This window comes from Leptodactylus fuscus, chromosome 5 (genome assembly GCF_031893055.1).
Source record: "Leptodactylus fuscus isolate aLepFus1 chromosome 5, aLepFus1.hap2, whole genome shotgun sequence".
In the NCBI taxonomy this organism is placed as follows: domain Eukaryota; kingdom Metazoa; phylum Chordata; class Amphibia; order Anura; family Leptodactylidae; genus Leptodactylus; species Leptodactylus fuscus.
The window spans coordinates 166,925,185-167,069,363 of NC_134269.1; the positions used below are offsets into that span (position 1 = coordinate 166,925,185).

At 43.4% G+C, this 144,179-nt stretch overlaps 1 protein-coding gene across 1 annotated transcript; it reads left to right on the forward strand.

Annotated features, from left to right (window-relative positions):
- Nucleotides 1-49,974: 49,974 nt before the first annotated feature.
- UBTD2 (ubiquitin domain containing 2) lies at nt 49,975-113,658 on the forward strand. The gene is made up of 3 exons (XM_075274708.1): nt 49,975-50,128; nt 80,293-80,529; nt 113,138-113,658. The coding sequence occupies exons 1-3, from the start codon at nt 50,059-50,061 to the stop codon at nt 113,533-113,535; spliced, it is 705 nt and encodes a 234-aa protein (XP_075130809.1). The 5' UTR covers nt 49,975-50,058; the 3' UTR covers nt 113,536-113,658.
- Nucleotides 113,659-144,179: the final 30,521 nt, after the last annotated feature.

Genomic DNA, 144,179 nt, shown 5'->3' on the forward strand with positions numbered 1-144,179 from the left:
TTTCTGGGGTGAAGGTGGGGGGGCACACCGTTGGAACGGGTATCGGGGTATATATCGGGTATACGGGAATACACTGACAGTGTATTCCATTCAGGATCCTGGGAAAGCTGGGTTGCGGCGATTGAGCCCGTCAGTGCCACGTTACACTGACAAGCTTCTCCCTGGAATTTAGCTCTTATAAGAGCTGTTGGTTGTCTTCTCCTTCCTATCCTAGCCTGTCCCTGCCTACCCAGAATCTAAGCCCTAGCTAGCTGGACGGAAACCTCCGTCCTCGGTGAATTGCAAGCTCAGAATGACGCGAACCTGGGCGGCGCTGTTCTTTTAAATTAGAGGTCACATGTTTTCGGCAGCCAATGGGTTTTGCCTACTTTTCTCAACGTCACCGGTGTCGTAGTTCCTGTCCCACCTACCCTGCGCTGTTATTGGAGCAAAAAAGGCGCCAGGGAAGGTGGGAGGGGAATCGAGTAATGGCGCACTTTACCACGCGGTGTTCGATTCGATTCGAACATGCCGAACAGCCTAATATCCGATCGAACATGAGTTCGATAGAACACTGTTCGCTCATCTCTAATTACTATCTTTGGGCTCACATATGCACATATCTCTCCAACAGTAAGCTGTAAAACCACTTTATGGCTAAGGCCCCATGAGACGATCCGCAGCACTAAAGTGCTGCCGGAAAAAATTCAGTGCAAATGCATCGCGGTTCCTTCCGCAGCGCTTTGAACAGAAAGTATACAGAGTTTTCCTTTGTGGACTTTATGTTATAATTATATCCATGGGAAAGTCACCTGCGTTTCTGTAGCTATAACTGACATTCTCTGATTTCCAAAACCACGCCGGTTTTGGAAATCGCAGAGTATCCGTGCTGCGGTTTTAAACATAAAGTGGGCATGGGATTCACATGAATCCCATCCACTTTACAAGTACTGTAAACTGCCACGATTTTTCCCGCAGCGTTTCCGCCACGGGCAAATCATTGCATTTCCGGCCCCGGCCTAAGGCTAAAGCCCCACATTGAGGAAACACACCTTTTTTTGTTGCAGATTTTTAATGCATTTTTTTTAGCCAAAACCTGAAGTGGATTGAACAAAAGGTAGAAATATAAGAGCTTCCTATATAATTCTCATTTCCTTTTAAGCCATTCTTGGCTTTGGCACAAAAAAACGCAACAAAATCTGCAACAAAAAAAGCTGCATTTCTGCAACGTAGGGTCTCAGCCTAAAGGGGTATTCCCATGTACATAATCATATCTATATTTGTAGATAATTAATAGTTAAACATTTTTGCAAATATAAGTAGTTAAAAATTCTGCAAAGTTTTAAAGATTTTCTCTACTTACTTAGCTGTCTTGATCAGCTGCCAATGGATACGACCACAAATGCAGAAACTTTCTATGGTCTGAGACTTGTCAGGAACCCATCCATGATTTTCTTATTGTAGCTGGGTTATCATGCGGAGAAGCTACATGTATCAGAAGATATCCCGGCCACAATAAGGAAATCATGGCTGATTTTCTGACCTTAGAAATTTCCTGCACTCATGGTCATATCCACTGGCAACCGATCAAGACCGATCATATTAAAAAAGGACACTCATATCAAACCTATATCACTGGTTGTAGCTCCTCCCCCATTGACACACTTGTTATGTTTCACCCTTCCCCTTTTTTTTTTACATTTATCTGGATGTTAAAAATTTGTAAAAATAAAACAACATAAAAATAAGATCCTATTTATCACTGAAAAGACAAAAAAAAAATTGAATAACTCAAAGAAAAAATTGTTATACCCCTTTAAAATTGCACCAAAAACCCCTGAAAATGTGTTAAAGTAGCATTGGAAGCAATAAAAAGTTGCAGTACTGTTAATCTTGAGGCTCAAACATTTGCTTATTGATGTTACTGCTTAATTAAAATGTAAAAGTTTCTCAGAATTGATAACATTAGAATAGCACCCATGCCTCTTTAAATAAAAAAAATCCTTATTTCCACAGAAATGGACTGAAGCAAGTCCAGCAGCAGACTCCTTTGAACGGATGCCAGTCAGACAAATGTATTCGTTTTGACTGTGTCTATACTGATATTTGTATTAAAAAGTCTGTACTGTTTATATGTCCTAATAAATGGTTCAGATAAGCACAAGAGCTCATGGTGGATTATCACAAGGAGACTGGAAAGTCACCAGAATCTAATCGTGCTTATGAAAGAAAACAAAACAGGGAGATAGAAGTTAAAATTACAAGTAACAGTATATTTTATCTGCACTGTCATTTACATTTTTGTCCATATTAAATGTTTACAGCTTTGTCAGCGTGTATTTCTCAGTTTCAGTTTTTATTTTGGTGGCTTGTGTATTTTTTTTTTTTTTCGTTTTTGGTGGTGGATGGCTTGTGTATTTTACATGACAATCAGAAGTGCTATTGATAAGGTCAGAGGCCGTATTGATGGCCAATTGACCAATAATCCCAGATAACTGTCGTCCTCGTAATTAATTAGGCTGAGTGCCAGCAGTAAAGAAGTCACACCACTCACAATGTTGGTATTAGTTCCTCTCTCAGCCTAGGAGAAAACACTGACGCACTTTTATTTAATACAACCGGGGCTTAAATAGCAGCATAGAAAGGAAGAGAGATAACAAAAACATAGATTTTCATATTCATTCCTGATTGGCATGGTACATCTCAATCAAACAGAAAAAGAAAGTTTTAAGCAGTTCCATAAATAGCCATCTGCTCCCGGTCCTGCGCAGTGTCCCAAGGGAGCTGTCTTATGGCAGCAAGCCAAGCATTTGTTTTTCTTGCACTCTGAAGTTGCTATCCTGTCAACATATCACTATATCCTAGTTTCAAGAATAAGAAACTATATCCAGCATTCAGCTTTTAAGGATAACAATGTTTTTAACACATTACATGATTATAACCTTCACACTATCAGTCCCAATGGAATGGAATGGACAATGTTTCTTTACAATATTTTACAGCGAAGAGGGGGGCTCTCCACTCAGTCTCACACTCACAGTCTCTATCCAGAATAGAGATTTTTTTGGAATGTAAGGCCTTGACCTAAAATGCGGACACATACAGAGCCCGATGTACTCCATTAGCCATAATGGGATCCATTGGATGTCCATTCTGAAACCACCAGACGAAAAATTTGTACTTACAGAACACTTTCACAGAGTCTTCAAATAAATATTACTGGCACATAACTCCAGTGCTGCATGTGCATTTTAACCCTTTAGGGATAAAATACATTTACCAGTAACATTTTATCCCTTTCTCTATACCCACGAAATAACTATTTACTTTTTATTTCAATGTAATTTTACGAAACCTTGTATTTTGTGGGTAAGACTGTTTGGTAAGTTTTTATAACTTTTTGTTTTTGATAGGCGAGATGATCAGAAAACACAAATTCTGGCTTCTGAACTTTAACGTTTATTGCATTTACGGATGTGGTGATTCCAACTGTGTGTTTTCTTCTGTGGCGTTTCCACCATAGCCAAAATGCTGCTTGTTCGCAATGTGGGGTTCCAGGATTATACTGGTTAGAGTGAAAGTGCAAGTATGTGCTCCTCCACTTTAACCAGGTATATCTCTAAATCTACTGTATATGGGATACAGATATTATCTTGGTCTTATTTTAAAGCTACGATTCCTATAAACTAAGACCAGGATCAAAGCTCTAGCCCCTGCGGTTTCAGAGTAGGAGCTGTTCAAAATTTAAGTGTCATTTTTTTGTGGTCTTGTGTCCATGCCGTATCCATCAGCATTTGTGGCACAGACAAGTGTAGGGGATAATACAAGTCTTTTTGTGGATCCATGTTTGCAGATGACATACTGATATGTATTTTGCGGACTGCAGATCAGTATTTTCAAACAGAAAATTCACTATGTTCGTGTCCAAAAGCCTTTCGTATTTTTACTGTCAGTATAGAAATGGAATATATTCATATCAAGACTGCTAACAGATTTGTGATATAATCTTTAGAACAACAATTTTTAGATTTCTGTTATGATGAAGTGATTGACCAACCATTATTAAGCTTAGGATATATTATCTACTTCTCACCACAAAAATGTTTCCTATTTAAGCCAGATGTATTGTACACAGTACACAACATGAAAACATTTCACTGTTTTCTGCGAAAAACTTGCTAGCACATACGTATTTTCCCTCGTCATTTGTCTCTAAGGACTTGAATTGTATTTACAGTGTGAGACATAAGTGCTTATGCCAAGGCAGGCAGTAACATATGAAGGTGAAAGTCTAGTGTGTTTGGTTTTACAGTATTCCTGGAAAATAGCTGGTTACATAGAGACCATGATTTTTAAAGAGAACCTTTCACCACCTTCACCAAGTTCTTAACTACTCCATTGATTGCATCACAGTTGGAATTTTCTCTCGAGTCTCCACCATTCCTAAGTAACAAGTGCAGTTAGTTTTGGTGCCTCATTTGCTATTTAAACTCTGTAATGTCAGAAAGGCCATCAAACAGCATTGATTTGCTTGGGAATGGTGGGGGTTAGAGAAAAAATGCCAACTGTGCTAGAAACAGTGGAACAGCAGTTATTCAATGATATAAAGAGCTGCACTTATTGGAAGTGAACTATGGGAAGAATATGCAAATCCGCCTTCCATGATGTAATTAGGAAGACAGTTGCTGCCTCATTGTTGCAAACCAATAGAGGGCGCTCACTGGAATGTGCAAGCCTGTCTTAAGACAGGATTCCAGTGAAATAACCCAATAATGGCTGCTCCCTTTAGCCTCATGCCCAACCTTCCAAGAGGCCTTTGTTTAGCAATGACGCTGGGATTATTACCAGGTTATAGTCTCTCAATCGAGGACAGCTGTTTCGATCTGGTTGGATCTCATCAGCCCGATGTAGAGAGGACTATAACCTGGTAGAGGTGAGAGGCTTAGACAGGGTTCGGGGGATATTGTCACTCCTTAGGGAGAGACCACCATATAGGTGTGTGGAGACTTGTTAAGCCTTTAGCACTCCACTTTGCAAGGAACTATGGGAAGAATATGCAAATCCGCCTTCCATGATGTAATTAGGAAGACAGTTGCTGCCTCATTGTTGCAAACCAATAGAGGGCGCTCACTGGAATGTGCAAGCCTGTCTTAAGACAGGATTCCAGTGAAATAACTGTCCTCGATTGAGAGACTATAACCTGGTAATAATCCCAGCGTCATTGCTAAACAAAGGCCTCTTGGAAGGTCGGGCATGAGGCTAAAGGGAGCAGCCATTATTGGGTTATTTCACTGGAATCCTGTCTTAAGACAGGCTTGCACATTCCAGTGAGCGCCCTCTATTGGTTTGCAACAATGAGGCAGCAACTGTCTTCCTAATTACATCATGGAAGGCGGATTTGCATATTCTTCCCATAGTTCCTTGCAAAGTGGAGTGCTAAAGGCTTAACAAGTCTCCACACACCTATATGGTGGTCTCTCCCTAAGGAGTGACAATATCCCCCGAACCCTGTCTAAGCCTCTCACCTCTACCAGGTTATAGTCCTCTCTACATCGGGCTGATGAGATCCAACCAGATCGAAACAGCTGTCCTCGATTGAGAGACTATAACCTGGTAATAATCCCAGCGTCATTGCTAAACAAAGGCCTCTTGGAAGGTCGGGCATGAGGCTAAAGGGAGCAGCCATTATTGGGTTATTTCACTGGAATCCTGTCTTAAGACAGGCTTGCACATTCCAGTGAGCGCCCTCTATTGGTTTGCAACAATGAGGCAGCAACTGTCTTCCTAATTACATCATGGAAGGCGGATTTGCATATTCTTCCCATAGTTCCTTGCAAAGTGGAGTGCTAAAGGCTTAACAAGTCTCCACACACCTATATGGTGGTCTCTCCCTAAGGAGTGACAATATCCCCCGAACCCTTATTGGAAGTGGTGAAAGATCCACTTTAAGGTAAAAAGAGCATAAACCAAGCCAGTCACTCTGAATCTATTGTCCACACTAAAAAAAAAAAAAAGTCTCATCACAAATAAGAAAGTAATACTTTGATAACAGAAAAGACGTTTTAGTTACATGTGGTGGAAAAAATACCACATCTAATGAATACATTAAGTTCGGGACCTCACAAAAAGGATGTGTAGTATTATTTGTAGGTATGGCGTGCTTGTTCTCCAGGTATTTTCTTATATTGTATACTGCTAGGGCGGATGACAGTGTCTCTTATAGCCTGTATAGGATTTATAGTCAAATGGGATATGTAATTATCTGGAGAATATTGCTACCCTTATCAATGGTCTCTGGGTCTATAACAGCACCCAGAGGCACCAGAACCTCAAAACATCTGCCTGCAGTTTGGTTGTTTAGGTTTGGCTTGTTAAAGGATCTAACGTTGACTACTGAGTATCTACCGCCACTATGTGCCAATATAGAAGCAGCCTTCTTTCTTTTACAGGTGAAGTAATCTGCAATTACACTAGTAGAATAAATTCTACATTATGTTTTTCCAGCTACAGAAAATTATAACAAAATTTATTGTAATTGTAAAAAAAATTACCAAAATGACAATCTCTCAGCCAAGTTTCATTCATTTTATAAAATAATTGCTATTAGGTTGCATGTTTAATCCAAACAAAACAATATGAAAGTCAAGTCCCAAGATGAATGTTGAGAATGCACATTTAAGCTCACCTGCAATTGCTGCAGGTGCTTGGGTCTCTTTCTTGAGACATTCACACACAATCTATATTTTGAAGCTGGCTGTGATCTGCACAAAACATACAGTACTACCAAAGAAGCTGTACAGAATGTGACTCACTGAATACATTAAATCCCAGGAGGATAGAGCTGGTTGACAAATATGTTCTTGATCCAAACTCGTATTTCCCAGTGATGTGATAAAGCTTTAAATAGTAAATATAAAAGATTTATGGAGTATTTGCTTTGTGTACAATACATAATGCTACATTATTGTAATGCATAATATTCTAATATAAGCTTGGTGTTAACAAGAGTTTTACCTTCTGGGAAATGCTGCACATCATTACAATGTCCTGCCAAGACAGAAACTTGCTAATGTATCCAATGTTGATTTTACATTACAGTTCCAGTGCAACAAGGCTGTATATACTTCCTATTCATCTAATGAGACTTGAGGTGATAAGGGCTTCTGCATGGTTACATCTGTTAAGCATTATAAAAATGAATGCATTGAATTTTTTCTTTTTGGCTTCTAGGTAATTCACCCTCTGGAAATACACGGTAGTAAAAAAAAAAAAAGGCCAATTTAATATACTGGAAAATGTAGCGCTAGGAAGCTTTAGCCTTTGCTAATAAGCACAACAGTCTAGCACATTCATCCACCTTTCTAATCATATTCCAGAAGGGATACAGCTATAAAATGAATACTAGAGCTATACCTAAAATAGCATATACAAGGTGGCTGCAGTAGTTACAGGGATTATCCAAACTGGACAAGCTCCATTAATATGTCTACATAGAGGGGTAGATTTACTAAGCAAAATGCCCCATAATTCTGGCATAATTCAAAACAAAAAACGGTGTCCCGCCATGCACCACACTTATCAAGTGTTTTACAAAACAGGCTCAGCTTCTCTGAAAAGATAAGTTTTAAGATGTGCTGCCATGTGCACGAAAAGCGCACATGGTAGTATATTTTTTCTGCAATTTCCAAAACCGCTGCGAGTTTCAAAAGCGCATCCACTGCGTGTATTTTTCAGCAATGTGTGATTGGGACTCACTAGAATCCCATCAACTTTGCAGAGACTGTAAAACAGCAAAATAAATAAACCTTGACTTCAGGCACAAAATGAGCAAAATAAAATACAGTCTTAACTACAGGTAAAAGAATGTGAAACAAAACCCTGCTCGTCTCAGCACTAATTAAACAACAGAGTACTAACTGTACGTGTGGCTTACTACCAACCACACAAGTAAACAAAAATAGTGAAATACAGTCTCACCAGACTCAAAGAGTGTCAAGACAAACCCAGGCACTTCCTCTCTCCCCAGGATCTGCCCTGAAGTGCAGGTCTGCAGCCTTTTATGGCCCACTAACAAACCCAAGACCCACACCTGGGCTGAGGCCTACTAAAAACCCACCCTCGACCACACATAGGTCAGAAACCTGGGGCTGATATATGTAGACTCTGCCTGTTACCTTCTCACTATATATATATAATAATATATGCATCTCACTCCAATTTACAGTAGATAAATGGGGTGGATTTATCAATATAGATAAATTCAATCTATTGTTTTTATAGACTAAATTATTAGGTGATGATGTAGGTTGCTGTCCAAGAGTCAGCCACCACAATAACCAGTGTGACATCAGATGAAATATTGATCAGGGGCGGATCCAGGGCCGGGCAAGCCGGGCAACCTTAAGTCCGGGCGCTTAGCGGGGCCCCGTGGCGCGGCCCGGACTTAACAAAATGGTCCCGATCGGCATGTCCCGATTTCCTACGGACGCCGATGAACTGAATACATAGGCGTTTAAAGCAGGAGCTGTCACAGCTCAGCTCCTGCTTTAACGCTGAGCTACGGCATTTGTAGCCGCGATGTGATGACATCACATCGCGCCTACAATATGTGTATGAGGGAGAGAGCTGCGGGGGAAGGTGTGTGAGTGTGTGTGTGTGTGTGTGTGTGTGTGTGTGAACAGCATGACACTGGGGCAGATGAACGGAGGGAGAACAGCATGACACTGGGGAAGATGAAGGGGGGAGAACGGCATGACACTGGGGCAGATGAAGGGGGGAGAATGGCATGACACTGGGGCAGAGACGGGCGGGGACATGAAACTGTGGGCAGATAAAGGGGGAGAATGGCATGAAACTGGGGACAGAGATAGAGGGGGACATGAAACTAGGGGTAGATAAAGGGTGTATATGAAAATGGGGGAGAGATGGAGGGGGGACATAATTTACAGGTGACTGTAGGAGGATTATACTGTGTGGAATCACATGAAAAATGAATGAGAACGGGCGGAGTCAACATAAAAGTGGGCGGGGCCTAATTTGCTGCAGCGCGCGCCACACATTTTATTCCCTCTTTCTGGTCTTCAACAGTTGGGAAGTACAGGTTAGAAGTGCGAGACCCCCCAGTAAGTACGGCCCCGTCAAAATCAATTGCCCAGGGCCCTGCAAACCCTGGATCCGCCACTGATATTGATAACATCCTAAAAAAGAAAGTATTCGGACACAAAAATAAATTTAAGAAGAAGACGGTTTGGTTTCAAATCAGTGGTAGCTCTAATGCAAAAAACTGTCTTGGGCTCCCTCTATATTCTGTAAAGATGGCAAAATCATATAACGTTCATCATAAAGTACAATATATGAAAACCAAATTCATGCAGTGTCCATATAAAGAAGCAATAAGGCTTATTGTGTTGTAGCGTTAAAATCGCAGTCTTGTTGTACACTTGTGACAGTGACTCTCATAAAGGATATGATATAACTGTAATCTTGAATTGTTCAACAACCATACAGAAATATAGTCCTTAGGACCAATATGTTTACCATCTGCAATAACAAAACGATAGTTCAATACCTTATACCCAATGCTTTTTGTCATGGGACAAAGCGAATAATACTATTTGTATATGTTGTTTAACAATGAATAGCAGATTAATAAAACATATCAGTATATCTTATAAGGAGAGACCTCTCTCTTTGTGTAATTTTAGTTATCAACCCTATTATAAAGCATTGTTTAAAATGTTGATACTAAATGAGACATTATTATCATTCTATTAGAACGGTGGTACCTGTGATAGTTGACAATCCCTATGTAATATTTCCATCTTTGATCTATAGGTATAAACCTGAATTGTAATTCTTTAAAAAAAAAAAAAAAACTTGTACAAGGCAGAAACTCAAATGTCTTAAAATCAAACATGAAGGTCAAGATAAATATGCAGACATTTCTAATAGAGCTGACATCGTTTTATCGCTCCATATATAGTAGTTAGCTGTTATACTGTACTATATTGTTGGAACGTGTCCAACATCTGCCTAATAATACAAATTTGTCTCAAACCAAGCAAGGGCGATGTCACAAAAGATAGAAATCTCCAGATCTTTCAAGCTGAAAACATAAGAAGCATACAGGAAACCTAGGAACCAACAAGAATAATAAAAATAAGGTGTGCACTAACTATATTTGTAAGACATTGCTGACACAGTACCCATGAGTGTATCTTGTTATATGTTATGTAAGGTATAACATTTTATTAAAGAGGAGTTCTTAGCAAATTTTTCTCCCTCCAGCTTTAAGTAAAAACTATGCATAGTCACCCCTCCCTATTAGAAAGCCACCATTTGGGGTCCCCGATTTGACTGATTTTTCTCTGATTTCAGCCAAAATGAGTATCACCATTCAGTCACCAAATGGCTGATACGCTTATTTATAGGCAGAAAATTAACAAACAACAGGGATCAAACTGAGACTCCCCAGTGTATCCCTAACCAAATGGAGAGGTAAGTATGCATTGTATTCATCATATGTATTATTTTAAGCCTTTGAAGGGGAAGTAAATACTTGGAACACCCCTTTAATAAGGATTTTCAAGTTGTAAAGAGAGTTACCCAATGGGGAGAAATTTGGCAAAATGTTATTTTACTCCCTCACCATTCCAGTACTGACACTGTGTCTCCCCTCCGTAGCGTCTATTTATTTGGCTACAGACCTAAACCTTAGTGACTGCTGCAGTCAATTACTGCCCTCAGTGGTATATGGCACAGAAAAGCCATATGATTGGTTTCAGGGATTTTTTAGGTAAACACACAAAACATCACCGCAGCCAAGTAAACAGAGACTGGCAAGGAGGTCCAGAACAACAGCACTAAAACAGTGGGGATATAAGGGTAAGTTATGCATATGTAACAGCCTCAGAATTATGTCCTGATATGTCCTATGGCCTGGTCCATCATATTCCACTATGTCACACTGTTGTTGCCACATTGTTGGCATATCAAAAAAAAAAAAAAAACATTTTGATTTCACATCTGCTCCCATAAAGGGATAATTTTTGGTGGCTTTTTTTTTTACTACAAGAAAAATCTTCATTTTTCGGCTACACAGACAGCTACAAATATGCATCCCAAATAGAAAACAATCCTGTAGCCCTTGCAAGTCATGAAAAGAGTCTAATTTTTTAGGTATGTTTAAAAAACTGCAAGCAAGTACCTTTCCCCCCAAAAAAGGGTAATTCTTGGAGTGTTTTAAATGTTAAAATGCATAAAAGCGAGCATCAGTGCAATGTAGGGTTAAACTAGGAATTTGTATCCACTGCTTACCATACATTTTCCCACAGACATACAGTGCTTTTATTATGCATAAGTAGTAAAATACAAAAATTATATATATATTGTGAGAAGGTGACAGGCAAAGTGCTGAAGTGCTATATCAACCCCAGATTTCTGACTTAAGTGTGGTTCAGGGCGGATCTGGAGTAGGCCTCAGCCCTGGTGTGGATCATAGGCTCAATTACTGGCCCATAAAAGGCTGAAGAGTCTACACTTCAGGGCAGATCCAGGGAGTGAGAGGAGGCATCTGGGTTTATCCTGTTACTGTAAGTCCAGTGAGACTGTTTGGTTTGTTTGTGTGGCTGTTAGTAAACCACATGTATAGTTAGCTTGTTATTACAGTTTAGTTAGGAGCTCAGACAAGCAGGATTTTGTTTGATATTGTTTTGCCTGAAGTTAAGGCTGTATTTTATCTTGCTTATTTTGTACCTGAAGTCAAGGTTTATTTATTTTCCTGTTTTTTTCTAAATAAACCTGTTTCCTGCATGTTTTGTGTTAATGTCTGACTGGCTGGGTCTGTACCATTGCTGCTACCGAGCTACCTTCCCCACCATATACATATTTGGTAATGGTGTCAAAAAAGTGGCATATAGAAAAAAGTTGATATTAATGTATTACAATGAATGATGTAAAAATAAAACTAAATAAAACAATGGTGTAAGTACTTTCTCCCCTATCAAAAGTTGAACAATGAGTTCTAGATATCAAAAAATAGTATCAAATAAAGATATGACTGTTCAAAAAAAGAACCATGAAGCTACATTGATTGAAAATTACTAAATTCTGGATCTCAGAATGTGGCCATGCACAAGGCTTTAATTGTGCAAAAATAGTAAAATATATTTTAAAAAAACTATACATATCTGATACTAACCTCTGTCCATGACTTTGACTGCGTGTTGTTGGCGTCGATGATCCACTTATATGCAGCAACTTGCTGCTGTCAATGGTTTGGCTTCTCTGGCATTTTGGCAGCTCTCAAGCTGTCCAGCTGCTGAAATTGTTCTGTGCCTGTGATTATTCCAGTATCTCAGCAGCTGGCTGTGATGCCATATAATGAAAGTGTTGTTTACGTTGATGATCCGCCTGCTACAGCATTTTGGCAGCTGTCAAGCTGGCCTGCTGGTGAACTTGTTCCTTGCACCATGCCTGTGATTGTTCCGGCATCTCAGCAGCCCACTGGGATGCCATATCATGAGTGTATTATTGGCTTTGATGATTCCCCTGAGCTCCGCTTGAGAAATCTGTTGACTTCTGGCTACTTTCATAGCTCTCGTTGTTTTAGAATTTTGCTAGATTTTTTTTCCCCCGGCATGTTTAAAATTGGCAAACTGCCAATTTGGATTAAAGGGGTTTTCCCATCAGATGCTTGTATACAATGGACTCAGTGTTATCTGTGTGTTTGCATATAGAGATAACAGACCTGGCTTTGTAAGCAAACTTGAATTAGCTGAGAAAGTCCTGCTGGCAAGAGTAGTTTAATATACAGTCCTATGAAAAAGTTTGGGCACCCCTATTAATCTTAATCATTTTTAGTTCTAAATATTTTGGTGTTTATAACAGCCATTTCAGTTTGATATATCTAATAACTGATGGACACAGTAATATTTCAGGATTGAAATGAGGTTTATTGTACTAACAGAAAATGTGCAATATGCATTAAACCAAAATTTGACCGGTGCAAAAGTATGGGCACCTCAACAGAAAAGTGACATTAATATTTAGTAGATCCTCCTTTTGCAAAGATAACAGCCTCTAGTCGTTTCCTGTAGCTTTTAATCAGTTCCTGGATCCTGGATAAAGGTATTTTGGACAAACAATTCAAGTTCAGTTAAGTTAGATGGTCGCCGAGCATGGACAGCCCGCTTCAAATCATCCCACAGATGTTCAATGATATTCAGGTCTGGGGACTGGGATGGCCATTCCAGAACATTGTAATTGTTCCTCTGCATGAATGCCTGAGGATTTGGAGCGGTGTTTTGGATCATTGTCTTGCTGAAATATCCATCCCCGGCGTAACTTCAACTTCGTCACTGATTCTTGAACATTATTCTCAAGAATCTGCTGATACTGAGTGGAATCCATGCGACTCTCAACTTTAACAAGATTCCCGATGCCGGCATTGGCCATACAGCCCCAAAGCATGATGGAACCTCCACCAAATTTTACAGTGGGTAGCATGTGTTTTTCTTGGAATGCTGTTTCTTTTTGGACGCCATGCATAACGCCTTTTTTTATAACCAAACAACTCAATTTTTGTTTCCAAAATGAAGCTGCCTTGTCCAAATGTGCTTTTTCATACCTCAGGCAACTCTATTTGTGGCGTACGTGCAGAAACGGCTTCTTTCTCATCACTCTCCCATACAGCTTCTATTTGTGCAAAGTGCGCTGTATAGTTGACCGATGCACAGTGACACCATCTGCAGCAAGATGATGCTGCAGCTCTTTGGAGGTGGTCTGTGGATTGTCCTTGACTGTTCTCACCATTCTTCTTCTCTGCCTTTCTGATATTTTTCTTGGCCTGCCACTTCTGGGCTTAACAAGAACTGTCCCTGTGGTCTTCCATTTCCTTACTATGTTCCTCACAGTGGAAACTGACAGGTTAAATCTCTGAGACAACTTTTTGTATCCTTCCCCTGAACAACTATGTTGAACAATCTTTGTTTTCAGATCATTTGAGAGTTGTTTTGAGTAGCCCATGATGCCACTCTTCAGAGGAGATTCAAATAGGAGATCAACTTGCAATTGGCCACCTTAAATACCTTTTCTTATGATTGGATACATCTGGCTATGAAGTTCAAAGCTCACTGAGGTTACAAAACCAATTTTGTGCTTCAGTAAGTCAGTAAAAAGTAGTTAGGGGAATTCAAATCAATAAAATGATAAGGGTGCCCATACTTTTGCACCGGTCAAATTTTGGTTTAATGCATATTGCACATTTTCTGTTAGTACAATAAACCTCATTTCAATCCTGAAATATTACTGTGTCCATCAGTTATTAGATATATCAAACTGAAATGGCTGTTGCAAACACCAAAATATTTAGAATAAAAAATGATTAAGATTAATAGGGGTGCCCAAACTTTTTCATAGGACTGTAGTGTATGAACATAAATTCATAACAGTTCTGAAGCCATGTCATTTACCGGGTTAAAAAGTAGCCTATGTGTTAACCCCTTCCCGACATTCGCCGTAATAGTACGGCGCTGCCGGGAAGGGCTTCCCGCAAACCGCCGTACTATTACTGCGGATGCATGGTGCGCACACAGAAACTGTGTGCGCACCATGCGCTGCGGGTATCAGCCGTAATACACGGCTGACAATGCCCCGTGACACCCGCGGTCGGAACCGGGTCCGATCGTGGGTGTTAACCTCTGATATGCCGGCGGTCAACATGATCGCCGGCACCTCCGGGGTTTCGCTTCAAAATGGTGGCGATCGGCACCCCCCGTGCCGGTTTCGGGGGGTGCCGGTGTTCGTAGGGGGCAGCCCGGGGTCTGATCAGTGACTCCGGGTCTGCCCCATCACTTACCCCGTCCTCGCACCTGGCTGATCCTGCCGTAAATGAAGCTGTCAGCCTGTGCGTCTACACAGGCTGACAGCTTCCTATACAATGCAATACACGTGTAACACGTGTATTGCAGCGTATCTCTATTGAAGCAGTGATTAGCCGTTCACTGCTTCAATCCCCCATGGGGACAGAAAAAAAAAGTTAGAAAAAAGTAAAAATAAAAAAGTTTAAATAAGTTTAAAATAAAATAGAAATAAATAAAGCCCCAAAAATCCCATTTTCCCCATATAAAATGTTTTATTATGTAAAATAAAGAAAAATAGAAAAAAACATTACATATTTGGTATCGCCGCGTCCGTAATAACCTGAACAATAAAATTAAAACATTATTTAACCCGAACGGCGAACGGTGTAAAAAAAAACGTAGAAAACCGCACAAAATAATGATTATTCACCACCTTTCCCTTACAAAATGTTCAATAAAAAATAATCAAATGGTCAGATGAATACCAAAATGGTACCAATAAAAAGAAGAGGTGTTCCCGCAAAATATAAGCCCTCAACCAGCTCTGTCTAGCGAAAAATAAAAATGTTATGCCTTTCAGATTTTTTTCCCTAAATTGAATTTTATTCTGCACAAATAGCAAAGCATTAAAAAATAATATAAATGAGATATCGCCGTAACCGTACCGACCCGCAGAATAAAGGTAACATGTTACTTATGCTGTACGCTGCACGGGGAAAAAAAATAAATGCTACAAAGCAATGCCAGAATTGATGTTTCCTTTTACATCCCACCCAGAAAGAGTTAATAAAATGTAGTCAATAAGTTACAGGTCCCAAAATGGTGGCATTGAGAAGCACATCTAATACCGCAAACAACAAGCCCTCATATGGCCACATTGCCAGAAAATGAAAATAAAAATCTAGCTTGTACAATGTGAAGACAAAAACCCAAATCATTAGGACGTAAGTGGCTGCGACTAGAAGGAAATGTATAAGCTGTGCGAGCGTTTTCAGGGGACCCCCCATATTTAGAGCTTATGAGAGATAATACACCAGCGCTGATCCCCCAGAATGCCCCTCTTCCCTGTCCGTGTCATAGGAGTTAGTGGGAAAATAAAATAGGATTTGGTGTGCCCAATTTACTCCGCACAGCTTACATATTCACTACGGGGTTACTAATGCTCACTACATCACTTGATAAATTCTTTGAGGGGTGCAGTTTTCAAAATGGGGTCACTTTCTAGAGGTTTCCACTGTTTTGACACTCAAGGGCTTTGTAAATGCGACATGGCTCCTGAAACTGATCGCAGCCAGATCTGCCCTCTAAAAGCTCTTTGGCGCACCTTCCCTTCTGCGTCTCGCTATGCGTCCATAAATTAGTTTACACCCACAAGTGGGGTACTGTGGTAGTCGGTAGAACTTGCCTAACAAATTGTGGGATGCGTTTTCTCCTTTAACCCCTCGTGAATGTGCAAATTCTAGGGCTAAACGAAAATATTAGTAAAATAAATTCAAATTTGAAAATTTCACCTCCATTTTGTATTAATTCCTGCTAAGCACTTATAGGGTTAAAATACTAGGTATATGTTGTTTTGGCTTATTTAAGGGGTGCAGTTTTGAAAATGAGGTGATTTATGGGGGGCTTTAATACAAGGGTCTTTCAAAACGCCTTCATAACTGGATTAGGCCCTTTAAAAAATGGGTTTTGGAAATTTCTTGAAAATTTTGAATATTGTTGTTTCACTTGTAAATCTTATAATGTCCGTAAAAATTAAAAGGGCGCCTAAAGTTTGATGCCGACATAAAGCAGAGATCTGGAACATGAGATTTATTATATAATTTTGGCGGTCTGACTATCTGTATGTAATGTACATCATTTCAAACTTTATAAAATGCATATTTTTCAAAATTTCCACCAAATTTCCAATTTTTTCATAATTAAACACAAAACATATCAACCAAAATTTACCCCTAACATGAAGTACAATGTGTTACGAAAAAACAATCTTAAAATCACTTTGGTAAGTTAAAGCGTTCCAAAGTTATTGCCACATAAAGTGACACATGTCAGTTTTGAAAAATCGAGCTTGGTCAGGAAGTCAAAAAGTGCCATCGGCGGGAAGGGGTTAATCAAGGTTACAAACTATCTATGTGACAAATTTCATCCAAATCTGTTCATCTGTTTTTGCGTGATCAAGTAACAAACACACAAACATCCAAACTTTCACATTTATAATATTTGTAGTATAGTATTGGTGTAAATATAGCAACCCAGAGAATTTACAATGTGTGGGTACTACTGAAAACAGTTAACTTATTCTCACAAAAAAAACAAGCCATTAGGCCACACAGTGGCTCATTGGTTAGCACTGCAGCCTTGCAGTGCTGGAGTCCTGGTATTCAAATCCCAACAAGGGCAAAAAAAACATCTGCAAGGAGTTTGTATGTTCTCCTCGTGTTTGCATGGATTTCCATTCCAAAGACATACTGATAGGGAAAAATGTACATTGTGAGCCCAATATGGAGCTTACAATCTACATTAAAAAAAAGAAACAAGCCATTTTCACATTTGTGCAAAGCAGATCAACTTTTTTTGTTTCATTTCCTATATTCTGAGTCTTTGAAAAATTTATGATATTGATTTGATCATGGAACCTTTGGTACGGCTATTTTTCCTAATTGTCCCAGGAGCTGTTCAACAGGACAACACCAGGTCACAGATTGCTTGTGCTCCAGTGATCAGCCTCCATGGCCTAAGCATGCTACAGTGGCCTGCAACATCTCTAGACTTGTCTCCCATCAAGCACATCTTGGACATCATTGGTCAGCAATTGCAAAGGGAACTGCAAGCAGCCAATCTTAATGATCTGCGTGCCTAAGTGCATTCAGTGTGGTATAACATTACTCAGACAACCTTTAGAGAGTGACTAAACTTTTTCTTCACTTATTTCTGCCACTGGTTAAATCAATGGGAAAGGTAGGTGGAGGAAATGAGAGCTCCTCATGTGGAGAGACAGTTCTTGTAGACGGTATCATATCACTTTCCCCTTTAACCCCTTCCTTCCCCATAGAGCCCGTTGCCTAGCAAATTTGTCTCACAATTCCTGAGATTTCTTATGCATACATTTATATCCCAAGTGCAATCCAATAACAGTCCTGAGTGTTTGTTCTTTATTAGAGATGAGCGAGTGAGTAGTGTTCGATCGAGTAGGTGTTCGATCGAATACTACGGTATTCGAGATACTCATACTCGATCGAACACTACTAGCTGTTCGAAGTTTAAGGTTTGATGCAGAACCAGCGTTGATTGGCAGAATGCTATACATTCTGCCAATCAACGCTGGTTCTTCTCTTACCTTTAGAAGTCTTCTCCGTGCAGCGTCCCCGCGGCGCCTTCCGGCTGGAATTCACTCTGCCTAGGCATCTGGCCTAGGCAGAGCCGACTGCGCATGCGCGGGCATGCCCTCGCATGTGCAGTCGTCTCTGCTCAGGCGCCGGGCCGGGCATGCGCAGTCGGCTCTGCCTAGGCCCCAATGCCTAGGCAGAGTGAATTCCAGCCAGAAGACGCCGCGGGGGCGCTGCGCCGGGAGAAGACTTCAAGGGGAATCCAGCCCGACCGTCACTCGTGGACTTGGTAAGTATAATGTTATCGAATTTTGCGTACCCCTGAAACGAGCATTTCCCCCCCATAGACTATAATGGGGTTCGAAATCCGTTCGAACAGCCAAACAGTGTGCGGCTGTTCGAATCGGATTTCGAACCTTGGACATTTTAGTGTTCGCTCATCTCTATTCTTTATGCTATCCAGGTTTTTACTTGGTTAAGGGAACGTTTTCTTTCTTATATCACAATTTAACGCTGCATTACAGTTTACCTGCTGGTTTTATTCCTACTTTTTAGTATAGTATACTCTAATCTAACTCAGTAACCATTGTATACTCTACTCTAACTTAGTATTTATGGTGACATATGGATTACCTGCATACTATGTACAACGTAATATACGTTATGCTATGGCTATACAGAGAGTGATATGCTATAACTAAGCAGGAATATGTGTTTGTATATGAGTAGGCTGATGTTTCAACCTAATTCTATTTCTTATATAAAACCTAATTTCTATTTCTTATATAGAGTCTGAAGAAGGTCTGCTATAATACCAAAACATTTCTACGTGTTGGATTGTCTAGTTTTTGAAGTAAATACAATCCCACTGAAAATTTACCTCTCTGGAATTCTGAGTTTTCGATTTCCATTTATCCAAAAGTTTTCCTTCTTCTTATCGCAATTTAATTGTTGAAAAGTATACAATATCAAGAAGTAAGATAGATACACATTTCATTGTCTAGGTGCCTCATTGCTTAAGTTTAATGTCAAAGCACCATCTTGTGGGCAATGATGAAAAAGACAAAAAAAATTCAGAATTGACTGTTATAGAATATTAATCCATGAAAACCGTTCCCTGAAAGTCTTATCTAAGGCCAAGTGAAGAACCAATTTTTTATAAATTAATAGAGATGAGCGAACAGTGTTCTATCGAACTCATGTTCGATCGGATATTAGGCTGTTCGGCATGTTCGAATCGAATCGAACACCGCGTGGTAAAGTGCGCCATTACTCGATTCCCCTCCCACCTTCCCTGGCGCCTTTTTTGCTCCAATAACAGCGCAGGGTAGGTGGGACAGGAACTACGACACCGGTGACGTTGAAAAAAGTAGGCAAAACCCATTGGCTGCCGAAAACATGTGACCTCTAATTTAAAAGAACAGCGCCGCCCAGCTTCGCGTCATTCTGAGCTTGCAATTCACCGAGGACGGAGGTTTCCGTCCAGCTAGCTAGGGCTTAGATTCTGGGTAGGCAGGGACAGGCTAGGATAGGAAGGAGAAGACAACCAACAGCTCTTGTAAGAGCTAAATTCCAGGGAGAAGCTTGTCAGTGTAACGTGGCACTGACGGGCTCAATCGCCGCAACCCAGCTTTCCCAGGATCCTGAATGGAATACACTGTCAGTGTATTCCCGTATACCCGATATATACCCCGATACCCGTTCCAACGGTGTGCCCCCCCACCTTCACCCCAGAAATACCCTGCAAGTCCCCTAGCAATAGAATTGGGGCTATATACACCCACAATTTTTACTACTGGTATACAGTGCCATTGTCTGACTGGGAATTCAAAGAGTATATTGGGAATACAAATACCCTCATTTCTTGCTACTGCCATATAGTGCCAGTTTCTGACTGGGAATTCAAAGAATATATTGGGGTTACGTGCACCCACAATTTTTACTACTGGTATACAGTGCCATTGTCTGACTGGGAATTCAAAGAGTATATTGGGAATACAAATACCCTCATTTCTTGCTACTGCCATATAGTGCCAGTTTCTGACTGGGAATTCAAAGAATATATTGGGGTTACGTGCACCCACAATTTTTACTACTGGTATACAGTGCCATTGTCTGACTGGGAATTCAAAGAATATATTGGGAATACAAATACCCTCATTTCTTGCTACTGCCATATAGTGCCAGTGTCTGACTGGGAATTCAAAGAATATATTGGGGTTACGTGCACCCACAATTTTTACTACTGGTATACAGTGCCATTGTCTGACTGGGAATTCAAAGAATATATTGGGGTTATAAATACCCTCATTTCTTGCTACTGCCATATAGTGCCAGTTTCTGACTGGTAATTCAAAGAATATATTGGGGTTACGTGCACCCACAATTTTTACTACTGGTATACAGTGCCATTGTCTGACTGGGAATTCAAAGAATATATTGGGAATACAAATACCCTCATTTCTTGCTACTGCCATATAGTGCCAGTTTCTGACTGGGAATTCAAAGAATATATTGGGGTTACGTGCACCCACAATTTTTACTACTGGTATACAGTGCCATTGTCTGACTGGGAATTCAAAGAATATATTGGGGTTATAAATACCCTCATTTCTTGCTACTGCCATATAGTGCCAGTTTCTGACTGGTAATTCAAAGAATATATTGGGGTTACGTGCACCCACAATTTTTACTACTGGTATACAGTGCCATTGTCTGACTGGGAATTCAAAGAGTATATTGGGAATACAAATACCCTCATTTCTTGCTACTGCCATATAGTGCCAGTTTCTGACTGGGAATTCAAAGAATATATTGGGGTTACGTGCACCCACAATTTTTACTACTGGTATACAGTGCCATTGTCTGACTGGGAATTCAAAGAATATATTGGGGTTATAAATACCCTCATTTCTTGCTACTGCCATATAGTGCCAGTTTCTGACTGGTAATTCAAAGAATATATTGGGGTTACGTGCACCCACAATTTTTACTACTGGTATACAGTGCCATTGTCTGACTGGGAATTCAAAGAGTATATTGGGAATACAAATACCCTCATTTCTTGCTACTGCCATATAGTGCCAGTTTCTGACTGGTAATTCAAAGAATATATTGGGGTTACGTGCACCCACAATTTTTACTACTGGTATACAGTGCCATTGTCTGACTGGGAATTCAAAGAATATATTGGGGTTATAAATACCCTCATTTCTTGCTACTGCCATATAGTGCCAGTTTCTGACTGGTAATTCAAAGAATATATTGGGGTTACGTGCACCCACAATTTTTACTACTGGTATACAGTGCCATTGTCTGACTGGGAATTCAAAGAGTATATTGGGAATACAAATACCCTCATTTCTTGCTACTGCCATATAGTGCCAGTGTCTGACTGGGAATTCAAAGAATATATTGGGGTTACGTGCACCCACAATTTTTACTACTGGTATACAGTGCCATTGTCTGACTGGGAATTCAAAGAATATATTGGGGTTATAAATACCCTCATTTCTTGCTACTGCCATATAGTGCCAGTTTCTGACTGGTAATTCAAAGAATATATTGGGGTTACGTGCACCCACAATTTTTACTACTGGTATACAGTGCCATTGTCTGACTGGGAATTCAAAGAGTATATTGGGAATACAAATACCCTCATTTCTTGCTACTGCCATATAGTGCCAGTTTCTGACTGGGAATTCAAAGAATATATTGGGGTTACGTGCACCCACAATTTTTACTACTGGTATACAGTGCCATTGTCTGACTGGGAATTCAAAGAATATATTGGGGTTATAAATACCCTCATTTCTTGCTACTGCCATATAGTGCCAGTTTCTGACTGGTAATTCAAAGAATATATTGGGGTTACGTGCACCCACAATTTTTACTACTGGTATACAGTGCCATTGTCTGACTGGGAATTCAAAGAGTATATTGGGAATACAAATACCCTCATTTCTTGCTACTGCCATATAGTGCCAGTTTCTGACTGGTAATTCAAAGAATATATTGGGGTTACGTGCACCCACAATTTTTACTACTGGTATACAGTGCCATTGTCTGACTGGGAATTCAAAGAATATATTGGGGTTATAAATACCCTCATTTCTTGCTACTGCCATATAGTGCCAGTTTCTGACTGGTAATTCAAAGAATATATTGGGGTTACGTGCACCCACAATTTTTACTACTGGTATACAGTGCCATTGTCTGACTGGGAATTCAAAGAGTATATTGGGAATACAAATACCCTCATTTCTTGCTACTGCCATATAGTGCCAGTGTCTGACTGGGAATTCAAAGAATATATTGGGGTTACGTGCACCCACAATTTTTACTACTGGTATACAGTGCCATTGTCTGACTGGGAATTCAAAGAATATATTGGGGTTATAAATACCCTCATTTCTTGCTACTGCCATATAGTGCCAGTTTCTGACTGGTAATTCAAAGAATATATTGGGGTTACGTGCACCCACAATTTTTACTACTGGTATACAGTGCCATTGTCTGACTGGGAATTCAAAGAATATATTGGGAATACAAATACCCTCATTTCTTGCTACTGCCATATAGTGCCAGTTTCTGACTGGGAATTCAAAGAATATATTGGGGTTACGTGCACCCACAATTTTTACTACTGGTATACAGTGCCATTGTCTGACTGGGAATTCAAAGAATATATTGGGGTTATAAATACCCTCATTTCTTGCTACTGCCATATAGTGCCAGTTTCTGACTGGTAATTCAAAGAATATATTGGGGTTACGTGCACCCACAATTTTTACTACTGGTATACAGTGCCATTGTCTGACTGGGAATTCAAAGAGTATATTGGGAATACAAATACCCTCATTTCTTGCTACTGCCATATAGTGCCAGTTTCTGACTGGGAATTCAAAGAATATATTGGGGTTACGTGCACCCACAATTTTTACTACTGGTATACAGTGCCATTGTCTGACTGGGAATTCAAAGAATATATTGGGGTTATAAATACCCTCATTTCTTGCTACTGCCATATAGTGCCAGTTTCTGACTGGTAATTCAAAGAATATATTGGGGTTACGTGCACCCACAATTTTTACTACTGGTATACAGTGCCATTGTCTGACTGGGAATTCAAAGAGTATATTGGGAATACAAATACCCTCATTTCTTGCTACTGCCATATAGTGCCAGTTTCTGACTGGTAATTCAAAGAATATATTGGGGTTACGTGCACCCACAATTTTTACTACTGGTATACAGTGCCATTGTCTGACTGGGAATTCAAAGAATATATTGGGGTTATAAATACCCTCATTTCTTGCTACTGCCATATAGTGCCAGTTTCTGACTGGTAATTCAAAGAATATATTGGGGTTACGTGCACCCACAATTTTTACTACTGGTATACAGTGCCATTGTCTGACTGGGAATTCAAAGAGTATATTGGGAATACAAATACCCTCATTTCTTGCTACTGCCATATAGTGCCAGTGTCTGACTGGGAATTCAAAGAATATATTGGGGTTACGTGCACCCACAATTTTTACTACTGGTATACAGTGCCATTGTCTGACTGGGAATTCAAAGAGTATATTGGGAATACAAATACCCTCATTTCTTGCTACTGCCATATAGTGCCAGTGTCTGACTGGGAATTCAAAGAATATATTGGGGTTACGTGCACCCACAATTTTTACTACTGGTATACAGTGCCAATTTCTAACTAGGAATTCAAAATGCGCAAGGCTCCCGGAAAGGGACGTGGACGAGGCCGTGGGCGAGGTCGGGGGAATGGTTCTGGGGAGCAAGGTAGCAGTGAAGCCACAGGGCGTCCCGTGCCTACTCCTGTGGGGCAGCAAGCATTGCGCCACTCCACAGTGCCAGGGTTGCTTGCCACATTAACTAAACTGCAGGGTACAAACCTTAGTAGGCCCGAGAACCAGGAACAGGTCTTGCAATGGCTGTCAGAGAACGCTTACAGCACATTGTCCAGCAGCCAGTCAGACTCTGCCTCCTCTCCTCCTATTACCCAACAGTCTTGTCTTCCTTCCTCCCAAAATTCCGAAGCTTTACAGAACAATAACCCAAACTGTCCCTGCTCCCCAGAGCTGTTCTCCGCTCCTTTCATTGTCCCTCAACCTGCCTCTCCACGTCACGATTCCACGAACCTAACAGAGGAGCATCTGTGTCCAGATGCTCAAACACTAGAGTCTCCTCCATCTCCGTTCGATTTGGTGGTGGATGACCAGCAACCCACCCTCATCGACGATGATGTGACGCAGTTGCCGTCAGGGCATCCAGTTGACTGGCGCATTGTGCGGGAGGAGGAGATGAGACAGGAGTTGGAAGAGGAAGTGGTGGATGATGAGGACACTGACCCGACCTGGACAGGGGGGATGTCAAGCGGGGAAAGTAGTGTGGATGTTGAGGCAGGTGCAGCACCAAAAAGGGTAGCTAGAGGCAGAGGCAGAGGTCAGCAGCTTAGGCGAAGCCAGGCCACACCCGGAATCTCCCAAGATGTTCCAGTTCGTACCCAGCCCCGAAAAACTCCCACCTCGAGGGCACGTTTCTCGAAGGTGTGGAGTTTTTTCAAGGAATGCGCCGAGGACAGATATAGTGTTGTCTGCACAATTTGCCTCTCGAAATTGATTAGGGGCTCTGAGAAGAGCAACCTGTCCACCACTTCAATGCGCCGTCATTTGGAATCCAAGCACTGGAATCAGTGGCAGGCAGCAACGGCAGGACAAAGGCCGCCTGCCGTTCACGCCACTGCCACTGCCTCTGCCTCTGCCTCTGCCACTGCCACTGCTGACTGTGCTGGCGATGCACTCCAGAGGACGAGCCAGGACACCACTTCATCTGCCTCCGCCACTTTGTTGACTTCTACCTCATCCTCCCCTGGTCCTGTCTTATCTCCTTCTCCTGCACCATCAAAGGCACCATCAGGCGTTTCTTTACAACAACCCACCATCTCTCAGACATTGGAGCGGCGGCAGAAATACACTGCTAACCACCCACACGCGCAAGCCTTGAACGCCAACATCGCTAAACTGCTGGCCCAGGAGATGTTGGCGTTCCGGCTTGTTGAAACTCCCGCCTTCCTGGACCTGATGGCAACTGCGGCACCTCGCTATGCCGTCCCTAGCCGTCACTACTTCTCCCGGTGTGCCGTCCCCGCCTTGCACCAGCACGTGTCACTCAACATCAGGCGGGCCCTTAGTTCCGCGCTTTGCACAAAGGTCCACTTGACCACCGACGCGTGGACAAGTGCATGCGGACAGGGACGCTACATTTCACTGACGGCACACTGGGTAAATGTAGTTGAGGCTGGGACTGCTTCCCAAACTGGCCCGGTGTACCTCGTCTCCCCGCCTAACATTCCTGGCAGGGACACGAGAAGAACACCCCCCTCCTCCTCCTCCTCTACCGCCTCCTCCTCCGCCTCCTCCTCCGCCACCGCCTCCTCCTCCGCTGTTAGATTGACCCCAGCTACGAGTTGGAAACGTTGCAGCACTGGCGTTGGTAGACGTCAGCAGGCTGTGCTGAAGCTGATCAGCTTGGGGGACAGACAGCACACTGCCTCCGAGGTGAGGGATGCCCTCCTCGATGAGACGGCAATATGGTTTGAGCCGCTGCACCTGGGCCCAGGCATGGTCGTTTGTGATAACGGCCGGAACCTGGTAGCAGCTCTGGAGCTTGCCGGACTCCAACATGTTCCATGCCTGGCCCACGTCTTCAACCTAGTGGTGCAACGTTTCCTAAAGAGCTACCCCAATGTTCCAGAGCTACTGGTGAAAGTGCGGCGCATGTGCGCCCACTTTCGCAAGTCGACAGTAGCCGCTGCTAGCTTAAAATCTCTCCAGCAACGCCTGCATGTGCCACAACACCGGCTTTTGTGCGACGTCCCCACACGCTGGAACTCAACGTTTCAGATGTTGAATAGAGTGGTTGAGCAGCAGAGACCTTTGATGGAATACCAGCTACAAAACCCTAGGGTGCCACAAAGTCAGCTGCCTCAGTTTCACATCCATGAGTGGCCATGGATGAGAGACCTTTGTGACATCCTACGGGTCTTTGAGGAGTCCACAAGGAGGGTGAGCTCTGAGGATGCGATGGTGAGCCTTACAATCCCGCTCTTGTGTGTTCTGAGAGAATCCCTGATTGACATCAGGGATAACTCAGATCACACAGAGGAGTTAGGGATAGCATCCGATCCGTCACAGCTGGAGAGTAGGTCCACACATCTGTCCGCTTCACTGCGTTTAATGGAGGAGGAGGAGGAGGAGGAGGAGGAGGAAGAAGAGTTGTCCGATGATGTGATGGTGATACAGGAGGCTTCCGGGCAACTTCGAATCGTCCCATTGTTGCAGCGCGGATGGGTAGACATGGAGGATGAGGAGGAAATGGAGATTGAACTTTCCGGTGGGGCCAGAGGAGTCATGCCAACTAACACTGTGGCAGACATGGCTGAGTTCATGTTGGGGTGCTTTACAACCGACAAGCGTATTGTCAAAATCATGGAGGACAACCAGTACTGGATCTTTGCTATCCTTGACCCCCGGTATAAAAACAACATCTCGTCTTTTATTCCGGTAGAGGGGAGGGCCAATCGCATCAATGCTTGCCACAGGCAATTGGTGCAGAATATGATGGAGATGTTTCCAGCATGTGACAGTGGCGGCAGGGAGGGCAGTTCCTCCAGTAGGCAACCAAGTTCTCACCGGTCCACACAAACGAGGGGCACACTGTCTAAGGTCTGGGACACCTTGATGGCACCCCCTCGCCAAAGTGCCGCCACGGAGGGTCCTAGTGTCACCAGGCGTGAGAAGTATAGGCGCATGTTGCGGGAATACCTTTCCGACCACAGCCCTGTCCTCTCCGACCCCTCTGCGCCCTACACGTATTGGGTGTCGAAGTTGGACCTGTGGCTTGAACTTGCCCTATATGCCTTGGAGGTGCTGTCCTGTCCTGCCGCCAGCGTCCTATCTGAGAGGGTGTTCAGTGCAGCCGGTGGCATCATCACTGACAAGCGCACCCGTCTGTCAGCTGAGAGTGCCGACCGGCTCACTTTGATAAAAATGAACCACCACTGGATAGAGCCTTCATTTTTGTGCCCACCTGTGTAAAGCACCCCAACATGAAACTCCATGTCTGTACTCAACCTCTCCAATTCCTCCGCATCCTCATACTCATCCACCATAAGCGTTGCACAATTCTGCTAATACTAGGCTCCCTCCAACATGATTTCCCCCAACTCTGCTGGTTAGAGGCTCCCTCCACCCTGATTTCCACCAACTCTGCTGGTTAGAGGCTCCCTCCACCCTGCTTTCCCACAACTCTGCTGGTTAGAGGCTCCTTCCACCATGAATTTGCCCAAACTGGGCTGTTTAGAGGCTCCCTCCACCATGAATTGGTCCAAACTGGGCTGGTTAGAGGCTCCCTCCACCATTAATTGGTCCAAACTGGGCTGGTTAGAGGCTCCCTCCACCATGAATTTGCCCAAACTGGGCTGTTTAGAGGCTCCCTCCACCATGAATTTGCCCAAACTGGGCTGTTTAGAGGCTCCCTCCACCATGAATTGGTCCAAACTGGGTTTTTTAGAGGCTCCCTCCACCATGAATTGGTCCAAACTGGGGTGGTTAGAGGCTCCCTCCACCATTAATTGGTCCAAACTGGGCTGGTTAGAGGCTCCCTCCACCATGAATTGGTCCAAACTGGGCTGGTTAGAGGCTCCCTCCACCATGAATTGGTCCAAACTGGGGTGGTTAGAGGCTCCCTCCACCATTAATTGGTCCAAACTGGGCTGGTTAGAGGCTCCCTCCACCATTAATTGGTCCAAACTGGGCTGGTTAGAGGCTCCCTCCACCATGAATTTGCCCAAACTGGGCTGTTTAGAGGCTCCCTCCACCATGAATTGGTCCAAACTGGGTTTTTTAGAGGCTCCCTCCACCATGAATTGGTCCAAACTGGGCTGGTTAGAGGCTCCCTCCACCATGAATTGGTCCAAACTGGGGTGGTTAGAGGCTCCCTCCACCATTAATTGGTCCAAACTGGGCTGGTTAGAGGCTCCCTCCACCATTAATTGGTCCAAACTGGGCTGGTTAGAGGCTCCCTCCACCATGAATTTGCCCAAACTGGGCTGTTTAGAGGCTCCCTCCACCATTAATTGGTCCAAACTGGGCTGGTTAGAGGCTCCCTCCACAATTAATTGGTCCAAACTGGGCTAATTAGAGGCTCCCTCCACCATGAATTGGTCCAAACTGGGTTTTTTAGAGGCTCCCTCCACCATGAATTTGCCCAAACTGGGCTGTTTAGAGGCTCCCTCCACCATGAATTGGTCCAAACTGGGCTGGTTAGAGGCTCCCTCCACCATGAATTTCCCAAAACTTGGCTGTTTAGAGGCTCCCTCCACCATGAATTGGTCCAAACTGGGTTTTTTAGAGGCTCCCTCCACCATGAATTGGTCCAAACTGGGCTGGTTAGAGGCTCCCTCCACCATGAATTGGTCCAAACTGGGGTGGTTAGAGGCTCCCTCCACCATTAATTGGTCCAAACTGGGCTGGTTAGAGGCTCCCTCCACCATTAATTGGTCCAAACTGGGCTGGTTAGAGGCTCCCTCCACCATGAATTTGCCCAAACTGGGCTGTTTAGAGGCTCCCTCCACCATTAATTGGTCCAAACTGGGCTGGTTAGAGGCTCCCTCCACAATTAATTGGTCCAAACTGGGCTAATTAGAGGCTCCCTCCACCATGAATTGGTCCAAACTGGGTTTTTTAGAGGCTCCCTCCACCATGAATTTGCCCAAACTGGGCTGTTTAGAGGCTCCCTCCACCATGAATTGGTCCAAACTGGGCTGGTTAGAGGCTCCCTCCACCATGAATTTCCCAAAACTTGGCTGTTTAGAGGCTCCCTCCACCATTAATTGGTCCAAACTGGGCTGGTTAGAGGCTCCCTCCACCATGAATTGGTCCAAACTGGGCTGGTTAGAGGCTCCCTCCACCATTAATTGGTCCAAACTGGGCTGGTTAGAGGCTCCCTCCACCATGAATTTGCCCAAACTGGGCTGGTTAGAGGCTCCCTCCACCATGAATTGGTCCAAACTGGGTTTTTTAGAGGCTCCCTCCACCATGAATTTGCCCAAACTGGGCTGGTTAGAGGCTCCCTCCACCATGAATTGGTCCAAACTGGGCTGGTTAGAGGCTCCCTCCACCATGAATTTGCCCAAACTGGGCTGTTTAGAGGCTCCCTCCACCATTAATTGGTCCAAACTGGGCTGGTTAGAGGCTCCCTCCACCATGAATTTGCCCAAACTGGGCTGTTTAGAGGCTCCCTCCACCATGAATTGGTCCAAACTGGGTTTTTTAGAGGCTCCCTCCACCATGAATTGGTCCAAACTGGGCTGGTTAGAGGCTCCCTCCACCATGAATTTCCCAAAACTTGGCTGTTTAGAGGCTCCCTCCACCATGAATTGGTCCAAACTGGGCTGGTTAGAGGCTCCCTCCACCATGAATTTCCCAAAACTTGGCTGTTTAGAGGCTCCCTCCACCATGAATTGGTCCAAACTGGGCTGGTTAGAGGCTCCCTCCACCATTAATTGGTCCAAACTGGGCTGGTTAGAGGCTCCCTCCACCATGAATTGGTCCAAACTGGGTTTTTTAGAGGCTCCCTCCACCATGAATTTGCCCAAACTGGGCTGTTTAGAGGCTCCCTCCACCATGAATTGGTTCAAACTGGGCTGGTTAGAGGCTCCCTCCACCATTAATTGGTCCAAACTGGGCTGGTTAGAGGCTCCCTCCACCATTAATTGGTCCAAACTGGGCTGGTTAGAGGCTCCCTCCACCATGAATTTGCCCAAACTGGGCTGGTTAGAGGCTCCCTCCACCATGAATTGGTCCAAACTGGGTTTTTTAGAGGCTCCCTCCACCATGAATTTGCCCAAACTGGGCTGGTTAGAGGCTCCCTCCACCATGAATTGGTCCAAACTGGGGTTTTTAGAGGCTCCCTCCACCATGAATTTGCCCAAACTGGGGTGTTTAGAGGCTCCCTCCACCATGAATTTGCCCAAACTCTGCTGGTTAGAGGCTCAATCCACCCTGATTTTCAAAACAAATGTTGGTGCCAACCTCAACTTACTACAAGGGCCAAATTCACTGCTGGTGACAAGCTCTCCTCACTGCAAGTGCCAAATACACATGTTTCAAGGTGTTTTCCTACTGTCAGAGAGGTGGTATTGAGTGTGTAAAGTGTGTAGTTGTTAGGCTGTGATGTTGGGGTAATAGAGGGTCTTTGGTGTGTTAGATGCCCCCAGACATGCTTCCCCTGCTGTCCCAGTGTCATTCCAGAGGTGTTGGCATCATTTCCTGGGGTGTCATAGTGGACTTGGTGACCCTCCAGACACGGATTTGGGTTTCCCCCTTAACGAGTATCTGTTCCCCATAGACTATAATGGGGTTCGAAACCCGTTCGAACACACGAACATTGAGCGGCTGTTCGAATCGAATTTCGAACCTCGAACATTTTAGTGTTCGCTCATCTCTATAAATTAACACTTCCACAAAAATATGCAAACAGTAAAGTAAATAGTATAATTGTATTCTATTTCTGATGATGCTATTGACCATGAATGTCACAAGGAAAGCCACCGTAGATAATTAAATGGAATGGTTCACTTATTTTACTAATTGAAATATAAACTGGAATCAAGGATTTTCATAATATTTAAGTATCTGTGTTCATTTTTATGCTATTGTTTTAACAAGGTTTTGAAACAGCAGTTCTAGACAGAAGGTCCTAATAAAGGATCAATTGATTTCTATGTGAGATTTGCACTGGACATGTTCCTCTTTTTTTTTCCTATTGTTAAACTATAATGGACTTGCCTCAAAAAGCAATTCCAAAAAAAATTAGAAACTGGCAGATAACAGAGAGTAGAAGTACAAGCTATCTAAGCCTCACTTTGTGCTAAGAGATAGAGTATAAGAGAAATCTTCATCAGTGCCTGTCGCAAGGCCAGGTGGATTTGGAAGGATCTGGAGGCCATGTTATCAGCCCAAAAGCTAGTTTAAGAAATACACGCTTTACAACCTGAAAATCACACCAGGAACTACAACAAATACTCACAAGGCAGGGGGCCACAGTGGCTCAGTGGTTAGCACTGCAGCCTTACAGAGCTGGAGTCCTGGTGTTCAAATCCTGCCAAGGGCAAAGAAAAAACCCATCTGCAAGGAGTTTGTATGTTCTCCCGTGTTTGCATGGATTTCCATACCATATTCCAAAAGACATACTGATAGGGAAAAATGTACATTGTGGGGCTCACAATCTACATAAAAGAAAAATAATACTCACAAGGCAGGTCAAACCAGGAGTGCAGAACCAAAGGAATAAACGTGTCCAAAGTCAAGGTCAATCCAAGAGTTAACGGTCAAAGCTAAAATCAGTAAGCAGGTAGATATCAAGTAAACAAGCTATAGTCAGGAGTAAAGCAAACCAACAAATATGTTCAGCACAGATGAACCTAATTAGTGACAATTAATTATTAGAAAACACATGGGAAAAGAACAGACTTTAAATATCCCTCCTCACCTGCTGATTGGTTCAGCGTCTCAGAGTTCTGATTAGCTGCAGAGTTAGTGAAAGCTTTCTATGTCGACAAGGCAATCTTATTTTAACATATTCCACAACACTTTATAGAACCTGGTGCAGAATTATTAAGACTGGAATATCGCGAATCAATCTTAAAAAAGGCCCAGCATATGGAAAATAATCAAAACTGAATATAAGGATAATGCACACAGTGATATCTCATATACATGGGTAATAATCACGGCATTTTCACAGAACAGGTGTTAAAAACATAATGATAAAGCTGATAAATGAAAAAAACACTGGTATTCCCTTATGTTGCAGAGTAGATTCAGGCTCTAGGACTTATGTGCCACAACTCCCATATCACCTGTAGTTGCACATCTGCTCACATTTTTTTAATTGCTAACCATGCTGTAGTGATGCTACAGAGAGGAGGTATTGCAGCAAGGCGGCACTTTGTGAGCAGATATATAACAAAGTAATTCTACAAGTGACAAGTGCTTTAGAGCATCAACAAGTTTATTTCATGTGTACCAGTGGTGAACCTAGCCTCTCTGCTGCCTGAGGCGGACAATCAAAAGCCGCCCCCCCCCCCATTATTGAGCACTCATGTCTCCTCGCCCTGTACCTTCCAACAGTCTCCAAAGCCACAAACGTAGAGCAAGCGCTGGTGTGAATCTAGCCTTAGCAGTATTGAATGCACAGTGTGTTTCTCCGTCGAAACCCTTCATGATGATTCAGCTGGCCAGTCTTTGAGATGCAGCGATTGGTTAGTGGCTGGTTAGGGAGGCGCGGTCTTTTCCTTAAAGGGGCTCTATCAGCAAAATTATGCTGATAGAGCCCCACATATGCGTGAATAGCCTTTAAAAATGCTGATGAGCAGAATACATAGGCGATTAAAGCAGGAGCTGTGACAGCTCAGCTCCTGCTTTAACGCTGCGGCGTGCGGAGGCGCAATGTGATGACGTCACATCGCGCCTACAACTATGTGAATGGCGTGAGAGCAGAGAGAGGAGCAGCGGAGGAGCGATGGAAGGTGAGTGTGTTTGTTTGTTTTTTATGTTAAACATTAAGGTGGAACATAATGAAGGGGGCCCATGAAACTGGGGGGCAAATGAAGGGGAGGGGGGGAACGGCATGACACTGGGGCAATGAAGGGCGGGGCGGCATGACACTGGGCAGATGAGGGGGGGAGAACGGCATGACACTGGGGCAGATGAAGGGGGGGAGAACGGCATGACACTGGGGCAGATGAAGGGGGGAGAACGGCATGACACTGGGGCAGATGAAGCAGAGGAACGGCATGACACTGGGGCAGATGAAGGGAGGGGAGAATGGCATGACACTGGGGCAGATGAGGGGGGAGAGCGGCATGACACCGGGGCAGATGAAGGGGGGAACGGCATGATACTGGGGCAGATGAGGGGGGGGAGAACGGCATGACACTGGGGCAGATGGGGGGGAGAATGGCATGATACTGGCGCAGATGAAGGGAGGGACGGTATGACACTGGGGCAGAGGAAGGTAGGGGAGAATGGCATGACACTGGGGCAGAGGAAGGGAGGGGAGAATGGCATGACACTGGGGCAGATGAGGGGGGGGGAATGGCATGGCACTGGGGCAGAGGAAGGGAGGGGAGAATGGCATGACACTGGGGCAGAGGAAGGGAGGGGAGAATGGCATGACACTGGAGCAGATGAGGGGGGAGAACGGCATGACACTGGGGCAGATGGGGGGAGAATGGCATGACACTGGGGCAGATGAAGGGAGGGGAGAATGGCATGACACTGGGGCAGATGAAGGGGGAACAGCATTACACTGGGGTAGAGACGGGGGGACATGAAACTGTGGGCAGATGAAGGGGGAAACGGCATGAAACTGGGGACAGAGATGGAGGGGGGACATGAAACTGGGGGCAGAGGAAGGGTGTATATGAAACTGGGGGAGAGATGGAGGGGGGGGCATATAATTTACGAGTGACTGTAGGAGGATTATACTGTGTGGGAGCACATGAAAAATGAATGAGAATGGGTGGAGTAAACATAAAAGTGGGCAGAGCTAAATTTGCCGTGGCGCGCAGAGTGTGCCGCACATTTTATCCCTCTTTCTATTCTCCAAAAGTTGGGAGGTATGGCGTTGGTGACGCCACACTCCTGCGTGACGTCACTCACTTCATCTGCGACGTGCAGTGTCCCAACTCCCCCGCCTCCTCCACAAGGGGGCACACTGAGGCTCTGTCACCCAAGGGCCCATAAAAACCTGGAGCCGGCCCTGCTAGAGGACATCGCTGGAAGAGGAGGCATGGCTGAAGAAGACGTCGGACCCTAATGCCCACCCCCGTGCACGTTCGGTAAGATGAACATATTCTGTTTTAGGGTTTTATTTTAAAACGGGGGGGGGGGGGGGGGGTAGTTTAATATAACTTCAGTGGGGCCTGAATAGCCTTTTTAAAGGCTATTCACGCATATGTGGGGCTCTATCAGCATAATTTTGCTGATAGAGCCCCTTTAAAAGTGCCGGACGCCCACTCCTTCTTGCAGCCACACATTAGTGATGAGGAGGGAGCTGGAGTGTCTTTATTTGGGCAGCGATTCAAACAAAACAAAGCTAGAGTAGATCCTCTAAGTTTTTTAAGCACCTCTCTTGAACGACTGGCTTTGATAGCAGTCTAGAAACGTGTCAGTGTTATTTTGAAAGCGGTCATATATTAGAAATACCACATTGAGATACTGCTGTGGAGTCAGTATGATGATTAACTGACCACAAGTTGTTTCTTGGTGCTTTCAATTTTGCTGGCGAGAAGCTATTGATATTAGGGCCAGTAAAATATCATCTTGGCAAGTTTTTCATTATTATCTCGCTATTAGAGTATGCTATGAGTTGCTTTGTGTAGACTCAATTGAGCTAATAAGTGTCCTCTGTTTTGCTAAGCAACATTGTGGAGGTGAATATAGTGGCTAAAGTTAGCCTCTATGTCAGGACCAGAGTATTTTAATAAAATTTGTGTGTTTTCTGGTGGGTTTTGATGGGAATATGACCCGGTGTTCTGTGGCTCTCTGGTGGTTTTCTTACCACTAGGCTATTGATTTGGGTGTTGAGTATCGGCAGGGGCGGATCCAGGGCCGGGCGAGCCGGGCAACCGCCCGGGGCCCCGCGCTTAGCGGGGCCCCGCGGCGCGGCCGGGACCTAACAAAATGGTCCCGGTCGGCATGTCCCGACTTCTACTGAGCTCAGCGTTAAAGCAGGAGCTGAGCTCACAGCTCCTGCTTTAAACGCCTATGTATTCGGCTCATCGGCGGTAGGACGCCGATGAGCCGAATGCATAGGCGTTTAAAGCCGGAGCTGTCACAGCTCAGCTCCTGCTTTAACGCTGAGCTCCGGCCTCCGGCATTTGTAGCTGCGATGTGATGACGTCATCACATCGCGGCTACAATATGTGTATGAGGGAGAGAGAGGAGAGAGCTGCGGGGGAACGAGGAATGGTGAGTGTGTGCGTGAGTGTGAGACCAGCATGACACTGGGGCAGATGGAGCGGCAGAACGGCATGGCACTGGGGCAGATGGAGGGGCAGAACGGCATGGCACTGGGGCAGATGGAGGGGGAGAACAGCATGACACTGGGGCAGATGGAGGGGCAGAACGGCATGGCACTGGGGCAGATGGAGGGGGAGAACGGCATGACACTGGGGCAGATGGAGGGGGAGAACAGCATGACACTGGGGCAGATGAAGGGGGGGAGAGAACAGCATGACACTGGGGCAGATGAAGAGGGGGAGAGAACAGCATGACACTGGGGCAGATGAAGAGGGGAAGAGAACAGCATGACACTGGGGCAGATGAAGGGGGGAAGAACAGCATGACACTGGGGCAGATGAAGAGGGGGAGAGAACAGCATGACACTGGGGCAGATGAAGGGGGGAAGAACAGCATGACACTGGGGCAGATGGAGGGGGGAGAATGGCATGACACTGGGGCAGATGAAGGGGGGAAGAACAGCATGACACTGGGGCAGATGGAGGGGGAGAATGGCATGACACTGGGGCAGATGGAGGGGGGAGAATGGCATGACACTGGGGCAGATAGAGGGGGAGAGAACAGCATGACACTGGGGCAGATGGAGGGGGGAGAACGGCATGACACTGGGGCAGATGGAGGGGGGAGAACGGCGTGACACTGGGGCAGATGGAGGGGGGAGAATGGCATGACACTGGGGCAGATAGAGGGGGAGAGAACAGCATGACATTGGGGCAGATGGAGGGGGGAGAACGGCATGACACTGGGGCAGATGGAGGGGGGAGAACGGCATGACACTAGGGCAGATGGAGGGGAAGAACAGCATGACACTGGGGCAGATGAAGGGGGGAGAATGGCATGACACTGGGGCAGATGGAGGGGGGAGAACGGCATGACACTGGGGCAGATGGAGGGGGAGAATGGCATGACACTGGGGCGGATGGAGGGGGGAGAATGGCATGACACTGGGGCAGATAGAGGGGGAGAGAACAGCATGACACTGGGGCAGATGGAGGGGGGAGAACGGCATGACACTGGGGCAGATGGAGGGGGGAGAACGGCGTGACACTAGGGCAGATGGAGGGGAAGAACAGCATGACACTGGGGCAGATGAAGGGGGGAGAATGGCATGACACTGGGGCAGATGAAGGGGGGAAGAACAGAATGACACTAGGGCAGATGGAGGGGGAGAATGGCATGACACTGGGGCAGATGAAGGGGGGAAGAACAGCATGACACTGGGGCAGATGGAGGGGGAGAATGGCATGACACTGGGGCAGATGGAGGGGGGAGAATGGCATGACACTGGGGCAGATAGAGGGGTAGAGAACAGCATGACACTGGGGCAGATGGAGGGGGGAGAATGGCATGACACTGGGGCAGATGGAGGGGGGAGAACGGCATGACACTAGGGCAGATGAAGGGGGGGGAATGGCATGACACTGGGGCAGATGAAGGGGGGAGAACGGCATGACACTGGGGCAGATGAAGGGGGGAGAACGGCATGACACTAGGGACAGAGATAGAGGGGGGGGACATGAAACTAGGGGTAGATGAAGGGTGTATATGAAAATGGGGGGAGATATAATTTACAGGTGACTGTTGGAGGATTATACTGTGTGGAATCACATGAAAATTGAATGAGAATGGGTGGAGTCAACATAAAAGTGGGCGGGGCCTAATTTGCTGCGGCGCGCGCAGCGCGCCGCACGTTTTGTTCCCTCTTTCTAGTCTTCAAGAGTTGGGAAGTACAGGTTAGAAGTGCGAGACCCCCAGTAAGTAGGGCCCCGCCAAAGTCAATTGCCCAGGGCCCCGCAAACCCTGGATCCGCCACTGAGTATCGGCCTTCAGTGTACACTTGAGGTTTCCTTGATTTGAGCCTCAGGTGTTTGTCATACTCATCATCCTATCAGATTCTTCCGGGGCCTGTATAAGGCAGAGGGCTGGCTTCAGTCTTTGCCGGTTTTTGTTGTTACCAACCTGAATTCGTGGCCCAGTTAGGAGGAGTTACTGGTGGAACGTGCACAGTTAAGGAACTGATTTGGAATGAGTGTGAGTGTTACCTTGTGTGAGAGTCTGCTTTTCTCTCTACACTTCTACTCAACCCCTGTCCTACATTTTCTGGCTGCCTGACACTGTCTGGGTATTAGTGAGGTTTTGTTTAGGGTTTCAGGTTTATTTTGACCCTGTCCTGTGTAACCCTTTCCTTACTATTCCACTGTTCCTTCCCTCAGTCTCCTGTTGTGTGTTTATGTTGTGCTATGTGTTTGTTTTCCAGCACATCCTGTCCTAGTTGTTTCTGTTTGCAAAAGCACCTGTTCTTCGCTAGGGGTGACCACCTTTAGAACCCCCAGTCCCTAGCCTCTTTCAGCTCTCTCCCTACCTATCTGTTAGGTCTTTGTGTTTAGAGAGCCAGAAGTTGTCGGGGCCAGGTTTAGCTTGGGAACAGGCGACCAACACCCGCAGGCAGGGGCTAGTCAGCTGTTGTAGCGCCAAGGAGAGTTTCCTACCCCATTCCCTTAGAGGTGCACGCTGCATTCAGTATCCGGTTGCTTGGGCATAGGCACAATTGTGACACCCTAATGTTGCGAAGAGTGTTTTTAACGAGATAGTATACTGCCAGTTTGATTAGAATATTCAGACACCCCAAAAAAGTGGGCTGCAGTTACTTCTCTAGTTTTGTTTTCTTTTTGTGGGTTTATATTTTCTGTCCTATGGGGTTTTAATATATATTCTAATACAGAAATTATTTTTAATATGTCCTATTGATGGGTTGTTACCTATCGTATCCCTTTCACTTAGCATAGTGTTCACAAAAGTTAAACTATACAGATATATTGCAGATAAATGCTACGTTTCAATGAAACCATTAATCATTAACATGCTTGGCATAATTTACTCATTAAAATTAAAGGAATCAGAAACTGTAAATTGTTTAATAAATTCTGTTCTGTCCCCTGTTTACAATCATCCACATGATATTACATACAAGGCATTTTACAAATATAGCACCAGAGGTCACTGTTACTCTTGCACGGTTTACAAAAATCATTTTTTCATTGGAGTAGAGTATGCAAATAGGAAACATCTATTTCACTGCAACAGATAAGATAACCTGAGAATTTCATTTCATCATCCATTCACAAATTCATTAATCTAGTACGAAGGTTTTACGCAGGACACTATTGAAACACACCACAGTAACTCAAGCTATTTTGGTTGATGGGTTTCTTTTTTCCCCTTTTAAAATTTTAAATTACAAAGTATATTATGCAGATTTATTATAGGAAATATGAAATGTGAGAATAAAGCATTAAAAAAACTACAGAAAAATAAACATGAAAAAATAAAGCAGAAAGTTTGTTCAAGAATATGCTTACCCATCACAGACTAGGTCAGGATGGCCATACACATTAGACTAACAAACCCTCCAAATTCAGTGGGATCAGCCAACCAGCTAACATGTATGGGGGTTTTCTTACTTTCTCCCAGTTGCAGATAAGGAAAGAAAGATTTGGTTGTTTGACTTTAAAGTGTAACTAAACTTTTTGAACAACATTTGATTTTCTGGCAACATTTACGTCATTAATAAATGACCTAACTTACTAATAAATTTTAGTTCCATTCTATGAAATCCTGCACTCCTTTATTATTTCCGTTACTTATGTACTGAGAGTTGTACCTTGCTTCCTATTGAGTATAGTGTACTAACTTGCAAGTGTAGTGAAGAGAAAAGAGTGGTGGAGGACCACTTCAAGCCATTATTTCTCAGACATTACAGTGGACCTTTCATGTCCTCTGGCACATGTGGTTTTATATACCACTAGAAAGCTGACAGTGCACTGAATTCAGCACACTGTTTGCTTTCCCGTTATGTGCACCGGGTGAAGAGCTATCAGTGCCGTTACCGATAGCTTTTCACTGTCAGAAGGGCATTCCTGACAGTCTAACTGGGAACGCCCCCCCCCCCCCCCCGACAGTACTGTGTGTAGCACTATACTGTCAGAGGGGGTGTTCCTTACCACCCAGGATAACGCTGTAGAACCCCCCCGTCTATACTTGTCTATAGGATAGAACAAGATTATCCAAATTAGAATTAAAGGGATAAACATGTCCAAGCTGAGGTCTAGTCTAAGAGTTCACAAACAAAACTAAACTATCAAGCAAGTGGATATCTAGAAAAACAAGCCAAAGTCTGTCACCAGGACTACAGCAACTATACTGAGCATAGGAACATAGCTAGTAACAATTAATGGCAGACACATGAGAGTTTCTGAAAACACTTTAAATATCCTTCCACAACTGATGATTGGAGAATGAGGCAGCACTATGGTTGGCTCAGTGTCTCAGAGCTCTGGCTAGGTGACTAGAGCCAGTGAACGATTCACATATAGGCAAAGTAACCTTAAAGTGATGGTTGTAAGAAGTGCTGCAAGAGGGATAACACATATTGAGAATTCTAACATGGAACGGTCATATACTGAGGCTCTACAGTAAATATAACTTTCATCCATGTGACCGACATTTTTTTTTTAACATCCATTACATGGCTACCTTAAAGTCAATGCCAAATCGAGGCCATTAAAGGGGCTCTATCAGCAAAATCATGCTGATAGAGCCCCACATATTTGTGAATAGCCTTTAAAAAGGCTATTCAGGCACCGTAAATGTTATATTAAACTACCCCCCCCCCCCCCCGTTTTAAAATAAAACCCTAAAACAGAATGTGATAAACTTACCGAAAGTGCACGCTGGGCGGGCATTCAGGGTGCGCCGTCTTCTTTATCCACGCCTCCTCTTCCTCCGATGTCCTCGGTCCCGTCCTCCTCCGGCGCTCGCGAACTGACATTGCTTAAAAAAAATGGCCTGGGCGCATGCGCAGTAGCATGCTGCATCTACTACGGCTACTGCGCATGCACCCAGGCCAAAGTTTTAAAGATTTTCTCAAACTTTCTTGTGGTGACAGTCTGTTATCTTGATCGGTTGCTGATGGATACGACCACTAGTGCAGAAACTTTCTATGGTCTGGGACTTGTCAGGACCCAGCTATGATTTTCTTATTGTAGCTGGGTTATCATACGGGGGAATCTACATGTATCAGAATATATCCCTGCCACAATAAAGAAATCGTGGCTGATTTTCTGACCTTAGAAAGTTTATATTTGCAAAAATGTTATCTTTGAATTATCTACTAATTTAAAATATAATTATGTACATGGGAATACTCCTTTAAGGGGTTAACAACTGTAAGCTAGTCTCATCATCTGTCACTTTGCCACCTGAGATCTGCTCTAAAAATTGAAGGGACATATAAAATAATATTTCTGCAACTATATCACTTCGCTTGTATATCTCTAACCACCTGATTATAATTCAAACCATTTTATCAGGCTAGGTTGTAGATCTTTTTATGTAATCCTAGAAGATATTCGAATATATAGTAAAATATGTCACAATCATTCAAGCAGAATAAGAAAATAAAAGAAAGTTCATTATTTGAAAAGCTCTGTGTACATAACCTCGGAGCAAAGAAAAACCTCCAGGGTTTTGTTACCAGTTAACTATACGCATATTGCTAACTAACAGGTCCCTCCTGGATGCACCTCAGGGAGCACCTGAAGGTTTCATTCAAGCAAAAGAGCACTCTTTAATACTCTTTATGTTAAATGATATTGCATGATGTGAACCATGATATTTCACTATGTATTTTAAAGAGGTTGTATGCAGTAAGAAAACCTCAGCTGACACTGAATTGTACTACAGTGGGGATGTAGATGCAGTTTTACTTAACACAAACTGATTCTGGTTTCCAAAAAACAGAAACTCAATCTGCTTAAAAAGTAGTTATCTGCCTGGTGGGTTTCTGCCAAAAAATGCCGAGAGAAAAGTCCTGCGTTATTCAAGCGGAATGGGGGACGGAATCTCTGAACGGAACGCAGGTGTGCACAACCTAGGCTTACAGTGAAATAAAGTATCCTGAAATATTGTATGACAAGATGCTAGCTGGTAAAATTGCAAGATGCAAACAGATACAAATTGAACACTTTGTTTCCATCTACATTGAAAGCAGACAGATATTTAAAGTATTCCATTGGTATCTACCATTCTTGTAATTTTCCTATGTGTTTTTCAGTTTCTAGGAAGGATCAGTCCAAAAAGTATAATAAAAAAATACTACATTTTTTTAAATCAATAATACAATTAAAATAATCTAATTCAAACCTGTCAGTCTTGGCATGTTTTCATTTCTATAGTACACTGCTCAAAAAAATAAAGGGAACACTTAAGCAACACAATGTAACTCCAAGAAACACTGATAGACAATCAATTTCACATAGTGTTGTGCAAATGGAATAGACAACAGATGGAAATTATTGCCAATTAGGAGACACACTCAATAAAGGAGGGTTCTGCAGGTAGGGACCACAGACCATATCTCAGTACCCATGCTTTCTGGCTGATGTTTTGGTCACTTTTGAATGTTGGTTGTGCTTTCACACTTGTGGTAGCATGAGACGGACTCTACAACCCACACAAGTGGCTCGGGTAGTGCAACTCATCCAAGATGGCATATCAATGCGAGCTGTGGCAAGGTTTGCTGTGTCTGTCAGCGCAGTGTCCAGAGGCTGGAGGCACTACCAGGAGACAGGCCAGTACACCAGGAAACGTGGAGGGGGCTGTAGGAGGGTAACAACCCAGCAGTAGGACCACTACCTCCGCCTTTGTGCAAGGAGGAACAGAAGGAGCACTGCCAGAACCCTGCAAAATTACCTCCAGAAGGCCACAAATGTGCATGTGTCTGCACAAACGGTTAGAAACCGACTCCATGAGGATGGTATGAGGACCCAACGTCCACAGATGGAGGTTGTGCTGACAGCTCAACACTGTGCAGGATGCTTGGCATTTGCCACAGAGCACCAGGATTGGCAACTTCGCCATTGACGCCCTGTGCTCTTCACAGATGAAAGCAGGTTCACACTGAGCACATGTGACAGATGTGACAGAGTATGGAGATGCTGTGGAGAGCAATCTGCTGCCTGCAACATCCTTCACCATGACCGGTTTGGCAGTAGGTCAGTAATGGTGTGGGGTGGCATTTCTTTGGAGGGCCGCACAGCCCTCCATGTGCTCCTCAGAGGTAGCATGACTGCCATTAGGTACTGAAATGAGATCCTCAGACCTCCTGTGAGACCATATGCTGGTGCGGTTGGCCCTGGGTTCCTCCTAATGTAGGACAATGCCAGACCTCATGTGGCTGGAGTGTGTCAGCAGTTCCTGCAAGATGAAGGCATTGAAGTTAACGACTGGCCTGCCCGTTCCCCAGACCTGAATCGGCATAAGCACATCTGGGACATCATGTCTCGCTCCATCCACCAACAGTCCACAGACTGTCCGGGAGTTGGCAGATGCTTTAGTCCAGGTCTGGGAGGAGATCCCTCAGGAGACCATCCGCAACCTCATCAGGAGCATGCCCAGGCGTTGTAGGGAGGTCATACAGGAACATGGAGGCCACACACACACTACTGAACCTCATTTTGACATATTTTAAGGACATTACATCAAAGTTGGATCAGCCAGTAGTGTGCAGACGAGAAGAGGAAACTCTACATCCTACTGGGAGAAGAAGAGGCCACTGTGGAGATCGCTGCCCAATACGTGTCCAGCTGTCACCAAATAAGAGGAAGATGAGACTCCACGGACTGTTATATTTATCCCAAAACACCCACCCCACCCCCACCTCCCCATATAGCAGTCACCAACGAAGAGGAAGATGAGACTCCACGGACTGTTATACCCCAAACCAACCGCCCCGCCCCACCCCACCTCCTCATATAACGGTCACCAATGAAGAGGAAGATGAGACTCCATGAACTGTTATACCCCAAACCACCCCCACCACTCACCCACCCGAGTCCAACTCCCCCCCCCCCCACTCTACTAGCTTTGGCAATGCCAAATATCTATTCGGACGTGCCAATAAAGCTTTTTTGATTTGATTTGTGTGTTTTTGCACTTTAATTTTGGGGGGACTCCAAATCCAGGCCTCCATTGGTTAATAAATTAGATTTCCATTCATGATTTTTGTGTGATTTTGTTGTCATCACATTCAACTTTGCACAGAACAAAGTATTCAATGAGAATATTTCATTCTTTCAGATCTAGGATGTGTTATTTGAGTGTTCCCTTTATTTTTTTGAGCAGTGTAAAATTATATGAGTGCAAAGTTAACATGCTTGTGCTTACAGTTGTCTGATATACACATCTAGTTAATGCATTGCTGTTTCTTCTTACGGGGCCTTGTTACTATGGCTTAGTGAATGAGACCTCAGCATGATGCCAGCTGGATTCTGCAGTACTTGTTTTGAAGAGTTGGGTGCTTTGGTATTTCTTCTGCCCATAATCAGCTCCTCTCTCATTTTGCAATGAATCATCTGAAATAAAGCATTCTCTACTGCACAAGTACACAAAACCAGCCGCATAGCTGTGTGAAGTAGAAGAGACATTTGGCTGACACAGACATCACCATTTTTTTGTTAAATTATACAAGATTAATGAGAATAAAATAAATTTGAAAATTAAATAGAAAAATGATTATTACGTCACTAAAGATAGGGATCTGCAAGAAAGTATGCTTTGATACAGACAACAGCATTACATTATTTGTCTTGACATAGCTGTATTAGTGTCATTTCATGTAGATATTTTTTATGGTTTCAATTAAAAATTCTATACATATGTTATTGGGGACAACCAGGACCCCTGTAAAGTATCTGTGTGATTAAAATAGCAATTAGAGATAACACCTATATATCAAGTAATAAGCTTTTGTCTGGAGGTGGGGAGAAATTTAACTGTATATAGTAATAACATTGATAAAGTTCAATGCCTAACCCATGCTTATCAGTAAAAACAAAACCTAACAAGGAATGGCAGTATCATTGTTTGTTGGTCCCATTGTCTCTCAAAAAAAACATATAAAGAGCTAACAAAAATTGAGATGCATCCCAAAATGGTAGCAATAAAGACTTCAACTCATCCTGCAAAAAATAAGCCTTTAGCTCAGTTAGCAGATAAACAAAAAGTTATGTCTCTCAGCAAATGGTAACATAAAACTAATGGTAACACTTTCAAAGCAATTGGGTGGTTTGGGTCTCTCTGATCCTCATAGGTACTACAAGGCCTCGATGCTACAGCGGGTGGTGGATTGGTGCCGTCATCTCCCTTTTCAAGTAGTGGGTCTCCTTGGAACATGCTTTCTCGGGTACTCCTCTCCACTTGCTCTCCTGGATGGACTCACGCCCAATCATGGCCCTGAAATCTCATTCCACTATCAGACCTACTCTTCAAGCCTGTAAGACCCTATTCCCTACAGAACCAATCTCTCCCTTTCCATCCCCGATGTTTCCCATACTGAATAATTCGACCTTCCCTACTGGCCTCTCTCCTGAGCCCTTCTGACAGTGGCATGAAGCAGGCAGACACAGAATAGTACATTTCTGCTCTGCTGGACACTGGTTGTCTCAGAGAGACTTACTCAAAGCACTAGATCTCCCTCCGCTGAGTCCTTCAGCTCTCTCACTTCCTTTCTTCACTTCCGGACTCCCCAGGATTAGACCAGTCCTTCTCATAGTTCAAGAGAGCCTGTTCTGGGTCTGGCCCGATCAGGCTCTCCCTATCGGACTTTTACCTGCTGCAGGTTGCCCCTTCTTGGGTCACAAGCCTACCTTCTTAATGAAGTGAGACACTGATCCCACACTGTGATCTCAGACTCTCAATGTTCCAGGATTCTCGAACTTGCTCACAGGAGTTCCATTGCAAGCAGATACCAGGAAGCAGGATACATAATCCTAACTAGATGGTATCATATGCCATCTAAACTGCATAAGATTTCCCCATCTGTTTCCATGAGGTGCTGGCGCTGTGGCATGGAGGAGAGGACACCGCTACATATCTTTTGGGAATGCATGGAGCAGAGGGACTTCTGGAATGGGGGGCACCGGCCATCTGTAACATCCATTAGGTTACCCCAAAAACACCTGCCTTCTACCTGCTTCACCTCTCTGGGCTTAGGTTTCTTTGAGCCATCTGATAACAATGCAGCTCAGTCTTACATCTCAGCGCTACCAAAGTCTTCCACTTCACCATCTCTCCAATATTGGATCCATAAAGTGAAGGATATCCAGGCTATAGAAAATCTCACTGCGTACCTCAGAGAAACACGAATCCTTCATTGCGACATGGACACCATGGATTCTCTTTCAGGGTACGCAGGATTACAGGGACCTGGTGCATTGAACTGGAATCTGGGCGCAGTAGTTCCTGTCTGTGACGAGGTTGCTGGATCTTCTGGCCCCATCTTCCTCTATTCCCCACTGCCCCCCACCCGTTTTTTTTTCTCTCTTCCCTCTTCTTCTTCTTTTGTTTCTCTTTACCTTCTTTGATTTAATGCCCTCTTGCTCCGTCCCATTTTTCTACCTTCCCCTTCTCCCTTCTACCTGGTTTTCCCTTAGTTTTCAGTGGACTTATCTCTTATGTGATATTACACATTGTTTTGCAGATTTCCTTTGTGTTTGTTATGTTTTTTACAGTTTGTTTCCAGTCCTTATTTGGGTGGAGGCCGCTTTTGTATGGCTTTGTTGTGCATGTTTCTATTTTTGATATAAATAAAGAATTTATATAAAAAAAAAATAATAATGGTAACATTATTTTATTTTAAATAGCATTGTTATTGTCATAGCACAAGTCATAGAATGTAACTATATAAATTGGATGTCAATATAATCGCATTTGTTTAATTAAACTAGTATTGCATGGTAAACGTAAAAAAAAACAAACCCCAAAAAGTAATCCCAGACTTCTTGACTCTAACAAAAAAAAAAAAAAAAAAAGGTTAACAAACTATTGTAAAGTGGTATGTTCCCCCATATGGGGCCAATGAAAAAAAATCAACTCATTTTGCAAAATACAAGGCCTCACACAGCTCCGTCACTAGAAAAATAAAACAATAAAACTGTATTGACTCTTAGAATATAGTGAAACAAAAATTACTTTAAGAAAAGCAGTGGAACTACTCACATATGGTATAGTCATAGTTATCAAAGTGAAGCTAGAATATAATTTATACCACAAGATGAATGCTATATGTAACAACACATATGTAACAACCCTTTAAAATGTATTATTCCCTGGTGTAGTCCACTTTATGTATCCCCACATTATAAATTGAAACCTCATTAAAACCTTAAACAAAATTACTACTTCTTATTATACCCCTAAAAGACTACTCTAGGCATACAGTATAGTTTCCAAAACTGGGTCCATTTTTAGAAGTTTCTATTATACTAGTAACTCAGGGGGTATGCAAAAGAGACAGGGCAACCAAAAAGCATTCCTGTATACTCTGTGATCCAAAGTTATATGGCACTGTCTCTTCTGCACCCAATGTATGCCCAAGTAGTGGTTTATGTATTTCGTTTACAAAACAGAGTCAGTTCTTAGGGGTTTCTATTATACTGGTACCTCTAGAGTATACAAAAGAGACATGGCAACCAAAAATATATTCCAGCATATTCTCAGCTACAAAAGCTACTACTGAGGCCAACTGTCTGCCCATAGAGTAGTCAACTACCACATATTGGGAACAGCCAAAATAAAGAGAAAACAAATTGTGTAGGGTTCTCCTGTTACCCTTGAGAAAATATAACATTTTCATAGGTGTAATTGACATGCTGCGATTTCCAAAACCACAACACTTTTGGAAATCGCAACATGTCTGCATTGCATATTTTTTCTCAAGATGTGGATGGGATTTCCTAGAATCCCACCTACCTTGCAGTGACTGTAAAACGTTGATTTTTTTTCCAAAGCATTGGGGCCCGGCCTAAAGGAGTTTTCCTATCGCAATCTTATACCTGCCTTCCTCTCCTCTCACCACACCTTCCTGATATTCAGCTCAATCTAGAACAGAGCTTGTTGTAAACAGCACAGTTCACCTTAGCGTTCGGGAAAATCAGTATAAAATCAGCTGAAACTGGGCGTAAAGCTGACGAAGTCTACTGGGTCTGCAGGTTTCTGTGGGTAACCACTTTTTGAGGCAGACAGGGTTTCTAAGGACAGCAAACAAGGGCTAATGTGAACCTTGTTTTATCTTGGGATTTATGCACAGAGATAATAGACACCGATCAAGAAATTTTTATAGCCTTTTTTTATGGCTCAGCAACTGAAAGCAATATGAAGAGAGGGAGAAAGAGAATATAGATGGTTGTGAACAGGGACTGAGTCATCAGTCCAGCCATAGGAATGGTCTCCTAAGGAATCTCGTAGATGATAAAAAAAATTTCAGCATCAACGATCAAAAATATTAAATTTAACTGGTAATATATAATTCTCTAAAAGAGACTATTACAAAGATATTAATAAAAATAGGGAAACTGTAAGGATGCTTATGCGTTTCGAAACCTAAGTCTCTTACTCACAGCAAACAGCTGGGAACACAGTTGAGAGATATTTAGCTGCATCTGGCAAAAGGAGCAAGATAGATAAAGCAATGTATTAGACAAAGCATTTCAGTTAACTTATAGGAAACCTGCCAGGTCAATTTGGGACACTACACCATCTACAGGTCTTTATAGACTGAGGGTATATTGTCCCAAATCATCTTAAATCCATCTGTGCCCGCATTTAAAAGAAATAACCTTTACACTTATCTAGCAATGAGCCAAACGAGCTGTATCTCTGGTGCTCCCCACGCCTGTGTAGTTTTTCAGTGAAGATGAGGACGTACACTCTAGCTTCCCTGTGCAAGTATCGGAGGTACACTGCGTCGGCATGAGAAATACAGTGGCAGAGTAAGTATAACATTTTTTTTTATTTTTGTTTTGGGCATGGATGGCTTTGTAACAGGGCAACTTAGGACACTAAATCTCCCTCCTCTCTCTTATCCCTGGGAGGATTTCTAGGGTCAAGGGTGACTTGCTCCGCCACTTTCTCACAGCCGCTGGAACGGTCATCCCACGTCATTGGCGTAGCCCGGTGGTTCCCTCCTTGACGGAGTGGCTACAGGAGCTCCTCTTTAGGAGGATGGAGGCTATAGTTGCAGAGGACCTTGTGGATTTGTCTAAATTCGAGACCCTCTGGCGGCCGTGGGTCATGTTTCAGGATTCAACTGAGTTTTCTTTCCTTTTTCCCTAACTTTTTTCGGATGGTCCCTTCCTTGGGGCTTGTGGGTGCGTTTGTCCCTTTTCCCACTTTCATGTTAGTTGTTGTTTTCCTTCTCTCCTATTGTTTCCTGTACTTGTGGTGTGTTGTCCTCCCTCGGTCCTATGTTGTTTTGGTCACGCTCTTGGAGCCGTGCTGTGTCTTCAGATGCTCCTTCTTTGTTGTTTAGCATTGAGTACGCGCCTCTTGTTTCGCCCACTTTGGGCGCTGTTTTGTTGTCCTAAAGTTATTGGACCTGCTCTTGGTTTGTTTTTGTTTTGCATTCTTGGTATATTCTATGGTTTTGTCTATTTTGTAAAAATTTTAATAAAACTCAGTTTACATCTAAGGCTGAGTTCACATGGGGAGCAGAAACGAGGATTTTGGCACCGAGAGTGATGCGGGGAGCCGTGTCAGGTCAAAACCCGCTTCCGACAGTTGCGGCTTCCCCCTCCGGAGCAGGCTCAAATGAACGGGCCGACCCCAGGCAGATGTTGCGGCTCAACGCCTGAAGAAAGGGCAGCCCACGTATTTTTTCCATGAGTGGCAGCATGCCCCTCACAGAAAAAAGTAGCCTGGCGGTCTACATAGACCACCATTGTGAGGAGGTAGATTATGATGTGGATTACACGCCATAATCCGCCCCCTTAGTGCCCGTGTGAACTAGCCCTAAGAAAGGTCATTTATTTGATGCTGTACACACTGGAACTAGTTTAAGGTGGAACAAACATATGGTAGTTTTCCTTTAAAAGCAAAGAAATTGAAATGTAAATAATTACTAATTTTCCATTTTTTTTAAACATTCAGTCTAGTCTAGTCACACTAGTCACCAGAAAAAGGGTCCTGAGCCCCCTCCCAATTCTTCTCACTGTGGAAGATAGTGGAGAGTACCCCAATAGTGTGGCCATTGCAGGGTTCCTGTACCTCGCATCTATATTATAGTGGGCAGAACTTGGTATGAGGTTATTGGCCTGTACTTGTGTGTAGTTTGAGGTACAATATGTATATATAATATAATGATCTATATATAATAGGACACTAACCATGGAGGGACATAAGTCTGCATGGGAGCTGTGTACTAGAGGACTTCATGTTATGTGCATTGGTGAGAGCCTCCACATACTATACACGGCCTCACACAGGGATGGCTCTTACAACTAATATTATGACAAAATGAGATTTTTTCTGTCAGTGTTGACAAAACATGGAGGGAAGTTCACGGCAAGTTCTTAAGAGGCCGGAAAATAGCATAGCGGATCCAATGGATTGCGGCGCCGGCAGTGTAACGTGCTGCCCTATACATGGAGACACAAGCCGGCTCTCGTCCTTCCCGAAGACATCCAATGACAGCGGCTGCATGGCGGAGATCTGAACGGTCCCCACTCAGTGACCAGCAGCTTACGGAACCCGCCTGTGACGTCATCATCACGGCAAAAGGAGGCCGGTTCTGCGGGGTGTGGAGCTCGGTGACGTCAGAGGCGCGCTGCCGCGACGTTCTCTTTCCTCTTCCCCGTCCCCGGCTTCGGTGCCGCGCAGCGTGAGCGCGCCCGCCCGTGTGAAGGCAAGAGGGAGATAACGGCAGAGGCTGCCCCGCCGGCACCCATGGGAGGGTGTGTGGGCACTCACCACGACTCCTCGGGCAGCCTGAACGAGAACTCGGACGGGACCGGAGGTGAGGAAAGAAGGAAGGATGGTGTGGAAGAGGAGGAGAGAGAGGGGGAGGAGGGGAGATGAAAAGGGATTCGCTGCTCTTTTGTCTGATATTGGCCCGGTGCAGATAATGCCCCCTGTGGGGTAACTAGCTCTGCTGGGCTGCCCCCTACACCATAACCTAAGTGGGGGTATGAAGTGTATGGCATTAGGGGAGCACTTGCATGTGAGAGCTAGCTCTTGTCCCCACTGTCATGCACCCCACTACTTTGGGGTTCAAGGCACCCTGGTATAGACCTGAGATAGCTCCTGGCAGTAGACCAGGCTGACCTAGGGGTGCGCTGCTTGTACCCATCTGTCTGCAATGGATGCTAATATGGAGAGCCATACACTCACAACTATTTCTGATACCAACCCTATCAGACTTTGGGGTGACTTTTCTCCTGGGGTGCCCACAGTTATCGCCCGGCACTGTGTTACATTGGGCCAAACTTTGTATGAATGTAACTTTTGACTCCACATTGTATCGGCCATACTGTGTCCCGCATATGCTGGTGGTGCAGATGTCCTATAGTCTATGTTTATATTCACCTTTCCATACTATTTAGTGTATACATTCTTTACATTCGGTAAACATGTGTAGTTATGCTGTGTATGTGTGTCTATCTATCTGTCTTCTATATAATATATAATAATATATATCTTTACCAAAAGTATATCTATAGAAGGGCTGGACAAATCCCAATATGCAATGGGGTGATTTATCAAGGGCTTTGTGCCGGTCTTTTGACGTTAAAAGAAAAAAAGTTGCAAATGTTGCACGTTTTTCTCCTTTTACACTTGTCCTGTCAGCTTTTAATAAATGAAGAAGAAAGTGAGCGGGCTTTAGCAGATGTGAAGCGGCCTCCTAAAGTCTGAACGTGGAGCATCTTACTCCAGCACACTTCACATTAAGACTGGCATATGAAGCACCAATCTTAATAAATTCCCTCCAATGTGTATAGAAAATTATTCATGAAAATGTAAGGATATGTTCACACGACCGAGTGTGCCATTCATGTGGACTCCGATGCTCTATTCTGATCTGATAATTGTAGAGCAGATCCAATCGGAGCAGGACAGAACCCTCCATAGGAATGAATGAAGCACAGGAACGTATTCTGATGTGATGTGAGTGTGTTTCTTGTGTCTTCTGTTACCCTTGGTTCACATCTGCGTTTGGTAATCCGTTTATGGGAGTCCGCATGGGGACCCCCCAAATGGACTACCGAACGCATTTGCAAGCGGTGTGCAGTGAAAGCACACGGACCCCATAGACTATAAGAATCAGGCGGTCAGGAAAGTAGATTGTGAAGTACTTTTCTTTCCGCATGTTCCCTGCGGAGATCTCGCAGCAAGCACACGGAGTCCGTTATAGTCTATGTGGTTCCGTGTGCTTTCACTGCACACCGCTTGCAAATGCTTTCAGTAGTCCGTTCGGGGGGGTTCCCATGCGGATTACTGACGCGGATGTGAACAAGGCCTTAGGAAAAATAAATAAATTGGCCCCACCTCGGCCTGCACACTCAGTCATGTGCATGAAGCCTTGGTTCTTATTTCCTGGAGTGGTCGGACTGGGTTAAGATTAAGATAATCCTTTAATAGTCCCACAGTGGGGAAATTTCAGTAAGTTAGCTATAAGGGTGGGGAGGGTTTTAGCTATAAGGGGTGCAAAGGAAATGGTTGCATGTGGGTCCTGTTGTCTAAGTGGGTGCAGAAGGCTCCTCTACCACATACTGTAAGAAGAGACCAGGCCAATAAATGTCCATTCATGGACACGACTATGAATGCAAGAACTTTCTCTAGTCTGGGACTTGTCAGAAAACCAGCCATGATTTCTTTATTGTGGACAGGTTATCAGGCAGACACATACTATATATGAGACGATGGGGAAATCCTATCTGTCAGACTATAGATAGCTCATTCATGGTTTTATCCATTGGCAACCTATCAGGACAAAAGACTGCGACTACTAGGGCTATATTCATAACTGTGCCGGAGTCTCCGCTGAACACCCAATGATTCCCATTATAGTCAATGGGGTCCGCCATGAACAGCTAGCTTAGTGGTTAACCTCTCTGTTGTTCTGGTCCTCCAACGGAGAGACAGTGATAGTGTGAACCGGGCATGAAATGGTTATATAAAATCTTTATATTTAAAATTTTATATTTATATACTTAATATTTACCAAAATGTATACGTTTGTCTATGTTCATGGGTTGTCCATGAATCAGACAAACTCCATAGGGGTTCAGGCAGGTGTAACATAAAAAACCTACTCCACTGTCCTCAGTTATCCACCGCAGTCCATTAGGTTCCGTGCTTCAGTCCCTGGAAGCCCTGGGCACCATGTGACCGCCATGGGTAAGTAATGATGAAATTTGGACTGATCACTCTCTGCCCAGGGCACCTGCCAACAGAGGTGGCAGGTATATAGGGTCATTGTGCTGTGTCAGTGCAGATAGGGGGCATTATAATTTGTGAGCTGGGGGAAGGGGGCATTAAACTCTGTGAGGACAAAAGGGGATCATTACTGAATGTGTGGATGCAAAAGGGGTCATACTTTAGAGGGGCATAAAGAGATCATTAAACTGTGGGGGGTGGGGAAGAGGACCAATGTACTATGTGGGTGTAAAAGGGAGCCATTTTACTATATGATCAGTAAAATGTATCGGAGCAAATTGTGGCTGTTATACTCTGGTGAGACAGCATACTTTGTGGGGGCTTATAGGCCATTATACTGTGGGAGATCTTAATGTACCTATCATACTGTATGAGGGGCATAAAGGAGCCATCAATTTTAGAGCCGGTGCTGGGAGCTGCCTGTTCTGTGTAGCAGCTGATCTGTGGTGGCCCTGACAGTTGGACCCTTGACAATCTGAAATTGGCTTGCTATGGTAGGATAAGTCATCAGTTTTAAAAAGGTGGATATGTTATCCCGGACTCACTGGTTTGGGGATATCTGTCTGAACAGTGGGAGTCTGACTGCTAAGACCCCACCGATCAGAACAGGAGCCCGTTTCCTTGTTACAATGGACGGCAGGTTGAACACTACATTTATTCTCTGTGGGACTTCTGGAGATGGCGCTCAGCATTTACTTTTTTTTTTCTTTCTATCAAAGTTATATTAAAAAGTGCAGTTGACATACCCATCATAATGTGCGGTTAAAGTGCACCCACTTGGCATCCATTTGTAAACTGTTACATTATACTGGCATACCAGTGTGTATAAACATCAAGTGGCTTTCCTAGCATAGACGTGGATGGTGCACAATTGATATGGTGTGAACTGAGCCTTAGAAACAAAGGGGGGATTTAATCCGACTGGCTTTTCCTATGCCAGTTTTAATAATTTCTGGTGCAGGTGCAAGATACGCCTGAATGAGTAAAGGGCTTCAGCCTCACAATATTTCTGGCATATTCCCATGGGCCAGAATTGAAATCTATGCCTGTTAGTGTTTTGGCGTGAGTTATAGTATATTTGTTGGGTTCAGGCATCCCCTCCATGCTGCCCACTTTAGAAAGTGATGAGTGAGGAGCAGAAAGATCAAAGTGGTTTGTGTTTGGTTGAAGGAGAGAGAGAAAAAAAAGCTAAACATTTCCTATAAATACTCCCGCCTATGTCGGTTGCCTGGTGTAGAGGGGATAGCATTGTATTTTTCACATCTTTGTGCTTACCAATGATTTGTAAAGCTCCAACACAGTTTACTACCGTATATACTCGAGTATATACGGTAGTCTATGGTTACATGTACATCATAGGGTCAATGGGAAAACTGCGTAGACAGCACATGGATGATATTATGGTGCCGTTCATGCTCTCTATGGATCCATTCATTTCCAGCAACAAGCCCAAGCCGCTAGACAGGCAGAAATAGGACCTATCCTGAGTGTTGCCTCGTACATGGACCCATGTTAATACATGGGTAAAAAATAATTGATCTAGCGCTCTGACACAGCACACCGTAGTGTACATGGACCCTAAAGCTTCTCTACGCTTAGTGATTTTATAAACCTAGTGTAAGGTTTTATTTCTCCACTTATTGAAAGCCTTTTTGTAAATGTTATACGTGTCACTGTTAATTCTCGTAATATCTTAACATCTTGCATCGTAATTCTGTACTTAAAATTAGTATTTGTGATAAAAGGCTTGATTTGCTTTGATGCAAATGTGAAAGAGCAGCAGAGGGAAGCTAACCTGCTGGAAGGCACAGGCTGCCCGGATGCAGCAAATGGACATCTTGTAGTGTGACAGCTGTGTGGACCTCCTGCTGATCTTTGCTCCAGCACCGCCCTGGTGGAACGTCCTACATCTGTTCTTTGTCCCCTGCTCATTCTGTAAGTGTAGTTCACACTGGGCTGTCAACATGACTTGCCACTTTCATTTCCACAACTGACGGAGATACACCCAGCTGTCCACAGCCATTAAGGGCAGATGGGCTTGGGCTTGGCCTCGCATAGTGTGTTGTTGCGAACCATCACCGATGTTATCTATGTGGTACGTTTCCTGGTTTTACCTTCATACTCTGTAGTCAGAGAACAGCAGCACTATCATTTTACCTTGAACATTTTACCTTTGACTTATATTTTCATATTCCAACAATTTGACTGTGCATAAAGAGTACTCTAAAATCATAACATTGCAAAGATGTTATAGGTTAGTATTAGTCTAATATATACACACTAATAATGAACATGTATCGGTACAAATTATTTTAATATTATAGATTGCTTCGTTGTTGTACAGTTTTTGAAAAGGACATCTAGGGACTTACAGCTTCCCAGGGTTGCTGTCATTCAGTTAATCAAGAGTCTTAATTAACTAATATACCCAATTCCATTCAGTGGACTGAGAAAGCTAGAAGACAATACATGTAAAGGTTCAGGGTTTTAGGACAATTGGCCATAAACAGGAAATGATCTAAACTGATTGTATATTGAATGTATTTCCAGGACTGTGCTTTCTTCAGAGACCTGAACTCACAGTATCATGGTTATCCATGATGGTGTGAGTCACTACAGTACTGTATGACAATAGTTATGATACAGTAGATCTATCGCAAGGCCGTGACTCGCAGCATCATAGATAACTATGATACTGTCTGTCCAGATCTCCAGAATACTGGAACCTTTAGGCTGGTCTTACATGACCGTAGTGGTTTTTGCGGTCTGCAATTTGCTGATCAGCAACACTAACCTTCATTTCAAAAAGTAATTCTGCAGACGTCCGTGTCCATCGGCACGCACCCATAGAGTTCTATGGGACAGTCCGTGCCGTGCCATGATGTCTGTGACTTTGCGGACCTGCGGTATTCAGTGTGGACCCCGGTCATGACACACCACGGATAAAATATCCAGTGGTGTAAGAGGCCGCACTGAATACAATGTATCCACAATTGAGAACCCAAATTGCGGACCATTTGCGGACTAAACTTACTGTCGTGTGAGACCAGCCTTAAATGGGTTTGCAGTGAACTAAAAATATATTTAACTGTGGGTAAAAATGTGGGAATCCTAACATCAAAAAGTGATATCCCCCCTCACTGATACTTGTTTTAGTCCAGTTTCGGGAGTCCTGGACATTACTTGCTATTACCTCTGTATACACACAAAATCCTTCAATATGCCTTCTCAGCCAGTAACTGAATGGAGAAATGAGCGCTGTGAAATATTTGGAAAGCCTCCTGCTGGCTCTGGTGCCACTGTTCTGGTGGTCTTGTAGTAATGTATATCATTTATGTGACCACTAGCCAGTCACCGGCATCGGTGGTAATCTTGCATGTATGGCATATGACCACATGGCTCAGATGTACATGGTGTCATTGCTGTAGGACCATGGGGGATTTAATGGGAAACTAGAATTTCTTTCTTAACTTCATACTATTTCATGTCTATGGTCAGTTTTCTTAATCCCTAATAACCCTCTTAAGAACTGCTATTTTCTGTAAGCGAGATCAAAGAGATGCCTCAGCGATGACTCTCATTTCTGGAGGATTGTATTGAAATTATTGGAAGCTGCGTAATGCTTCATTTGTTTCTAGGGGCCATTGTGTGAAAAGGACTTTCCAAACTAAACAGCACATTTGATACAGACCTGGATACTTTCTATTTTTTCCCCCTACTTTTTAAAAAAAATATGGTGCCACCGTAAATGGTTTGGACACAGGGGTTTGCCATATGCATGAGCCCTCAGCCAGATCTACAAGAGTTTGAAGCCAGTCAAGTATGCTACAAGCAACATGTGGGAGCCTGGTCTTATGCCTGACACATAGTTGTAATAGTCATAAATGTTCTGTTTCCTTTCCCCCAGTAGTAAGAATTGGGTCATTCTGCTCGGTGCCTGTAATTAACATTACAGCATGATTGTCATAAGATTCTCACTGCAGACTAGATTGAAGCACAACTGTGCCTAGTAAGTCAGGGCTTCAGAAAATGTGTTTTTTCCATAAACGTCCATTACCTTTCTAAACCCGGCGTCACCTGCCCCCCTTGGCTGCAATTATTTGTAAGAATGCTAAAGTACATGTTTCTTCTTCTTCTATAGTGACTGAGATTTATGCTTATTATGAGTATGTTTACATGACTGAAAAATTAATTGTGAAAAATTAGACGCAGAATCGATGGCTGAAAAGCGAGAGCTTAAAGGGAGCCTGTCGCCAGGGTGAAGCCTATTAAACCAGCAGCACAGGTAGATAGGACGGGGTCAATCTGGATATACTGGCTTTTCCCCCTGAAAACCCGTCTCTCTGTTGCTGAGAAATTCACTTATTTCACAATATGTAAGTGAGCAGTCTGGAGCACTGAGGGCGGCTGCATTGCTTCTAAACTACTATGCTCCACACTGCTGTAATACCGCTCCAGGATACTGTATAGATTCATAACACATGGAGGTCATTTTACTATGGCAGATGTGCTACATACTGAAGTATGTAATTTGGGGTCATTTCTAAGTGGCGTCCTAAGCTGCACTGAAACTATCTGCAGTTTGGAGAAGGGTTGGGGAGTGTAGAGTACAGAGAATCTAAGGAGGCTTCACAGTTAGAGACCTCCAGGATATGCTTCTCATTGCAAACCATGGAGATTAAAGTTTGCAACCAGTAACCCCAGCAACAAAGGTAGGCCTTAAAGTGTGACGGTCGTTTCCCTTTTTTGTTTGGTATTGTATAGGGTGAGGCTTTATGAACCTATTCATAATACATAATGTATATTTTATTAACCTAATGCACTTTGTTTTAGTCGAAAACTACTTCTAATGTTCTCCCTAGTAATGCTCTAACTAAGATAGATAGATAGATAGATAGATAGATAGATAGATAGATAGATAGATAGATAGATAAAAAAAATTATATATATATATATATATGTTTTTTTTGTTTTTTTTTTACATAAATGTTCAGCAAATCCCTTTCTATACAATAGGGGAAAAAAAAGGAAAACGAGAGTTACACTACTTTGTATGTAAACTGCTTTACAGGTCTCCTATCTGGTGCTTGCTCCCTTTAATGGCATGCCTCAATTTTGAGCCAAAGTACCGGTCTAAAGTATGGAAACCAAATCGTGATATAAAAAACAAAAAATAATTCAATAGGATAGTGCCAGATTGATCACACAGCATGCGTCACTGTGATAAACCTGGTGTATCTTCTGCCTGTCTCTGCTCCATTGTTGCTGTATGAATGCCCTGCATCATGGGGACTATTCTGCTGAATGCTGCGTCTGGAGGACTAGTGTCAGAAATAAATTTGCCAAGTTTCCAGCCTATGAATAAGTAATAATAATAAACATTTTACACTTGATGGCTGAATATTTTAGGTGTTACAATTAGTGCTTTGACATCATTATTATTCCTTGTCACGTTTACACGGTTTGCTTTCATGTAGACTACATTAAAAATGTACAGTCTGGAAGGGATCAGGAAACACGATGACTTGCTCTAGTTTCATCAGAGGTTGCAGCTCAGTGCACACAAAATTCACTATATGTTTGGGTATAATCGTGAGCATGTGAAAATGGATTCCCTGTATCTATAGAGGGTTATTTCTGAAGAAACTACATGGGCTTGTGCAAGTCCCATTGAGATGAATGTGGGACAGTTGTAGCAATTTCTGCAACAAATCCACTGCGTGTATACATGGATCTTGCTAAAATAATTGTATAGATTCTGTATGTATGACAAAAGCGAATTGATGTACCTTGACATAAACATTTAGAGTGTTAGGTTTTTGTGACCTCCTGTTGTATAAAGTTGTTCTATGTAGGATTTTTCCTGAAAAGATCAGAAACTTTTTTTATTTCTTTTATTTTTTCAAGGATTAAAAGTGGTTTTGCCCACAAACAAAACAGTTTAAATTTGGAGATCATTTAAAATTAAACATTTTTGCAAATATAATAAAGAATAAATGCAACAATATACATTTTAAAATTTTCAGTTTTAAATATTTTCTCTGACCACATTTAGGGTTGACAGTTTTTTGGGGATTTTTTTTTTTGTCTTTATGGATTGCCAATGGATACGACCACGAATGCAGGAACTTTGTATAGTCTGGTACTGATTTTCTTATTCGGACTGGGGCATGCACTTTCTCTACCTGATAATCCAGCTGCAATATGGAAATCAAGCCTGTTGTTCTGACACCAGCAATTGAGGATAAATAATTTTCGTGGAATAATCCCTTTTAATGTTATCTTTTGGGTAGTATGTTGATCGTTGGAGGTCCGACTGCTGGAACTTCTCCGACTCTAATCACTGCATGTAAATGATAAGAGGTGAGGGTACCTTCTTTAACTCTCCACAATGCTATGTGAATGCCATAAAAACAAAACGCAAATAATAAATTATTATACTGGGGTTGTTTTTGTTTTGTTTTGTTTTTTTAATTTCCTGTGGACCCTCCCCCCCAAAAAAAAAAATAAAAAAAAAATAAAAAAAAATCATGCATCTCCCAAAATGGTAAGAACTAAAAGTACATTTTGGCACTTGGAGAAAAGGACCTAATTTGGCTTTGTTGGTCGAGTCTTAAAGGGGTTTTGTCATTACAGACACTTAACCCCAGCGATCAGGAAAACTGCTTGAAAGTCCCCATGTATCCTTCATGTGAATGTGCGACTGAATCTATGGGGCTTCTGAAGAAATTTGGGGGACGTTTGGGCCCCCATTCTCCTGGTCATATAGTCAGACCGCCACTTATCCCCTATTATGTGAATAGGGCATAAGTATCTACGATGGCAAAATCTTTTATTCCCACTCTACCCTGCGTCTTAGGCCTTAATGGGCAGCCTGTGGTATATATTTTTACAGTTTATTTGGAGATTATATATAACATTGCTTTATTGAGCTCCTCTTCTGTTTAGGAAAATTCCAGGTCTTTTAACCACCTTGTTTAATAGAAACCATGGCACTTAAGTGTTTTTGAGAGAGGAGGGGTTCTCTTTAGGACACTTGTTCATGCACACCCAGGTCCTTGCCTAAGGCAGGGTCTGATAGGCTGCTTGTCAAGATAATAGTGACATGTATAATACACAGCAGTACAAAATTCCAGGGTATTCTATGTACACAAGCAAAAGGAAAAGTTTATAATAAAAACAAATCACAATTTCCTGCACAGAATTCGCGCGGACACCGCGTGAATTCCACGCGGAGTTGCGCCAGAACCCGAGCCATTTTGCCTCGTGTGAAAGCTCCCTGATATGCTGCTATTCAGTCTCCGTACTGTCAGGTGGGTGGTGATTCTTGGCACTTACACAGTCCATCTCTGATTGAATCACACCCCTTTCCTAATTCTGCCTGATACTTTCCATCTGACAGTACACAACCCAAGTAGCATAATAGACAACCAAACTAACAGCACTTATTACTCGGTAAGGGTGGGGACTACAAAAAGAATTCCATCTATTGCAGGACCGGTGCCTATTAACATTTGGTAAAAAGTGGAGGAGAGCGTGATGGAAGAAGGTCCTCATTAATCATATCAACCCAGTGAAAAAAAAAGAATCCCACCAAAAATTATATATGCAGTTAATTTTGTATACTACATAATGGCTCCATTGTAAAATATATCTTGCCCTGCAAAAATTAAGCCACCATACGGCTATGTTGACAAAAAAGAAAATTGACTTATTGATCTAGAATTCGTCCAAGCAAAAGGGGTCAAAACAGTGTGTGGGGGAGGGGGGACAAGAAAAACCTGTACCTCAAGCTTTGTTAGTTCCTTCTGTAGGAGACATACATCAGGAGTTTCCTCCATTCTATGTCTTCAGTGGATGACTATAATGTACTACAATGGAAAACCATAAAGTGGCATATGTCTCCCATTGTACAACGGGAGTAAAAAAGCGCTATATATAAAAGGGCTTTCCTATACAGCAGGGAAAAAAAGCCTATGCATACTGTAGCAGTGAATGCTGATAAAGCCGTGGGTCCTGTGGATACATTCAACCTGTGCCTTAGGACCTTTCCCAGCACATGTGCGAAATGTATTGAAATAACAGTTTGTGAACAGAGTCTTATTAGTAGGCTCTTATAAAGTAATAAAACTTCCAGGGCATTGGCCTCTGCTAAATGCAAGCTGCGTGAGACATTGCATTTTCTTCCCACAAATTAGACTTGTGCCGTTGGATAACTGCCTTGGAAGTTGCAAGACAGACTGAGAATTGATGCAGAAAGCAATTAGAGAATTATACAGTAAACCTAGGAGCTTTTCTGCCAAAGGAGCTGACACAAAGGTCTTTGGTTGGTGCGGAGAATCAAATATTAATGGCAATGTAGAGACTTTGGTACATTTATAAATTTAGCATGACTAGCTTGTTAGAGACTTCTTCCCTAATGAACAATTTTATGTAGACTATTTGGCAATGTAATGACTAAAATATATTTGGGTGGTTCTATAGCAAGATACTTTGCAGATCTCCAAACTATTATGGAGATCCAGTGGTTTAATATGTCTTAACCCTTTAATGAAGGCGGATCGTTATACTCTTCGTTTTGGAGTGTAGGGTCTCTCAACTACTCCTAACCTAGTAGTTATCTGTGATGCTAGGAGTCCATGCCTCTCGCTGCACACTGTCCTTTAGTGATATAGTACGGTATTTCCCAGGCTGACCATGGCTCCGGTGACCTGAACATGGACCATCATAATGATTTATGATCCTGTAAGCTTCAGAATTATGCAGCTCTTCTGTCCTGCACTGGCATGATGCTGTAAGTTCAGATCATAGCAGCCATGGTCAGGCTGGGATATATCGCCAACACATGGACTATATCTCTCAGCCTAAACATGGTCACATGAGTCATTTTGATATGTAATCTGTATAGGCTGTTGTGAATGGAAAAGCTTTGATGATAGTTTAGTTTGGCATGTTTTTTGTTTTTTTTTTTGAAAATTTCATTTACTATATTTTTATATTATAAAATCTCGGAGTTGGGGGGGGGGGGGGAATAAAAAAGGAAAAAAACCTAGGTTCATGTTTTTTTGGGGGCTTCTGAGACTTGTCCTGACTTAAAAGAAGAGTAAATCTAAAGTAACAGGAGATTATTTTAGTCTGCAACATGTTCTGCATTCTTTTGAAATTAAATTTTGCAAAGACGCAGGTGTTCTCTAGGACTAAAACACTGATAGCCTTTTCTGTAGCCATTAGGATAGACAATGAGTGTTTTGGTCCAAGAAAGCTGCTTTATCATCTGTGCCCTCTATGTGGATCTGACCCTTTGGGCACCTGCTGATCAGAAGAATGAAGGAGCTGTGCAGCGTCTTAATCTAGACACAACCAATTACAATTGTTTTGCAACAAGGCACCGACTTGAAGGGTAAAGCCTGATCTCTGTTGAATTCCAAGTATATTTCTCACAGTTTTGACAAAAAAAAAAAAAAAACTCAGAAGGGAAGAGGCTAGTGTAGTAACTGGTGGGCCACAGTTAGTCCGGGTTCACACCACCCAGTGGTGTCCACAGTAGGAAGTAAAAAATGAGCTTCGGCCTCCCACCATGGTCCTTACTAGATTATCCTCAGAACAATGGGGTTAATCAGCAGAGTATCTCATGGCACAAGTTCTGTGGCTGAATGAGCTGCGGAATCTGCACCAAGGTGAATGGAGGATTCTCTTTTCCAGTGTCTTGGGGGAGGGGGGATTAGTGTCTGGTGCTGCCTCCTGTTTAAAATAATGGAAGGAGATCCTGGACAGAATTTTGGGCCTATTTAGGAGGTAAAATCTGCCTCAAAATCTGCATCAAATTATGTAGTGTGAACTTGCCCTTGGACGTTCACATTTCCATGATTTTGCTAGTTCTGGTCACTAGATCCATTGTTGGGACAGGACTTGTAGTCACATTAGGAACCTGGTAATACAAACTCATTATGTCCACGTTAAGATGGAGATCCCACATTGCAGAAACACAGCTTTTTTGGTGGCAGATTTTGCTGTAGTTTTTTGAGCCTAAGGCCTGGTTCACATCTGCGTTTGGGGAGTCCGCATGGAGACACCCCCTCTCCCCGAACAAACTACCGAACGTATTAGTGAGCAATGAAAGCACACGGACCCCATAGACTATAGCTTGGTCTGTGTGCTTTCCGCACGAATAATGCGGAGAAGAAAGTAGATCATGAAGTACTTTTCTGTCCGCATGTTTTGTGCGGACACTGCGCTGAAAGAACATGGACTCCATTATAGTCTATGGGGATCCGTGTGCTTTCACTGCTTACCGCTTACCAATGTTTCGGTAATCCGTTCGAGGGGTCCCCATGCGGACCGGCCTTACTCAGGAGTGGCTTGAAAAGGAATAGGAACTATAAAGGAAGCTCTTAGATTTTTTTCCCTTCTTTTAAATCCACTCCGGGCTCAAAAAAACTGCAGCAAAATGTGCAACCAAAAATGCTGCGTTCTGCAATGTGGGGCCTTCGCTTAAATGGAATTTATGCTGGGTTATGTGATATGGAGGTAACCTGCAGCACCACCCGTGGACTGTTTAATTAATATATATATAATATATAATATATATTATATATATATATATATATGTACTTGTGCATAAATACAACAGCCAATGTGAGCTGCAGTGTAAAGCATGAAGGACAGCAGACTCGCTGCCTTTGACGAAGCAGGTAGACTTTGGGATATTTTGTTCTCTCTTTAGACAGGCAGCTAATCTGCAGTTTGGTGTCTAATAGAGTAGCCTTCCATGAAGAAAATCTGATTCTTTTCTTCTAATCTTTCAGTATTAAAGTCCAGATAAAATGTAATGGTGGTTAGAGAAACCACGGATTATGTGAAGGCTGCTTTCCCTGACTATTCTCTATGTAATTTATTAGAAACCGAGGCTTCCATTTACTATTTAAAGATCTTTGTTGTTCTAGCAAATAAATGGACAAGACATCGATAAACGTGAAAGCTTCACCACCGCCGGGCTTAAGTCATTTTCATTGATAATTTATGCATCGATTTGCCAGGCAACAAAATATGATCCTGAAAAACATCTGTTTCAGAAGCTGTCAGACAATAGTAAATGTGCAGATTTTCTGCTGATTCAACATCACAACACAATATTGCCGAGGCTTTCTTAACCCTGTGCCAAACCAAATTTGTGGCTGAGAAAGTTCTTCGAGGCTCTATCGCACAGAAAGTTATTTTACTGCTTGTTTAGGGCTCGGCCTATTCCCCCATTTATTGACTAAATTCACAATACATTGGCCAACATGACACATTGATTGTTATTCTCAATACAGCATTGTAAATGTGTCCACATAGCAACAGGGCTCCTTATCTAGGTCATGGGTCTAGCAGGGAGACATAGGAGAAATCTAGACCTGCTGTTCATCTGATGGCAAAAAAAAAAAACAGCAGTGCATGATGTGTTTTATCATTTCTTCAAGATTCACCTTCACTTCTCAGAGGTTTTTTAGAACAGTTTCCTTTGTGAACAAAAATCAATAGAAATAGAATGTGGCAGAATAAAAATAAATCTGAATTATAGAATATCTTATTAACTAAATGTTTCTACTGTCTTTAATTCATGCCCTTATTTCTACGGAAAGAACATTTTACTGTACATTTGTGATTGAAGTCACAGGCCCAAAGCCTAGGGCTGCACCACTGAGAAGAGATTCTGATGTGTTTTCATCTGTTGTGTTAAGTATAGTGTTGTCAGCAAGAACTTGTTGTTTTTTTGCCTGTCTGAATCCTGTCAGGGTCTGGGGTTGCTAGGTGGGGTGGCATAGACACACAAGTCCAGTTTCTTTAGTCCAACACAAAGGTAGAGTTTTATTTTCACTCAAAAATACAGTGCAGCAACAAAAGGAAACAATACAAAAATAAATACCTGCCCGGCTAGGCTCTAACTGAACATAGAATAGGTTACCTCACCTAGAATCACAGAAATCAAAAGCCAGTTGACTCATTCAGGACACAGCTCCAAAAATGCAACCTCTGTTTGCTCTCCAGCCAAGCTCTGCCCAGAGTCTGCTGCTGGAGCTGACTTTTAAGCTCCCTTGATGAGCAGACTCTCTGCAGCTGAGTCGCTGCCTGAACATCCCCAAAGTGTGGACTGGAGGGAGGTGGAATGACAGGTCCCACTGCCATCCTACCTACCATTCCTAAAAATCCAGCCCAGTAACCAGAACTTTGAAATAACCCTCAGTAGACAGAATTATCTGCTGAGAAACATTCTTTCTGGAGTTTTCTCATCTCCCCCACCTTAGTAGTCTGGGTGAGATGTACACCCCCTCCATTACCTGAGCAGCCATATATATATATCTCTTCCTTCTCCCCTCTCCCTCCAGTAATAGCTACAGTTATGTGTACCCATATAGGCAAAGGGGGGTTGGATTTTCATAATTCTGTATTGCATAATTTGAGCATATCATACGACTCAATACATTTATGTTAACATTAGAATAGCCTAATCATGAGAATTCAGAATTTAGTATGAGATGCAAAGGTATATGACTACACTATGATTAAGGCAAATAAATGGTTAACGTATTTCAAAGATGTTGAGGTTCCTAAGTTAGATGTCCAGTGGGGGGGGGGAGGTTTAATACTTTTCTGGTTTCATGGCCTGAATACAATTTAAGGTGGTGAATAAGCTGTTGATCATTGAAAGTGTAACTATTGAGATACAATCCCAAGAAACTGGTATTGTGCTACTGTTCAGTGCACCCCTGCTCCATTAATTTCAATGGGATCGCTGGAGACAGGGCTTTGGTGTCAGGACCAATTTTGAGTGGCGTTAGAGTTGGGGGGGGGGGGGGCTTGAGTGGTACCTCACTGGCATTACAGCCACCATCACCTATGTGATACAAGCTACTGGCTTCTACCTGAAGTTTGTGTTAGCCCTCATATAGTCGCTTGTGGTATATGAAGGTGAATATTGGGGCTCCCATGTCCCGCTGCAGTAATGAATTGTTTGTGAAGTTGGAAGACACAAGATCCAGCAATGGCGATGCCTTTATTTTTACTGGATACTTCCAGATATCTTACTTTAGGGAGTAATTTTATATTGCAATAGATCATCGGAGGATCAAATATTGGGTTGGATCCTGTAGACAGTGTAAATTTCAACTGGACGTCTTAAACTACGTGTTATGTCTGATGCTGAACTTTAATTAAATTGATGGCCTATCCTTAACAATGGATCAGCTGTTTTTACGTGTCCGCGGCATTGTTTACATGCCTGGAGCTGCAGTGCTCACTTACTGTCTCTTTCTTAGTGGTAGTTATTATTACTGCAATGGTGTCCGATTAAGGATGGGTAATCCGTTAAAATGTAACTAAACTTTGTGACAACTTTTTAATTTCTTTTTCTTCATTTGTATACATTTGTAATCAACTTTATTAACAAATGTTGGCTCCTTTGTGTGAAATCCTGAATTTTTTCACTCTTTCCCTTGTTTCTGCTATTGAGAGCTATTCTCTGCATCTCGCTGTGTATGGTGTATCGGCTTGCGTGAAGTGAAAATGAGGATGGGGGAGGGTCACTTCAAACAGTTGTAGCTCAGTCATTATCAAATTTAGAACCTTGTTTGTGTCGTATGAAAGAGGAGATTCTCATCTTTCATATGACACGAAGGTTGAAGTTCTAACTTTATTATTTCCAGAGATCTCACTGGTTGAAAATAGTCTGGATTATGATATATATAATATATATAAAGCTGCATACTTATATACATATCTGCATACCCTTACTTTAATTTATAGGTTAGCCATGTAGCCCCAGCCTAATAGAAATGGTAAGTCCGGACCATTACATTATAGGTAATACAGTACAGTGCATTTACGTCATTCAATTCAACTTTTCTGGGAAAATAATCGGAGGAGCGGTGCAATAATTTCCATCTTTTGCCTTCATTTCGTCCCCTGGTTATTCATCTGCAAGTGAATGTAGAAGATAAGGTTTCAAGGTTGGAAATTCATTTAACACTTAGAAATGGCTTTAATAGTTTCCTGGAAATGAACATCGTTGTCTGGATAATTACCGTAATATTGGCGTCTGCTTTCAAGATTATCCAAAACATTTGCTTTCCTCTATTGATTGAAAGCAAATCCCACAACAGCACTTTTTTTTTTTTTTTTTTCTGAAGCTAATAATACCAGGAGCGTTCCCTTCATTCTTCAGACTGTGCCTTTAAGAGGCTGGCTTGGTCTAAATTAATTGCATGCATTGTAAACAGAGGATTTGAATGTGTTTGCATTGCCTGACATGACCAGTGGAGTTTCAGGCTATCATGCTGTGACTTAGAAGCTCAGATTTATTTCACAGCTGGCAAATGAGTGTGACCAAGGCCAATGTGCAGAGAAGGTTGTGTTTGAGCAGTAGCGTCTGATTTTTTTTTTTTTCCAGCAGATTACTGCGAGCCCAGGACACTGGTTCATTTCTGTGTAGTTTAACTTCAGAAGTCCAGATCAAAAAATTTAGAAACATAAGGTGGCCACGCTATTGTAAACGTGTTTTTTTTTTTTTGTTTTTGTTTTTTTTTTTAAATTACTGTGTAATCCAAGTATTGCAAGTCTTTTTGAAGTTAGCCCTCTTTCACATCAGCGTTTGGATTCCTTCCGGGGGAGTCCGTATGGGAAACCCCCCCCCCCCCAACGGAATCCCAAACGCAAGTGCAAAGCGCTGTGCTGTAAAAGCACACGGACCCCATAGACTACAATGGGGTCCGTGTTCTTACCGCCAGATCTCCACCGGGATCATGCGGACAGGAAAGCAGTTCCCAATCTACTTTCCTGTCCACGTGATTCGTGCGGGCAGCGCGCGGCAAGCACACGGGCGCCATTATAATCTATGGGGTCCGTGTGCTTTTACAGTACAGCACTTGCAATTGCGTTTGTATTCCGTTCTGGGGTCTCCATTCGGACTCTCACAAGCAGGTGTGAACCAACCCTAACAAGGAATGGTGAGAGTTTTTTCAGTATTTTATTTTGTAATCAACTTAGGCCTTGTGCAGTTTTTCTTCCAGGTATGATCTCGGCCTTCTTTCTAGTTCCAGTACTGCAGTGAAGAATATTGTAAAATATATGGAAAAAAAGCTATTTCATCTCTAGTCCGCAGCCAGCTAGACTTTCCTATGTAGAGCGATACATTAAAAAAAGCATTTTTGAAACGCAGATTTTTTTGTTGCAGATTTTGCTGCATTTTTAATTTTGAACCAAAGCCAGGAATGGATTGAGCACAATTTAGAAGTATGAGTCTTTATTTTTCACAATTATTTTATAGCCATTCTTGGCTTTGGCTCAAAAAGCGCAGCAACATCTGCAACAAAAAAGCTGCATTTCTGCAAAATGGGGCCTCAGCCTTAAAGGGAACTTTTCATGCAGATCTGGTTTTGTATACCGCCCTTCTGACAGTGGGGAGAGATTGGTACTAAAATTAATGGCACTGATATTTCCAGCCCCGGGGCACATAATGGGAAAGCCAGTAGTGCGCAGAATTCAGCGCACTGTCAGCTTTCTAGCGGTATATAAAACTGCATATGCATGAGGACATGAAAGGTCCTGTTTAATATATTGGGAGTCATATATGTCATCGTGTGCACTTTGCATCCTTGTGTCAGAGGTGTGTGTGTGTGTTAGGGATACATCTAATAGAAGGAATGACCTGAGCAGATTCTTAAATGTATTTAGAAGGAGAAAACCAAGCTTTTGCACACTGTACAATACATGTAAAGTACTGGTGGAAATTGTTTTTTAGGAAAAAGTATGAAATGGGAAGAATAGAAAGGAAAATGAATATCAAGCTGTGTCTTTATCTGCTTGCTTTTCAATTTGTCAAGAAGGATGAGTGTATTTGGGTAAATATGTCAATATAAAAATGGCATTGAAATACACAGTTTTACTTGGCCAAAATGTTGTTAACGTACATATTGATATTTATGTAAAGAAGCTCTCTGGCAAAAAATGTTCGTAACTGGACACCTTTTAAGCTATATTCACACGACTGAGAATAATGGTCCTTTTTTTTTTTAAATTTAATGTTGTAATGGACAGTCAATATATAGGTCATGTTCTATTTTTTTTTTCACGGATCTTTCTATACACTGTAATGTATGGAGGAGTCGTGAAAACAACTGCCCCCTTGGGTGCAAGATGGTTGTGTAATTTACCAGAACACTGGTGTGGATAGGAATAGTTGTGGTATACAAAAGATGCTCAGCTTTTCTCCTTATACGTTCTCCCCACCAATTTCTATGAAATGGAACTCGGCCCAACAATTTATAGATTTCCATTTTCCTGCATAGAAATGCACTTGAATTATTAAGAGGCTAAAGCGCCAGTCTTAACAAATGTCCCTTCATTGTATCCATCCTCCTACACTTCATAGATACAGTATCTACAAGAATCACATACTCTGTAATATATCTTTGTACGCGAAGGCTTCATGGACACTGTGAACATGGTCGCCACATGGCCATTATTAGAACACAGTGGGGCAGATTTATTAAGATTGGTGTATCGTATGCCAGTCTTAATAAGGGCATACTGGTGTAGGAAATGAGTGATTGATTTATGCTCCATCCTCTTCATAAATCTGCCTTTCATCCCTGCACCACAGAACGAGATCTACGCCAGTTACAAAATTAATAAATGTCAGGTCTCGATGTCCCAAACTTTCCCCATTCACATTTACACAAGGCAGAACACAAGGCGCAGAACAGGGGCTGTGCTGCACATTTGGCGGAATATGGGGTCTTGCGCCAAATGTGCACCACAGTATTATCTGGCATAGAGAGACTGTCTGCTTATGCAGCGTAACATTTTGATACTGTATATTATTGTCTTTCAAACATTGTTGTAAAATTGATTGTGAAATATTAATTTCCTCCAGCTGTTTTTTTCTGGGATTGTGCAATGTAGAAGCCAGGCTTACTTCTCATTTACTAATGGAACGGTTAGGAAACACAAAGCCATATTTACTCTCCAAATGGGAACGATTAGTTTGGAAATGTTTCCTCTGCCAAGTGCTCGGACTCTCATTCTGTTTATATATCATGAACAATTTTAAATTGGTCTCACAAGGCTGAAAAGCAACTCATTCTAGCATTGTTTGGGTGTGTCTATAAAATTCGGTCACTGAGCAGTGATCTTTTAATAGCTGTGTCTTGCCAGTATGCTATGGGTGTACATTATTTTACGGGTTAGGGTAATTGCAAATTTGGACAATGTACTTGAAATATGTTTTCACAAACTTTCACTCAAATGATATCAAGGAAAGGAAAATAATCTAGATTTTAAAATATATAGAAGTACTGCCTCCAGGTCCATGGTGTCCTTTCTAAAGGCAGCATAAAATGGTGCCTGGCAGCAGAATCCCTATGAAGACCTACATATCGGGCCTTAAAGGGGTTGTCTAGGTAAAAATAGACAACCCTTTAAGTGTTTAACTCAGCTGAGAGCAGTGAAAACAAAAAAAAAAAATGCATATTCGCCTGTACCCATTGTTATGGTGTCCTCCTGAGCATTTTCCTGAGTGTCATGGTTCTTCTGCTTTGGCAGCGTCCGCTAAAGCCACTGATTGGTCTTAGTGGTCATGTGACCGCTTAGGGCAATCAGCGAAGGGCCTGCAATGTCACTACCTGTGACATGACGGGTCCTCTTCATGAGGCCGCTGACTGGCGTCGGCGATCACGTGACCACTGAGACCAATCAGTGGCTTTAGAGGACCTCTGGAAGAGACTCGAGACGCCGCCGGAGTAGAAGAACCAGGACCCTGGCGCAATGGGGGCAAGTGAGTATGCATTTTCTTTTCACTGCCCCCAGCTGATTGAAACCTTAAAAGGGTTGTCCATTTTTGCCTGAACGACTACTTCACGAACCTGGAAATATTTCATTTGTGCAGGAGCAACACTTGTTGATGAGGATGTATCAGGTACATTGATAGCAACTACAACAAGGTAGAAGTGTCTGGTAACAAACACCCTTTAACACTGACCCTTTCTAAGTGAGTTTGGTCACAGGAAGATGAAGATTGCAGATGAGACTCCTGTATACATCTGTGTTTGTGGTAGGGAACGTTGATGTATAGTATTCCCACACACGCAGATGTATGCAGGGCTGTGTATGAGTACAAGGCTGGGGGCAAACTGCTTATGGTGCGATTCCCTGGAAACATGAGGTTTTGCAACATAATCTGTTTTTTGTTTTTCTAGTTTATCTTCCTCTTTGAGTTTGGTCTTTGATGTTACAACTTGTGACACAAGTAACATAATTTATAGCAGAGCTTTAAGGACTAAGCTAAGCTTTTAAAATTTTCTTCCATTTTAGGCTCAAGTTGCACAACATTTGCCTGTGATCGGTTGCGCTTTTCTGGATTTTAACTGTTCTCCATAACTGGCCTATGCTTGTATTTGGGGCACTGATTTTTAGTGTGCGCTCGGCCATTGGTTTGCCATAATACATAATAATGCTAACGTGTGGAGTGACTTGTCTGTACAGATATGATGCTCTTATTATGTAACAATAGACCTATACTCAGGCTAGAACCCACTGCATTATGGATTGCTATGATGCAATGAGTTCAGTCCAGATAAGACATGACATCCATCACAAGGACCATTTTACCTGAGCCACACACTGCCACCTTTGGCTCTCCTAAAAGTGAGTTTCATTAGGTATGGTCCTACTTTTCCTTCTTGCACACCCAGTCAAAGCTTTTTATTTGTGTGCCTATGCCAAAATCCATACACGTACTGTTTCCAACTTTACTGAGAAACTGTAACTTTTGGTTATTCTAGTTATTTTTATATTGATGTTGTGTTAAAATCTACCTGTGTCTAAAACTTCTAAAACCTTCAAACCATTCTAGACTTTTGTTTTTTTTCAACAGTAGGGGTCCATTAGCAGAGATCCAACTCCCTAGGATGAAGGGGCATGCATATTACTGTCCAGTTAGTTTGTAGATCTTAAGGTTTTCTCATCACAGACATGGCACATCCACAGAATATGCTATTACTGTCTTCTAGACGCTTCAGTGATCTAAACCTGTCTCAAGAATGGGGGTTGGGCTTACTTGGAGAGTGGAATGGAGAGTCACTCATATACAGCCAGTTGGAAATACCCCTTTCTAAAGCTAAAGACCTGTACTCTGCTTCCAGGAATGTGAGAGCCCTGTTAGACTAGTGACTGCCAGTTCTTAGACTACTGCTATGACAACTTTTAGACTTGCTGTAAGCTATTAAAATCTGCTGCTCTAGGAATTCTACCACTAAACCAACATTTTTTCTAATTACCACGTCGGAATAGCCTTAAGAAAGGCTATTCGTTTCTTATCTTTAGACGTGGTCTCCGCGGCGCCGTTCCTTAGAAATACCGGTTTTAACTGGTATGCAAATGAGTTCTCCGCAGCAATGAGGGCGGGCCCCAGCACTCAAACGGCGATGGGGGATTGGTAAATTTGCGCTAATGTTTTCCTTGTGTTACAGTTAAAAATGCCCCAGATGCCTGTAATACAAACATCTGTCAGAACTTGGTTGTATTGTGTTGATTTCTTGCTAAACCAGTACAGTTACTTGTAAAAATAAATCTTATGTTTTACATATGAGACTGAAAGCTATATCTCTTTCTTTATTGCAGACGCCAAAATATATGTAAATTTTCTTCGGTTAAACAGTTCACAAGAGAAGACAACAAAAGCCCATGAAAAGTCATCGGAAAAAACATTTTTCACTGGCTTTTTATTGGTTTTTCTTGTCTTTTGAGATGAGATATCATACTGCAGCAGCTTAGTTTAACTCTGCTACATCTGTACATATACCCAGAAGAATGAGTGTCAACTTCAGACAGAACTAATGAAGCATGTCACTTGACCACAAAGATAGTGGAGTTACAAGGAACTTCGTGTATGACACATTGGGGAACTGTTCAGCATTTGACGGAAGACTTCTGAGCATCCATTATTCATACTTCCTTTACGTTTTGGTTTTTTTAAATAACCTTTTCTCTGTTTTATAAATTATAGAAATGTTGACTTTTTTTTTTCAATGGACAGTTAGATAAAATATATAACATAAAGTCACTGACTTGTAAGGGGTGGGTGATTTGGGGTATAGAAGTCCTTGGAGTCTCATCTTCCCCTCAGTTGGTGGCAGGTGGACACGTAAGCCTAACTAGCCATGCAGCCAGGGGCTATTCATGTGTAGAAGGAGCTGCTTCCCTGACCAGTGAGCACTTCCCTCAGTTCAGTAAAAGGTCTCACTGGAATTGGCCTGCATTATCCACCCCCTAGACACAGTGCCACCTAACGTTACAGATAGAATATGTATATTGCGTTCCCTTGCTGCTAGGTGGCGCTCTAGGCAGGTGTCTACTTTTTAGTCATGGTTCTGCATCTACTCTTCTGTACAAGAGAAGTGCTGACTTCAAGAGTGTGGTGTTTGAGGTCACTCATAGAATGAGGTTAAATTCCTAGACATTCAGTCATGGATTTAGGTGTTACTACTGAAAGTTGTATATAGCTGTTTCATTTTGCAAATTTGGCCTACTTCTCTAAAAATTGAATCCTGATGGTTTTTATGTTTTACTCAAAGGCAGAAGTACTTTCCACACATTTCAGACGCTTCACAGAGTGAATACCTCAGAAAATAATACAGATCCCATGAAGCCTGGTGTAATGAACAATACCAATAAAGAATTTTCTTGAAAGCAGGTTATAAACTGTCATGTCACCTATGTATGGATAAAAGTGCTACATAATGGGCCGTCCTCTTGATAAAATTATTTAGAAATAATTATCTATTCATCACCATAGACCCTTATGATTCGCCAATCTGCTTCCTGGATCCTTTGGTCACACACAAAACCATTGGGTGCACTGAGGTGCCACATCTGTCAGCGATCGGCTGAGAAGTTATTTCAGTGTGTCCAGAGGGGTCTAAAAGTAAAGACCTGCAAGGGAGCCCCTGAAGCTTTTCAACAGAAGCAGGAGTCAGTGTGGGGAGGAGGATTTTTTTTTTTTTCTTATTAGGCTACAGTTACACGGCTGCTGTCAAAAAATACTTTTTTTTTTCACGTCTGAGTGTACGCCCGAGGGTAATCTGTTTTCAGAAATGAAATGAGATTTGTGATAACTGCTTGGGAAATAGCATGTTCTATTGGTTGTGTTTTTTTGTTTTTCTTGGATCGTTCACAGGGCCCATTTAGGGGGCGTTCACACTACCGTCTGTGTCCGCTCCTAGTGTCCACTCAAAATTTGGCAGGGACATTAGGAGCGGACACTAGCTGTGTCCATGACACCTGTCATTCACTTAAATGGGCATCGGGTGCGTTCTTTTGCACTCCATGCCCTTCCTTCCCTGTCCGCATGTAAAGATGTTCGACTTCTCAAGCGGACAGAAGAAGGAAGGGCACGGAGTGCAAAAGAACGCACCCAATCTCCATTTAAATAAATGACAGGTGTCACGGACACAGCTAGTGTCCGCTCCTAATGTCCGTGCCAGATTTAGAGTGGATACTAGGAGCGGATACTACCTGTCGGACACAGATGGTAGTGTGAACGCCCCCTTACAGCAATGGTCATGTGAATAGATCAATTGAAGTTTCTGGGGCCATTTGTTGGCCATTAATACAGCTACGGCCACATGGCCATGGAATCCTAACACATGAATGAGCGCTTGCAACATTCTGAGCCTTTTCTAAATACAAAAAAGAGAATCCGCTAAATATTACATTTCTCTGTTATACTAATAAATACAATTGTAGTAGTAATTTTCTGGTGGTGTTTTGATGTGCCTAGTATGCCAAGTGACAACAACCAAAGTCTTTCAGTGCTCTGATTCTAATTGACTGACTTTCACAATAGCAGGACTCTGTCTGTGACCCTCATACAAATGTTGGTACTGAAGCCTCATGTATATGACTGCAATCATGTGCAGATCCATGGAAAACTGTATGGATGGCATACGGGTGGACCTGTATACCACCTATGTTTTCCACTGACTATCAGTAGAATAGACAGACCAGGCAGTGATAGGATCTGCTCCATATTCTGCAGCTTGATCTTGCAGTATCTGTATGGGTCTGAAAAAACTGCGGCTGTGTCTGTCGGTCCATAGAAATGAATGTGTAATAATGGATAGCACACAGGTGACAGTCACATGCATGAGGCCTAGGTTATGTCACTGTTCACCAGCACTAGACATTTCTAAGATCAAATAAAACGCCCACCCGGGGCAAATTTAGGTTTAATAGAATTTTATTTTATTGAATGGCATCAAGACACACCTGAATTGTAGTCAAAACCAGTCTAGTGATTGATAAAGTCCAAATGCCAATTTCAACTGTAACCAAGTGGATGGGATGTGGGAAAAGGGGATACACAGATAGATGGGCATGGAAGGATATAAAGGAAACAAAAAAAAAACCAAGGATTCCGTAGCAACAGCCAAATGGCCTGGCATCAAAAATGAGCGGTCATGGCTAAAATGTGAAACTGGGTAAAATCGGGGAGGGAAAATAAATCTGGAGAGCACATTTTACAGTAGCAGCTGTATTAGCTTTATGTTCTTTTGATATGTAAGATGTGCTGTAATTGGTTAATATGGGTAACCGAAGCTGTTGTCTTCTCTTTAGAGAGTATCATAAATCTGCTTCATTTCATCCCTCAATCATAAAAAGTCAGCAAAGCAGCCCCAAGCCATGATACTCCCTCCACTATTGTTCAATACACCCCAAAACGTCTTCTCATCTGTGCTCTTTTCCTCTAAACGTAATGTTATCCATTTGTACAAAAAAGTTCAACTTTCTCTACCCATAAAATCTTTTCCGAAAAGCATTGTTGGAACAAACACATGGTCTCATGGCAAACATGAAATGGGCCACAATGTTTTTTTGGGGGTTTTTTTTTGTTTTTTATTTGACAGTTTTTGGCTTATTACCTTATATTCTTTTAGAAAGTACACATGTCCTGAGAGATGGCTGGATCCCTTCGAATAACCACTTTGGAGCAACTCACACGTTAAAAAAAAAAAAAAAAACTGTTCAATTTGTTCCCAAATTGTCTGAAGTTAATAAATGAATAAGACTTATATTTTTAGTCCTAGATCACAAAACCTGCTTAAGGAAACTGATTGATTTCTAGAATGTGGAGATGATCTGTCAGAGGCTTTCATGTTGCTGCATTTACTGCCTGGGCTGTGCTGTGCATGTCAGCAGGGAAGCTCTGGCTGATAAAATATTTAAAGTACGTGTGACCTTCTCTTGTGGAGTTTTAGACACGTACTGTAACTCTCGCCTTCTTTTCTAGGTGAAGCTAGACATCTTGCAAACTCAGATTACAGGTCAACTTCCATACTGCTGGTGTATGTTTAGAGCGATCCCTTTATAAAACTCCCTTTGTAACTCTTCTCTTGTTCATTTTTTAATTCCTGTATTTTTGATTACTTTCTTAATTACATGAGTGTCTTATCAATAGGGAATACCTTTCCTATTGTGGTGTGAACATTTCCTTATGTATTACTAGCTAGAATAATGGGAAAAATATGCAAGATGTTAATAGGAAAACAGTGCCTGTGCTTACTGCCCTCTAGGGGCAGCCCCCTTAAACATCATGCCCGACTTAGCATTAAAGCTTGTTGAAAAAGTCCTAGCATGATGTTTAAGGGGGCTGCCTCTAGAGGGCAGCAAGCAGAGGCACTGTTTTCCTATTTACATCTTGGAAAACAGATTTGCATATTTTTCCCATAATCCTCCAATGGAGCGAAAAAGGCTTTTGTAAGTCTTCATATGCCTGTGAAGGTGATCTCTCCTTAAGGAGTGATATTCTCCCCAGAACCTAGCTAGAATAACACATTGTGTGATTTCCTGTAATAAACATAATGTATTACATTATATATTGAATAGAAAGAATGGTGATTCCATGTTTGTTTGTTTTTCAGTAGAAAGGGTTTTTCCTAGTAAAACGCCAAGTACAACCTTTTAAAATAGATATTTGCATGGCATCACAAATTCCAAAACAGGAAATTTTAGTTTTAAATAAATTTTCCGTTTTGTAAATGTTTTTGCCTTACTCTATGGTTGGGTCATCTCTATGAAATTGGGGAGGGGGGTCTGAGGCCTGGCACCCTCACCAATCAGCGGTTCTCAGCAGAATGGAGCAGGAAGCAGATAGCTCTGTTCTCTGTAAAGTTGTCAGACCAGGTCACTGCAAATCAGCTCCCATTCATATATGGTTCAGCCACTAGATAGAGAACAGCACTGTCTGCTTCCTGCTCCATTCTCAGTGTAAGCTCTGCTGATATCGTCGGTGCCGAGTGTTGGAGCAGCACCAGTTAGTACAGATTTCTCCTTAGGATACGTCATCAATATTTTTAGCCCAGAATATTATACAGTGTAGTCTGGAAATGTTCCCTATCCCTTTTCCCACTGAGCTGCTGTTTCTACATTTTGCACTGAATAGTTCTCATATGACGACTCTTTCTAGAGAGGATTACTTGGCTGGTAAGATCTGTACTTCGCTATCATAGTAGTCTCCTGCGGCTGTCCATCTATTATGAAACTAAAACTCCCAGCATGCCGTAACAGTCGTGCTGTAAATTGTAGCTTCGCAACAGATCTGTGCTGCTGTTTGCCGAGCTTCTTAGCTGGACATCTGCATTAACTCTCTCTGTGCTTACCTGCCTCCATGGCTACAGACTACAAACAAACCTGTGTGTAGTCTGATCCTGCGGCCTTGTGACCCATCCGTTTGTGCTTTTTACCAACCCAAATACTCTAGAAGTGAGGAAAAGAGAGACAAATTGAAGGCCTGCTAGCTATAGCCATCGCAATGCATAGGTCTGACTGTATTCATTGCCAGGTTTCTTCATTTTTATCTTGTTTCGTGAAGGTGCACATATCGTTTTAGTGCCAGCAATGATGAATGCATAGCACAGCCCCATTCCATTGATACTTCCATTCTACAAAGGTACTTATTTCCATGTCACTGGGCATACAGGCACTGTACATTAGTATCATTGTGTTGCATTCATCTATAGCAGCGAAGGAAACTGGCACTTCATTTTTCTCAGTGATTAAAACACTTGGCTAAACACAAATACAGAAAATAAATAAAACTGGTGATGCCTCAGTGTGACCGGTGCCCAGCTGGATTTCTTTCATCAGTGCCAGCATGAAGACTTTGCATAAGGCTTGGTTAGCGAGAGTTCCTTCCTCTGAAGGATCTTTACCCTGCTTTCCTTCAGTCTTTAATGTAGCTAGCAATTATGAGAGCTGCTGCTTTCAGCACATCTCGCTGAGCTTCACACTTTCTGGTGCATACATCTGATCCAGTCCTTTCTGAAAGCATGCCCACTATTATTATAAGAAGAAGCCCAAGGGAATCTTTTTATACTAAAGAGATGCTATTCCCCATAAGAATATTTTTGTATTTGACTTTGTGATATTTCTGTGGAGGACATGTAGTAGATTTAGGAACCTTCGGGTGTACGCCAAATTATCTGTGTGATTGCATTGTACATGGACACCCCTCTTTTAGAATATCTCAGCCCCACTGGCAGCTAGTACTAGGAGTGTCTGTCAGCTGCCTGTATATTCAGCTTGTTTACTCTAGGCATTGCACCATAGGGATGATGGCATCTCTTTCATTTGACATGGTTACATTGGGTGATACTGAGTGTTGGGTGGCATGGTCCTAAAACCGCTGTGGCAAATATTGTTTAGGGTATGAAGAGTTTAGTGTTCAGTGGAGCACTATGGCTCATGATAGGTTCACACTAGCGTTTTGGCACACACTTCCAGATTCTTCTTAAAATTGGCGGAAACAGGGGGCCACACGGTGGCTTTGCAGCGCTGGAGTCCTGGTGTTCAAATCCTACCAAGGGCAAAAAAACATCTGCAAGGAGTTTGTATGTTTCCCCGTGTTTGCATGGATTTCCATCCCATATTCAAAAAAAAAAAAAAAAGACATACTGATAGGGAAAAATGTACATTGTGACCTCTATGTGGGGCTCACAATATACTTAAAAAAAAAAAAAATTGGCGTGAACAGGGTAGACCCCATTAAAGTCTCTTTAAAGGGGTTTTCCCATCTCACTGTTTCAGCAGTCTGCCTGTTGTCTCTTCTCACTTCCTGTATTTCTCCCCCCTACCTGAACGGAACACTATGAAGTGTCACAATACTTATGCAAATCGGATAATATGCACATGCTTGTGGAGAACAACTCAGTGTTATCTGTGTGTTTACATAGAGAAATAACACACTGGGCTTTATCAGTACACTGCAATTAGCTGTACAGATTGATGTCACTTGTCCTATCTCACAGGTCCATGGTTATAGCAACGCAGTGTAAAGAATGGGAGGAATAAGTTCACATAGCAAGCAAACAAAGCGGCATTTCTAAAGCAATATATATAGGAAATGTCTTCAATTTGCATAACCTACTAATATAGATAGGATCCTTGAGATGGGACAACCAGTTTAAGCGAATAGGGTTTCTATTTTTTGGGTCCCCAAGCGGACATGAAGGATGGAAACTCGAACGCTAGTGTGAACCTAGCATGATATTGTTTGGCAGAGCTGCATGTGTGTTTGTGTGTAAAATATATATATATACATATAAATAAATTTTATATATATATATATATATATATATATATATATATATATATATATATATATTTATTTTATTTTTTTTTTGTGAGCTGATAGCTGGTCAGGTAATGGATGGAGTGTACATCTCACCCAGACTACTAAGGTGGGTGAGATGAGAAAACTCCAGAAGGAATGTTTGTTCTCAGCAGACAACTTTCGTCTGCTGAGCATTTTGGTAAATCCTCAGTATTGGGCTGGATTTTTATGGCAGGTAGGTTGGTAGTGGGACCTGTCATTCCACCCCCCTCTAGTCCACACTTTTGGGATTTTCCGGCAGCGAATCAGCAGAGAGTCTGCTCATTAAGGGAGCTTAAGAAGCCAGCTCCAGCAGCAGATTCTGGGCATAGCTTGGCTGGAGAGCGAAACAGAGAGGTCATATTTGTGGAGCTGTGTCCTGAATGGCTCAACTGGCTTTTGATTTCTGTTATTCTAGGTGAGGTAACCTATTCTCTGTTTAATTACAGCCTAGCCGGGCAGGTATTTATTTCTGTATGGTTTCCTTTTGTTGCTGCACTACCTTTTGTGAGTGAAAATAAAATTCTACCTTTGTTTTGGACTAAAGAAAATGGACTTGTGTGTCTATGCCACCCCACCTAGCAACCCCAGACCCTGACAATATATATATTTTAGATTTTTATTTTTTTTATATAAACCAGTTAAAGAAAAAAATATATAAAAAGGCTCTCAGAGGCTACTTTTAGGTAGCATACCCCTTGGTGAAAGATTAACTGATCAACATGCTTCTACGATGCACTGTAAGACATTTTGCCTAGTTGACAGACTTTCTAGAGGAACATCATTGGACTAAGAGAAGCAGGATAGTCCTTTTGGTGAGTTTCCCGCTGTCTGTGCCGCTATGACTTAGGTATTAGGAGATGTTGGGAGCAGTTATGTGAAGGCACAAACAGGCTTTGGCAGATCACTAGTTGAGAGAATAACTTTGATTCACCGTCAAGTACAAGGAGATTCTATAGGTTCCTTGCTTTTTCTTGTCGATGAGTGTGTTTAATATTTTCTTTAAAATGTATATATGAGTTTAGTTATGTAATATATGTATTTACTGTTTGTATCTTTCACAGTGGCCTTAGGACGTAATCAACCCCTGAAAAAAGATAAACCCAAATGGAAAAGCGACTACCCTATGACAGATGGACAGTTGCGTAGCAAACGGGATGAATTTTGGGATACTGCACCAGCTTTTGAGGGACGAAAAGAAATTTGGGATGCTCTGAAAGCAGCAGCACACGCTTTTGAGAGTAATGATCATGAACTGGCCCAAGCAATCATTGATGGTGCAAGTATAACATTACCGCATGGTAGGTTTGTGTAACCTAAATGTGTATGAGCAACTGGTAAAAGAACTTTTATCTCGTTTATTTTTTTTATTTTTTTTTTATATAAATATTAATACCATTTAAGATGAGGCAGTAAAACTCAGTTCATAGTTACCAATCTAAGGGTTATTTCTTCTTCTTATGCAAGGACACATTTCCTTTTGTAGGAGAAGTTTGGTTTGTCAAGTGTTTTCAGGAAGAGCCCAATCCAATAATAGAACTGCTGAGCAAAGTTTATTTTCCTTCTGTATCAGTGAATTAATAAATCTCTTCGCTCACTATGTACAATAATTTCTTGGTCTCTTGAAACAAGTGCACTTTAAATATTATTAGCTATAAGGCCCGGTTCACATCTACGTCCAGCAAATCCATTCAGTTTTTGAAGTCTTTTAATCTGGACAGTTTGAAAACAGTTTTCAAACCCATTGATTTCAATGGGTTTTAAAAGTAAGGGGGCGTTCACACTTGTGCCCCTGTCCGCTCAGAGGTTTCCGTCCTAATTCCCGGAGAAACTGGATAGGGGGCGGCATGCCTGCGGTCAGTTTAAAAACCCATTCATTTGAATGACTGTTTAAAGCAAACCGCGGGTGTCCGTATGCAGCCTCTCCGCAGTGAAACCGGTTGTTTTTGGACGGACACAAAATAACCGGTTTCACCACGGAGAGGCTGCATACGAACACCCATGGTTTGCTATAAAAACCCATTCAACTGAATGGGTTTTTAAATTGACCGCCGGCAAGCCGTCCTCTATCCAGTTTCTTTAGAGCTTAGGACGGAAACCCATGGACAGACAGCATAATCCACATATGTCAGTTTTGTGCCATTTCCGTCTGGTTTACGCTTTTTTTGTGTAGAGAAAAGTAGAACTTTCAGGACTTTGTCTTCATACTAATATTAAGGATTCCAGATGGACAGCAAGCAATCTGTGTTTTTTGTTTTTGTTTGTTTTTTAACCTTGCGGTCTATAGAAAACAGATTGCAATCAGTTTGTCCGTTTTACAATCCGGTTTTCTCTCTGCGCATGCTCAGAATGACGAAGTGGGAAGAAAATAAAAAAACGGATTAGTCAAAAACGAACATTAACTGATTACAAACTGACACAGTCAGGGCTCGTTCACATCTGCGTTGTGCACTCCGTAGTTCAGGTTTCCGTTTCCTGCCTAAAACAGAGCAGGATACGGAAACCTGCAGGAGTCTTTCTCACCCATTCATTTGAATGGGTGAGAAAGCTGTCCGGCCGTGAGTGACGGTGAGCGTTTTAGGCTCTCCGCCGTGAAACCGGGTTTTATAACCCGGACACAGAGTCGGACATGCAGTACTCTGTGTCTGGATTAAAAAATCCGGTTTCGCGGCGGAGAGCCTAAATTGCTCACCGCCGCTCAAGGCCGGACCCGGTCTGAGCTTTCCGACTTCTGGCATGCAGAAGACGGAAAGCTCAGAACGGACAGATGAACACAGGTGTGAACCTAGCGTCAGTCAGGTTTGTTTTTTTTTAACCAACACCCATTGAGTAATCAGTCTCAAAAAACTGATTCGGGTATCAGGTGTGTAACCATTTGCAAACCTTTTTGCACCAAACAGTTTTTCTCTTAAAATAGTTTGCAAGCAGATGGATACCAGACACAGATGTGAACCCAGCCTAAGATGTTCAGCTATGAGAGGACTCCATATACAACTCCAGTGAGCCTTTGACCAAAAGACTTTTACTTGTACCTTTTGTCATCCAGATCTGCTAGCGATCTTTTGCTTAGGGGTGGTATATTGGGTGTACCCTGTATAGAATAACCCTTTTTGAGCATCTTACAGATACTATTGTTAAAGCTCATCACATGCTTCATTAGAAGTGCACCTATAAATGGGCTTTTTAAAGGTGTGTGTGCATAATGGGGGTTATGTATAATCTGCCCCTTTTTTGGCCATATTTTTCGCAGGTGTGCCTGTTTATTTTAGGCTAGTTTTACTGTAGTGCCGATTTATGACATTGGCGCACCTCCTTGTTAAATGTTGCGCATGTGTTACTTTAGATGCACCTTTATAAGCCATGTGCTCTTTATTCAAAAAGAAGCAATTGCCCCTTTTTAATGTTTTCTGACCTGACAGGCCCTTTTACGTTACCCATGTATTGGAGTGCATTTGTGCCTTTATTTGCCCCCTTCTAAAGAGTCGCAAGTCATAAATGCAGCTTGAAAAGGATCTCTGTTTAGACCATGCCCCCTTTCCTCTACAAAAAGCATAAGTGGCAAAGGAAGCATTACATCTAGAAACAAAGCTGCAAATGCTTCATAAATGAAGCACAGGGCAGAAAAATACTAGAATAAAGTGCAGTATACGCCAAAAAAGAGCAAGTAGCTTGATAAATGTGCCGCAATGAGTCTGTATAGCGTGGAATTTATGACTGGTATGTTGGCCATGTAAAAGTAGGTGGAGTCTGGGGAAAAAACCCTGCAATTTTGGCTTCAAAATAAGTTGATTTTCAATGATGATATACAATTTTTAATATTATATAGTCAGTCATTTATGAAGGGTTCCTGACCTACGGAGTGAGGCTAAAAACCAATGTACATCCATCCAGTTCTAGTCATGAGTGTCCTGTTATCAAATTTCCTATCTGTAGAATGAGCATAGAAAGAAATTACATGACGGACTTGGTTATGGCAATCTGCAACAAAATGAATACTAAAAATAAAATTTTATATTAAAATGAATAGTAATTAATTAGATATTAGTAAATACTATTTTACTAGTTATGAGTTGCACATTTCTCCGATGCCAGTAATCCAGAATTGGAAATTTAATAGGCATTTGTATACAGGTGAAATGACATGGACATGTCCACCCCTTCACTTGCAGCAGTATGTGTTGTGTGTTTGTATAGTATGTGTAGTATAGTACAGTATGTATATAAATATAAGGGATTGCACGGGGTTAGAAACACATAGATGTTCTCTTCTATAGACAGGTTGTGTGTTTGCGTTTCGGCTCAGTCCAAATCACTTCGACTGAACAACAATGACAGAAAGTTATGGGGAAACCCCTAGTTATGGGGTTATTCAGGATTTTCTTGAAGAGTCTGCTTCATATCGATGAGCTACTGGAGGAAACTTTTTTTTTTTTTCCTTCTTCTAAATTACACAAAGGATATCAGCTAACCTGCAATGTAGTAGACATGAACGTGCTGTCCTGTAGAAGCTGTTTAATGTGCATTTTCTTGCAAATATACCAGAAGGTTTTTACATGAACATAATTTTAGAAGTATAATAGTTAACAATTCAGACTTGCAATTGAATGAGGCATGAGCATGACTATATCCCTATCCCGGACTGAGTTGTTATACTATAAATTATGCTGACAAATCGTTTTCTACTGATAAAAATTGAATCCGGCGGGAAGTTGACAGGTTTGGAGGAAATTGTTTCTGTCAATTGTGAGAGTAACAAGTGTGATAAATGTGAACTCCAGCAATTTTTATTTCCTACAAAAATTGGCAGAGGTTGTGCGTTTCTCTTGTAGAAGATCTTTCGTGAGAGCAGGTTACAGCTTGTTTGGTTTTGACAAATGGGACCCAAATAAATTGCCTTCTAAACAATGGATTTCTGATTGTGGAGCGCCATTCATTTAGCCTGCAAGTTTTATGGGTGACTTTTACAAAGTACTGGTGGCGTACTCAATGGCAGCACATTGGTCATGAATGCAGCGGTGGGATACACTGCTGGGCAGTGGTTTACCAGCATTAAATACGAACTCCGTTTTTACCTGAATTTTTGCAAAATAAGTGTGTTGTTTTCTATTGTCTTAGAACTCTTTTCTAATTTTGGACAATGTCTTTAAAGGAGTTATCCATTTGGTTTAAATGGCTGGTCTGGTTTTAGGGAAACCGCAACAGTGCAATGTTTAGCTACAGGTTGCGGATGGTATTAAGCCTAGTGAATAGAAGCTGCAGTACCAAACACAACCTATAGGCAGATGTGGCATTAGTTTTGGAAGAAGGCAGCCACATTTTATATCATCCCATATATAATAGTGCTGAAATTAGGACTGTGAACATATATTTGTGTAAGGTCCTCATTGCTCTGCTTCCTTGCTTAGTATCACTGGTTCCCCTGACCTTAATAATAATAATAATAATAATAATAATAATAATAAATTTTATTTATATAGTGCCAACGTATTCCGCAGCGCTGTACAATTTGTAGCTGCATTTCAGTCAAAATATGGACGCTGATGGAGGGGCACATGATTAAGATGGTCTATCAGCCACCTCTAGCCGCGCAAAGTGTTGGTCAATGGAGGTCACTGACTATTCTAGTCACATGTTCCTCCATCAGTAGCCACCTTCAGACTGGGGCACTGAACTCACTTTTTGTTGTTTTTTTTTTTGTTTGTTTGTTTTTATTTTTTTTTTCCCAGCATTTTTGTAAAATTTAAGCTAAAGTAGTGAATTTTTAATGTTTCATATGTACTGCTGCTCTAGGGATGCCCTGGTGAGAAATTCAGCTGTTTTCCATATCCAAATAGCTGTTTGGTGCGCTCAGGGCGGGGCCACATCTGCTGAAGTACCCTTTTTCTTTTGTGGTTGCTGCAACTCACTGTCCATAGGACCTGTCACTTACGGTCTTGGGGCAGTACTGGATAACAACGACAAAATAAACTGGGGGCTCCAGCAGGTGTGATCCCATCCTGAGTGCAGCTCACCTGCATATGGAATAAAAGTAATAAAAATCATTTTATCATCAGCAAAATTGCACTTTGATACAATAAAGATATGTGCACTATGTCACTAACAGGTCCTATAAAAGCATATAAGTGACTTAGAAGCAGTTTTAGCAGTTATTACCTTCTCTTTATGCAATCTCTTTGGGGGAGTCTGATCTCTGGGCGGATCCTGAGATTGTTGGTGCTGCTGCATTGGTTTATGGCTGTGATGACATCACCAGTTTTAATTGTAGAGCAGAGCCCCAGTCACTGGCTGTACAGGAGACAGCAGCATGACCCCATTCAAGTGAAATACATTGAAGATGATGGAGTACTAAACCAGTCTTTACCATATTAACCTCTTTATTGTCCATAATTGTTATTCAGTTATATACTTTAATGAAAGCTCCAACTCTTCTACCACAGTCCATGGATCTATCAGATTGTCAGTGGTGGGGTCTACAACCTCCCTCCGCTGTCATCAACTGTGCTACAGAACATATTATAGTGATAAACAACATATTTTTGTTCTGTGGCTGAAAATTACATTGAAGCAGTATGAAAATGTGGCAGATCGGTGCACTGGGGGCGGGACTTCAGCTCCGCAAATGCCTTTAGGTGTATTGTTTATTGCTGCTGTTTGCTCTGACACAGTGGGAACAGTTGAATATACTTTGGGAATGTGGTAGACTCCCTTTAATAGTGAATTGGGTCTCTGGTTTTTAATAATAACATAATATTTAATAGTGAATTGGGTCTCTGGTTTTTAATAATAATATAATATTTAATAGTGAATTGGGTCTCTGGTTTTTGACTTCCTCTGGATAACTTAGGTTAACCTTTACACTCAAAGCTATCTTAGGGGTGTCAATGACTTTTTAATTACTTTGTTATTAAGATATCACACTGCTGCAACTTATGCTGTAGAAATTCCAGGCTAACTTTCTTACACGTGTAGGCCTTTTTTTCAACCTACTATGTATCATAGCTATGTATCACAGTCAAAATCCAAGGAATCTGTTAAAAAATAGTATGTATATGGTATATATCTCATATAGACTTAAATAGAATCCAATTACAGTTATATACAAATTGGTTTCTAATGGTGGAATTATGACATTAATGGTAAGGCCTCACTTTCTGGAAAAGCAGCTTTTTTTTCTTTTTTTTTAAATTATTTAGCTTTAGCCAAAAGTGGCTATAGGAGAAATGAAAAATTTTATAGAAGACTCTTTTAATTCCCCCATCTGCTCAATCCAATCCTGCAAACCTTTCCTAGTTGGCTAACTTTGTGCTTCCTTACGGGGTTGTACATTGTAACAGTTAATTGTTGTGTAATTAAATCACTTTGTGCATTAATTCCTCATCTTTGTCCTAGTGACATGAACCCTTATGGTTAGAGATGAGCGAACACTAAAATGTTCGAGGTTCGAAATTCGATTCGAACAGCCGCTCAATGTTCGTGTGTTCGAACGGGTTTCGAACCCCATTATAGTCTATGGGGAACAGATACTCGTTAAGGGGGAAACCCAAATCCGTGTCTGGAGGGTCACCAAGTCCACTATGACACCCCAGGAAATGATGCCAACACCTCTGGAATGACACTGGGACAGCAGGGGAAGCATGCCTGGGGGCATCTAACACACCAAAGACCCTCTATTACCCCAACATCACTGCCTAACAACTACACACTTTCCACATTCAAAAAAACCTCTATCAAAGTGGGAAAATACCTGGAAACCTTCTTTACTCCCCAAATGGATGGACACAAACCCCAATTTAAGCTCAACAAACAGTAACAACCACCCCTTTAAATCACGTTCCCCATGACAACCACAAATGGAATAGGCAATGGGAATTCCAAAAGCCCTCACCCTTAACTGTCATTTTGAGTGTGTGTGTGTGTGTGTGTGTGTGTGTGTGTGTGTGTGTGTGTGTGTGTGTGTGTGTGTGTGTGTGTGATGTGGTAAGACCTTCCAAAATTCACTTTTCTAGCCCTTAACATGAGCCCTTCCAAACAAAGTTACATGACCTTAAGCTGAGCTACCAGCAGAGATTGAGGCCCTTGGCATGAGTAGAGCCTTGCACCAGCAGTGTTTTTGGCACTTAGGGTGAGTTGAGCCTTGTACCAGCGTGTGTCCCTTAACATCAGGCGGGCCCTAAGTTCTGCGCTTTGCACAAAAGTTCCACATTAACTAGGCTGAATGGTACAAAGATTAGTAGGCCCGAGAACCAGGAACAGGTCTTGCAATGGCTGTCGGATAACGCTTAAAGCACATTGTCCACCAGCCAGTCAGCCTCTACCTCCTCTTACCCAACAGTCTTGTCCTCCTTCCACCCAAAATTCCCAATCTTCTCAGAACAATAACCCCAACTGTCCCTGCTCCCCAGAGCTGTTCTCCCTTCCTTTGACTGTACCGCAACCTGCCCCTCCATTTCGCGATTCCACGGACCTAACAGACGAGTATCTGTGTCCAGATGCTCAAACACTAGAGTCTCCTCCATTCCATCTCCGGTCGATTTGGTGGCGGATGACCAGCAACCCACCCTCATCGACGACGATGAGACGCAGTTGCTGTCAGGGCAGCCAGTTGACATGCGCATTGTGCAGGAGGAGGAGGCGAGACAGGAGTTGGAAGAGGAGGTGGTGGACGACGAGGACACCGACCCCACCTGGACAAGGCAGATGTCAAGCTGGGAAAGTAGTGTGGATGTTGAGGCAGGTGCAGCACCAAAAAGGGTAGCTAGAGGCAGAGACATGTCCAGAGGCAGAGGTCAGCTGCTTTGCCGAAGCCAGGCCAGACCCGGAATGTCCGAAGATGTTCCCTTTTGTACCCAGCCCAGAAAAACTCCCCCATCGAGGGCACGTTTCTTGAAGGTGTAGAGTTTTTTCAAGGAATGCGCCGAGGACAGATATAGTGTCGTCTACACAATTTGCCTCTCGAAATCGAGTAGGGGCCCTGAGAAGAGCAACCTGTCCACCACTTCAATGCACCGTCATTTGGAATCCAAGCAATGGAATCAGTGGCAGGCAGCAACGGCAGGACAAACGTCGCCCGCCGTTCATGCCACTGCCTCTGCTCACAGTGCTGGCGATGCACTCCAGAGGACGAGCCAGGACATCACTTCATCTGCCTCCGCCACTTTGTTGACTTCTCCCTCATCCTCCCCTGTTTCTGTCTTATCTCCTTCTCCTGCACCATCAAAGGCACCATCAGGCGCTTCTTTACAACAACCCACCATCTCTCATACATTGGAGCGCCGGCAGAAATACACCGCTAACCACCCACCCACGCAAGCCTAGAACGCCAACATCGCTAAACTGCTGGCCCAGGAGAGGTTGGCGTTCCGGCTTGTTGAAACTCCCGCCTTCCCGGACCTGATGGCAACTGTGGCACCTCACTATGCCGTCCCTAGCCGTCTCAACTTCTCCCGGTGTGGCGTCCCCGCCTTGCACCAGCACGTGTCACTCAACATCAGGTGGGCCCTTAGTTCCGCGCTTTGCTGCAAGGTCCACTTGACCACCGACACTTGGACAAGCGCCTGTGGTCAGGGATGCTGCAGTGCTTATCTTTAATGACAGGCAGGGTGAATGTGGTGGAGTCTGTTCCCCGGGTGCAAACTGGGGTGGCCTATCTCCTCTCCCAGGCCAAAATTCATGGCAGGAGTAGACTGAAACCCTACGACGCTGCAACCTCCACCACAGCTACTAGCGGCAAACGCTAAAACACTGGTGTGGGGAGACGTCAGCAGGCGGTGCTGAAGCTCATCAGCTTGGGGGACAGACAGCACAGTGCCTCCGAGGTCAGGGATGCCATCCTGGCTGAGATGGCATTTTTTTTTCCCCTGCTACACCTGGGGCCTGGCATTTTTACGCCTGTGATAATGGCTGGAACCTGGTAGCGGCTCTGGAGCTTGCCAGCCTCCAACACGTTCCATGTTTGGCCCACGTCTAACCTAGTGGTGCAAAGTTTTTTAAAAACATACCCAAATGTACCGAAGCTACTGTTGAAAATGCGGCGCTTGTGCGCCCACTTTTGCAAGTGCACAGGAGTCGCTGCTAGCCTAAAAACACTCTAGCAAGGCCTACATCTGTCCAAACACAGGCTGTTGTCCGTCATTCACACACGCTGAAACCCTACAATACCATATCTTGAGCAGGGTGTGTGAGCTGCACAGACCTTTGATGGAGTTCCATCTACAAAACCCAAGGGTTCCTCAAAGTCAGCAACCAAAGTTTCTGCACCATGAGTTTCCAGGGGTGGCAGAGTTATGGCTAGGGGAAGAGGCATGGATAGGGATGATGTCTAGGGGCAAAAGCAGTGTGGATGTGGAGGCAAGCTAAGCAGGAAAAACTGGGGGTACAAGCTAAGGCATGGACTGGGGTGATGTCTAGGGGCAAAAGCAGTGTGGATGTGGAGGCAAGCTAAGCAGGAAAAACTGGGGATACAAGCTAAGGCATGGACTGGGGTGATGTCTAGGGGCAAAAGCAGTGTGGATGTGGAGGCAAGCTAAGCAGGAAAAACTGGGGGTACAAGCTAAGGCATGGACTGGGGTGATGTCTAGGGGCAAAAGCAGTGTGGATTTGGAGGCAAGCAAAGCAGGGAAAATGGTGGCTAGAGGCAAAGGGATGTCCATAGGCAGCAAGGGCAAAGATGCAAAACTCTCCCGTTTCAAGAATTTTCCTGACTTGTTTCCCCACAAAACATTCCTGGGAGGAGGGCTGAAACACCACCCTCCTCCTCCTCCGCTGTTAGATTTACCCCAGCTACGAGCTGAAAACGCTGCAACACTGGTGTGGGGAGACGTCAGCAGGCTGGGCTGAAGCTCATCAGCTTGGGAGACGGACAGCACACTGCCTCTGAGGTCAGGGATGCCATCCTGGATGAGATGGCAATTTGTTTATCCCCGCTGCCCCTGGGGCCAGGTTTTTTAGCTTGTTGGAGGGCTCTGGAGCTTGCCAGCCTCCAACACGTTCCATGCCTGGCCCACATGTTCAATGTAGTGGTGCAATGATCTTTAAAAACATACCCCAAATTAGCTGAGCTAAGGGTGAAAGTGCGGCACTTGGACACCCACTTTCCCAAGTCTACAGTACCTGGAGCTAGCCGCAATACACTCCAGCAAGGCCTACATCTGCCTGAAGCACCTACTGTTGTGCGAGGTCACCACACGCTCTAACCCTAGATACCGTATGTTCAGCAGGGTGTGTGAGCAGCAGAGACCTTTGATGGAGTACCAGCTACAAAACCCAAGGGTTCCTCAGAGTCAGCTCCCTCACTTTCTGCACCATGAGTTTCCATGGGTGGCAGACTTATGGCTAGAGGCACAGGCATGGATAGGGGTGATGTGTAGGGGCAAAAGCAGTGTGGATGTGGAGGCAAGCTAAGCAGCAAAAACTGGGGGTACAAGCAGCCGGTGACATCATCACTGACAAGCACAGCTGTCTGTCAGCTGACAGGCTGACTTTCACCAAAATGAACAGACAATGGATAGACTCATCATATACATGTCAGTTACATGACAAATTTAGTGCAATTTGCAAGTCCAAGATGGTTTGGAGATCTGCGGAGAGGAATCTCACCACCTCTTGCGGGTGCCATCATTTGGAAGGCAAGCCCTGGGCTCAGTGGGTGAGAGCAAGCGCAGGATAATCGTCGTTTGGCCTGGCGGCCACTGCCTCTTCCACTGTTGACAGGGCTGGCGCTGCAGTCCAGACCAGGAGCCAGGACACCTCCACATCTGCCTCTGACACTTTGGGGAGTTCACCCTTATCCTCACCTTTTCCTGCCATTTCTCCTTTTGCCCGCGCCATCATGCGCCTCTTCCCAGCAACTCCCCATCTCCCAAGCCTTTCATTTCATGCTAAAGTACAGCGCAACCCACCCACATGCCCAAGGCTTCAACGGCCTCATCTCAAGAAATCTGGCCCAGGAGATGTTGGAATCCCGGCTGGGGGACACTCTGCCCTTTTTGGGCAGAGTGTCTACTGCGCCACCGCACTGTGCCGTCCACACCAGCACTTTCCCCCAAACATGAGGCGGTCCCTAAATTCAGCGCTTAGCCCTAAAGTTCCATGTGACCAGTTACGAATGGACAAGTGCATGCGGACAGGGACGCTACCTTTCAATTTGGGCACAGTGGTTGAATGTAGTTGAGGCGTGGACCGGGTCGCAAAATGTGGTGGCCTGACTTGTCTCCCCACACAACATTCCTGGGAGGAGGGCTGAAACACCACCCTCCTCCGCTGTTAAATTGACCCCAGCTACGAGCTGGAAACGCTGCAACACTGGTGTGGGGAGACGTCAGCGGGCCGTGCTGAAGCTCATCAGCTTGGGGGCCAGACAGCACACTGCCTACAAAGTGAGTCATGCCATCCTCGATGAGACGGCAATGTGGTTTTTGCCACTGCACCTGGGCCCAGGCATGTTGTCATGTGTGATAATGGCCGTAACCTGGGATTGGCTCTGTAGCTTGGCAGCCTGCAACATATTCCATGCCTGGGCCACGTTTTTAACTCATTGCTGCTAATCTTTTGAAAAAGGTACCCCAATGTTCCTGAGCTACTGGTGAAAGTGTGGCGCTTGTGCGGATAGTTTTTAAAGTGTATAGTTGCCGCTGCTAGCCTCTATGCACTCCTACAACGCCTGTACCTGCTGGAACAACGGCTGTTGTGCGACGTCTCCACACTGCTGGCACTAAACATATCATGTGTTGAGCAGAGTGTGTGAGCAGCACAGACCTTTGATGTAGTTCCAACTCCAAAACCCTCGGGTTCGTCAAAGTCAACTCCCTCAGTTGCTCAACCATGAGTGGCCATGGGTGGCAGACTTATGTGAAATCCCATCCCATCCATTGCACTGGACACGAAACATTAGCATGCGCTCAGCACAACTTCGGATATGGCAGATGCGTTAAGCAGGGTGCAGGGTACAACACAGACCAGGCCCGAGCACCAGGAACAGGTGTTAGAAATACTGCAGCATCTGCCATTTCCTTCCAATTTTGGGGTTTTGGACCCGCCACCGACTTGTCTGGACCTAAGTGGGGATCATGAGACACAGTTGCCATCAAGGCAAGCTGTGGTCATGTGCGGTTTGCAGTAAGGGGGCAGTGCGCAATTGGAAGAGGAGTTGGTGGATGACGAGGCCACCGACCCCACATGGACAGGGGTGATGTCTAGGGGCTAAAGCAGTGTAGATGTAGAGGGAAGCTAAATCAACAAAAAACCTGGGTAGAAGCAAAGGCATAAACTGGGGTGATGTTTAGGGGTGAAAGCAGAGTAGATGTGGAGGGAAGCTAAGCAGCAAAAACAGTGGGTAGAAGCAAAGGCATGCAAAACTCTACCCTGTTGGAAGACTTATTCCTAGGTCTGGAACACGTTAATGGCCCCCCTGGACAAATTACTGCCACTCAGGGGCCTAGTGTCACCAGGAGGGACAAGTATAGGCGCATGTTGTGGGAATACCTGGCCGACACCAGCTCTGTCCTCTCCGATCCCTCTGTGCTCTACAGCCTAAACTTATTTTCTCATCTTTTTTTCTGAACTGCACATCTCTTGCCTGCTTCCTTTGGGATCTTAGAAATGGTGGTCCACTTCCACAGATGGTAACTTCAATAGACAGTGTAACGGGAGTAGCTGAGGGATCGCTGTCTTAACCACTTTTTGGCACAAAATTAACTTCCAAAGCCAAATATGGTGCAAGTATATGATGCAAGGACACCTACACACCTATCTCTGACACATTGGGGAGTTCACCCTCATGCGCCCTTTTGGCCTGCACCATCATGCGCCTCTTCCCAGCCACTCCACATTTCCCAAGCTTTTCATTGCAGGCAGAAGTACAATACAACCCACCCCCATGCCCAAGCCTGTAACAGCCTCATCGATAAACTGCTGGCCCTGGAGATGTTGGTGTTTGTTTATGCTTCTGGAGACCCAGGCCTTCCGTCAGCAGATGGCAGCTGGGGCACCTCCCTATGCTGGGCCTAGCCGTTACTACTTCTCTTGGTGTGCTGTCTCTGCCTTGCGCCTGCATGTGTCCCATAACATCAGTCGGGCCCAGAGCTCTGCGCTTTGCTGCAAGGTCCACTTGACCACCGACACATGGACAAGCGCCTGTGGTCAGGGATGCTGCAGTGCTTATCTTTAATGACAGGCAGGGTGAATGTGGTGGAGTCTGTTCCCCGGGTGCAAACTGGGGTGGCCTATCTCCTCTCCCAGGCCAAAATTCATGGCAGGAGTAGACTGAAACCCTACGAAGCTGCAACCTCCACCCCAGCTACTAGCGGAAAACACTGTAACACTGGCATGGGGAGATGTCAGTAGGCCGTGCTGAAACTGATCAGCTTGGGGGACAGACAGCACAGTGCCTCCGAGGTCAGGGATGCCATCCTGGCTGAGATGGCATTTTTTTTTCCCTGCTACACCTGGGGCCTGGCATTTTTGCGCCTGTGATAATGGCTGGAACCTGGTAGCAGATCTGGAGCTTGCCAGACTCAAACACGGTCCACGCATGGCCCACGTTTTCCAACTTGTTGGTGCCATGTTTCTTTGAAACCTACACCATTGTGCCTGATATACAGGTCAAAGTGGGGCCATTTTCGTAAGTGAGAACTAGCCTCTGCTAGGCAGAAAACATTCAGAGCACACTCCTCTCATCTTCGCACCGTTGGCTGGCGGAGGAAGACGAGGGGGTTGGAGTGGCATCTGATGTCCCTATCCCACACGAGGCTAGAGGGTGCACTTCAGTGCATCCCATTGCTTCACCACAAATGGTGTGAAGGGGAGTGGAAAATGGAGGAAATGGAGAGTGACCCTTACAGTTGGGGCCAGCAAAGGCATGCCAAGTAACACACTGGCACACATGGCTGACTTCATCTTGGGTTGCTTTTCAACACATATTTCACATCATGAAGAACAAATAATACTGGATTTTTTCAAGCCTCGAACCCCGGTCTAGGTCTAATGTCTGTTCCTTTCTTATATTAGGGGAGAGGGAAAAAAAATTACTTCAGTGATACGTTTAGCGTACATAGACTGACTATTAATGTGTATCCCACTTAGTGTTGTTAGGGTTACACACCGTCACAACCTGGCTAAAGCTTCTATAGCTGTTAATAAAGTCAACATAACTTTACGGTATCCAAAAAGACAGCTGGTACCGACAGAGAGCAAGACAAATGTCACCCAAAGCTGTGAGCTCTGAACACCCACAGTGACTTTGGCGTCATCATCATTATAAGGGAGTGGGTGGTAATAAATAACTTGGCAGTGCCTAAAACCCAAAAAGCTTATACAACTATATTTACATTAAGATACACAAATGAAACTTTTCAGTAGCATGTCATGAGACAAGCTGATAAGCTCTTCCTTTGTGCAGTGCTATTTGAAAGTTAAACGCTGCCTTTATTTTAATTCTGGAGAAGGTGCAGACATTAGATTTAGAACATGTTGTCTTCATTGTCCAAATCCTCTATATAGGTAACGCGTTTTTCGGGCCGAGCTGTCTGGGAACGAGCTGGTGCAGCACTGACAACCTGGGTGAATATGGCAAGAGCCTGAGATGTAGGGTGAATGAATCCCCAAATTATTTGTGGAATTCCCAGTGAGACAATGGCACTGTATACCAGTATTAAAAATTGTGGGTGCACATAACCCCCATATATTCTTTGAATTCCCAGTCAGACAATGGCACTGTATACCAGTATTAAAAATTGTGGGTGCACGTAACCCCCATATATTCTTTGAATTCCCAGTCAGACAATGGCACTATATACCAGTATTAAAAATTGTGGGTGCACATAACCCCCATATATTCCTTGAATTCCCAGTCAGACAATGGCACTGTATAGCAGTATTAAAAATTGTGGGTGCACATAACCCCCATATATTCTTTGAATTCCCAGTCAGACAATGGCACTGTATACCAGTATTAAAAATTGTGGGTGCACATAACCCCCATATATTCTTTGAATTCCCAGTGAGACAATGGAACTGTATAGCAGTAGCAAAAATTGTGGGTGCACGTCACCCCAATATATTCTTTGAATTCCCAGTTAGACAATGGCACTGTATACCAGTAGTAAAAATTGTGGGTGCACATAACCCCCATATATTCTTTGAATTCCCAGTCAGACAATGGCACTGTATACCAGTATTAAAAATTGTGGGTGCACATAACCCCCATATATTCTTTGAATTCCCAGTCAGACAATGGCACTGTATACCAGTATTAAAAATTGTGGGTGCACATAACCCCCATATATTCTTTGAATTCCCAGTGAGACAATGGAACTGTATAGCAGTAGCAAAAATTGTGGGTGCACGTCACCCCAATATATTCTTTGAATTCCCAGTTAGACAATGGCACTGTATACCAGTAGTAAAAATTGTGGGTGCACATAACCCCCATATATTCTTTGAATTCCCAGTGAGACAATGGAACTGTATAGCAGTAGCAAAAATTGTGGGTGCACGTCACCCCAATATATTCTTTGAATTCCCAGTTAGACAATGGCACTGTATACCAGTAGTAAAAATTGTGGGTGCACATAACCCCCATATATTCTTTGAATTCCCAGTCAGACAATGGCACTGTATACCAGTATTAAAAATTGTGGGTGCACATAACCCCCATATATTCTTTGAATTCCCAGTCAGACAATGGCACTGTATACCAGTATTAAAAATTGTGGGTGCACATAACCCCCATATATTCTTTGAATTCCCAGTCAGACAATGGCACTGTATACCAGTATTAAAAATTGTGGGTGCACATAACCCCCATATATTCTTTGAATTCCCAGTCAGACAATGGCACTGTATAGCAGTATTAAAAATTGTGGGTGCACGTAACCCCCATATATTCTTTGAATTCCCAGTCAGACAATGGCACTGTATAGCAGTATTAAAAATTGTGGGTGCACGTAACCCCCATATATTCTTTGAATTCCCAGTCAGACAATGGCACTGTATACCAGTATTAAAAATTGTGGGTGCACATAACCCCCATATATTCTTTGAATTCCCAGTCAGACAATGGCACTGTATACCAGTAGTAAAAATTGTGGGTGCACATAACCCCCATATATTCTTTGAATTCCCAGTCAGACAATGGAACTGTATAGCAGTAGCAAAAATTGTGGGTGCACGTCACCCCAATATATTCTTTGAATTCCCAGTTAGACAATGGCACTGTATACCAGTAGTAAAAATTGTGGGTGCACATAACCCCCATATATTCTTTGAATTCCCAGTCAGACAATGGCACTGTATACCAGTATTAAAAATTGTGGGTGCACATAACCCCCATATATTCTTTGAATTCCCAGTCAGACAATGGCACTGTATACCAGTATTAAAAATTGTGGGTGCACATAACCCCCATATATTCTTTGAATTCCCAGTCAGACAATGGCACTGTATACCAGTATTAAAAATTGTGGGTGCACATAACCCCCATATATTCTTTGAATTCCCAGTCAGACAATGGCACTGTATACCAGTATTAAAAATTGTGGGTGCACATAACCCCCATATATTCTTTGAATTCCCAGTCAGACAATGGAACTGTATAGCAGTAGCAAAAATTGTGGGTGCACGTCACCCCAATATATTCTTTGAATTCCCAGTCAGACAATGGCACTGTATACCAGTAGTAAAAATTGTGGGTGCACATAACCCCCATATATTCTTTGAATTCCCAGTCAGACAATGGCACTGTATAGCAGTATTAAAAATTGTGGGTGCACGTAACCCCCATATATTCTTTGAATTCCCAGTCAGACAATGGCACTGTATACCAGTATTAAAAATTGTGGGTGCACGTAACCCCCATATATTCTTTGAATTCCCAGTCAGACAATGGCACTATATACCAGTATTAAAAATTGTGGGTGCACATAACCCCCATATATTCTTTGAATTCCCAGTCAGACAATGGCACTGTATAGCAGTATTAAAAATTGTGGGTGCACATAACCCCCATATATTCTTTGAATTCCCAGTGAGACAATGGCACTGTATACCAGTAGCAAAAATTGTGGGTGTATATAGCCCCAATTCTATTGCTAGGGGACTTGCAGGGTATTTCTGAGGTGAAGGTGGGGGGGCACACCGTTGGAACGGGGATTTGGGGTGTATATATGGGGTATACGGGAATACACTGTCAGTGTGTTCCATTCAGGATCCTGGGAAAGCTGGGTTGCGGCGATTGAGCCCGTCAGTGCCACGTTACACTGACAAGCTTCTCCCTGGAATTGAAGTTATATGTAAGCCCAATATATTCTTTGAATTCCCAGTGAGACAATGGCACTATATGGCAGTAGCAAAAATAGTGGGTGTATATAGCCCCAATTCTATTGCTAGGGGACTTGCAGGGTATTTCTGGGGTGAAGGTGGGGGGGCACACCGTTGGAACGGGTATCGGGGGTATATATCGGGTATACGGGAATACACTGACAGTGTATTCCATTCAGGATCCTGGGAAAGCTGGGTTGCGGCGATTGAGCCCGTCAGTGCCACGTTACACTGACAAGCTTCTCCCTGGAATTTAGCTCTTATAAGAGCTGTTGGTTGTCTTCTCCTTCCTATCCTAGCCTGTCCCTGCCTACCCAGAATCTAACCCCTAGCTAACTGGACGGAAACCTCCGTCCTCGGTGAATTGCAAGCTCAGAATGACGCGAAGCTGGGCGGCGCTGTTCTTTTAAATTAGAGGTCACATGTTTTCGGCAGCCAATGGGTTTTGCCTACTTTTTTCAACGTCACCGGTGTCGTAGTTCCTGTCCCACCTACCCTGCGCTGTTATTGGAGCAAAAAAGGCGCCAGGGAAGGTGGGAGGGGAATCGAGTAATGGCGCACTTTACCACGCGGTGTTCGATTCGATTCGAACATGCCGAACAGCCTAATATCCGATCGAACATGAGTTCGATAGAACACTGTTCGCTCATCTCTACTTATGGTCTATTCAGAGACTGAATATAAAACAACTGTAATATATGTGAAGGAAATCTGTTTCTTCTCCACTTCTTAAGCTGTTCTCCTTCCCCATATCTTCAATCGGACTGCTTTCTTTACATTATATCAATCTCAGCCTCACTAATAGACCTCTGGAGGGAGGAAGGGAGATGAATTGATTTATTTCCTCATTTTGTGTTCCCAGAGCCTGTTATCTATAATTTAGCAGTGATATATATATATATATATATATATATATATATATATATATATATATATATATATATTATATCTCCCAACTTTTGAAGAACCGAAAGAGGGACAAAATGTGCGGTGCGCTACGAGCGCCGCAGCAAATTTAGCCCCGCCCACTTTTGTGTTGACTCCGCTCACTCGTTAATTTTTCATGTGCCCGCACACAGTATAATCCTCCGACAGTCACCCGTAAATTATATGTCCCCCCTCTATCTCTCCCCCAGTTTCATATACACCCTTCATCTGCCCCCAGTTTCATGTCCCCCTTCCATCTCTGCCCCCAGATTCATGTCCCCCTTCCATCTCTGCCCCCAGATTCATGTCCCTCCATCTCTGCCCCCAGATTCATGTCCCCCCTCCATCTCTGCCCCCAGATTCATGTCCCTCCGTCTCTGCCCCCAGATTCATGTCCCCCCTCCATCTCTGCCCCCAGATTCATGTCCCTCCATCTCTGCCCCCAGATTCATGTCCCCCCTCCGTCTCTGCCCCCAGATTCATGTCCCCCCTCCATCTCTGCCCCCAGATTCATGTCCCCCCTCCATCTCTGCCCCCAGATTCATGTCCCCCCTCCATCTCTGCCCCCATATTTATGTCCCCCCTCCATCTCTGCCCTCAGATTCATGTCCCCCCATCTCTGCCCTCAGATTCATGTCCCCCCATCTCTGCCCCCAGTTTCATGTCCCCCCATCTCTGCCCCCAGTTTCATGTCCTCTCCATCTCTGCCCCCAGATTCATGTCCCCCCATCTCTGCCCCCAGATTCATGTTCCCCCATCTCTGCCCTCAGATTCATGTCCCCCCATCTCTGCCCCCAGATTCATGTCCCCCATCTCTTCCCCCAGATTCATGTCTCCACATCTCTGCCCCCAGATTCATGTCCTCTCCATCTCTGCCCCCAGATTCATGTCTCCACATCTCTGCCCCCAGATTCATGTCCTCTCCATCTCTGCCCTCAGATTCATGTCCCCCCATCTCTGCCCTCAGATTCATGTCCTCTCCATCTCTGCCCCCAGTGTCATGTCCCCCCATCTCTGCCCCCAGTGTCATGCCGTCCCCTCCATCTCTGCCCACAGTGTCATGCCGTCCCCTCCTTCATCTGCCCCCAGATTCACGTTCCACCTCCACATTAAACTTACCTTCTTAAACTACCCTCGCCGCTCTCTGCGCGCCTCTCTCCCTGACACATGCGGCTGAAGGAAGGAGCTGACACAGGTCAGCTCCTCGCTTCGCCGCTGCGTGTCTCTCTCGCTGACACATATGCGGCTGAAGCGAGGAGCTGAGCTGTGTCAGCTCTTCGCTTCGCCGCTGCCGCCGGCTTCTGGTTTGCAGACGCGATGTCACATGTCACATCGCGTCTGCAAACCAGGAGCCGGCGGCAGCGGCGAAGCGAGGAGATGACACAGGTCAGCTCCTCGCTTCAGCCGCATATGTGTCAGCGAGAGAGACACGCAGCGGCGAAGCGAGGAGCTGAACTGTGTCAGCTCCTTGCTTCAACCGCATATGTGTTCGACGCAGATCTGAGTTGAAATCGGGACATACCTCCCTCCAACCGGGACCGCGGGACATGTCACCCAAATCGTGACTGTCCCGCGGAAATCGGGACGGTTGGGAGGTATATGTATGTATATGTGTATATATATATATATATGTGTGTGTGTGTGTATATATATATATATATATATATATATATATATATATATATATATATATAATATATAATATATAATATATAATTTTTTTTTTTTTTTTTTAACACTGCTAAGTTGTAGATAACAGGCTAAGGAAATAATAGATAGATAACTGGAATCACAGAGTTTAGCAACAGCAATTATTTGAGTGTCTTGAAAAGTGGAGGATACAACATTTCTTTAAATAAGATATATTACAAAGTTTCTTCTATCCACCTGTACTATTCATGTATGAAAAGTTATTTATAACTGGAGGAATGCTTTATAAAGGAATTGGAACACCCCTATAAGCTACATAATGAAACGGGTACTTTGAAAAATTCATGCAATACAGAATCTGGAATACTGATACAATACATATCTTGCATCATAGATTTCAGGGCATTACCATTGGCAGAACAGGTGAAACTAGTGTGTGCTGTGTTATTCAAATATATATGTATTTTATAAATCCATGTATATAGAATCATAGATTCATGTGTTTCGTTTTTTCCTGTCTGTAATACAGAGATAATTTCAGTTTAGACTGGTTTATATTAGAGCAGTGGTTCTCAACCTTTCTAATGCCGTGACCCCGCAATACAGTTCCTCATGTTGCGGTGACCCCATTCAGTTTGGAACACGCGTCCATAATGGCGTGCGTTCCAGCTGAATAGCGCTGCTGCAAGCAATAGCGCGGCTTCTCAGTGGCTAAAGCCATCAGAAATATGTATTTTCTGATGGATTTAGACATACCTCGCAACTTTTGAAGATTAGAAAGAGGGAGAAAATATGCGGCGCACCCAGAGCTTCATGTCCCTCCATCTCTGCCCCCAGTGTCATGCCGTCCCCCCCCTTCATCTGCCCAGAGTTTCATGCCCCTCCATCTCTGCCCCCAGTGTCATGCCGTCCCCCCTTCATCATATTCCACCTTAATGTTTAAAACAAAAAAAAAAATACACACTCACCTTCCAACGCTCCCTCGCTGCCCACTCAGTCTCGCTCACTCATATAGTTGTAGCCGCGATCTGACGTCATCACATCGCGGCTACACATACAGAAGTTGCAGCACAGTGTTAAAGCAGGAGCTGGCTGTGTCAGCTCCTGCTTTAATCGTCTATGTTTTCAACTCATCAGCGTCCTCTGGGCGCCAATCAGATGAAACCGGGACATACCTCCCACCGACCGGGACGGTTGGGAGGTATGTGGCGACCCCAGTGTTTTGGTCGTTCGACCCCTGCCGGGGGTCGCGACCCACAGGTTGAGAACCGCTGTATTAGAGGCAGGGCAGGGTTTTATTGAGTAAAAAAAATGTCTAAAAAATGTTTATACCTGGTACGCAAGAAAATACAAGGTATAATAAATCTGCCCCATAGCGTACAGGACAGCTGCATACCTTCTAACATTATTACATCAGTATTGTGTCAAGAAGAATTTATCATCTTGTTGTCACCCTGGGATGGCTTTTTTGAGGTTTTTAAGAGTCAGATAGGGTCAACTTGTTAACATTCATTCTGTAAACTCCAATATAAGAATTGTTTATTGAAAACTTTATTTAAATATGTATTTTCCCACCAATATTGAATAACTATTTAATATATTTAAGCAAGAGTGGTACTTCATATGTCAAACACGCTCATGTCTCCATCCTGAAGTGGAACACAGTACATGTCTTTTTAGCAATCGCCAACCCAGCCAGACACCTACCACATACCTAGATTACCCTGAATATAGCCAGTGTACTCCTAGAAGGTCATTATTTTGATTTATTTGGTTGTTCACAGTATGCCAGGCAGAGATACTGTGAAAAGCCTGTAGAGTATTAGTTCTTGAGCACATGAATAATGTTGTACAGTTGTCTACATAAGGCCAAGAAGTCAATAGAAGTTTAGTGAAGATGGAAATTTCCAATAGACTGTCTGATATTGATATTAATGTTTTTTCAGTAATAACAAGCTAATGAGGGAGACGCATATTGGAAAATGACGCTGCTCCAGGCTTATGGTTGTATATTCATTGCAGAGAATATTTAGCAAACTTTCAGGTAACCTTTCCAAGAATACAGGGAGGTCCTTTGGTGTTGGCAGTTTGTCTAAAGTCAGTATCTGGGCAAAGGTGGAGAATTTTGCAAGAAGGGGGGTTGCCCTAGATTATTTCATTTTCTTTTTGTGCATGGGATATATTGATTTAAAAAAAAAAAAAAAAAAAAAAAAAAAAAAAAATGCCCGCTGGTAACCTCCATACTTGCAGGGCTTGTTCAGGACACTGATATTGAGGACCTACCCTTATGATGGGTCATCAATATTCTACTTGGTGGTCCCACTCTCGTCCTCCATACTGTTCAACTAATGGAAGGGATTGTGGTTCTCCAGCAAGAATTGGGTCCCTGTCATGGTTTATCGAGCACTGTACCATACATGTGGTAGCAGCTGTTCCTAGTATTGTAGCTCAGTCTCATTAACTTGAGAGAGACTGATATAAGTTGTGGTCATTGACATGTAGTATAAAGTAATAAGATAAAAAACTTCATATAATTCTTTCTGCTCTTTTCTGCCTGTGTCCGTACTCCTCCTCTTTCTGCTAAATTGATGTTCACTGTGAAAAATCTCTTCTGTCTGTCCTAAAACGGATTGCAGGTCACATGACTATGACTTCTCTTTACATAAGGGAAGGAGTGAACAGTAAGAGAGGAAGATGAGACAAGAAAGAGTGACCTACAGCTTTCTCTCTCCTATCTCAGTAATCTCAGTCTCTGACATTTATATAGCAGGTTCTCCTGTACTTACTGTATTACAGCTAGTCTCCACCCACCAGTTCAGAGAGCACTGCAATTTTCAGATACATAAAATAGGGGGAAAGAGCTATATAGTGAGTAGAAATGGTGTTATATATGGCTAAACCCTTTTTGTTTTGTTTTGTTTTGTTTTTTTAACTGGACACAAAGTCCTGCATATCCGACTTTGAGTCTGGCTAAAAAAGAAAACCGTTTCACTGCGGACAAACAGAAGACACACACGGAGGGGGATCACTTTGCAAACCCATTCAAGTGAATGGGTTTGAAAACTGACTGCTGGGTTTCTGTCCCCTGTCCAGTTTTTCAGGGCAGAAAACAGAAACCCACCGGATTGAGTAAAGCGGACACCGGGCGCAGGTGTGAATCCACCCTTTCAGGGTATGTCCAGCTTTGCCACTATAAGTAAATGTCTGTTAATTTGTGGAAAATCTACCATTTACAATATGGTTACAATCCTTTCTGCTGTGGATGTGAGATTCCATTTTCATTCACTATCTGCTACCTTAGTGAAGGACAGCTTGGACAGCATCTCCGAGAATGTTTGATAAGAGAACAAAAACATATATTCATTTTGTTCTTTGCCAGTGTCATGATAAATCAGGGCTGCGCTCCAGAATGACTTTGACAGCATGAAGCCTTTATCAACAATGTAAAAATGAATTTAATGTTTTGTGCAGCGGATCTCTGTGTCTCAAGAGCGCACATTTTGGAGGTTTACAGGCTAAAGGAAAGCTGGGCGATTATCAGACTGACAGAATAGGTCAAGTTTATTTTTAAGAATCCGCTTCACAGTTGTGGGATAGAAATAGTAGGGGAACATGCCAGGGAGCTGGGAGGAGGTTCACATGTGGATTAAGCTAACTTTCAGAGAGTTTGAGAAGAGCTCTTTGTATACACTGACATTTTCAGGTTTTTTTGCAACGTAATTTGTGATCCGCAGCATTATTAGAAAAATCGATCCTTTCCATAGAATGGTACAAGCTACATTTACAGTGGTACTTGAACATATGTGAGCCCATCAGAATTTGCTTACATTTAGCCTAAAAACTACAAAGATTTTCACTCCAGTCCTAAAAGTAGATAAAGAGCTCAAATCAAACAAACAAAACTAAAACATTAGATTTGATAATATATTTATAAAATAATCCAATATCACATAAGTAGAGAGTGGCAAAGTATGTGAACTTTTAGGCTAAGGCCTCACATAGTAGGACACAGCAAAAAAAGCGCTGCCGGAAAAACCATGGCGACAATTCATCGTGGTTTTTTCCCGTAGTGCTTTTCACAGAAAGTTTGCAGAGATTTCCTCTGTGGACTTTCTGCTTCAATTATACCTATGGAGGAACTGCCATCATATCCATAGGTATAATTGACATGCTGCAATTTCCAAAATCGCGATGGATTTGTTAATCGTAGTGTGTCCGCTTTTTACCACAGAGTTGGGACGGGATTCGCTAGATTCCCATCCACTTTGCTGGGAACGTAAAATGCTGCATTTCTGCCACTTGGGGTCCCAGACGTAAGATTGCCATCCCCAAATTGTCTGTCAATTAGGTGTGGGTGTTTTATTTAAAGAGCAGAGATTATCAGACTCTGATCTAAACAACACATTGGTGGAAGTGTCATGGCGTGAACAAAGGAGATTTCTGATAACCTCAGAAGAAGAGTTGCTGATACTTATCAGGTTTGAAATGGTTTACCCATCTGTGAAGAGTTTGGATTCCACCCATCCACAGGGAGACAGATTATGTGCAAATGGAGGAAATTCAAAACCATTATTATTATTGACAGACAAAGACCATGTCAAGAGCAAGGTGCACATATAGTATACATACCTCCCAACTTTTGAAGAACCAAAAGAGGGACAAAATGTGCGGCAAATTTAGCCCCGCCCACTTTTGTGTTGACTCCACCCACTCGTTAATTTTTCATGTGCCCGCGCACTGTATAATCCTCCTACAGTCACCTGTACATTATATGTCCCCCCCCCTCTATCTCTCCCCCAGTTTCATATACACCCTTCATCTGCCCCCAGTTTCATGTCCCCACATCTCTGCCCCCAGATTCATGTCCCTCCATCTCTGTCCCCAGATTCATGTCCCCACATCTCTGCTCCCAGATTCATGTCCTCTCCATCTCTGCCCCCAGATTCATGTCCCTCCATCTCCGCCCCCAGATTCATGTCCCCACATCTCCGCCCCCAGATTCATGTCCCCACATCTCCGCCCCCAGATTCATGTCCCCACATCTCTGCCCCCAGATTCATGTCCTCCCATCTCTGCCCCCAGATTCATGTCCTCCCATCTCTGCCCCCAGATTCCTGTTCCTCCATCTCTGCCCCCAGATTCATGTCCCCCATCTCTGCCCCCAGATTCATGTCCTCTCCATCTCTGCCCCCAGTGTCATGCCGTCCCCTCCTTCATCTGCCCCCAGATTCACGTTCCACCTCCACATTAAACTTACCTTCTCCTCCGCTCCCTCGCCGCTCTCTGCCCGCCTCTCTCGCTGACACATGCGGCTGAAGGAAGGAGCTGACACAGGTCAGCTCCTCGCTTCGCCGCTGCCCGCCTCTCTCCCTGACACATGCGGCTGAAGCTGCTCGCGTGCTCGCTTCGCCGCTGCGTCTCTTTCTCGCTGATACATGCGGCTGAAGCGAGGAGCTGACCTGTGTCAGCTCCTTGCTTCAGCCGCATATGTGTTCAACTCAGATCTGCGTCCTCTAGACGCAGATCTGAGTTGAAATCGGGACATACCTCCCTCCAACCGGGACCGCGGGACATGTCATCCAAATCGTGACTGTCCCGCGGAAATCGGGACGGTTGGGAGGTATGAGTATAGTAGTCCATCAAGTCACAAAGGAACCCAAGGTAACCTCTTAACTAATGTAAACATTCATGAGTCTCCCATCTATTAATATTGTAGAATGAGATGTATAGCTTGTCACATATATGCTTTCATAGGAATTCAGTCACAGGCTTTTTAATAAATTAAACAGGGCCATGTGCTGCGTACAGTATGCAAACTGTATGTGGGTTAACAATTGTGGAAAAGGCTTTAGGCTAGGGTATATAGTTGTGAAAAAGTAATTTAGGTAGAGATCTGTAATGCAAAGGTGCTCTAAAAATAGATTCCCCCCCCCCTCCAAAATTTGTGAGACTGAAGCAGCGGCGCCTAAAGAAGGGTTTAAAATCAGCCCCCCTATAACATAAGCAGTCAAAAGCAAACAGCTGCCCATCGGCTCATTTATAGAGCAAGTCAATATGCTAAGTATTACTGTCTAGGGACACCCACTCTAGTTGTTTTCTCATTCACTTGGCTGTAGTACAGTTTGATGCTTAAAGGAAGAACACTCGAGGACTTGATTCAGTCATTATTGGCACTCCATCTCTGTATAAAGGGCTGGTGCCAGATCTAAAAGATGCTAAAGTCTCCCAGCAGTAAATCTAATTCGCTATTCTGTTCCTGTCAGATGTCATAGAGCAAATATGGCGCTGTCATATTCATTGCTACCATGAAGAGAGCATCTGGATACAAAAGAGTTATTGTTTTTATACTATCCACTATTCATGCATATGAAAGCCTGTATCTAAATGTTGCATGAAAGGGGTTATCAAACACAAATAATTGTATTTTGTCTGGGGACTGCATATAATGTAGATGATAATGATGAATAGCTTACTGTCTGGTTGTCCAGTGTTGGTAGTCAAGTAAGATCAGCTAGTTTGTACTATATGTTCTTAAAGGGGGTTATCTGAGCTAAAAATATAGGTCATCAGATTGGCACAGGTGATGGTATCGGACCACTACTGATCAATTGATAAAGAGTTGGGGGTATATCGTCACTCCATAGGGAGAGACCACCATTTAGGTGTGTGGGGTCTTATTAAGCCATGAGCGCTTAACTGTGCAAAGGAACATGGGAAGAATATGCAAATCTGACTTCCATGATGTAATTAGGAAGTCAGTGCCTGTAAAATCCCAACATCATTGCAAACAAAGGCCTCTGAGAAGGTCGGGCATGATGTTAAAGGGAGCACCACCTATTGGGCTGCATGACTGAGGCTCTGTCTTCCTAATTACATCATGGAAGATAGACAGACTTGCACATCCTCAGTGAGCGCCCTCTATTGGTGTACATGACAGAGGCACTGACTTCCTAATTACATCATGGAAGTCAGATTTGCATATTCTTCCCATGTTGATAAAAAGAATACAGCAGAAAACGGACATGGACTTAGTTACTGCAGGTCATCTTCCATTCACTTGGATGGGATCTCAGCTGCCGTGACTTGGTTTAGCCACTACACAGAACAGAGATGTCTTCTTCCTGCTACATTTACATAATCAGCTGATTGGTAAAGGTGCCAGGAGTCGAACCCCCAACCATGTGGTATTGATAACCTGTCTTTGGTGTAAAAAAAAAAAAAAAAAATCAATATTTTCAGCTGTGAAAACACCTTCAAGGTAAAAGGTATCCTTGTATCTGCTGGCTGGTGGAGTGGGAGAAGCATTACTACGACTATCAGGGAAGCTAGGAAGACTCTGCTGTGATTGCATCTCAGTTTAACAGCTCAACGCCTGTTAAACAATGGGACTGATTGACAAGACGTGTTGGACTATAATGTTTTGTTTTGTTTTTATAAATTATTCAGGAAATCTTCATGAAAACCAGATACACTACTACATTTAAAAAAAAAAAAAAAAAAAAGTTTTTTCTGTTTGCTTTAGGCCATGTTTCTAATTTTTATTTTTTAGAAAAGCAATGCAATATTGTATGCAGTTCAGTTACAGTATGGATAGTGTGTGTCTGTGTCTGAAGAGGCCAGTTGAGCCTCGAAACGCGTAGGCAATATCCTACCCCTGCACATTACTTTTTATGGAAGTATGTTAATAAAAGTGAAGTTTTAGTCCACATCTTCTTCGAATCCTGAGTGCTGGATTATATTCAGTTGTTCAGTGTGTCTCTGTGCCCTTAGGTTAAATAATAGTGATGGAAAAAGTTGCCAGCATGTATGTTAAAAGGGATATCTATAGGATAGGACATCCGTTTTAGATTGGTAGGGGTCTCACTTCCAGACCCCTGAAAATTAGCAGTTTTCCCTTGTCCGCACCAAGGAAGTGTTGCAATCTAGCAGTGACATTCCTGGGAATCCCTTGCTTGTGTGCCATACACGATGGGGCACATTTCTTAAGCTACTTGTTCCTTTGGCATAATTTGCACCTTTTTGATGTCTTTTTCGGTGTTACACTTCATGTATGAAGCATTTGCACTTTTTTTTTTTCCCCACTCTGCTGTTCTCGACACTTTTGGGTTTTGGCGTGAAAAAGGGGCGTGGTCTAAATGATCTTTTTCACGCTGTATTTATGAGTTTTATCTTTTTTACAAGGTGCAAAAAAGGAACAAATACACTCCAGTCCACGGACAGTGCAAAAGAGCCTGTCGGTTGAATGCGTTTGACAGGGGGAAATTGACAAAATAGAGGCAAAGTGCACATTGCCAAAAACTAAGATGTGCACATAATTTAACATGGAAGTGCGCCGTCATCATAAATAAACACCACAACTAGTTTAAAAAAAAAAAAAGGGGCACCTGTGAAAAATATGGGCCAGAAAGGAGCAGATGATAAATAACCCCCAATGAATACAGATTTACGGTACTAGGAAAGGGATTAGAGCCCTAACTTGTGTTTGACATGCGCTTTGTCAAGAGGGCTCGGAGCCCCCATTGCAGGACGCACAGCAGTTAATGTGTGACACTATTTATTGGTTTGTCTATTGTTTACCATTTTAGGTATTTTTTTGTTCCAATCTCCAGCATGTTAATCACGTCAAGCAATATTGTAACATTAGCATGTTGGGTAATGGACTTCCTGGATTGGAATGTATTTTGCGATACATACATCACTTGAAATGAAGATTTTCATTGAAAATGCCTACCATCTAAATATCTGTGGTATGTGTGCTGTGTAATAGTGCTCCTGAGTGGCCCCTTCCCACTCTGCTCCGTAATAGCACGCCCCGACATGTATATAGTTCACGCTCCGCTCAGTACTATTACACCGCTCTAATGCTGTGAGCACAGAAGCTGTACCTACAGCATTACATCCTGCTCTCAGCTGTATTACACAAAGGAAGGCCGGGACCAGCCACCGGAGTTGGAAGATACTTCGACTTCAGCAGATTATCCCCTGGATACTGTGATCAATAGCAATCACAGCATCCAGGGGGTCCCTGCAAACTCCTCGTCCTCCCCTCGGACCCCCGCGATATGATTGCGGGTTCCGAGGGGGTTGCCACGACAGTCATGCCTTCAAGTCCCCTTGTGTGGTAGGTAAAAAGTGACAAAACACACAAACGCATTGTAAAAACACACAGAGTCAGGAGCCCCTTTCAGGTGACACTGTGGGAAGAAGGCACCAAGGAGGAGAAGAAAACACAACCCTTTGTCTCCATCAGGTGCCCTTTGAGTACTGCATGGGGTGATGGGTTCTGCTTTATCTTGTTATTAGAAACATTGGTAGCCCTTCTATAAAGGGTGCAGAACACTTTAAATAGTCATTAACCCAAGGTCTTCTTAGAACAGATTGAGGCTAGTAGCTATTTCTGTGGTTACATCTCTGGAAACGCAACAGCGCTGCTGCTCTGGACTTTCTTCGTTCCCAATAGATCCCATCCCTGATTTTGTCAGAAGTCTACATCAAAAGCCAGCTGTTGTTAATTGGGACATTTCAGCTCTCCCACATCTCACATGTCCCTGGAAATGACACACTGTACTGCCTTGTCACAGCGGAGGATTGCAGCGTTCAGCCTGCATTCATACAGCACAAGCTTGCTAAAGGCAATAGAAAGGCTCAGCCTTATTACAATTTACTTAAAGAGGACCTTTCACCACTTTTGGGCACATGCAGTGTTATATACTGCTGGAAAGCTGACAGTGCGCTGAATTCAGCGCACTGTCGACTTTCCCGATCTGTGCCTGGTGTAAAGAGCTTACAGTGCCGGTACCGTAGCTCTTCTATGGTCAGAAGGGCGTTTCTGACAGTTAGCCAGGAACGTCCTTCTGCCTCGCGGCGCCAATCACGCTGTGCTGTGGAGCAGGGAGGAACTCCCCCCTCCCGCTCCTGATAATGTTCGTCTATGGACGAGCTGTGTGAGCAGAGGGAGGGGGCGTTCCTCCCTGCTCCACAGCACAGCGCGATAGGCGCCGCGAGGCAGAAGGACGTTCCTGGCTAACAGTCAGAAACGCCCTTCTGACCATAGAGCACTACGGTACCGGCACCGTAAGCTCTTTACACCAGGCACAGATCGGGAAAGCCGACAGTGCGCTGAATTCAGTGCACTGTCGGCTTTCTGGCAGTATATAACACTGCATGTGCCCAAAAGTGGTGAAAGGTCCTCTTTAAGCTTTTTTTCACAATGTTGCCCGAAGAGAAACCTTCATCTATTATTTATTATGAAATAGTTCCAAATGTATACAGTGTATCAAATGGGAAGCATCACAGAGGAATTGGATTATACAGAGTGGACCTATGGCATAGAAACGCTTCCTTCTATTCCTGTTACTAGTTTGTACACTCACAATGAAATAAATCTTAGGGTGCATTCAGACTACGTAACGCCGGGCGTGTATGAGAGCCGTACACGCCGGCATTACGGCAGACTGCCGAACACTTCCCATTCACTTCAATGGGAGCGCTCGTAAACGCCGCTGTTACGAGCGCTCCCATTGAAGTGAATGGGAAGTGTTCGGCAGTCTGCCGTAATGCCGGCGTGTACGGCTCTCATACACGCCCGGCGTTACGTAGTCTGAATGCACCCTGACATGCATTATGAAGGTCTGTTCACATAGTACAATTTCAGTGCAGATTTTGACACTAATTTTGCACTGAAGTCTGCATGCGACTTGCCTAAAACGTGACACCTATTGTTTTCGTAGCAATTCCACATTCCTGATCATACAGTTTTCCTCTGCGGGTTCAAATGTGGGGGAAAAGCAACACGTCACCATTTACCAAGGATTCTGTGTGAAAGCTGTGCAGAAACCACAAGGTGGTTATCTCCTTAAAGGAGCTATATCATTGGGAAACATCATTTTTATCTAAGCACATCCTTGCATGGTCTTTAGAAAGGCTATTCCACACCTACCTTTTGTATGTAAATTGCCTCAGTAGATTTTGAAGAAGTCCATTTTTATTCATATGCTAATGAGCTTCTCTGTGCACTCTGAGACCTATTATAACAGTACCTATACCCCCTGAGCCATGAGGAGCTGGAACGCCCACGGTGGTATAGGTACTGTTATAATTGGTCTCAACTTGCACTCTCACTATAGGCTACCTAGCGGGTTCATGCATTTATTGTACTGGTTTCATGTCTGGTATTAGCACCATATGCATGTGTATTAGACAACCCATAAGTTTGCCTTATTATGTAGCATTTATTGGGACTATTTACATGTATCAGTGTTACCTTACAACCCTAGCCATTTGGTTTGGGTATAGTTGTTGTTTCCCCGTCACTTGCATTGCTATTGTCTACTGTAGGTGTATTATTTTAATGATACTAATAAAATTCATAGTTTTATGATTTGAGCTGGGTGTATGTTCTCTGTTGCTATGTTCTTTTTGCAACATGATGCAGCAGTGTGCACAAGGCCTTACAAATAGGGAAATTATGAATGGATATGGGAATTTCTCAGCCAGATACAGAACTCTTCTGAAATGAAGACACTGTTCGGAGATGACAAGTCTAATTGGGAGTTTTTTCCTATATGTGATAGGTTACACAATCCATCTGAACTCGCTGGCCTCTAGTCTCTCTGCACAGATAATGACTAGATGGTTTCCCTCTTCATTATACACCAGGCCATAAAATCTACTGAACAGCCATTGTCAAATTCTTTTCCTTGGGTTAACAAGTTGATAAAGTATTCTCTAGAAATAAAAGGAGAGCACATTGTGCTGCACTGGTGGACAGGCGATATTCATAATTGGTGTTTTATTTGCAAATCCTAGGTGTGGTGTTGCAGTGCTCGTGAAATGTGTTTTCCAGAATCATTATAGCCAAGTACTGTTGTCATGAATGAGGTCACTGGACACAGATATTACAGTGAAACTAACCACAAAACCACCGCTAACGTCCCTGTGAACCATGCTCAGGCAGCAAGAAGCCGTGCCAGCTGACACCAATGAAAAAGGAGAAACTCTCTTACATTTTTAATGTGGACCAGCTGAGAAACATGTGCAGAAGAGCTCTCCAATAGCTATTGAAAGGGCTTCGCTTTAGGGACTTGGCTCCTGTAAAATGAGACATCTGCTCAGGTTTTGTGCACCACCTGCAGGACAAAGTAGGGATCGTGAGAATTTATGTATTTATTTTTTTTAACTTTGCGCGCGAATGTTTTAGGATTTTTTATTACAGCATATAACTGGGTGATAATAATGCATCACTTTTTATGGCTAAGGTTAATGGACAAAAATGACTAAATAATACATTGGACTAATCTTAGAGACCTGATGTATTATCCATCAACTGTTTGTGCCCGAAGTATTGATTGTCCTCAAAGGGCCCCAGTTCAGGATGTATAGCAAGACCCTCCTTCATTCACACTCTTATATAAAATATACTTATACACACTATGTAAAACGAATCCTCCCTCCTTTTGGTCTGCACTCTTCTTGTAGTGTCTGCTGACATTCTCCCAACCTCTTCTGGTCCTGACTGCTGAGCGGTCTATGTGTATTGTATGGTGCAGTGCTGACATTTCAGGATGCAGATGAAAACTGTGCAGATCAGCTGCTCCCTGGATGTCTCCCCCCTCCCATAGGCCCATGTGCAGCTCAACAGGTTGCACTTTTGGTTTGTCCGCCCCTGGTCCTTGTTGGCATTATACACTTCAGCATTGAGAACCATAGTCTTCATCACTGTCTTCTTACGTGTTTAAAGGAAAGTCGGAAACTCCGCTCTTTACACCAAGCCGCAAAATGACTCCCGGTAACTACAGGGACCTAGATTGATATTGAAAATAACCTTCTATCCATATTTGTTGTAAGTAGGCTCCATTAGGTCCCTATAGTTCATTATAATGAATCCATAGACTCTCCTGGTGGGTCACATGCATGGTATTTTTTCTAACAAATATGTTGTACTTTCTTCCATTTATTGTACAGAATATTCTTACAAATTTACCAAGTTACATTTTTTTTTTTTTTCTCCATTTTTCTTAGGTGCCCTTACAGAATGCTATGACGAACTGGGAAACCGCTACCAGCTACCCGTTTACTGCCTTGCCCCTCCCATTAATATGATTGAGGAGAAGAGCGATACAGAAACTTTGGATATCCCTGAGCCTCCTCCAAACTCTGGTCATGAATGCCAGCTGCGCCTGCGCCTCTCCACAGGCAAGGACCTTAGGCTCTTGGTGCGCAGCACGGACACTGTATATCACATGAAGAGACGCCTTCACAATGCAGAAGGTGTTGAACCTGCCAGCCAGCGCTGGTTTTTTTCTGGCCGGCCACTCACAGACAAAATGAGGTTGGAGGAACTGAAGATTCCCAAGGACTATGTAGTACAAGTAATAGTGAGCCAGCCTGTTCCAAATCCCACACCAGTAGAGAATTGACCATCTCGAAGACAATGCTCACCGTCCTCCTCTTTACTCAAATCACTCCTTGCTATGTTTGTACGCCGCCTGTAACTTTTCTCTTTCATTTTTTTAATCTTCTGATAAAGGTTCCTGAGTTGTCAGAGCAATGTAACCCATTGCAGGCCTCTTTGGCATCACAGGACTTTGTAGCTGGTTCAGTGGACATGTGACTACAGAAGGAAGAGCCGGGCCTTCCTCTGAGTTTTAAGGGAGGGTGGGGGAAGGGGAATCAGTCGTATTTCTTAATAATGCAACAAAAGACTTTTTATAACATCAGGAAAACTATCTTTTTTTATCTGTTCTATAAAGGTTTGGACTGTACGTGGAGTATTTAGCATTGCACTTTTGAAAAACAAAATAATGAAAATTTGAAACAACCAAATGTTTGTCATGTTTTGTGAAAACTGCACACCTGGCACAGAAACCATGGGCATATTGTAATATTTCAGCTCTTAAAGGGGTTTTCTGGGATTATAGAATTGAACATAGGCCAGGGTCAGCTATTTAATCCCTCGTTCAGAATACCAAACACATTGGCAAGAGGTGAGCATTGAAAGCACACGGACCCCATAGACTATAATGGGGTCTGTGTGCTTTCTACATGCTACCCGCACGAGTCATGCGGACATGAAAGTAGATCATGAAGTACTGTTCTGTCCACATGTTCCATGCGGAGAGCATACGGACCCCATTATAGTGTCTGGGGTCTGTGTGCTTTCACTGCAGACCACTTGCCAATGCGTTTGGTATTCCATTTGGGAAGGTGCCCAGGCGGACTCCCCAAATGGATTACCAAACGCAAATGTGAATAAGGGCTAAGACACTTTTGTTTTACAGCCCATTTAGCTTAAGCTCATTCACATGGCCAGTTGGCATCTCTGTCCCACTCAGGAGAATAGAGCAGAGCTCCAATACAAAGCACGGCCATTGTATAATGTAAGATATAGTGCTTGGTCTTCAGTTAAGGTGCCGAAGCTTTTGTCTGAACTCTTTGGTCTCTTGGATCAGCTGATCAGCAGGAGTTCCAGATATTAAACCCTAGTTCATCAATGTTATAAGCCCAAAAACTCCCTTTTTAGAACATATTAGCATTGTTTCATGCCGATCTATTGTACATACTGAAGTGAGCAGGCGTTTTTAAGCTGATCAGGCAGCATAGTGTGCTGGCCTGTGTAAGGGTATGTTCACACTAAGTTGTATCTATGAGGTAGAATCTGCTTCTAAAAATGCTTCCCATCTTTCCACAGATTTCATTGTCAGGCCGATTTCCCCCCCCCCCCCCCCTGCCAAGCTAGATGAAAGAAGAAGCGTCATGATGTATCTTCAGGATTGTGCTTTTCAAAGCCTATTGAAATGGTTGGATCCGCATACATGGCAGCCCATCAGTCACTGCATCCAGTACATTTTTTTGACCACTTCTGTTACGCAATAGTGAAATACATCTGTCCCCATACTGCTGTCTGTCTTACATAGGACTGCATAGTTCAGTGACAGATCCGCTTCAGCCAAATATAGACATGAAATCTTGGTAAGACCACTTTCCTTTTTAGGGGACATTCACACAGAGTAAAGTGGCACCGATTATGCCACGATAACTCACGGCAGAATCTGTGCTGATAGACTCCCATTGACTTCAATGTGTTCCGTTTTCCGCGTGGAACACATTGAAATACATGGGAGGCTTCTTAACCCATTGATTTCAATGTGAAGTCAATGGGAGGCTTTTTTTTTTTTTTAGCGCTGGAATTCTGTACCAAATTCCTCACCATTTTCCTCTGTGTGAATGGACCCTTAGGCCCGCTCTTGTGCTGGTAATTCTGTTACTTACAATCCTATTCGAGACCAGATACAACGATCACTTGTGCTTTGGACAGAATTATCAAACAATGTAATGTCTACAAGTTCTCTGCAGCCATACTTTTAATATATAAACATCCATTGCTTATAAATGAGTATTTTTTCTAATAAATTTTCATGTAAGTGCCTAATTTGAAATGATATCAACCTTAGTGGTTTTCAGGAATTATGGCATTGAAGACCTATCCTATCCTAGATAATGCAGTTCATCAGGGTTTGATTTGCAGTACCAATCACGGCCACTATACAATGTATGGCACTGTGCTTGGTATGTAGTAAAGTGACCAAAGTCTGAACACCGCAAACATCTGATTAGCCAGGATGCTGGATGTCAGATCCCACCAATCGGATTCTAAGGATTAGGTTATCAGTGTAATAGCCCTTGAAACCCCTTTTTATGAAAAACTGTTTTTCAAAACTAACCCCTTAACACCAAATCACGTACATGTATGTGATTGAGCATTAAGGGGTGTATGGAGAGGGCTCAGGAGATGAGCCCTCTCCATACACGATGGATGCCAGGTGTATAATAGGGCTGGCACCCACTGCTAACAACTGCAGTCGGTGACGGCACCAATCACAGCCGTAAACCCTTTAGATGCTGCAGTCAAATGCAACTGCACAGACGTTGCCATTTTCACCAATCGCTGTCCTCCAAAAGTCGCCAGAGTGCAGCGATTGGTTGCCATGACAGCTGGGAGCCTAGTGAAGGCTCCCAGCTTTGTCATTGCATTAGATCTATTACATGCTGCAAGAGGCAGCGTCTAATAGAAGTGAAGGCATTTTTCTATTCACTGCAATACAGTACAATAGACAATTCAAAGTGCAATACAGTAGGATTACAGTGAATAGTATGAGCAATCAGACCCCTAGGTTTCAAGGTCCCTAAGGGGTGTGATCATAAAAGGGGGGGGGGAGTTATTTAAAAGTCTAAAAAAAAAAAATACAAAGGTTCAAATCACCCCCTTTTCCCTAGAAGGGGGGGGGGGTTAACACCATCGGATTGTTCCCCAAATGGTTTTATTAAAAAAGAAATGGAAAAGCAAAAATGAAACTGGCTGTGCCCTTAAGGGGTCAAAGAGCTTTTTTGGGTCCTCTACAAACTTCGTCTGCTAAGCGCTGCAATAAGAACCGCCACAGTTTTTCCAGCAGCTTTGTTTGCTACTGGACACTACGTGGGGCTCACGTTGTGGAAACCTGCTTTTTTTTGTCACAGATTATGCTGCAGTTTTTTGAGCCAAAGCAAGAATGGCTACAAAAAGGAATAGGAAATACATATGAAGCTCTTGTACGTCTACATTTTGTTCAATCCTCTCCTGGCTTTGGCCCAAAAAACTGCAGCAAAAAATACAACAAAAAAGCTGCAACTCTGCAAATTGGGGACTCATACTTTAAGGATTGTAGTCCAGCTGAGTGAAGGTCACAGCACTCCTTTGTTGCTTCTTGTTTCGTCAAAACAGGACATGTAGGATATCATGCACACAACTATATTATGGCTTCATACGGTCTAAGATTTCTAAATCATAATGTGTCACACATAGTAGTCTTTGGGGCTCTACTGTACCTCTGTGTCTCCAATTTCATATGAAGATGATACATCTCCTTACAAGTAGTATGGCTAATGAAGAATATCCCCTTTAATATGATGGCACACAGACTTCCCATGGCAAGAGTTCTATTTGCATAATGTCTTATTCTTCTTTCTAGGATCTACTGTTAGCTTTGGCTTAAAGGGAGTCTGTTGCCAAAACCCAGCCCGCAGGTCAATAGGTTAGAGCGAACCTAAGGCATGTGTGCCAGAGAAGACACTCGGAGCCCTCTCTGTTGGCACGCACAAATGCACATGAAAACTGTCAGCGGCTTAAACAGACGGCAGAGTGTGACTTCTGCCCCGCGCAGGCGCGATGATGCAATTCATCATTACCTGCACTGTGAGGAAGACGCTACTTATCTGCTCTTTGTGGGAGTGCAGGTAATTTGCATATTCTACTGTATGGGTGCTTCAGGGGAATATAATATTATAGAATTATTAAAGAAATCTGTTTCCTTCTCCACTCACCGGGTTCTTTTTATGGAGTTTGTATGTAGCAGACTTATCCAGAACTTCAATTGGGTAGACCGCTGCAGTGTGAGCTCTTATTACACAAGACAACAAAAAAAAACATTGAAAACCTTTAATACGCCATATGCCAAATTTATTATATTCACTTGTAAAGTTGTTTTTATAGTTGGAGGTATTCTTTAAAGCCGCACTAGCGCCAGGTTCTCATGTTTTCTGTTTGTGCTCATTCTTTGCCCATCCTTCTTATAGAGAAACTGAATTTACGGCTAAAGCCCCATATAGCAAAATGTAGCTAAAAATCGCAGTGGAAATTTTTTTGCTGACTTTCTTCCTTTATTATACCTATGAGGAAACCGCCAGCATTTCCAAAGGTATAATTGACATGCTGTGGGCGTTTTTCACAACTCAGCTTTTTTTCCTGCAGTGTGTGGATGGGATTAACAAGAATTTCAGAGGTTTCCTCTGTGGACTTTCTGCTTCAACTATACCTATAGGGAAACTGCCATCGTTTCCATCTCCGCAGCTTGTGTTTTTATGCAATGTGTGGATGGAATTTGTGGAGTTTACACCACGTGGGGCCCCGGCCTAAGTGCTTTAACAAGAGGATGACAATGCAGATACAGCTCACCATTCAAATATCCATATCAATGTTCTCACCCATGTGACTTATTATATGGGAGATGGTTGGAATCTTACTGAATGCCTGTTAGGACAAAGTAGAGAACAGTAGTCATGGAGACACCTATATCTTCAAAAGAAAGGTATATAGAAAACTGGGATTTTTTTTTTATGAAGACTATTTGCAAAAATGCTTTGCCCTTTTTTCTTTAGATACCGTTCTGTTTAAAGTTCAAGCTTGTTAGTTCTTTTCTGACAGATCTGTATTGCTCCTTGGCAGCCAAAATAAGGCATTCTATCCGGAGAAAAAAGAAACACGACTGGAAACACCAACTGGGCCATCAGAAGTCAATTTAGATCGTAATGGATCTGTCACACATAGCACCAGATGATGACTGTAATATTTGTCAATATACCCAAAATTTAATATTTTGGTTTCTAAGCTAATTTTTTTTTAATCCAATGGCGACCGAGTGATTTTGTATCTAGGGGTTGGGTTATATATTCATTTTTGCTGCCACTACAAGAAATATTATGGATGTCTAATGGTTGCATGATATTTAAGGGAGTTTGTCACAAAGAAACTTGAAATCACACCAGCCAAAGACATTTATAGTCCAAGAAACTCCCCATTTCTTTAAAATAAAAAAGAAAAGAAATGTCATTGTAAGGCTAAGGACCCTTGCAGACGACTAGAGATGAGCGAATAGTATTCAAAACTGCTACCGGCGCTTAAGTCCTTGCTGTTCGCACGCTCCCATTCATTCCTATGGGAGCGAGTTATTCGAAACTATGTTTCAAATACTATTAGAATCAATTCTACAGATGACCACAGGCAAGATCAATGTACTATCCGTGTTTTTCCTGGATAGCACACTAACCCATTAATTTCTATGTGGACATGCACACGACCTTGATTTCTACTGATCAGTGTGCTGAGAGTCCATGGTGCATAATATAGAACAAGTCCTATTCTGTGTGCCGGCCGTTTTTTCCGGACAAGTTAGGGACATCCTTAGGTGTTTCCTGTGTGTGTTTGTTTTTTGGGGGTTTTTTATTGGTGGATCCGCAAACAAGGATCACACACTGTCCGTTTTTGCAGACGTACTTCACTAATGCTGAAGAAACACTGAAGTCACAATGAAGATAAAACGTCCACAAAAAAGGAACACTGATTACTAATTTGCTGACCGCAATATACACCAGGTTGTCTGCAACTAATCTAAAGCCTCCATGAAGTGAGCAGCAGTGGAAAAGCACAGCGCGGAAAAAAGTAACGGAAACACATTGTGGTTTTTTTTACAGAAAGTCCGCAGAGTCTTCCTCTGATGACCATCTGCTTTAAATACACCTATACCGAAATCGCCAGCGTTTCCATACGTATAATTGACATACTGCGATTCTCAAATTGAAGCATTTCTACTGCAGATTATTTTCTGCAATGTGTCCTTGGGATTAGTCAGAATCCCATCCACTTTACAGGGACATTTACACTTCGTGGAGCAATGTGAGTTGATTCTCACACGACCCAAAATTAGTCCGAACCAATGACTAACTGTTGTTTTATTACCATCTTACTATCCTTGTCAGACAGAAAGCTAAGAATATGGTATTATATTGACATATTTGGTTTGGTTACTAATGGCGTGTTTTCGTCTATCCCTTCATTAAAGCAATGAGTTCCTTTATTTTCAGTGCAGAACTTCACAAGCTGTCTGACTTCCTTAATGACAGAATAGTTCTATAAAGTCATTCCATTATAAGGAATAACTGCTTCATTTGACATATGGCTCCATTTGCAGGCTTTTTTATTTTGGTATAAAAGCCATTCTTTAGAGCATAAGATGAAAATATGTAAATGAAATCTGCATCAACATAAAAAAAACCAAAAAAACATAAATGATCATTTTTAACCTTTTTGTGGAAAGGGAAGAAAAAATGTTTTTGCTATTGTGTATCCAGCTAGACTTTGGGCAATATGCAGCAATATATTTTTCCTGCTTGTTAAACAAAAGGGCCATGGATTAAACGCTGCGAATTGTGCAAAGATTTTGTCTTAAATTTCTGGCTTAATATGCTAATAGATGGCATAAACAGACTAGACAGTCTAAAGCAGTGGTCTCCAACCTTTTTTCCACCAGAGACCAGTTTCAGCAAGACAATTTTTCTATGGCTCGGTGGGGGCGGGAAGGGGTGTGGTTGGGGGCGGGGAAGGGTGTGGTTGGGGCAGGGTTAAGCATTGGGTTGTAGATTAGAATCATGTACATATGAAAACACATGAGAAAGTGCAAACTGACAGACACTGCAGGTTATGAAGATGGATACTAATGACGGATATCACTTCTAATGCTGCTATTAGCTTCACTACAGCCTCACTACAGCTACATTACACATCACAGGGACATAATGTAGTTCCCCAAAGTTTGGTAGGCGAGTGCAGGGTGGAGCCAAGACCCGCTGCATGTCCTGCATAGTACTAGAATCCCGGACATACAGCGGGTCCTGTCTCAACCCCACACTTTGCTCACCTTATCCCGATGAGCAACAACCAAGCGTCAGTGTTGTAGAGCTCCTGCTGACTCCTCGCCGCCGGTACGCGGACCAGTGCAACATGCCCCGCAGCCTGGTACTGGTCCACAGACCAGCGGTTGTGGACCCCTGGTCTAAAGGAATCCCAGACTTCTCATCCCACATCAGCCACTGAAACTACAAAGAAGCTAGTCCATGCCCTGATAACTTCCTGCTTAGATTACTGTAACACTCTTCTCCATGTCCTCCCAGCAAATACTCTCGCTCCCCTCCAGTCCACATTAAACTGTACTGCTCATTTAACCCCTTCCCGCCAATGGCATTTTTTGATTTTTGTTTTTCGTTTTTGACTCCCCTCCTTCTAAACCCCATAACTTTTTTTATTTCTCCGCTCCCAGAGCCATATGAGGTCTTAATTTTTGCGGGACAAATTTTTCTTCATGATGCTACCATTAATTATTCTATATAATGTACTGGGAAGCAGGAAAAAAATTCAGAATGGGGTGGATTTGAAGAAAAAATGCATTTCTGTGACTTTCTTACGGGCTTTGGTTTTACGGCGTTCACTGTGCAGCCAAAATGACATGTCCCCTATATTCTGTGATTCGGTACGGTTCCAGGGATACCAAATTTATATGGTTTTATTTACATTTTGACCCCTAAAAAAAATTCCAAAACTGTGTTAAAAAATTTTTTTTCTAAAAGTCGCCATATTCCAACGGACGTAACTTTTTTATACGTAAGTGTACAGGGATGCATAGGGCATCTTTTTTTGCGGGGCCGGGTGTACTTTTTATTTCTACCATTTTCGGGAAATGTTATTGCTTTGATCACTTTTTATTCAAATTTTTATCAGAATCAAAACAGTGAAAAAACGGCGGTTTGGCACTTTCGACTATTTTTCCCGCTACGGCGTTTACCGAACAGGGAAAATATTTTTATAGATTTGTAGAGCGGGCGATTTCGGACGCGGGGATACCTAACATGTATGTGTTTCACAGTATTTAACTACTTTTATATGTGTTCTAGGGAAAGGGGGGTGATTTGAACTTTTAATATTTTTTATATTTTTTTTTTTACTTTTTTTTTAATTTTTTTTTTGCATTTATTAGACCCCCTAGGGGTGTTGAACCCCAGGAGGTCTGATCACTAATGCAATGCATTACAATGCTAATGCATTGCAAAAAAGCATCCTTTCTTTTGCAGGCTGCATAGACCAGCCTGCAAAAGAGAGGATTTGCAGACAAGCCTGGGAGCCTGTACAAGGCTCCCGGCTGTCATGGCAACGGGATGTCAGCCCTGGAGCATGCTCCAGGAGCCGGCGATCCCGGCCAAAATGGCGGCGCCCATGCGCTGCCGGGAAAATGGCGCCTCTGGCGCCTTTGACCGCGGCGCCGGAGGTGTTATTGCCTCCGATCGGTCCGGGGACCGATCGGAGGCATTAGACCTGGTTGTCTACTGCTTAAAGCAGTAGACACCTGGCGGCTATGGCGGCCGCCCGGCTCCCGGGCGGTTGCCATAGTTACAGACCCGACATGCGCCGTACTATTACGGCGCATGTCGGGAAGGGGTTAATACACCTATTCCTTGTTCATCAGTCTCTCCCCTCTGCCAGTCCCTCCACTGTCTACCTGGTACCTAGTGATTAGAGTTCAAAATACTAACGCTGATATACAAAGCCATCCACGACCTGTCCCCTCCATATATCTCTGACCTAATCTCCCGCTATCTGCCCACACTTAACCTCGGATCCTCCAAAGACCTCCTACTCCGCTCTACTCTCATCCGCTCCTCACACAGCCGTCTCCAAGATTTCTCTCGTGCATCCCACATACTCTGGAACTCATTACCAAGACGCACATAAGACTGACCCCCACAATCACAGGATTCAAGAAGGCCCTGAAGACTCACTTATTAAGGATGACCTAGAACCCTCATTAACACTACTGTCACCAAACCAGCATCTGAGCAGCTTCTCCCCTCATCTTCCGTCCCTATCCTCCTTCCCTCATAGATTGTAAGCTCTTGCGGGCATGGCCCTCTGTCCCATTGTGCCAGTTGGTCGCTGATAGACCGTGGCGAAAATACCAGCAGTGGAAAATGAAGAGGAATTCCCTCTTCATTTTCTGCCATGTGAACAGATCCTTAGTATTGTATTTGTTTTATATATTTTATGTACTGTATGTAAACCCTCAAATGTATAGTACCAAGGGCAACATGGTGGCTCAGTGGTTAGCACTGCAACCTTGCAGCGCTGGAGTCCTGGATTTGAATCCCGCCAGAAACAACATGTGCAAGGAGTTTGTATGTTCTCCCTGTTTTTGCATGGATTTCCTCCTATTCTACAAAGACATACTGATAGGGAAAAAAAGTACATTTTGATCCCTATATGGGGCTCACAATCTACAAAAAATTTTTTAAAAAAACTAAATGTACAGAAATAAACAATAATAATAAGGGGGAACAATGACATACAAAATCCCTCCCTTATATATAATGAGTCATCTCTTATAATAAACCTCTTATAGTAGCCCCTTCATGTATAACTGTTACACCTTATAAATACTTCAACCTTTCAATAGCCCCCCTTATATTTAATAGTTACTCCACTGCAAATATTAGCACCCCTTATAAATAAGTTTGCCCCTTCCCCCTTAGCAGGTAATCTCTTTCCCTTACCAGAAAACAATAAATCTTGTATTCCCCTTATAGAGCTCCCACAAGGAGTGGAGCAGCCAAAGACTCTTTCTGCAGTAGTGGCACAATGCAGTGATGTCATCCTGACACTTGCGCCGCATCATCCCTTGTGTTAGTCATCCCGTGAGTAGGTCTTCTATGGCAGAGCAGGGACTTTTCAGCTCCTGCTCTGTCCTAGGATTAAACTGTATTGGCGTTGATACAGCTAAAAGCCTGATGCTCAGGATCCTGTGGGCCCCTTTAGGGACAGGGGCCTGTGTGTTTGCCCATCCCCCCACACACACACCAGCCCAACTAACAAAAGCTCACTTTCCACTGAAAACCCATGCATGCTTGAGTCAACTAGGTGTTCATGTATATCAGAGGTTGGCATGAATAACCGTCGGCTGACAGCTATTGACCTTACTCATCCTGAATGTTAACAAATAAGAAAAGTTCTACTATTCGAACTGTGGCAGAATTCTATGTGCTACAGTTATTAATAGCTTTAGATGTTTTTTTATGACTCACTAGACACTTATGTAAAGTGTGTATTAAAGATACACGGTGAAGCAGATGTATAATATACACCAGATGTATTCATGGAATATGCCAGACTTTCAGTGCAAAAATGCTGAAAAGTGAGCAAACCTTGAGATGGTGCAAAGAAGAGAAAGGTGTCCACCAAGATATGCAAAATGTTTCATAAAGCATGGCACTGTGATAACTTCCTAAAAAGTACATCTTAAAGGGGTATTCATATGAAAGACAATTGTAGCATATGCACCTACCCTTATCCAGCTGCAAACTTGTTGAGAAGACATTTGTTTAGGCTGTACGGAAGAGAATGGGAGTTACAGAAACAATGTAACTCAGTGTTGTCTGCTGTTTCCATAACTCGCATTCACTTCTGAACCTGTGGATAGGCCCGAATATCTTTCATGGAAAAAACTTTTTGAAGCCCAGTCCACATGGTGCATAAAAGCAGCAAACTGATATATACCTTCAGCTTGTCATTCATTGGAGCAGGTTTTACCTACAGATTTCAGTGTTTCCAATGGAAAGGTTGAAGGCCACAGAGAAACCTGCAGGCGAACCACGGCAATTCCATGCAGAAATTTTACAGCATTGTACTGTGTGGGCCTGGCTTCGACAAATGTGTTTTATCGAAACGTAGCCACTATGGCTGTGTACTCTGCACATGGACTTTTTAATATGCCTTAAGTAAAACTAAATTACTTTTATGGGGACCTGCTGCTGTTCTCTGTACTTTGAAAAAATTAATAAAGTTTGAATTTAAAAAAAAAAAAAATTACTTTTATGGGATGTCCGTGTGGCACTGGATTTTTTCTTCTGTTGGGCTGTAAGAGACTACTGAGGCTCAGATTTACTACATTAGTTATGCCTAGAAACGAGCCTAAAACGTGCCTCAGTTTGGTCCATTTTTACCGCACAATGGTGCAGCTCAACTCCTCTGCAACGGCCTGTGAAAACTGGTGTGAGTTAGTGAGTTATGCCACATTTGGATTTGGATTAGATCTGTTTTTCAATCAAGTTTCCTTTTTAACAATAGGAGACTATAGGCAGCATATTCCACTATAAACCAACACAGTAGGGTATGTTGCAGCCTTTCATTAGAAATATATTTTGAGAGATTCTCCCAACATTTACTTCAATGTACGCTCAAAGTAAAATGTGAACATGAACAAATGTGAACATTTGATTTTTTTTTTACACTACAGATTGAACAGCGTCTCTCTCAGCCCATCTTATATAAATAATAGTTCACCCTAATAATAGCCTCCCTGTAGAAATAATATCCCTCTATAATAGTCCCCTTATAATAGCCCTCCTTATATTGAACAGTTTCCCACTTATATATAGTAGCCCACACTTTCATATAATAGTTCCTCCCTTATACACTCAGTGGCCAAAAGTCGCGGGAAGGCGTGTCCCAGTGCTGGTTGTGTCAGATATGACGCTCAAACAGTGTGACGCGATGTGGCCTATGGCCCTTGTTTCGCCAGGATATCTGAGCAGTCTGATGCAGGCAGGTGTCTCGTGAACATGGCAGCACGTTGCGAGTTAAGTGGCTTTGAACGTGGGATGATAATCGGTGCAAGACGCATGGGGCATTGCATTTTGGAGATTACCCGGGAATTTGGGTTTCCGAGGTCAACAGTGTTTCAGGTGGCCTGTAATATCGCAGAGACAACGTTGGCAGCTGCGTAAATCGGCGCACCGGTCGACCACGTGTGTTCGATGAACAGACCTCACCTCCGCAGAGTAATACAGGCGTTTGACTGTCTACTGAAGGTCAAATTGCTGCTGATTTGAATGTGGGGCGCCAGGACCCCATTTCCACCAGGACTGTAAGCTGAGAACTGCACTGCATAGGCTTCAATAGTCGACACCCAGCCCATATCCCTTTGCTGACACCACAACACAGAGCTGGAAGACTGGCATGGGCTCGTGACCATCATCATTGGACCATGGAACAGTGGCGGCATGTGGCATGGTCTGATGGATCACAATTCCAGTTGTACAGAGCCGATGGGCGTGTGAGAGTGTGGTGTATGTCTCATGAAGCCATGGATCATGCATGCCAACAGGGACGTGCCCGGCGTGAGGTGGCTCTGTGATGGTCTGGGCCGTGTTCACATGGTCGCATTTGGGCCCCATTGTCCAGGTACAGGGATCAATGACCGGTGCTCAATACGTGCAACTTATGGCAGATCATCTGCACCCTTTTCTGGTGTTGGAGTTCCCTGATGGGGATGCTGTGTACCAACAGGACAATGCAACATGTCCTCACTTGTTGGTGGCACGGGCTAGCTTAATGAACACACCAGTGACCTCACGACCCTCGACTGGCCTGCCCATTCGCCCGACATCAACCTCATAGAGCATTTATGGGATGCTGTAGATACCAGTCTCAGCTCCATGGACCAAGCATCAACTACACAGGACTGCAGTGCAGACTGTGTGGATCACTGCATAGGCGTTACAATAGGTTTATTATCATTTACGTCATTTTATTGACTTAAATGATCCCTGAAATCTAGAAGATCTCCATGTGCAGGCACAAGGCCTAGTGGAGGGTTTGCCTGATATATGAAGAGTCCTGCACCCTTCCAGCAGGGGATATGAAGGCTGGCATTAAGTACACCAGTCTTCATAAACCTCCTCCATACTCCCTTTTTTTCTTTTTCTTTTTAATGTAGATTATGAGCCCCCATATTGGGGTCACAATGTACATATTTTGTTCCTATCAGTATGTCTTTGTAGAATGGGAGGAAATCCACGCAAACACGGGGAGAACATACAAACTCCTTGCAGATGTTGTTCCTGGTGGGATTCAAACCCAGGACTCCAGCGCTGCAAGGCTTCAGTGCTAATCACTGAAACACCATGTTGCCCCATACTCATACTCCCTTTTTTTTCATGCCTCGGGCATACTGCTGTATGTGATACCGGTCCACTGTCCTCTTCATCTGTAATGTTCTCTTCAATCTGTCAAGTGACAGAAGACGGCTCAGGTTAAGATTCTACACCAATTGTGACATCATGTGATGTCATGTACTATATTATGTCATGTAGTGTCTACAATGCAGAAGAGATCCACACCATAAAACCATCATGTGCATGATCACCATTACCAATTAATAACTATAACTGTATCATAGTGCAATATGTAAGAGCCATGATATATCATAATACACATTTAAAGGGACCTGTTTTGCTGTAATACATATCACCCACTGCTCTATGTGTTAAAGGAAACACAAGATTTCACCAATAATTGCAAGTCCACAGTCACCTCCTGATCTAACATGAACAAGAGAGGCTGACGACAGAGAGCAATAGCATTTAGTAGTAGTATTTATTGGGTTTATGTTACAGGATGATGTGTTTTGGCCACAGTATGGGAAAAGCTATGCAACTTTGTCATCTTCTAAAGTTGTTTCAACTGGACCACCTGTGTCTATATGACCTATAAAAGCATATGGATGCATTAAGGGGCTCACCCGTGCACCTTCTCTGTTAGCCAAAGGAGAGAGCTGTTGTAAAGAGCAGATTGTGCTTTGGAAAACTTAGAGCAACAGTGTATTATATATGTCACCCAATTTGAAAGATGGCCGTGTAATACCTTGTGTGTCCTGGTGAGGACGCAGTTTTCCCCAGTGATAACAAATGATAACAGGGGGTATGAGCTGCCAGACCTGTAACCATCAGTTTACAGCCAGTGAAACCTCATTTAGAGCATTGATTGTCCAAATGGGACATCCTCTGTAGGTCTCACATATGGCATGTTTTGTGCTGTTAAGAGGGGCTAAAAACCCAGAGCCCATAGGTTCATGTTGTCCATAGAATCAGGTTGAAGAACATTTCTTAGAAATGTCTTTTCTATAATGAATTGTTCTGACGATCAGAGTAAGAAATACATTGCACAGGGCATCTTACTGAGATTATGAGGAAGTTAAAGGGGCTCTATCATTGGGAAAAGTCATTTTTAGCTAAGCTGGCTGAAAATGACGTACAAGTTTGTGGCGTCCTCCATCGGTAATGCTGGAATTCAATATGGTGTTGGCCCATCCTTAGCCTTGATGACAGCTTCCACTCTCGCAGACATACCTTCAATCAGGTGCTGGAAGGTTTCTTGGGGAATGGCAGTCCATTCTTCACGGAGTGCTGCACTGAGGAGAGGTATCAATGTAGGTCGGTGAGGCCTGGCACCAAGTCAGAGTTCCAAAACATCCCAAAGGTGTTCTATAGGATTCAAGTCAGGACTCTGTGCAGGCCAGTCCATTACAGAGATGTTATTGTCGTGTAACCACTCCGCCACAGGCCGTGCAGTATGAACAGGTGCTCGATCGTGTTGAAAGATGCAATCGCCATCCCCGAATTGCTCTTCAACAGTGGGAAGCAAGAAGGTGTTTAAAACCTCAATGTAGGCCTGTGCTGTGTTAGTGCCACGCAAAACAACAAGGGGTGCAAGCCCCCTCCATGAAAAACACGACCACACCATAACACCACCGCCTCCGAATTTTACTGTTGGCACTACATACACTGACAGATGACGTTCACCGGGCATTCGCCATACCCAAACCCTGCCATCAGATTGCCACATTGTGCACCATGATTTGTCACTCCACACAACATTTTTCCACTGTTCAATTGTCCAATGTTTACACTCCTTATACCAAGGTGTCGTTTGGCATTGACCTGCGTGATGTGTGGCACCCAATCATCTGACCACGTTTGAAGTCCGTGAGCTCTGCGGAGCGCCCCATTCTGCTCTCTCATGATGTCTAATGTCTACTGAGGTCGCTGGTATAGAGTACCTGGCAGTAGGTGGCAACACAATGCAGCTAATATGAAATACGTATGTTTTTGGGGGTGTCTGGATACTTTTGATCACATAGTGTACTTTCATAGGCTTTAGAAAGGCTATTCCACTGTATGTAAATCGCCTCAGTTGGTTTTGAATGAGCCCGTTTTTCTTCATATGCTAATTAGCCTTCTCTGTGCACCCTGGAAGTGTCTGTGAGCACCGTCTTCTATTCTCTATGTGTATGAGAGCAGAGAGTCTGCTGTGCTGAGGACTCATCTCTCTGCTCTTACACACATAGCAGAGAATAGCAGACAGTGCTCGATGAGACTTCCGGAGTGCACGGTGGAGGCTAATTAGCATATGACTTATTCAAAAACTACTGAGACGATTTACATACATAAGGTATGTGTGGAATAGTCTTTCTAAAGGTTATGCAACTATGTTCTTAGCTAAAAATGACTTTTCCCAATGATAGAGCCCTTTTAATGGTCAAGCCTAAACTTCATCCCCTCCAGCTATATGTTGTGTGAACAAGGCCTTATCATAGAGTACAGTGCTACATACCTGGACATACTGTACTGTCCAAGTCTTTTTTTTTTTTTTTTTTTTTAATGTAGATTGTGAGCCTCATATAGGGTCACAATGTACATTTTTTCCCTATCAGTATGTCTTTGTAGTATAGGAGGAAATCCACGCAAACACAGGGAGAACATACAAACTCCTTGCAGATGTTGTACCTGGTGGTATTCAAACCCAAAACTCCAGCGCTGCAAGACTGCAGTGCTAACCACTAAGTCACCGTCTTGCCCCACTGTACTGTCCAAGTTGATAATCTCAAGTGACACAAGATGGCTGAGGTTAGAACTGTACACATTCTACACCAATTGTGATGTCACGTGTCTATGATGTTATGTGCCCTGTTATGATGTGCAGTGCTCCCAAGACAGCAGAGATCCACACCATAAACCCATAATGTAACCTATGTGTGTCTGTGCATGTGTGATCGAGAAGATGGAACCCAGGGAGGGAGGATACACAGGTTGGCAAAAATCTACACCTAAATGTCATCTTGGCCTCCAAGTATGTCTAGAGTACATACAAATAAACTTTGCAGTTTCTTAACTAATCTACCCATTATATTATACTGATACAAAGCCTAGTTAAGATTCTGTATGATGAGTATGTGTATGAAGTAAAATGAATGTTCTGTGCTATGCCAGGGTAACCTGGGGGCCCACCTGACTCAGGGGTTGGCCAATGGGTTCAGCTCTTCACCTGTGGGGCAGTCCGAGCCTGTATATATTTGAGATAATGGGACAGCCCCCACTACATTGTGAGCATTGTGCCTGTTTCTATATATGTCTCCTGTTTCGTATTCTGTTATACGGCCACAAGAGGTCGCTGTTTGTTAAAGCCATATTGAAAAAGCTATAGTTTATCTGTGAATTATGTACCAGGGACCCCAGATTTCAGTGTGGGGTAGCCATCTTGGAGAGCAAGACCTGAGATCTGAGAGAGTTAAAACACTGAAAGAAGGAATTCAGCATCATCCACAGGCAGGAGTGTTCCCGAGGGATTGCTGCCCGAGAGTCCGCTGAGGATGCAAGTGACAGCTCTTTGCAGTACCGCACATTTGTCTGGAGAAGCTCCTCATCTGTCCGGACTTCTTGGCTGATCGTACAGGGCACACTCATGGTCGTTAAGACAACTATGGCCCACTACGCCATCACAGTGGGTACCCAAGCACACACCTCACCACTTCTTGGTGCCAAACTATTTGGAATGGAGTTTGGGCTTGTAGTTAGATTAGACAGGTTTTGGATTGTCTGGCCATACCTCAGCAATAGCTACGCAACGGATGGCATGCCCTTTTTAAGCCTGTTCAGTAAGAAGCTTCTGAAGAACACTATTCCAGCTATCTAGCCCCTCTTCTTTTTCAAGGTCATATTTTCTCTGTTATGTTGGGTTTGGAGGGTGAATAGAATCAGTACTTGTTAAGCTTGTAAGTTGTTGTGTTGTTCCCGTATCACACTCCCTTTTCATTGTTCTTGCCAGGCCTCAGCGTTGTTGTCCGCAACGTGTGACATCATCTAAAGGCCAGAAGATGATGCTGGGCACCTAGGAGAGGTGTGTAAAAATGTTTGTTATTTTTACTGACCTTCTCTGAGCAGGCTCCTATTGGAAATGGGCGCTGTGGGACATGACGCTGGGTTCCTTTCTGTTATCGATGTGACTGGGCCTGACTCCGGGATCCAGAGTCATCAATTTCCAGATCCCATGAGACCCCTTTGGGGGATGGGAACCCTGCTATCTGTTCCCCTGTAACGCTGTACCTGTGCCCACCTACTGCTCTTTCAATGATTTTAATGCATGGAGATTAAAAGTTACATTTTAAGTTTTTTCTTCTGGTGCTGGAATATACAACGTTTGGATATCCAAGGCCCACGAAAGACAAGTGCTTTGGGTCTTGCTTCATAGCCCTTCCTGATATCTTCCCGTGTGCCCTGATTTGATAACGCCAACCTTTCCAATGTTATGCACTCCCCACTGAAGTTGTATGCATGTACCACATACTGTACCTTAGGCCATATAGTCTATATTATTCCTGAGACTGGAAGTGTATTATACAAGTAAGATGTGTACATGAGGTAATTATATTACATGGTGTCAATCAATAATAGGATGTACTATATCTTATATCACCTAAAAGAAATAATAAGGAGATCATGTAGAAGAAAATAAGCTATTGTTCCAAACATAATCTGCTAATGACTGAATAAACACAACCAGTTAGTTGCATTAGATTAGTAGCTGTTTGTCTAAGATCGGTATCATAAATCCATTATCTTGTATTTAATTATTCTGTTGGATCAGCATGTAACCACAATGATACTATTTAATAGACTTTGTATTAATACAGTTTGTTTATTAAATATTTATTTCTCACACTAAATGAAAATCACAAACAGTACCTCTGTCTTTATGGCATATACTTAAAATTACACAGCACAATATTGATGATGCTTGACTTTCCATACCTTCACCCAGCATAAGGAAGGTATGGATATGTACATTTATAGTCAATGGAGGATTAAGGCGCCATGTACATGGAGGCATCCGGACAAGGAAATGATTGTAGGAGTCCCTGCCTCTCCGCAGCTATACTGTTCCATACTACATATGTACAGTATGGGAAAGTAAAGCCATGGTGAAGCATTCTGTGATCACCAATTCAGTGCACTGCACCAGCATCCTGGCGCGGCTAGCCATTTTTTGGTCCGGAATCTGAGGCGGCCTCCGCATCAAATTCCCGACCAAAAAACCCCGTCTGAACCCGGCCTAAAGAGTGTGAACAGGAAGACTTGTATGAAGGACTGTTCAGAGGATAAAATAGTATTTACTAGCTTAGTAAGATCTATTAAATACTCCATATAGGATTTGAAGAGTTCTAGCTGACACAGCTTTGCTCTAATCCTTGGGCTACGTCTGCTATTGCAGTTTATTGCTATTCAAGTGATCTATTCAGACTTTGTAGTCTAGCCATTAAGGGATGTTTTTTAAGGGCCATTTTATGTTGGTTTTGTATGATCACCAATGTAGCTAAAACATCAGCTAACATGATCAATAGTTAAAGGGATTCAATCATTAGAATCCCTTTTTGAGGTAATACTACGTCAGAATAGCCTTAAGAAAGGCTATTCTTCCCCTACCTTTATAATTCTGCCCCGCGCCGCAGTTCCATTGATATTCCATTTTCCCCGTATGCAAATGAGCCTCCAGACTGCAGAGGGGGTGTTCCCCTTGCCCTTCCTGAAGACTCTCCAAGAATGCCTCCATCTTCTTCAGCCATGCCTCTCTGCCACGTCTTCCGTGTTGTTATCGCTTGGCCGAGCCTGCCTTCGGGATGGAAATCCCACACATGGTCAGTCGGCTCTGCCATTGGGCTTTGGGCAGAGTCGACTGTGCATGTCTGTTCGGCTATTTTACTGTGACAGCTTAGATGAGCGTATTGTTCCTGTGCTATCTGGAGATTTATTTGCATACGGGGAAAAAACAGAATATCAACAGAATGGCAGCGCGGAGCAGAATTATAATGGTAGGGGATGAATAGTCTTTCTTAAAGGGGTTATCCCATGAAAGGCATCTTATCTATACTGCTAGTTTATGTGGATTTAAGACTTTTCCTAAATGCATTTCTTTATCAAAACTGCTTTGTTTGGCCGCTATCTTAATTTATTCACTTCATTGTTGACACTGTGTTTCTATACCCACTGGGCTTATCTGCTCATTTCCCAAGTGACTAGCTGCCTGCTCTCAGGTGGGAGAGGGAGGGGCTGACAAGCAACGGAGCTCCTCAGATAGGGGAGGGGGGAGGTGAGAGCTCCGGGTTACTGTGCTGTCTATCTTCAGCTTTTCTTTTATTTAATTGAATTTGGCTGATAAGGGCTGAGATAAGGAGTCCGTTACCTCTGTATGTGATGCAAGCTGACTCAAATGCAGCTCTGCTACATCAGTTTCCACATCAGCTTTATACTGTGGTAATGTATTTACAACCAATCCCTCATTACTTACTGCAAACATAGCAGATAGCAGAGCAAGTGAAACCCTGCCCACCAATGTGCCGAGAAATCCAGGAAGTGAAGAGAGCACAGAACAAGAGTTATGGGAATATCCCTTTAAGGCTACTCTGATGTGGTATTACCTCATAAAGGGATTCTAATGATAGAATCCCTTTAATGTAATTCTGCAGAATTACCAGCAGAGGGTGCCAAAGCACTTGCTGAGAGAGGAAGCTGCTTTCTATTTTATTTTGGGAAAAAAATTAAAAAAATAATAATAATTTGGAAAACTTAGATCTACTTTTTCCCGAAGTCACCGGCCTTTATGAGACACTATTTATAGTTTTACTGTTTAATTGTAAAGTAAAAAGCAATATAAAAATCATAGAAGTCTGCACATCTGGCTTCCAAATGAAACCATTATTCCGGTCTAAGGAGGATGAGTATTTTTTTATAAAGTATTCATAATGTAACATGTTACAGAGAAGGTGGAAAGAGACTGTTTAGACTGCACATCCAACCTGGGTAACACTTGTCCATACTATAATTTAATACTAGTATTGTTATCCCAGATCTCATCTAGCACTATAATACACGATGAGAATTTATATGTCCAGTGTCAGTGTGACTTTGTAGAAATGCTCTGTAAGGTGTGCCTATCACAAGATCAAAGCCTTAATATATTCTCTGTTGGCAATAAAAATGATACTTGCAGGGGTCTTAGTCAGAACAGTTCACACTACTTGTTACATACACCTTATATAAATATCCACTTAAGAATCACAGAACTCAACAATCATGGAATTGTTGGTCTAATACATAGTACATTTTGCTTGGCAGCAGCCACCTGAGAGGCATGAACCTACAGGTAGTAGAGTAATACCGGATTGAAAGCTCTACATCAATAGTGTTTAATCCCGCAATGACGCATAAGGGCAGATCAAGTTGTTGTCTTACACCTTGTTATACTTTGAACTTTGACTTTATCTAAGATTTAAAGTCCTGGTAATATATCATGACACAATTGCTAGAAACACAATATATAATGCAGGTTTTCTTACCTTTGGTGAACCTACACTAACGTATCAGGGACTGCATTTCTTTAAAAATACTTTATGTAGTGGCTCCTTGCTCCACTCCATTGTTAGGACTCTTTAGATAATAAGTAGGGGAGCAGTTCCAATACTGGAAGTTTTTTGGGGTTTCTGCTTTATAATGTATGCTTTGAATGTCAAAGGGCACCTGCCTGACATTGCACTAAAGGTAAGATTTAACTGGAATCAAGTGGTCATTCTGGCTCCTTCTCACCAGGTTTTTTCACCATATTTTTGAAAACAAAAACCCTATCCGCTTTTATGCCTTTGTTGGATTTATATAGAAAAGGATATGGCACAAATGCTAGAAAATAACATGTTTTTTTTAAAAAAAACAAAACATCTTTGATCCCAAAAATGTTGTTTAGGCTGAGGCCTTGTCCACATGGGGACTCCCCCTGAATGGACTACCGAACACATTGGCAAGCGGTGTGCAGTGAAAGCACACGGACCCCATAATAGGGTCTGTGTGCTTTCCGCACGGTCTTCGCACAAGTCATGCAGAAAGGAAAGTAGTTCATGATCTACTTTCCTGTCCACATGACTCATGCGGAGACCGTGCGGAGAGCAGGCGGAGCCCATTATAGTCTATGGGGTCCGTATGTTTTCATTGCACACTGCTTGCCAATGCATTCGGTAGTCCATTTCGGGGGTCCTAATGTGGACTCCCCCAAACGGATCACCAATTCAAATATGAACGAGGCCTGAGGCCCTATAAGCAGAAACACAGCTTTTTTTGTTGTAGAATCGCTGCAAAAGGAATGAAAAATATATAGGAAGCTCTTATACTTCTACTCAACCCAATGCTGGATGTGGCTCAAAAAACCACAGCAAAATCTTCAACAAAAAAAGCTGCTTTTCTGCAATGTGGGGCTGCAGCCTTTAGGCAAAAAAAAAACCCACTACATTTTACAGAACCTGCAGAGTGGATGGGATTCTGGCTAATCCCATCCACAAATTTCAGAAACAAATCTGCAGTGGAAAAGTTGTGGTTTCAAAAATATTTGCGTCTTTGAAAATCTCAGCCTGTCAATTACACCTACAGAGATGTTGGAATTTTCTGTATAGGTATAATAGGGGCAGAAAGTCAACAGAGGAAACTCTGCAGACCAGTGGCGTAACTAGGAATGGCGGGGCCCCGTAGCGAACTTTTGACATGCCCCACTTTTGACAGACCTCGACCGACCCCCTCCTACGCTTTTCTGCGTGTTCTATTATGCCCCATAGTGGCCCCTTAACACAGTATTATCCCCCATAGTGGCCCCTGAACACAGTATTATCCCCCATAGTGGCCCCTGCATACAGCATTATGCCCCATAGCGGCCCCTTAACACAGTATTATCCCCCATAGTGGCCCCTGCACACAGTATTATGTCCCTTAGTGGCCCCTGCAAACAGCATTATGTCTCTTAGTGGCCCCTGCACACAGTATTATGTCCCATAGTGGCCCCTGCACAAAGTATTATCCCCCACAGTTACCCCTGCACACAGTATTATGTCCCACTTTGGACACCCATAAACAATTATTATACACTGCTGCAGACTTCCTGTGAAAAATGTTGCAGAAAAAAGGTGATGCTTTTCTGTTGCTTTTCTTTTCTGCCATGTTTTTTTGCTGTGTCAAATAGTGCATACCTCCCAACCGTCCCGATTTCCGCGGGACAGTCACGATTTGGGTGACATGTCCCGCGGTCCCGGTTGGAGGGAGGTATGTCCCGATTTCAACTCAGATCTGCGTCCTCTGGATGCAGATCTGAGTTGAACACATATGCGGCTGAAGCAAGGAGCTGACACAGGTCAGCTCCTCGCTTCGCCGCTGCCCGCCTCTCTCCCTGACATATGCGGCTGAAGCTGCTCGCGTGCTCGCTTCGCCGCTGCGTCTCTCCCTCTCGCTGACACATGCGGCTGAAGCGAGGAGCTGACCTGTGTCAGCTCCTCGCTTCACCGCTGCCGCCGGCTCCTGGCTTGTAGACGCGATGTACAAGCCAGGAGCCGGCGGCAGCGGCGAAGCGAGGAGCTGACACAGGTCAGCTCCTCGCTTCAGCCGCATGTGTCAGCGAGAGAGAGAGACGCAGCGGCGAAGCGAGCACGCGAGCAGCTTCAGCCGCATGTGTCAGCGAGAGAGAGACGCAGCGGCGAAGCGAGCACGCGAGCAGCTTCAGCCGCATATGTCAGGGAGAGAGGCGGGCAGCGGCGAAGCGAGGAGCTGACCTGTGTCAGCCCCTTGCTTCAGCGCATGTGTCAGCGAGAGAGGTGGGCAGAGAGCGGCGAGGGTGCGGAGGAGAAGGTAAGTTTAATGTGGAGGTGGAACGTGAATCTGGGGGCAGATGAAGGAGAGGACGGCATGACACTGGGAGCAGAGATGTGGGGACATGAATCTGGGGGCAGAGATGGAGAGGACGGCATGACACTGGGGGCAGAGATGGAGAGGACGGCATGACACTGGGGGCAGAGATGGAGGGGACATGAAACTGGGGGCAGATGAAGGGTGTATATGAAACTGGGGGAGAGATAGAGGGGGGACATATAATTTACGGGTGACTGTAGGAGGATTATACTGTGTGCGGGCACATGAAAAATTAATGAGTAGGCGGGGTCAACACAAAAGTGGGCGGGGCTAAATTTGCAGCGGCGCGCTATGCGCGACACACTTTGTCCCTCTTTCGGTTCTTCAAAAGTTGGGAGGTATGAATAGTGTGCCGCAGCGAAAGAGGACTGCGGGAAAAAGCACGGTGGAAACAGCTTGGAGAAATATAGAAAACACCGTAAAACCAGGACCTCATGTTGCACTTCTGCGGTCGCAAAGTCGCGGAGTTTACACTACGTGGGGTCTCTGGCCTTACGGTGCTTTCTGTATTTCACTATAGGCATTAAAGTAACATAAAAAGAAAAAAAGGGCAAATATCACAAGAAAGCAACAAATCTCCGCATGAGGACCCAGGCTAAGTGATTAGCTGGAATCCAGACAGCCTCGTCCCCCCCATGTCTTCAGTGCACCTGCATGACAGTGTAATATAGTATAGTATCACAGGGAACTGAGGATCTGAAGGGATCCCTGTATTTCTTTTTTTTTAGCCCATAGCAGGTGCATTTTTAAAGACTTACGTGCCATCACGTTGCCTCCTGCCTTCCCACATGTCCTCAGGCCGTCCTTCTTAACAGATAAACAAAGACAGGCCTATATAATTGGACATGGTGGAAAGTATGCTGTTCTAATACCGTTGCGCTGAGTCTTGACTCATATAACTGACTTTTGCTGATAACATCATGTCTTATGTCGATGTCATCACAGCCATCTCTTATGAAATGGCAGAATAGGCTTAGTCACATAAGCTCTTGCAAAATCCTGCATAACAATTCCTTTTTTTGTCTACGCATGCCAATAATAGTTATTGCCCACCAGACCTGAACAGTATTTTCATTCATGCTTGAAGTGGTACTGATACGCTACGCTCATAACTGTGCATAGCCGCTATTCTACCGTAAAGTATTTTTTTATTATTCTATATTTTGCGTTTAACTGCTATTTTTGCTCGGTGAGATATTTTACCCACCAAAGAAGCTGTTTATATCACACCTTGCTCTCTGTTGGGGATACTTAAGATTAAACTTTGGACTCTGACCTGCTGTCTGTGTGTGTGCATTTTTTGACACTGAATATTATGCAGTATTCACATTTTATATAGATTGAAACCATAAAAATATTTATAAGTAATACATAAGGTGTGCTAAAGTGGCGTCTCCCACTAGCTTTATTCTGCCCGCAGACACACCTGTTCACTTTCGCCTTTCCTTGTTCACCGTTCTTTTTTTTTTTAAAGTAATTTTCTTGTTCTATTGCATGAACAAAGCTTCACTTGTGTTTCTAATAACATGTTATACCGCAGCCGCAGTCATGTGCACACCAGTCTTTTCTGTTATTTTAAATTAACTATGCCATTGGGTCCGTCTAATGTCATCAATATGCACGTCCTGGCAGAATCTTACCCGTTTCTAGTATTTAGTCACTAGAATTCTTTTTAAGCATACTATAGTATGGTGTCCAGTCAGTGGCATAACTAGGAATGGTAGGGCCCCAAGGCGAACTTTTGACACAGGGCTCTCCCCCATCGAAGACCCCAACCGACCCCTGAGTATAATAATTGGAGACCCATTGGAGGATACAAACATAAAAAACAATGTTACTCACCTTTCCCTGGCTCCGGCGCACTCCCTGGTGATGTCGGCCATCTTCAATGATGGCAGAAATGTCGCTTAAGGCAGGGCTTATTATGCTGGGGGGGTTCTCTTACACTACCCTTCACACCTAAGGCACCAAAAACCCAATAATATATGGACATTTCCATAGAATGCTATGATGCAGATGGATTGGAAGGTACATAGGGAGTAGTCTGTGTTACAAGGCACAGGGAGCATTCTGTGTAACAGAGAGATATGGGGAGCAGTCTGAGAGATACGGGACCATGACAGCAAGTATCTACACTTTACAAGGTACAAATAATGGTGCTTGGTGTGCTAATAGTGACTGGACACAACTAATGTCTGTGACTCAATATATAGCATTATCTTGTGTTACCGTTATTTTCAGGAGCTGTACGTGCTTGACATTGCACTGGCAACATTACATTTCGAGTACAATATTGAGATCTCTGTGCCACGCAACATGTAATAGGAGTAACTGGAGCAGCAACACAAGCTGACTTGGGGGTAGCAGCAGGTGATAACATTTTCGTAGGTAGGGAGAGTCCTGGAAAAATAGGGAGGGCAAAGACATCTGGACAGAAAGCATTGCAGACACAATGTGTGGCTAGTAACACTACTCATAGTGTGGTCTGGTTTAGTTGGGACAGAGAAGAAATGTGAATAACTACAATAGGGGAATATATCACTAGCGAGTCAATTGATCCAACTGTAATGTGTTACATTATATGATCTGCAGTTGCAGCAGCAGCTGCTGCCCTACAGTGGAGAGAAGCTGGGATTGATGCCATCAGTAGAGATGAGCGAACAGCGTTCGATCGAGTACATGTTCGATCGGCTATCAGGCTGCTCGAGATGTTCGATTCGAGTCGAACACCAGGTGGCAAACACACTAAAAATTTTGATTCCCCTCCCACCTTCCCTGGCGCTTTTTTTTGCACCAATAACTGCGCAGGGGAGGTGGGACAGGAACTACGACAATGGAGGCATCGAAAAAAAATCGGAAAAAGTAATTGGCTGGCTAAATCAGGTGACCTTCAATTTATACGAATAGTGGATTTAATATCCGGTTCATATGAGACTGTGAACTATGTGACTATGAGACAGGGATAGATGTAATGGCAGGGTTAGCTAGGGATTACCTTTATTTAGGTGGGAATGTTACTCACCCGGCTCTTTAGGGCTCTATCTGGTCGGGATCCCTGTCAGCTTGCAATATACGGGAGTTGACTTTTTCCCATAGGAATGCATTGACCAGCGTTGATTGGCTGAATGCCATACAGCGTACAGCATTCGGCCAATCAATGCTGGTTCTGCCGGAGGCTCCTCTGTGAGGAGGCGGAGTCTAAGATTGGACCAGAATGGATACTGCAGTGGACCGATCTTAGACTCCACCTCCACCGGCAGAACCAGCGTTGATTGGCCAAATGCTGTACTCTGTATGGCATTCAGCCAATCAACGCTGGTCAATGTATTCCTATGCCGAGATGTAGCAGTGCTGGCCATGCGCTCAGCACTGCTACACCGGAGATGAAGCAGAGCTGAGTGTGTGCTGAACCCTGCTGCACACTAAGCTCTGCTGAGATGCAGCAGAGCTGAGTGTGCAGCAGGGTTCAGCGCATCTCTGATGCAGCAGAGCTTAGTGTGCAGCAGTGTTCACATCGCCGGTATAGCAGTGCTGGCCGTGCGCTCAGCTCAGCTACATCTCCGGTGTAGCCGAGCTGAGCGCATGGCCAGCACTGCTACATCTCGGCATAGGAATGCATTGTCCAGTGTTGATTGGCAAAATGCCATACAGAGTACAGCATTTGGCCAATCAACACTGGTTCTGCTGGAGGAGGCGGAGTCTAAGATCGGTCCACAGCAGTCTCCATTCTGGTACGATCTTAGACTCTGCCTCCTCACAGACGAGCCTCCGGCAGAACCAGCATAGTCTATAATTTGTTCTGATGAAGTGGGTGGTTAGCCCCTTGAAACGCCTATGTAATATGTTTTAATAAAGTTTTGTATCTATTCCAATTTACACCAGTTGTGTAATCCAAGCAGTGTGTTCTGGAGATGAGTGAACACTATTCGAAATAGCTGTGTGCTGGCTACGTCCATTAATTTCTATGGGAGCGTGCTACTCGAAACGGCTGTTTCGAATAGTGTTCGCTCATCTCTAGTGTGTTCCACTTAGGCTATGTTCACATTTGGCTGTGTCCGCTGAAAGGCCTCTACTGGTTTCAGTTTTATAACAAAGGACACCCAACAAACCCATTATAGTCGATGGAGTCTGTCAGATGTGTGTTACCGCCAGTGGCGTAACTAAGAATGGTGGGGCCCCAAGCCGAACATTTGACATGGGCCCACCTGAACCAACCCTCCCCCCAACTGACCAAACACACCCCAATAATAGCGGTGTTTGTGGACCCGGGACCTTACTTACCAGTCCCCTCTCCTGATCACAGCCTCCACAGAAGGGAAAGCGCAGGCAGCCATGAGCAGGAACAAGGATCGGTAAGTAAATAGGACTCATTACCTGCCGCCAGGCCCCCTAATGTCCCAGGCCCTGTGGCAGCCGTTAGTTACGCCCCTGGTTACCACTGTTTTAGTGATCTGCCTCTCTGTGGTTCAGGTACCTGTTGGACACAAGTAATAGAGAGGAGACGCTAGTGTGATCCTTGTGATGCCTGTGCTTTTCTTGTGCCATGAATTAAAGAGGACCTTTCATGGGTTTGGGCACAGGCAGTTCTATATACTGCTGGAAAGTCGACAGTGCGCTGAATTCAGCGCACTGTCAGCTTTCCCAATCTGTGCCCCAGGTAAAGTCCCGGTACCGTAGCTCTTTAGAGTCAGAAGGGCGTTTCTGACAGTCTGTCAGGTATGTCCTTCTCCACAGCAGCGCCTATCGCACTGTACAGTGAGAGCGGGGAGGAACACCCCCTCCCCTCCTGATAATACTAGTCTATGGACCAGTACTGTGAGCAGAGGGAGGGGGGCGCTCCTCCCCGCTCACACTGTACAGTGCTATAGGCGCTGCTGTGGAGAAGGACGTTCCTGACAGACTGTCAGGAAAGCCCTTCTGACTGTAAAGAGCTACGGTACCAGTACCGATAGCTCTTTACCCGCGGCACAGATCGGGAAAGCCTAGAGTGCGCTGAATTCAGTGCACTGTCGGCTTTCCAGCAGTATATAAAACTGCCTGTGCCCAAACCATGAAAGGTCCTCTTTAAGTAATGGAAACAAGTGAGCAAACTCTGAACAACAGCCCCAGACTATTGTCCCTCTTACAGAAACTCTGGCAGTAAGCACTGTGAATGTTAGCAGGGAGCAATATCCTGGTGTCTTTCTAACCAAAATTCATCCATCACGCATCCTGATGAAACGTGACTCATTACTCAGGAGAAGCTGCTTGTTGTATACCACTGCTCAACCATGGAAACCCTATTCATATAGCTCCTGGTGCACAGTTGTTGTGCTGAGGTCAATCCTACAAGCAGTTTGGGACTCCCTAGTGAGTGATGCAACCGAGGAGAGGTAATTTTTACTTACCACAGGCTTCAGCACTCAATGGCCTTACTCCATGAGATTTCTTGTTCTACCAGTTTTATCTTAGCTATTGTTATATTTAGATGCTCGCACTTCACAATACAAGCAGTTACAGTTCACATCTAGCAGCAGGGTCGGACTGGCCCGCCGGAGCACCGGGGGATCCCCCGGTGGGCCCCGACTATACTACTAATCATTTTAGCATAGGCAGGGGCCCGATCGGGCCCCTAACCACCCCATTGATGATCGGGCCCCTGCCTATGCTAAAATGATTTAAATCGGGCCCCTGCCCATGTCAGAGGAGGATTAGGGGAGGCGCTTAGGGCGCCTCCCCTAATCCTAAGAACCAGCGCTAGGAGAGCTACCGATCTCCTTGCGCTTGTTCAGCCATCTACGTATCAGCGTAGGCGGCGTCATCACGCCGCCTACGCTGATACACAGACGTCTGAGAGAAGAGGATGCGGCAGCAGCAGCGCGCGGTCGGACGGTAAGTATAATAACTTTTTTTTTGTTTTATAATAGGCCGCTGCCTGCTGGAGTATCTACCAGCAGGCAGCGGCCTATTTACCAACCCGGACCTGCTCACTGCCGCCCCCGCTTCCCCTTGTACTTTAGGCCGCGGCGGGCGGTAGTGAATAGGCCCGGACCAGGCCGCGATCCCACTGCCGCTAATATTATACTCAGGGGTCTTTTCAGACCCCCGAGTATAACAATCGGGGCCCCAGGGGAGGTGAGAGAACATAATAAACAGTGTTACTCACCTCTCCTGGATCCGGTGTTACTCCTAGCTGGCTTCGGGGCTATATGGTAATGCCCAGACGTCACGTGGTCTGGAATATTACCATATAGGCCCGAAGCCTGTTCTAGCAGTAACATATAGGCCCGAAGCCTGTGGTAGTAGTAATAACCTGTTACTGCGAGCACAGGCTTTGGGCCTGTATGGTAACAGGCTGTTACTGCTACCACAGGCTTTAGGCCTATATGTTACTGCTAGTACAGGCTTTGGGCCTATATGGTAATATCCCAGAGCACGTGACGTCTGACACATTACCATATAGGCCCACAGCCTGCTAGGAGTAAAATCGGATCCCGGCGAGGTGAGTAACACGGTTTATTATGTTCTCTCACCTCCCCTGGGGCTCCGATTATTATACTCAGGGTCTGAAAAGACCCCCGAGTATAATAATAGTTTATGGGTGTGCAACTGTGGGGCATAATAGAGCTTGAAAGGTCCACTGTGGCCCCTGTAACCTCTATTATGCCCTACAGTGGCCCCCCTGCAACCTCTATTATGCCCCACAGTCTATTGTGCCACTGTGGGGCATAATATAGGCTGCAGGGGTTGCTGTGATATATATATATATATATATATATATATATATATATATATATATATATGGGTTGGATGTGAGGAGTCAAAGATGTCTTGTGTTTCAAACTTTACAGAGTCAAGTCACAGCTGGAAGAAGTGGTCATGGCGGTCCAAAGGGAAGAGACGGGAAATGTGGGAAGACGTCTCCTGTGAGTATTACTGCACAAAATATTACTGCATTGTATTTATTGTAATGTTGTGATTTATTGTAATGGTACTGCTAGCACCCCCAATCCCCCTGCTGTCTGAGGTGGACAATTGAAAGATGCCCCCAAATCTTTCAATTACTACAACTCCCAGCAGCTCCAGATGCCCTGGAACTGTTGAGAGTTGTAGTCCACCAACCCCATAGATGATGTCCCACTCTATTGTTATGCTGGTGCCCTTTTCTAGAGCTCCAGCATAACAATATCCAAGTTTCAGAAACGCTGAGGACTTAGGATATGTTCACACATCAGTATGCCATCCGTCCGTTTGATTTCAGTTTGACACTTCAAAACGGACTGATACACATACTGATCTCTACACTGTTTACAATTGCTACTTTTAATCCCCTTATCTGTCCTCTAGGGGTCAGAGAGCGTTTGCTATCAGCATCAAAAGGTGTCAGTATACAATCAGTATGTGCATCAGTCCGTTTTGAAGTGTCAAACTGAATTCAAACGGACGGATGGCATACTGATGTGTGAACATACCCTTATCTGCCTGACAATGCCTGAAAATGGCTGACACCTGGCGGACTTCATTATGTTAATGAGGTCTACCACTGTCTGTGTGTAACCGCCAT

Bases quoted from the DNA above. Each gene is read 5' to 3' on its own strand.
- UBTD2 (XM_075274708.1), top strand. From the start codon at position 50,059: ATGGGAGGGTGTGTGGGCACTCACCACGACTCCTCGGGCAGCCTGAAC. The intron at 50,129-80,292 runs GTGAGGAAAGAA...TATCTTTCACAG, and splicing joins GAACTCGGACGGGACCGGAG to TGGCCTTAGGACGTAATCAA. The intron at 80,530-113,137 runs GTAGGTTTGTGT...CATTTTTCTTAG, and splicing joins AAGTATAACATTACCGCATG to GTGCCCTTACAGAATGCTAT.